This window comes from Diceros bicornis, chromosome 26 (assembly GCF_020826845.1).
Source record: "Diceros bicornis minor isolate mBicDic1 chromosome 26, mDicBic1.mat.cur, whole genome shotgun sequence".
Lineage (NCBI taxonomy): Eukaryota > Metazoa > Chordata > Mammalia > Perissodactyla > Rhinocerotidae > Diceros > Diceros bicornis.
In genome coordinates this window covers 40,438,784-40,576,240 of record NC_080765.1, presented here as the reverse complement: position 1 = coordinate 40,576,240, position 137,457 = coordinate 40,438,784, and the positions used below count along the sequence as shown (strand labels likewise).

Here is a 137,457-nt window from a genome sequence, read left to right as displayed (position 1 = left end):
CAAGTTCTCCTTTCCTCCCCTCTCCCCGAGGCAGCAATGGGGCTGGGGGTGGGGGGCGCCTGCAGTAACCCACAGCCCCACACCTCCCGCCCCCAGCTCACCACAGGACGGTGGCTGCCAGAGCGGGAAATTCAGCCCAGAGAGGGTAGGGACGTGCCAATATGACCCAGCAGGGCCCCGCCCAGGGCTCCCGGCTCCTGCTAAGGGATCTCTCTGGGAAAACCCAGCCCCTCCCCAGGCAGGAACGGGCGGCTTCTCCAGCTGCCCCCTCCCCGGCCACTCAGCAACCCAGCCCCCTCCCCCACCCTTGCACAATAATTATGGTTACAAGTCATTCCCCCGGATTCCTTCTTCCTGTCTCATCGCCTCCCTGCCTAGCTGGGCCCTGCTGGGAAGAGAGGATGAGCAGGGAGGGGGAAAAAAGTCCCATTTCCTTTCTCCCTTAAGCACACCCAGCTGCAGAGTCTTTCTTATTGCCAGAGAGGAAAGCATAGCTCAGAGAGGGTGAGTGAGGTGCCCAGGGTCACACAGCAGGAGAGGACCAGGGGGGCCTCCCGGGACCCTCAGCTGCCAAAACTCCGGGTTCATTCCATTCCTGGGATGGCCCGCCCCCTGCCCTGACTTTTGTGACTCTGCTGATTTGATTTATGACCATCACGGTTGTTATTATTACTAATTCCCAACTCATTGCAAACTTTCTATGTGCCAGATACAGAGCTAAGGGCTCTGCACGGATTTCCTTCCTTCGTCATTCATGTGACAACCTTTATTGAGCATCTGCTACGTCCCAGGCGTCGGGCTAGGTCCCAGGGCGAAGGCTGTGAACGAAATCGACGAGGTCCCTGCCCTCACGCTGCTGATGTTTTAGAGCAACAGACAATGACGAAGTAAGTTAGTACATGAACCGGTTAATTCAGACAGAGGGAACTGTTGTCAAAATTGAACCAGGTGGGACGGTAGAGGGTGGCTGGCTCCTCTGGCCCGGGATCCACAGCAGCGCTGCATGAGGAGTGGCACGTGAGCTGAGTGTGTGACGAAAATGAGCCATGGGACATCTCAGAAAAGTGCATTCAGGGTGGCAGGAAATGCAAAGACCCGGGGGCAGGATGGAAGGAAGAGAAAGGAGGCACGTGTGAAGGATCAGCCAGCAAGGCATTGAATTTTCCTAACACCCTTGGCAGGAAGGATGATTATTATTAGAGCCATTTTGCAGAGGAGGGAACTGAGGCTCAGAGAGGTGAAGACACCTGCCCGGGGTCACACAGCTGTGAGTGATGGAGCCCACACTTTGACACTTCTTCCTCCTCTGTGCCAGGCCTTATTTTGGGGATGCAAAGGTTAAAAACAAGCAAAACAGTCTCCAGGAGCCCTGAGCCTCGCAGAGAACTGATCCCCACAGAAGAGGCCCAGGAGGAGCCCGGCCAGGCCTCCCGGCTCCCCCGGGGCCCTGTGTCTGGCTGCTGAGGGACGGGGTCTAACCTGGCTCTGCCGCAGCCTCGCTGTGTGGCCTTGCTCTCATGCCTCCTCGCTCCTCGCAGCCTGGCCTGAGGGAGACAGGGTGGGACGGGGGTCCTCAGCCCCAGGGCAGCCTGGGAGCCCCAGGCCGGCCCTAAAGGGAGGGTGGCAGGGGCGGCCCTGCCCAGGATGGGGACCACTCTGTCCAGCAGAGCCCGGAGGGAGGAAGCGAGGCTGACTCTCGCGGCCTGGTGCTGCCCCCTGGTGGCGAGGGCCGGGATGCTTGGCGCCTGAGCCCAGCGCCCCTCAGCTCCCTCCTTCATTCTCCCTCCAGCGCCCTGTTTGGACGTGGCAGCCGGGGTCCGGACCCTGGGTTAGGGGGACCGTCATCCTCAAAATTCCCCAAGAAGGAGGCAGTCCCCAGCCCCATCCCAAGATGTGTAACCTCAAGACTATACAGAGACCCTGGGGTGTGACATCCAGGGCATTTTAAGCCAAATGGGGTGGGCTGCAAAGAGCGGAGCAGGCAGCTCATTCATTCATTCCCTCATTCACTCGTTCATTCATTCACACATTCAACCTATAGTCATTGAGCATCTCCTCCATGCCAGGCGCTGGGGGGGCAGCAGGAAACAAAGCAGGCATGAAGTCTCAGACACCAATATATACAGGGGTGTGGACGTGCTCCAAAGGAGACAGGAGTGCAGAGGACAGAGTGAGAAGAGGGGAGGGTGACACGTCACCACGCCGGGACAAAAGAGACTGGGCACCGGGGCAGGAACACCAACCCGGCGGTTTGCAGACTGTCGGGTGTGGACGGCCTGGGTACTGGTAGGAGCTGGAGAGAGGGGGTCAGAGGCTCAGCAGGAGAGACGCAGAGCTGGAGGAAGGCCCGGACCACAGAGGAGCATTTCTGTTTTCCGTGAAGACGAGGCCTTTCTGGGGTTAGGAAACAACCTCAAGATGCTTTTTTCCCACCAGCCGAAAAACGGTCGGCACGATGCACAGCTCTCCTGAGTCCAGTGTAAGTGGCAGCTGCTCTGCCGTGGACACCTGCCTGCGCGCCCGGATCCCCTCCTTTTGCAGGCGGCACCTCCCCTGCTGCCACGCCTCACAGCCCGGCCCGTGTTAGAACTTCAACTACACAGAATCATACGATGTGTACTCTTCTACGTCAGGTTTCTTTGGTTCAAAATCATTTTCTGAGACGTGTTCATCTTGCTGAGTACATCAATAGTGCCTTCGTCGTATTGCTGAGCAGGATTCCTCGTATAATATACACAATTTGTTTATCCACTCACCTGTTAACAGATATTTGGGTTGTTTCTAAATTTGGCTATTATGGATAAAGCTACTAAGAATTTTCTCGTGCAGGTCTATTTTGGACATATATTTTTATTTCTCCTGGGCAAAACCCTGGGGGTAGAACTGCTGGTCACAGGTGGGTGTATGTTTGTCTTTATAAGAAACCGTGTTTTCCAAAGTGAGGCACCATTTTACACTCACACCAGCAGTGAATGAAGCTTCTAGTTGTTCCACATGCTCATCAACACTTGGGATTGTCTGCTTTTTAAAATTTGTCCAGTGGCACCTATGGCTCTTAATTTACATTTCCTAGATGGCTGGTGATGGTGAGCATCTTTTCTTTCTCCCTTTTTTTTTTTTTTTTTTGTGAGGCAGATCAGCCCTGAGCTAACTAACATCCACGCCAATCCTCCTCTTTTTGCTGAGGAAGACTGGCCCTGGGCTAACATCCGTGCCCATCTTCCTCTACTTTATATGGGACGCCACCACAGCATGGCCTGACAAGTGGTGCATCGGTGCGTGCCCGGGATCCGAACCCGGGCCGCCAGCAGTGGAGCTCGTGCACTTACCCACTACACCACGGGGCCGGCCCCTGTGAGCATCTTTTCCTGTGTATATTGACCATTCTTCTATTTTCTCTTGTCAAGTGTCTGTTCTGGTCTTTTGCCCACTTTTAATACTGCATTTTTAAAATTATTATAATTAAGTTGAAGGAGTTCTTTTATATTCTGGATACCTGTCCTTTATCACAAATATGTACTGCAAATATTTTCTCCCAGCCTGTGGCCAGGCCTTTTTCTTGTATCTCCCGTGTCTTTTGAAGAGCAGGTGTTCTCAGCTTTGATGAAGCCGTTTTTCAAGTCTTTCTTTTATGGCTTATGCTTTGTGTCCTGTGTAAGAAATCTTGATATACGATCATATCTGTTTGTTTTCGGTTGCTTTCCGTTTTTCGGTGTCGCTTTTTTCTTTTTTATGTACTTCCTTTTGAATTAGTAAAAAGAATTATATGGTTCCAAAGTCAAACCGATAAAGCAAGGTATATCTGGAGAGGGCCCGCTTCTGTCCCTGTCTCGTTAACATCAACCACTTCAGTTTTTTATTAATCCCTCCTTTCTTTCTCCTTGGAAATTATATATCTCCCTCCCCATTTCGTTACCCAAAAAATAATGCACTATATATATCTCTATCTTCTTGTTTTTTTAAACAATATATCCTGGAGAGAATACCCCATAGTAGTATATGGAGATTTTCCTCTTTTCTCTTTTCTCTCTCTCTTTTCTTTTCCTTCCTTCCCCTCACCCCCTTTATTTTTGGTAGCTGCAGAGTGGCTATATGGATGGACATTTGGGTTATTTCTAGCCTTTTCTGCTGCATTGAATAGCCTTGTGCCTACGTCATTGGATATTTTTGCTGGTCTATCTTTGGGGTGGATTTCTAGAAATATTATCGCTGGGTCAAAGGGTCCCACATCTGTAACTCGGCTAGATATCACCAAATCCCCCCTCAGGGTAGGCGCACGGGAAGGCCCATCTCCCCTAGACTCGCCATAGCTCTTGGTTGCTGCCAGTCTGGTAGACGGGCCGGGCTGTCTTGGACGTGCCCCAGGATTTTGCAGCACCATGAGAAACCATGTGGTTCACTGGTCACGCACACAGAAGTCCCTTTGCGCCTTTGGTCCACAAATTCTGGCTGTGCCCTTCCTGGCTGTGCCCCCAGGTGTAGCACAGAGGCAGCCTGGGCACGTGCGTCTATGCATACATGCACGTGTGCATGCGTGCGCCTGTGCACATATAGACACGTGTACGTATACACGTATGTACACGTGCATACCTGTGTACACACACCCACCTACATTTCTAGGGAGGAGGACGTGGGCGTCCTCACAGCTAGATCTTTGCACACATCAGGATAAACTCCTCAAAGCAGACTCACTAGCTCTAACCAGACTCATACTTTCAAGGCTCAGATGATTCCCCCGCCCTGCCCTCCGAAGCCCGGCGCCGGTCCCCCCCCCCCCCAACGGTGCGGGGCAGCGGATAAGTAGAGAAGGGGCGTCCTCAAGGGGTCCCTAAGCTGGGCGTGTGGGAGGCCCCGTCCCCCTCCTGCAGAGAATCGGGACAAAGCCCACCCCCTTGGCCGCTGTGAGGACGCACATCACAATGGCCATTCCATCTGAGCTGGGCCCAGCAGGAGGCGCGGGGGAGGCCTGCGCTGCTGTCAGAATGGGCCCGCCCCCCAACCCGAGACAAGCGCTTGGCTGCTCGGAGCTTGGAACCCGAGGCCGCCCGGATACCGTTGCCGGAACAAAGGACCTCCAGTGTACCAAGATGGAACCGTCTGCAGGGTGAGGGTCCCCCATTCAGGTGACAAGATGACTGTGCGGCCCTCGGGAAGGAGGCGAGGAGCCGATGGGTTGCCTTGCTGAACTGGGGCTCGTGCCAGTCCCCAGCCCCCTCCCCAAGTCCCGCTGTCCCCACCAACCCGGGGACCATGTGGCCCAGTGGGGACGAAATGGGGCCTCCCACATCCTGTGCCCTCTCTTAAAGTGTCCCAAGGAAGTCACAGGACAAGACTAATGACTCCTCCGTGTCAGGTATGGCCTGCCTCCCTCTCCCCCAGAGACAACCCAGGCTGTTGGAGGTGGGTGGGGTGGGTGGGGCTCCTGGCCGTGCTCGTGTGATCGTGGGCAAGCTGCCGAATCTCTTGGGATCTGTTTTCTCGTCTGGAAAATGGTTGAGAGGATGAAAAGAGATGACTGTGTAGGGCCGGGCAGTCGCTGACTCAGCGTGAGAGCAGAATGACGCTCCACCTGGCAGCCCGGGGCCAGGTACTTAATTTCTGACCTTCGGTTTCTTCACCTGTAAAATGGGTCCAAAAACCAGCCCCGGGCAGGGCTGCTGGGGGCGCTGGATGGACAGGAAACCTCTTCCTGTCCCACGAGGTTTCCTGTCCCACGGAGTCTAGACAGTGTGGTGAGAAGTGGGGAGCGGCTCCCTGCTCTCTGCTGGCCCCAACTCTGGGAGAAGGCCCTGGGTGGGGTGACCCCAGGTGCCTCCCTCAAGCCTCAAGCTGGCTTTCCCAGGAGGAGCAGGTCCCCATGCACATCACTCATGTGGTTCCCAATAGAAACACAGGGGATCCCCATCCGTCACTCACCCCGTCATTGACATTATGGGGTTCCCGTGCGCTCCTCGCCCAGACCACACTCTGGGTGTCCAGGATCTCAGAATTCCTTGTCCAAAGAGCCTTACGCCTGCTTCCAGGGCTTCCGCGGACTATTCTCGAGGCCCAGGGGCTGACTCCTTGAGGCGGGGGACAGAGCTGGGTGTCCACACACTGTGGGAGGCCCCTCGCGGGTTATGAGGGAGCCAGGTTGGGAAGAAGGGAGGCAGGCCTGGGGTCCGAATGCCCGCCCCTTTTGGAGCCTCCTGACCAGAGGCAGGGGCGTAACATGCAGCAACACGTGCTCTGGAGGCAGGCGTGCTCAAGTTCCATCCTTGACTCTGATACTCACGTGCTGGGTGACCTTGAGCAAGTCACTTAACCTCTCTGAGCCCAGGCTCCACTTCTGCACGACTGGAATAACGCCACACAGCTGCCTCTTTGGTGCCTTGGCAAGAGCACAGGGAGGTCTGTAAAGGGTTGAGCACAGAGCTTGGCATGCAATGAATGCTGGATACTAAAAAAAGGAGATGAGGGGGCCCTGTGCTACTTCTGCCTCTGCAACTTTCCAGCACTGCCTCCAGGAAGATCTTACATCCTAGGACACGAGGGCACAACTGCAGTCAGAAACGCCTGGGCTCAAACCTCAGCTCCTCCATCTACTAGCTATACAACCACCGGCAGATTGACTCACGGCTCTGGGCCTCGGCTTTTTCTCCTGTAAAATGGGTTCCTCCTTCTGGCTAGCCTCGCTCTCAGCTCAGTGCTGAAAACTCACGGAAGCCTTCAGATCTGAGGGTGTCTTCCTTCTTCTCTCCCAAAGAGCCTCCACTGCCTCCTCCTTATCCACCTTCTCCTCATCCTCGGCCCTGTCATCAGCCTCCAGGAACTCAGGCTCCTCCCCCAGCGTACGTCAGAGGCCCCCATGTGGTGCACACAGGTCAGTACTCCTGCCTGCCCCCTCTCCCAGCTTCTGTGTGTCACACTCAGGACTGCTCCGGCCACTCGCCAAGACTGCCCACCCAGCACCTTCTCCGGGAAGCCCTCCTCCCCTGACCGCCACAGCTGGCCGGTGGGCACATTGCCCACGGCCATGAGCACTTGTCTCCATGTGAGATCGTTGGTGGAGGGGGCTGGACACAGTAGGTGCCCAGGGAATGTTGATGGAGTGAAATCCTGTCCCCTACTGGGCAAATGCTCCACCGCCCCCCCCCTACAGAGGACAGGAATGCAGACCTGGCCCCTGGGGTGGGGGCCTGGGCTTTGGGATTTTTTTTTTTTTTGGTGAGGGAGGTCAGCCCTGAGCCAACATCCGAGCTAATCCTCCTCTTTTTGCTGAGGAAGACAGGCTCTGAGCTAACATCTATTGCTAATCCTCCTCCTCTTTTTCTTCCCCAAAGCCCCAGTAGATAGTTGTATGTCATAGTTGCACATTCTTCTAATTGCTGTATGTGGGACTCAGGCCTCAGCATGGCCGGAGAAGCGGTGCGTCGGTGCGCGCCCGGGATCCGAACCCGGGCCGCCAGTAGCAGAGTGCGCCACTTAACCGCTAAGCCACGGGGCCAGCCCTGGGCTTTGGGATTTTTAAACAAACTTGCCAAGGAATTCAGGAACACTCTAAAGGGTCAGAGCTGCTGGGTTGGGCTCTAAATTCCCAGGGGGCAGAATGAAAATGACAACCTCCCTGTTGGAAAGGTGGTCCAGAGCCTGTGGGTCACCCACTACCAGCCACACCAGTTCCCTGCCAAACTGGAGGAGTCCACACCCCTACACAGCTCTGGCTCCCCAAATCTCAGTACCCCTCACCCTGGACCCCAGAGGAAGCCAAAGTCTGCAGTGGCCATAAGCCTTTCCCCATTGCCCCGACAGCCCTCCAGACCAGCTCCTGAGCCTTTGGCCCAGGACACCAAAGCTCGACGGAATGGTGTTTTCTTAACAAGTTCAGCCGCCACGAAAGCCCTCCCTTTTCTGCACATCCAAGGTTATAGAAACGGCTGCAGCGTTTCAATTAGCTAAAGACACATTTTTGGGCCCCACTGTACAAATGCAAGAGGAAGAGACAAGGGCCGGCCCCGTGGCTCAGTGGTTAAGTGCGTGTGCTCCACTACTGGAGGCCTGGGTTCGGATCCCAGGCGCGCACCGACGCACCGCTTCTCCGGCCATGCTGAGGCCGCGTCCCACGTACAGCAACTAGAAGGGTGTGCAACTACAACGTACAACTATCTACTGGGGCTCTGGGGGGGAAAAAGGAGGAGGATTGGCAATAGATGTTAGCTCAGAGCCGGTCTTCCTCAGCAAAAAGAGGAGGATTAGCACGGATGTTAGCTCAGGGCTGATCTTCCTCACAAAAAAGAAAAAAAAAAAGAGGAAGAGACAAGAAGAATGCCAACAGGAAGGTTTTGGGGTTTTTTTTAGTTGCTGTTTTTTTTTTTTTTCCCCATGCAACTGCTTTACCAAAGGTGTCAGAGCTTTTTAAGTGCTGGGATTAGAAACTGACTCTGGCTGACTTGAACAAACCCAAAAGGGACTGTATGGGTAGGAACTCACTGAGCTGAAGGGACCCAGTTTAAACGCAGAGAGCTCCCAGATTCCCTGGGCACCTTGGCCAGAGGAGGCAGAGCGTCTTGACTGAGGGGGCGCTGAGCCCTGAAGGCTGGTGGGGGGAAATGGGACTGCACGGGAAACTGGGGCCCATCTGGACAGCCTGGGGTGCCCAGGGGAGAAGGAGAACCTGAAAGAGGGTCCAGGCCAGGGGTGGGCACTGGGGAGGGGAGGAGGGGGGCGGGGCTGACCTGCCCCTCCCCTGCCCCCAGCACTGTTCACCAGCCTGCCCGAGATGGGGTCTGCCATGCCCATCCGGTCCACGTGTCCCTACTGCGGGAACTACATCGTCACGACGACCACCCCGGTCGCGGGGATCCTCACCTGGCTGCTGTGCACCGGCCTCTTCCTGTGCGGGTGAGCGGCGCGCCCGCGGCCTCCGCGGGGCCCGAGCATGCGCGGGGAGGCGCCTGCTGGTTTGGGGGAGCTGGCGGGCGCGGAGGGGCGGGGTTTCTAGCACACCCGGGGGGCGGGCAGCGCAGGACCGAGGACAGAGGGGCCCCGGCCTGGCTCCGCCCCCAGCTAGTCTGGCACAACCTGGGCGAGAACCTCAGGCTGGCCCGGCGGGGTCGCCGCCCCACGACCCCTGGACCCCCAACAACAGCCCTCCCCGCGTCCCGGGCCCCCGCCCACGGCCCGCTGCTCCCGAGGCTGCAGGTGTATCCTGGGCTGCTGCTTGATCCCCTTCTGCGTGGACCGCCTGATGGACGTGAAGCACACGTGCCCCGTGTGCCAGCGCGAGCTCTTCCGCTACCAGCGCCTATGAACCCCTGCGAAATAAATGTCGACTAAGAGACCTTCTCCTGCCCGCGTCTGTCCTGCTGGGGTGCCCCCGGCGCCGGGAGTGGTGAAGGCACTGAGGGGGTGCCCCCCACCCTTCCCTCTGCCCTCCTGTCACAATGCAGGTCAGGGTGGCGCTTAGACGGGCCCTGGCACACAGTGGGTGCGCAGTCAGCACCGGGTGAACGAGTGCTGGCAGGCGTGGGCGCCCTCCCTTCTCGGGCTCCCTCCTCTTCTGACCCCTTAGAAACCACAATCCACTGATCAGCTCCCATCTTTCCCAGCCCCTTCCTTCCCATCAGCTCAAGCTTCTGCGTCTTGATGAAACCGGCTCCTGCAACTCCAGTGGGGGCAACCCTGTGCTTCTGGCGTTATCCGTACCTCTCCTGCCACTCGGTCCTCCAACACATCCAGGTTCACACCTGGCCCCCGGCCTGCCTGGTTGACCAATGGCCTCCAGTTGCTACATCCAATATCCACCTGCCTGGATTCTCTGCAGCCCCTGCCCCTCACTCTGTGGTCTTCCCTGCACTGCCCCGTTACCCTGTGCACCCTCTCTGCACGCCCTCAGACTGATGCCCCCAGGGTCCCGTCTTGGGCCTCTTCTCACATGACTCCTGAGGCTTCTGTCCTCACCTCCAGCATCCCACAGCCCTCCCTTGGATGCCCCCGGGGCCCCGCAAACCCCACAGGTCTCCAACTGATCCCTCGTCTCACCTCCTCACGTGACCTCATTGGCTGGGGATGGCATGGCCCCTCCCCACACCTTCTCTTATTCCAGAGCCCTCCAGTCCTGCAGCACGACCTCAATCCTGGCCCATTTGCCCCGTGACGATTTCTTCCTCTCATTATCCCACGTGGTCTTCCTTGAAGACCTTCCTTGAAGAAAGCCGCCACCCCCGAGGGGTCTCCCTGCTCTGGGTCTTGCCTGCTTCTTCCCGTCTTCACCAGCAGCCAGTGGCTGGCACAGAAAGGCTCAATTAACACGGGCAAGAATTAGTAACTTCGGGTCTGATGAGGCCAGACACCTGCCTAGAACTCGCCACCCTCAGGACTGAGTCCAGACTTTTAACCTGGGGTCATTTGAGGCCGTCTGTGAGCTGGCTGCACCCAGCCGGGCAAGAGCTGCCCATCACTCATGCGTCCAGACTTCCTCTTGCCTCTTCTGGAATGCCCTCCAGCCCCTCCTCTCTTCGCTTACTCCTTCCAGGCCCAGCCGGCACAGTGTCACCACTCATTCTCAGGTCTCTGTCACTCTCCTCAGGCCTTGGTGCCCCTAGGGCCTGGCGGGGACGGGTGGGTTTATGGGAGCTGGGAATCCTCCCAAATCTCTGTCCTTGCCCCCCAGCAAGAGGTTGTTTTTTTTTTTTTTTGCTGAGGAAGACTGGCCCTGGGCTAACATCCATGCCCATCTTCCTCCACTTTATGTGGGACGCCGCCACAGCATGGCCTGACAAGCGGTGCGTCGGTGCGCGCCTGGGATCTGAACCCGGGCCGCCAGCAGCAGAGGGCACGCACTTAACCGCTACGCCATGGGGCCGTCCCCCGCCCCCCGCCCTCCCAGAAGAGGTTTAATCCTTATGACTCCTTCACGCTGCAGCACAGCGGCTTTCCTGGACTGCAGAGGCTGCTGGGCAAGGAACCTGGCAAATGCTAGGGAGGTTAAAAGGCCCCGAGCTGATCATGAACGAGGTCTCTTCTGGTTAAGCGGGGTCTGCCTGGGGACGAGAGCAGGAGGAGGGATGGGCCAGAGGGAAACCCAGGGGCACAACTAAGGGATTTTTTATTTTGCAAAATATGAAAAATATTATTCACCCATCTTTTCAATTAGATTTCCTAGAGGAGGGAAAAGGGAAGTGAGAGGGGAATTAGGGGGCAGAGGAGAAAGCATAACAGGAAGACACGTGAAGTACATTTTACTCACTATAACATGGCCGGCGGTTCTGTAATGCTCACCAGCACCCCGGGGGGGCAGAGTTCCCCCATCCTACAGATGCGGAAGCTGAGGCCGGAGCGATGGCTTGTGCAGGGAAGGGGTGTGTGCGTGTGCGTGTGCGTGTGCGTGTGTGTGTCAGGTGAGAGCCACTCTGCCTGTAGCCTGCTGTGACAGCGCTGGCAGGTCCTCATGTCACGCCAGCCAGGAGGAGGGACGAGCTCAGAGGTCTCCAGACCTGAATGTCAGCCCCTCGAAGGTGCCCCAGCAGCTGCCCCTCTGCCATCTCCCCCCGGAGATGCCCTGGAGAGTCGGGGGGGCACCAACTTCCGAGTCAGCATTAGCTGCAGGACTGGGAGCCTCAATTTCCACATCCAAACGGGACCCATCTTAACAAGATTTTTAGGATTAGAAGGTGAGGCATCTGACACAAACGAGGCACCAGCACCTGGGAACCAATCTTAATAAATCAGGATGGGGGCGCGGGCCAAGCGAACCCAGGGAGAGAGAAAGACCCCAGGTCAACACGTGGCCACCCATCTGGGATCGTGTCTGAAGGAGAGACTGTGCGAGGGTCAATCACTGAATGGGAGAGTGAGTCACCAGGACCAGGGCGGGCCACCAGCCCCCACTATCCAGAGGAGGAGGTCCCAGCCTGGGACATGGCCGATCTCTGGTGTGGAGGAGGTCACAGCTCTGCAGAGGCACCCAGGCCGGGCGGTGACAGTCAGGGGCATGGCCCCTGGTCGGCCTTTGGCCGGAGCCGGACACAACTGCAGAGGTCAGGCCCGTGTTCTGACTCCACGCTCGCCAAGCAACTTCCTGGTTTTGACTCAGGTTCCCAGATAGGTGCACAGACACGGGCCTTGGGGCCCGTGACAGCGACTTCCTGAGGCAAATGCTGAGTGGGTGGCAGCCGAGAGGGCTCTGGGTGGTGGTCCAGGTCCTTCACCGGCTTGGCTCGGCCACCGCCACACCTTCAACGAGGTCCCGCCCAGCTCCAACCAGCACCCTTCGGTGAGCCCACGGGTCCACCCCCAGGCCTTTCCGACTTAGACCGCCCAGCGTGAAGAAAGAAAAAGCCATTTGCCAGCTTTTAAAAACCAGGAGATTTATTCACATGGAAAATCCAGACTTTTTGGCTTCTTTTAAAAAAACTCTGAAGGCCCAGCTGAACAAGATGGATGTTCAGCAACCATCGGGCTGAACAATGGCTGTCCCCTTGGCCGAGCCCCACCAGTCCCATTGTCCCCATCATCGCCATCATCCCAGGGCCTCCTCACTCACTGCCCTGGACAACTGGTACTTAAGCCACTGTTCCTATTTCTTAGTCTTAATGTCCGAGGCCTCGTCCCAGGGCAACCTTGGTTTCTGTCCCAAGACCTGGCTGTAGAACCAGGCTGGGGTTCGTGGGGGACGCGGCCTCCTTCTCCGGCACACCTTTCCCTAAGGGTCGACCTGGCTTTTGGTCCTCCATGCTCACGGTCTGTCTCTGCACCCGCTTCTGGTTCCTGCCAGGAGTGTGGTCTGGTGGTGTGACCAGGAGGGCCCAGGGCTCAGAGAGAGACGGAGTCCTGTCCTTGGCTCCTGCAGCATCCCCATCCCCAGTGGGGACAGTCCCCTCCTTCCACCCAGGGAGGCCGGCTGGGGGCGCCTGGGAAGCGAGGCGGCAGTGAGTCTGGTCTCAAGGCCAGCTCTGCACTTAGCCAACCCCAGAGCCCGGCCAGATGCTCAACCTCCCCGTCCGTGTCCGGGTCACTCTGGGCGGCCCAGGGGCCTCACTGGGAACCGCAGCGCGGCGTGCTCAGGGGGACGGGTGTTACGAGGACTGCTGACAGTTTTCTCAGCTACTCTCTCCCTGCAGAGAGCCAGAGCCGAGACAGAACACGCCCCATCCCTGATCAGGGGGGCATCCTGGAGGGTGTGGCGCGGCCCCTGGCAGGGCACTAACAGCACAGTGAGCCTCTGTCACAAGGGACACCTCACACCTGTCTCCAGCCTGGAGCTCTCGTGGAGGCCGGGGGGCGGGCGGGCTGCCTCAGGTAGCTCTGGGCAGGGGTATGCCCCGTGGCCCTCACCTCGAGCCTGCCTGCGCCGTGTAACAGAGGCCAGAGGGGCATAAAGGCCTGGTAGGGTGGGGGGCACGGGGGGCCATGGTCATGCAGACTGTTGCACGCCCCCACCACACCGCCCGAGAGGGCGTGGAATGAGCCATCACGAGCAGCAGCCGCAGACGCCGCCGACCCTGAACGCTTCCCTGCGGTAGGCCTGCCCCACCGCAACCCCAGCTTCGCAGAAACGAGTCAGGAGGGGCTGACGGTACCGACTCTTCACTGGTGGGGCGGGGGTGGGCGAGCATCGCTCTCGCTACAGGAGTGGGCTTCAGAGGGGGTAGGGCTCCACGAGTTGTCCTCTCCCAACATTTCATTATAAAAAACTTCAACAGTCATCAAATTCAAAAAGCTCTCACTCTGAACGCCCGAGTGCCCACCCCCAGATCCATCCACTGACAGCTCAGCCTCTGACGATCGGGGCCCCTCCTCTGGAACCTGCAGGCCCAATCTGGCTCAGACGCTCCCAGAGGCCCCGGTGGCCGGCTTCCTCACTGGAAGCTGCAAGCAGGCAGGACAAGTCAGCACAAGGCAGGCTGCGGCTCAGCTCACAGCACCGAGGCGGGGAGCGCCTGCAGCCAGCGGCTCCTGCGCCGGGCGGTGCAGACAGAACAGCGCCACAGCAAGGGTTCCATCGGACAGCGCTGGCTGAGAGCGAAATGGCAAGACTGGCAGGAAATGCTGCAGTTACCCACAATAAAGACGGGGCCGTGCGGTTCTAACTCGGTGACATTTGAAATGTCTTCAGTGAGGGGCCAGGCCTGGCTCCGGAGCCACAGATGTGCCTCCGTTCTCCCCAGTGGGCGCACCTGCTATTAGATTGCTCCAGCAAAGCCTGAGTCACCTGAAAGGCTGCTTTCCCCTCGAATTCAGGGGCCAGTGAACCTTGACAACTTCTGCCTGTTCTTACAAACGACGGGTTCCTGGAACCCGGCCTCCCCCGCCCACTGGATGTGGCTGCCTCCCCACCCCGGCAGCAGTGCTGAGCAGTCACCACGGAGACCACCAGGGGGCTGGTGGAGCCAAAACCTTGAATCGCGTGCTCTTCAACCGCAGAGGCAGTTTCAAACTAAAGATTTCAGTCAACCACTCAGAGACCTCAACCCCAGACTCCAACCAAAGCACGAACACGGCCTCAGGACAGGAAGGAGAGGAGGTGTGGGTGAGCGAAGCCCCGGGGGGGCCTTGCTGAGGGAGAGATGGCCCTGGAAGCAGCCGGTTTCGCCAGGCACAGAACTCTGGCCCAGGGTCACCCTGAGGGGCCGCGTCCCAGAGCGCCTCTGCAGGCGGATGCGACACCCTCGAGCTGCGTTGTCGGCCAAGGCCACACCTCCCAGTGGGGCATGCAGAGACTCTTGAACGTAATTATGTATTTCCTAACAGAGTAATACCAGCCACCACCACTGGAGACACGTGCCTCCTTGCTGGATGGTGGCGGTGATCCCCACGACAGTTGACTTGAAGGTCTTCGAGAAAGCCCAGCAATTCCTTTCAAAGGCAGTCCCCAAGCTGAACGAGCAGGGGACATCGGGAAGGTGCTTAATGCTACAGGGATGACAGCCTGCACGTAGCCTGTTGTCAAAGATGGAAATGCCGCCCTCCGCCCCATGCTCTCAAGTTTATAAGGCCATGTCTTCCAGCACACCGCTTCTGTGTACAAGCCACAGGGACGTGCCATGGCGACCACGAGCCCCTTGTTACTGTGACACCATGGTTTCCAGGGGCCCACGGTGCTAGGGACTCAATAGGCACACGGACACATCTTAGATGGGAGGATGGAACATCCCCAGGGGTCTGGAAGAAGCCTTTGAAAGGCAGTCATTTTCTCCCTTTAAAGTTCCATCCGCCCCCCAAGTCAGTTTCATGATCTGACTCGCAATACGGTAACCGGGAGTGAACGGAGAAGTAAACGCAGCACACGCCATCCACACTGTAAAAAGTTCTTTGTAAAAAGTCATTTAATGAGAGAAAATACCAAATTCCAGTTACCTAAGACTATAACCAACCCTTAGCCAAAAGCTAAAACTAAAAACCCCAACACTTCAATGTTCATTGAAAGACAAACCCGTGGTGAATGATTCTCGCTGGCCTGCCCGTAACTACTTTCTGCAGGAGGAAGGGTCGGGGAGTCTGTGGGTGGAGGGGGGGCTATCTACACACCGTCAGGAGGCAGACCTCGGGGCGCGAAGGCACACACTGCAGTGGAGACCTGGAAATGCAGTCACTCGGAGGTACAGACCTGCCCAGGGACCAGGAACAGTACACTGGGCGTGGGTTCGAGGCCATGAGGTGAACCACAGAGGGTCACGTCCACTGAGGGGGCCTCCCCTGGACTGTGCCTTCCACATTTTTAATATTTCCAGTCATCTTACTTGTATAGGGTTCCCTTTTGGAAGACCTTGTCTTTCTTAAACCTGACTAGTAAGAGGCAAAAACAAAACCCCCCCAAATCCAGGATTGTATCTCAGCAGTACTGAAATAGGGAAAAATCTCAGTAGAACTCTTGTTATGAAGGAAAGGGCTCCCCAAGCCTATGTGCAGGGAGAGCGGAAATCTTCCGCAACTTCCACGTCACTCACTGAATTATGATTTTATAGAAAATTTTATTCAACATACAACATTTTCCAGCAAAAAGGCAATATACAGGAAGAGTTGGTGTACACTGCTGCTACAGAAACAAAAAAATACGGGAAAAGGGTGAAAAATAAGTGTGATTTTGCTGATTCTATTTTACTGCACTCAGAACTAGACACGCGGCTGGCATTAGCTCCAGAATGAAAGGTCGGGCGGAAGTAAAACCACACACAATGAGTATCCACATCAGTGAGAGTCACCTGCAGACCCGCCCAACCAAGTCGCCTCCTCCCGGGGTAAATTGTACATGTCCATTCATTAAATATACAATTTCATTTCTTTTTTTTTCTTTTTTATTTTAACTTTTTTACAAAGTCAACAGCTTACTAACCACTAGTGAGCATGCCCTCTTTGCTAAAAGGCTCTCCCTTTTTTTTGTTCCGTCTGTTCCATCTTGAGGAAATTCTATTTATAATTTTTTCACCTGCTCGTGTGAACTGTTGAGATCATTAAGTTTGCTGAGAGGCAGCACAGTACACCTTAATTGTATTTAACAGTGTTTTCAATTGAATAAAAAGACCCCAGAACGTCTGTCAGGACTGTATTCAGTGCGTCCGCTTTGCACAGGGGCTGCAGAGCAGCAGTGGCTGACGGGAGCAGACGAGTTATGAAAAGACCCAGGCAGCAGAGGGGAGGAGGACCGAGGAAGGGGGACGTACACGCAGTGGAGGACAGAGCTATTTATTAGGCTGTGAGTTTCTCTGTTTCGCCTTTACAGATGCACAAAAGGTCATGGGAAGTGTAACTAGACGAAAGACGTCGGACGAGCCTACACATAAGACTCACGGCTGCAGGGCTGGTGGCCGGGACCCCAGCGAGGCAGCCGGGCAGCTTATGCCAACGGGGAACAGACTAGAGCCCTTCTGCAGTGCCACGCGTCCCTAACCTCTTCTCCCGGGATGCAGACAGTCGCCTTGCATTGTGGTTACCATAAAATAACTCTCATTGGCATCCAAGCTTTATAAAAACACCTTCATTTTGCTCAAAAAGGGCAGTCAATAGATACAGAGAAGCCAAACTGAACCCTCAACAAAATAAAATTAAGATCAGCAGCAAATCCTCTTGCTGAAGACTCCGGATACGGATCGAGTGCACTTGTACCAAAGTTCTCGGCGGTTAAAAAGGGGCACACACCCACGCAGGGCCCTCGCCTTGCACACACCGGGTCAGGAAGTCAGTTATGGATTTTAATGGCCTTTTCCAGGTAAGTGTAGCGACTCCTCTTTGGGGCTTTGTTGAAGTGGTCGAGCCCGAGCCAGGGCCGAGGGTGAGACATGTTACCTGGAAGGAGAGAGAAGCAGTAAGACCACAGAGCTGCCCTAGTGCCCTGGGGCCGGGGGTGGCCAACGCGGATGCTCAAAACCGAGGTGCGGATTCACGGTGAAGCCAGGACGTCTGAGCGGCACGCTCACGCAGAGCTGAGGGCACTCACCCCTCACTTAGCACCTCATCGGCTCCGCCAGAGAGCCTGCACGTTACCCAGCGCCACCAACATCCTGACCCTGAATCTGAGCTTTTCAGTCACCGTTTAATGCACGCCAAGTGCCTTCATCCTTAAAAGAATTCACAGGCTACAGGCTGCTGCTGCCCCCGTCTGATAGATAACGAAAGCAAGCCCGGTCGCCCGGCTGTGGAAATAGAGGAGCTGGCACTCGAACCCAGGCCATCGGGCTCCGGCCACTTACCACTCGCTGCTCAGCCTAACTCATGCTCAAGGAAGCCGAGGGAGGGCTCTTACCAGGCTGAGGCTCAAAATCTTTCAAGTTTACTTCATACTCATCTTCATTTATGTACTGGTGTCGGCCCATCATCACAATGGCAAATTTAAACTAAAAGACAAAAATTAAAACTCCTCCATTAATTCTGGATGTAAGCAAAACTCAGAACAATGGCAACAAACGTTGAGGCCGTGTTACTAGTCAGATTTGAGCACGCTGCCCCTTCAGTCACTCCCGGTGTCCAGGAAGCCCATACCTTTTCAAACTCCTTTTCTTGGATGTCGAGCAGACTCTGAATCCGCTTCATTACTTCTCTGAAATGCTCGCCCTACGAATAGTAAAGAACACGTGTGCTCACTCATCTGTGCCACACTGTGGCAGCCCCCTGTGGCCCACGTGGATGCCACCAAAGCCCATTATCAGCCCGCCAAGGCAGAAAACCAAATTTAGCCACGCTAATCCAAAACTATATGAGACTTCATGTTCTGACACGAGATCCTCAACCTACCACCAGAACCCTCACCTGGTGTATCCTCAGCAAAAATGGAATTCCAAATGTTCCAAACACCTCTTTGTGGAAATGGGCCACTGTGATCAGCATCTCGTTTTCCTTATCTATGTCTACCTGGTCCAGAGGTATTTCCTGAGTACACATTTTAAACAGAGTTACATAACGCAGTTAATGCAGACAAAACACCACGTCTCAATTCTGACTTGCTACTCCACCAAGGAAGCTAGCTCATATATTTGCCAAAATGCCATGTTCAGGTCCTGTTAGAATGATAAGAGTTCAGAGCCAGAAGATATCTACGTGTTTAACACTCTGGTTTTTCAGAGATCAAATGATGGATTATTCCAGTAACTATGGAAATTTCAGCAACTCGAAAGTCAAGAGGGACCCACAGTTTCTGACTAGATTTGTTTGCTGGCCTATATTCAACACTAACTTCTAAGGACAAATTCTGTGTAATTCTACTTCTATGAGCTATCTAGAGCAGTCAAACTCAGAGAAAGTAGAATGGTGTTTGCCAGGGGCTGGCAGATGAGGAATGTTCAACAGGTATGGAGTTTCGGTCGGGGAAGATGAAAAGGCTGTGGCGATGGATGGTGGTGATGGTTGCTTATCAGTGTCATGTACTTAATGCCACTGAACTGTGCACTCAAAAATGGTGAAAATGGTAAATTTTATATTATGTATATTTTATCACAATAAAACATTTACTATTTTTCAAAATCTGGAATAATAAAATTAACCTCAAGGATCACTTCAACTACTGGTACATAAAAACAAAACTAAAGCCACTTCCGAGAGTCGCCACGGTATTTAAACAAGGCGCGGATGGGCTGCCCCACCCACGAGGGCTCACGCCCTCTCCTGGTGCCAACAGAGGACAGTTACCTCTATTCGAAACGTTCGACTCGTTGCGGGAGATAAACATTCTAACAGCTCATCTTCTTGGTGCACACCAATAATTTTGTAGCTTACAATTTCTAGCAGCCTGTACAAAACAAGGGAGGGGGTGAATGATATAAATTCATGAGAAAAAAATGATTGACAAATAGTTTTCTAGAAAGAAAGTCTTTATTATAAAATTCTTCCTAGGCAGGACTTGGGATGTTTTTCTCACTGACTCCTTAGAGAACAGATAAAGGTCTCGTTCTTTTATTAATCATACAAATAAAACATTCTGGGAACCAAACACCCCAAGGCCGCCTCATCCTGCAGGCCGACCGTGCGGCAACGGGACACGAGAGCCCGACCCAGAAATACAAGCTCATCAGCACACCTGAGGCTTCTGTCCACACCTCAGTGCTGGCCACACTGGGCAGAAGTGGCCCCATTTCTCAAATAGGACTAGCTTTTTTCCAGTTTCGGTTATCAATCTGTTTCAGTCCCATTCTTCCTCTGCTTGGCTTAAATCACGCCTTTTTACTGCAAGTAATTAATATCAGGAGAGGAGGAGGAAAAATGGCTCCACTGTGAAATATTTATAAACCGCTGCAAAGGGCAGGCTGAAAGCCTGGCAACGACGCACGCGGTTCCGGCTGGTCCAGTTCCTGTGGACGCAGCTGCACACGCGGAGCAGTGCCGGCCCTCCTTCCAGCCGGCGGCTTCCAGCAATACTTGCCTAAGTTTCCCTGACGCCTTCTCGCAGAGCTCTACGGCCTTTTTACATTCTTCTAGCAGGTCCCGGACACACCCGTGCTTGTCTGGATATAGTGTTATTTCCTAAGACAGGACAAGAAGAAACAAATGCTTTAAAGAAAACATAAAGGGTCTGCTGTAACGAACCAATTTTGCTTGAGGAGAGAAAACCCCTGCAATCAACGTTCTCAGTGGTCTCCAGCTAGCCCACCACTTGCCCCTTTCCCTTCCTTCCCTGACCGCTCCTGACGTATGAATTCACTCTGTCTGCCCACCCTGGGACCCACCTGGCACAGGGAGAGTGTAAGAAATGCCACTTTGCAAAAGGCAAAAACCTTGCCATTTACAGGACAGGTTCTCCAGAAATAAGCCCCTGAATGGTTATCCATGGCCCTCCCCAATTCTCATCACAGGGAGACAGAAGGCTGACCTAGACCATGACCAGAGGCGGACTGTGTTTCAGCCTGACCAATTTGACCCAGGGGAGAATGTTCATGACACGTGGCGCAAATTCCCCCTCAAAACTGGCAGAGCTAGAAAGGTCCAAACAGGTATAGACTTTCTAGAAGAACCACCCAGAAGTGTAGCTGGACACGTCTTCTGTGTGGAGCAAGCACGAGACGTTGGAGCAGCCTAGGGTAGTAACTTTAGAACTGAGTGCCCAGTGGAGCCCGAGTCCGCTCTGCTCACAGGCCGCTGCCCTCACTGAGGCCCGGACAAGGCAGGAGGGTCTGAAAAACACACTGTCCGGGCCAAGGAGCAATGCAGCACCTTGAAGATCTGCCGACCACTAAGGAAAGAGCTCCTGGGGGGCTCAGGCAGCCTGACGTGCTCGTCAGCCCCCAGCCTCAGAGGTGGCGGCAGGAGGGGAGACAGAGCCCAGCACAGCCACCCTGCCCTTGTTCTCAAACTCGGGGGCCAGGGGGCCACTAACACGTTGTCACTTATTAGGCTTTCTTTGGCTGTTGTAGTTTTCAAGGTCTAGGGAAGGAGAAATAATAAACGAGCTCCAATAAAAATAAAAATCCGTACCATGAAAAAACACTTACCTCTTCCCTAAATTGGCTGTTTAACCATATACACTTAAAACTCCGCCTGTTTTCAAAGTCTGTGATTTTCATCTTAAGCTATTAAGAAAAGAGAGATTTGTTTTAGATGTGCTTCCTCAAACCCCACGCCTTCTCTTTATTCCCCAGGTTACATGAATTTGGACTCATACCTGCTGATAGTAAAGTTTCTTAGGTTGTCTAGGCTTGAAGAACTGTAGAAGATCTCTTAAAGTACCTTCATAATTATGTCTAAGAGGATTACCTGGGCCATCCCTATAACTACACAAGAAAACAGCATATAAATAAATGACTTGTTTATTGGCCTAAAACAAATACCCACGAGTGAGCATCAAAGCAAACCTCTGGCCTGACACCTAGACTTGTGATGTGGACCTGGCACAGGATTTCTCTCTAATGCTCCTGGTCCCCGAGTCCTAAGTCCCTCTGGCTGTCACACCTGAACGCTCGCTGCAGTGGTGACACAGCACACACAACCCTGGCTGAGACGGACCCAGCTGGACACATGGGAGACATACTGATGATGTAACTACAGTAAGTCTGGCTTAGATGAGGCTGTCAATTATTTTGACATCTTGGAGTAGTGTGGTCAAGATGTGAGTGGTGACAAGTCTATATCTGAAACTAAGCAAGAAATGGCATGTCAGGTGAAGTGGCTGGCTATTATTAAAATTAGTTCCAAGATGTTTGGATGAACTATGGAGAGCATGCAGTAGGCCAGAGACCGAGTGCCCGTGAGCAAGGCTTACCCTTGAGACTTGAAAAACTGGAGCAACATGGGGTCAGTGTTGAGCCTCTGTGCAACGGTCTTTGCAACCTGGAAGGGAGCAGACCAGGAGTCAGAGGGAAGGGTCACACGTTGGGGAATGAACTGCAATTTGCCGATTAACTTGACCATTAATTATTTGCTTAAGTTCTTAAAGAGATGTGATGTGAACAGCTTGAATTTAAATGCCCTAGAAATTTACCAACAGGAATGATCTATATTCCTTGGTAGATCACCACGGAAGTAGCATATCTGATGATGGTAACATTTAAAGCTTTTTCACTTTTAATGGTGAGATTTATTCTAGACAACTGAATCTACATTTATTCTAGAATTATTCTCTGACAACTGTTTTTTAATGGCTCACACTTTGCATGTTATAATTGAAGCAAAGGAGCTGTCACAACTACTTTCTCTGAAACCAAATTGTGCCAGGGGTAGAGAGGACTTCAAGGGACAAGAGGGCACGCAGACATGGTAGTGATGGGGGTTGCTGAGGAAAGAATGGGTTCTGACCCCATGGCCATGAGTACCAGCCCCCTCCAAACTCCTCCTCCTGAACCAAACACACCAGACAGCCTCCTGAGCATTTTTTTTTTTTTTTGTGAGATCAGCCCTGAGCTAACATCTGCCAATCCTCCTTTTTTTGCTGAGGAAGACTGGCCCGTGCCCATCTCCCTCCACTTTATATGGGACGCTGCCACAGCACGGCTTGACAAGCGGTGCATTGGTGCGCGCCTGGGATCCGAACCTGCAAGGCCCGGGCCGCCGCAGCGGAGTGCGTGCACTTAACCACTTGCGCCACCGGGCCAGCCCCCCTGAGCAAGCATTTTTAACAAGAACTTGGTCCTTCTGGTGTGGAATCTGAAGGGAAAAGAGCCTTTAACAAATACCTGAAAATAATTCATTCTATTCGATAATGTGACCACGAATCCAGGGTCGTTCGGGATGGTTTTATCACAGAAAGTGACGTCCACACGGTGGTAGAGGTCCCTGAAGTACTCTTTTGCGGTGGGCAGTTCAGTGTTATCATTTTCAGGGTCATCCCTGGGGGAAAAGAACAGTTTGCAGCCTGAATCAGAGTTCACACCAGGGCTCGCCAGCAGACGACAGCATTCTCTTGCAGGCAGCAGGGGCCCCGACAGGTGCAGGTGGGACGGCAGGCACAGTGCAAGCAGCCCGGAGCCCGCCCCAGCCACCACGCACGCCAGAGGACAAGCCAGGGCAACCCCGTACGGCAGGCGCGCTCTGAGCCTGCACAGCGCCGACTGCTTCCCATTCTTGATCTCAACACAAAGATAGAACGGCGCCCTCTCCCCTGCCGCACACACGAGCAAGGACTGAGGACGAAGCATGGCCCACGCAGCTGGCTCTCGGCAGCCTCTTCTCTGCCAGGAGTCGGCAGACTATCACCATCACGCGAAGGCAGCAGGACTGAGTAGTCGCTAAGTCTAAATTGTCTACTGCCTGGCTCTGCTCTTGGCAGTGCCCTGTGCAGCCGTCCAATAACCCGTGCTCGGGACTGCCTTGGCCAGACGGCTGCAAGCAGCCGAGAGCAGCGTCAGGCTGCCTTCAGACACGATGTGTCTGAGACCACAGACCTGCTGGTTTCACATGCAGACAGATTTCACTGAAATACTTAAGTAGGTGCTCTTCTAAGAAATTGTATGTTTTAAGGGAAGGAAAAACCATTTTGGTATTCCATAAAGACTTTTGCCACCCTGCTCACTGCAGACATATCTAGGAAATAAAGAGCATTAAGTGACACTGGCCCCAATTCTAAAACCCAGGGGCAGCCAACTTCTAGCAGCGTCCTGGGACACTGTAGCCTCAGCGGGACTCAGGGTTGAGACATGATTGTTTCCTGGTTCTAGGACTTAGGAAAAAAGCTTCTCATATTAGTACAAAGTTGTAAAACCCTTCAAAAAGTACGTACTTCTGAAACACTATAATGTCACCATCCATTAGTTCATCGAGGGCTTTATCAAGAGACACGTCGTAGTCCTGAATTCTCTCTGTTAAATTCGGTTTAACTTCCTAGAGTAAAAGACATGAAATGTTACAATGCAGCATTTGCCCGGTGTTTAATATGGCCATAACTGTACGTATCTTCTCTACACCCCATTCCATCACCCCATTCTATCAGCCCTATATTTTTAGTAAGTTAAAATGCTAATGGGAAATATTAATACCCATAAAGATGTAATAATCACTGATCCTAAATTGGTAAAAATCACAAACCTACAATTATGGTCCTTAAGATCACCTGAGGCCCCCACTTAGATGTAGACAAACAATAACAAATTCAGGGCCAGCAAAACAACAAAAACCCCTCTGCAAACCACCAACAATACACATATTATGGAAAAATAAACCATCCGAACCTCATAGAGGATAAGGCTAGTATCTTGGCTAAATCCTGCTCTGTCACACATAACTGGGAGCAAGTCACCTGGGTGAAAGAAAAGAGTCCAATGCTGTAATCACGGAGACTTGAGCAAAACAGACTGAGAAGGCGAGAGTGGTGAGGACTTACGTATTTTACAGGATATGGGCGTATAGATATGCCCACAGTAATTCAAGCTCCGTGTTTTGGGATCATACATCTTCAAAAATAACATCACATCATCTACAAGGTTAATAAACAGGTTTTGTTAGGATCTTAACACTCACTACAATGTTAAAAGACATATTAATAGTAAGCTTGATGAATAACTGAAATGACAGCTTCCAGCACCTAGAAGTTACTAGGTCAGATGAGCTCTATTCAAGAGGCTGATGCTACGACTGCAGCCTCGTTCCAAACGTCACACCATGGGAAACACTGCATCTGAGGCAGTAGACAGGATAAGCGCAGTGAATTTGGGAATCCTAGGACTAACTAGCTAGCTGAGTGTTGCCATGGGAATACACGTTCGTGCCTGTCTCTGCCACAGAGATCACCGCTTGTAGCAATAAAAAGCTCTCCTTTTATAGCAGGCGCCAGCACACTCCGACCCACCTGTTTTGTAAACGAGTAGTGCTAGACTCCAGCCACCTGTCACTATATTCTCTGTGGCCACTTTTGTGCTGCAATAGTGGGCAGAGGCCGTGTGTCCCACAAAGCATGAAAGATGTACTATCTGGCCCTTGACAGAAAAGGTTTACAATGCCTTCTCTATGTGCTGTCAAACACACAGAAGAGGAGTGTGACCAGCAAAGAAGAGGGGCCGAGATTAAGGATGGAACACGAGGACTCAGCACAGCTGCCACCTTCCCCCACTCCCAGGACACAACCAGTCAGTCCTCCCTCCTCAGATTCATCAAGGAGCCCTGATCACGGTGCAGGGTTAACGAGCACCCGTGGAATTAACAAGATTTCTCTGCAAGGAAAGAACGTTTAACCCTGTGTGTTCAGGACGATGGTCCAGGAACCCAGCCCCACTGCTCTGAAGGTGGCTGCACGTGCGGTGGGCACTTACGATCTTTATCAAACTTGGGTAATGTGGCTCCGCTAGCGGCCAGCTCCGGGTCGACTGTTTCCAGGAATATCGTCCAGGGGTTTTCATTATCGCTGAGTTCAATCATCTAGTTCCAAAGAGATGCTGATTTTAGAGGATTTTAACAGCTGAGAGTGGACAACTACATTCGAGTACTGACGAAAATGTTCACTTGTATGTATGGACCAGCCGGGGTGAGCTGCGCCCACAGCAGAACACGGGGACAGCTCGGCCCACTTACTGTCTTGCTGCCGTCTGCCTCGTTGTCTAACATGGCTGGTCGTTTGGTTCCATTGCTCCTGGCCTGCATGGGCCATAATCGAATTTGATCTTGTGGAAATCCCTGGGGGGGGAGGATTACAGTTAAATTAATTAAAACAAAATCAGCTCTTGATCTCAATATTGTAATTCTGTATCAATGTAATGATTCTAGGATTATAAGAAAAGAATCATAATTACAACTCCCCGCTGATTCGGACAACAGTGACCTGCCTTCAGGATCATTAGCATTCCAGGGCCAAGCGCCCAGTTTACCAAAAAAAAAAAAGGCAGTGTGGGGGGAGATATCCGTGCAAAGGAGAAGATTCATGTTCACACTCAACTTCCTTCGCTGTAGATTCTATTGAAAGATGAGGTCAAAGGGCAGAAACAGGGATAATGAAGGCAATGAGCTCGGGTCACTCACCCCACTTGTTAGGTGGTGTGTGGACACAGCGCCTACCCCAAAAGGTTAGAAAGAAGGAAGGTGGGTCTTGGAAGTCAAAATGAACCATCAGCAGAACGGGTGGCACTCACCATGGTCTGAGAGAGGTTCTGGACAAATTCAGCCAGTGAGGAGTTTTTCAATACTTTGAACACAGTGTATTTCACTTTTTCTTCATCGTACATATCATTTCCCTGGTGGCCACAGAACTGGTCCTCTGCAACTATCTGAAAACACGCACGAAAACAGAGAACTGAGTTTACAACCGACGTACAAAATGAAACGCTTGTCAAGGCTGAGTTCCAACAGGAAAATGCTAGAACAACCAGTCTTTTGCTTCAGTGGACCTTCTCCAGGAGACCCAAGGAGAGAAGGACCACAAGGACCAGGAGCTACATCAGGGTTTGGAAGAGACAAATCTTCATATCCATGTGGCCACTCAACTCAGCCAGAAGCATTAGCTGGAAATCCACGTGTGTGGTGATCTCCCAGGATTATAAAGCCAGGATGTACTGTGTTCCTTTTTTCCCCAGGCAGTGAACGTGTTAAAAATGAATGCCTCTTTGTTTCCTAACGTGGCAGCTGAATCCTGAACCAACACCATCTGGAAATTCACCTCCCTGCGGGAGCTCTCCTTCCTGCTCTGCGTCTCTGCCACGCCTTTCCAGGGCCACCTCCCCGTACCCCCTCAAGGTTCTGCTCCTCCTCCCAGCTGGAGCTCTCCTTTCTGATGCATCCTTCCACTGAGGCCTTGGCTCCCCTGATCCCTCTCACTTTATTTTTGCTGAGGAAGATTGGCCCTGAGCTAACATCTGTGCCCATCTTCCTCTATTTTGTATGTGGGACGCTGCCACAGCAAGGCTTGATGAGTGGTGCGTAGGTCTGTGCCCGGGATCTGAACGTGTAAACCCTAGGCCGCCAAAGTGGAGCGCGTGGACTTAACCACTACGCCACCCAGCCAGCGCCCCTCTCACTTTTTATAAAAACTCCAACATATCGTTGCTCTGTGTGATGCCTGAGTACCTCTCACACCACGTCCTCACTTCTCCACCAATATTCAGTATATTTCAAACCGTCAGGGGGCTGGCCTGAGCAGTCACTCAGTTAAAAATGCTCAAGGAGGGGCCAGCCCTGTGGCCTAGCGGTTAAGTGCGCGTGCTCCGCTACTGGCGGCCCGGGTTCGGATCCCGGGCGCGCACCGACGCACCGCTTCTCCGGCCATGCTGAGGCCGCGTCCCACGTACAGCAACTAGAAGGGTGTGCAGCTATGACATACAACTATCTACTGGGGCTTTGGGGAGAAAAAGAAGGAGGATTGGCAATAGATGTTAGCTCAGAGCCGGTCTTCCTCAGCAAAAAGAGGAGGATTAGCATGGATGTTAGCTCAGGGCTGATCTTCCTCACAAAAAAAAAAATAAATAAAAAAGTTGTTTAAAAAAAAAAAAAATGCTCAAGGAGGGGCCGGCCTGGTGGCACAGCAGTTAAGTGTGCGCGCTCCGCTGTGGTGGCCCGGGGTTCGCCGGTTCGGATCCCAGGCATGCACTGACGCACTGCTTGTCAAGCCATGCTGGGGCGGCGTCCCATATAGAGTGGAGGAAGATGGGCATGGATGTTAGCCCAGGGCCAGTCTTCCTCGGCAAAAAAAACAGGACGATTGGCGACAGATGTTAGCTCAGGGCCGATCTCCTCACACACAAAAATGCTCAAGGAGCCACCAGAGCAGCTCAGGGCACGACCCCCGACCTGTCGACAATCACTCTGGAAGGAGCCCGACTTCCTCCAAGCCCTCAGAGCGGCTCTCCCTCAGCAGGGGTCCCCACCCGTGGACCGGAGTGTCACGGCAGCCCCCAGGCTGACCTGGACTTGCATGTAGAGATGGGCTTCCTGACGCTCCTTCCGCTTCTGAGCCTCGATCCTCTTCTCTTCCTGTAATCGTTCCACCAACTGCTGAGGAATATCATGGTCGGTGACAGCTTGTAAAACCTCACCTGCAGGACAAATGCACCTTCGTTCACCTCTGTGCAGGTCTGCCTTACCCGCCTTAGGAGGTCCCGATTCTACGTCATCATTAATGAGGGAATTTATTAAAGGGAAATTATTTGGTACCGAGAGTCTAGAACAAACCCACGAGCCCACTCCAGCCAGCTCCTCAATGTTGTGAATAAGGCAGCAGCAGCGGAGAACGCGTGTGGACAGGCGACATGGCTTAGGTCCACCGTAACGTGGCCTAAACTACCCCGGCAGTTGAAGATTCAGGGAACAACTGTCAGGCTCCCCACAGTGGAGTGCATGCGAGCACCCTACTCACTCAGCCGCGACTCCCTGATGTACACCAGCATGTAGGCATTGGTGCAGTGCCGCACAGACAGGTCGTCGTCATGCCCCCCGTAGTTGTGCTCGATGGCTTCCTCCTTCGTACACCTCGACACCACATCGTCGTCAAATTTACACCACTGGAAAGGGCCAGCGAGACGTCAGAGGCAGAGAAGGCGCCTGGGCAAGCACACGAACTACAAGGCGGCGTTTGTCTAACACACACAATCTGACGCTGTGCCCGACGGGCTCACCGCCTACACAGGCCAGCACTGCTTCCCCCTTCCTCACCCAAGACTCAGGGGGAACTGCTGACATTCACCCACTGCCCACTTTTGTAACCTACTCAAACAGCCCATTTTCAACTTACGTTCAATCTACCAACACTACAACTCTTTAGAGAACTGAGAAAGCCACAGAGAGCGCACTGAGCTCGGGCAGTAGAAGTGAAAGGTGATGGTGGGGTCATAAAACTAAACAGGACATCTCACCTGGTCTCATGACACACTAGCACAGCAAGCACGGGCCTGACCGAAATAAAGACAGCCAGCTGGCACGTAACAGTTGTCTTCCAATCTCTCCGTCGTGGACTGAGTCATTTTAAACGGTACTCAGTCCATGGGTGAAGGTGCACACAGGTCTGATGCGGGGGGTCTCTCCAGCAAATGCCCTTAGCACGAGCTGGGTGAGCTCAGCCTTCGCTCTGTTCCTCCCTGGCCCTGGGCTCCTGGATGCAGACCCTGAGGCCCGCATCTGCTCCCCCGCCCCCAGTGAAGACTACGTGATGAGACCCACGTGAACCAGGAAGAGATGGCACATTACATAGCACAATGGGACACGCAGAATAACGTGCAACCCATGCCGCTGCCCCTGCCCAGGCCGAGGGTCACCGTTCCGTTGTTACTCATAAGTGGAAAATAAAGTGCTTCAAATTAAAGATAAAGTCCAACATTACTACTAATGAAGAGACGCATACACAAAGCACGATCACTCATTTACTATTCACCTTTAAAGGATCAGTGACTTAATCTGTGTCAGAAACCTATAGATACATCAGAGGCGAGGAAGGAATCCCTTGCTCTTTGGCCGTCAGGCGGGAACAGGAAAAGCTGGAGCCTCACGGCAGTGTGCATTCCCCACGCGGCATCACAGCCACGAGCCCTGCCCAGCACTTACTTTGCCGTCTCCTTTGGGGTTTAGATAGACCACGTAATGTCCACCATGGTTATCTCCACTGTGAACCAGGACTGCATGAAGAATGTAATTTGCAGGGTCCTTAGGATCTGTTTTTTGCAAAAATTCATCGAGTGGTAACTGTTCGGGGAACTCAAACCTATTAAAAAACATTTTTAAAGAAATCCAGATTTCATTTACACGTAAAATATTTCACCTTTAGGCTTTACTTATCGCTAGACCCTCTAACCTACTGGCTCCTCTGTATCCAGAAAGCAAGCGATGAACCCGACTTGGGAGGCCCCGTGAACGACTTCTGAGGCAGCTCCCCCTCATTAGAACAAATTGGTTATTCTTACGTCGATACAAAACGTGAAGCTCGATATGAGGAAAATGCCTATACATCATTGAGATACCTAACAGATTTTCAATTTAAATTCAAAGATAATACAGCACAGTCAGTCTTGTGGTAAACATACACTGACTGTCCTAGGGTGTAGCAAGTTCCCAGTGTATTAATGAATGATCCTGATGGTCCAGGACTCAGACCACTAAGGATATCCTGCAGGTTTGAGAAATGTGGAAAAATCAGATTTGGAGAGGGAAGAAACGTAAAAAAGAATCCCCACCCTGTGATCTCTAAAGACACGCTGAACTCAACTTGTTTTTACATTACTGGCTCCATAAACTTTTGATGACACGGTCAAAATCTATCATCAGGAGCCCCTGAGGCAGGAAGGGGGCGGGAGGTGAGGACGGAGGGGCAGGGCCTAAAGGGGCAGCCGCCCGCACAGCACCAGACACCCTGCCCTCGGGAATTTCGGCTCAGCGTTGCCAAATGTTCTGAATTCCTAAAAGATGCCAGAAATCTGGACTTTTATGGGAAATCTCATGATTTTTTAAATGTTGGCAACTAATTCCAATAAAAACAAACAAAACTAAGGTGAAGACCCAACAAAACACACCTGCAGGCTGGACTTGGTCTGCAGGCCACCCACCGGAGGCCTGGTGGACGGCCTCTTCTCTGGTCCACAGTAAAGAACGCACGAGCAAAGGCCCTGCCACTGGCAGCTCATCTGACTGGGTCACATTTTCCCTCGAGTCTGAAGGGTAACTGACCAACCTCTACTCCAAAGTTGGTACTCACACTACTCAGGACAAAAACTCTGTATTCTAAAAGTCAACACCAACTGGGAGATTACAGAATATTGGAGAATCCTATTTAAAAGCAAACACTGTCGTCAAATTCCACTTCGAGGGGCATGCAGGAAGCAGCCTCTCCTCATGGACTTTGACCTGGCCCAGCATGGAGGGGCCAGGGCTCCGAGAAGAGGACACAGAAGAGCAGCCTCTAAATCTCCTCAGAGCAACTGTCCCTTTAGAATGACAGTTCCTGGACACCTAGGTACACGGGAAACCTAAATAAACCAGAGATGAGACCAAAACATGACAAGTAAACAAAGCACTGAGATGAGCCCTAAATCAGGTGACAACATCTTCCTGTCAAGCCCCGCTCCAGGTTACCTGTCGTTGATCTTGATGTTTTGGTCTGTCTGAGGGTCATACATAAATCTCATCAGCTGTAGATGTAACACTGGTGGCAATGTTAGGAATTTCACTCCTTTCTCTGCTTCCTGAACATGGAAAAAGAAACACACATGTAGTTCACCTCTGCCTGTTTCCTGAAGCAGTGAAGCAACAGCGTCTCAGGAGACTGGAACACGCAGGCCTCTGGTGGGGAGAGGCAGGGGCCTAGCTTCCCTCCAGGACGCCTTTCAAGTGTTCTGTGAGATCCATGTCCGGCTTGCTATTAAAATAACGCTGCCATAGCCTGTGTGTGCGATTCCCTCTCAGTGTGGATTATACTCTATCTTGAGGCCTGGCAACTGAGGAACGGTTAAATAAACTAAGTCTTAGTCACTTGCTGCCATATTATATGGTCACTACACACTACGAAAAATATGGAGAAACCCAGAAAAATCATTAAATGGAAAAGCAGAAGCCTCTGATTATAATTATGCCAGATGAGGTGTCCTTACAGGAGGCCTGACCTGAACAAGCACGGACGAACAGTCACGGGTGGGGAGGACCGCCAGTGACCGGCTGCCTTTCCCTCGACTTCCGTGATGCTTACGTAGGGAGACACGTTATGGAGCACACACTCAGGGCTTACTGTTCGATCCCACTTCTAGACACGTTCTGTTTCATTATCAGCAAGGCCCTCTGACCACCAACACAGCCGCTGCTCAGCCACTGCCTACATCGGGCTACAGGACAGCCCCGGCTCCTCAACACGGCCTTCCCGGGGGACCCGAGACTCAACAGCTCACCTCTCACCCTCCTCCGCTCCACCTCAGCCAACTCTGCTTTCCTCACTAAAATCAGCCTTTGTCAAACTCAAACTCAGCATATGCAAACTCCCAGGCCTCAGGGTCCCTCCCCAGGCTGTACGTCCAGTTCAGACCGTCCTTCTGGGCTGTAGCCCTTATTTCCAACACTTGCTAGAGAAGTCCACCTGGAGGAACTGGTGGCTGTGACAAGGCACACCTATCTGGCCGTGTTCTCTGACGTACACTAGCGTATTTAAGAGGACAGGGTTATCTCTGGAAAGAGAAAGAAAAACCCAAGAAACTATTGCCACACAAAGAAATAGCATGGTTTTAATACAACTTGAAAGAATAATAAAAGAATTCTGTTTCTCCATGGCTGTCATTGAGACTGGGAGTCTAAAATACGTATTGGAGAAATGCAGTGCCCCTGGTTTCTCTCATGTATACATGTTACTAAACTTGGTATTATTTTCTCCTGCTAAAAAATAAATAAATAAAATAAAAATAAAATAAAATACGTATTGTTCACCCAGACTCTAAAACATCGGGCAATTCCTGCGAGCTGACTCAAGTGTTTCCTAAGCACATCCAGCTGCATGTTTGCAAAGTGACTTTCTGATCCACAACCCGGCACCGAGTGGCCTGACCAAGCAGGAGAATAGCAGATGTGTGGCCCACTGCAAAACAGGTACACTGGCACCATGCATTATAAATTAGCAGGCTTGGTAAAAACAGGACAGTCTGAAAAACTATAAATTAGTTAAGTCAATGAGTCAAGGTTATGCGGCTGCAACAGAGACCCTGGATGGCTGGATCCATGAGGATGCTGCAGATCCACCGACCAGCCTGCCAACAGCCTGGAACTAGCCACCGTCCACATCCCTCTACTGACCATGGACTGGTCGCTTGTTCACGAGGCTTGCTGCTCTGCCAGAAGCCCAGAGTCCCCGTGGGGCCACGTGGGAAAGAAACAGGGACAACCAAGTATTCGTGGAGCAAGTAACAGACAACGTACTCTTCATTCTAGAAGTCGTGATCCTCAGAAAACTGTAACTCCATCACACAAAAAAAGCAAAACACCACTAGCCAAAACAGAGTCCAAGTGACTGAGTCCAGTGATGCCCAGGAGAAACGGAGGAAAACCCCTGCACTGAACCAGTATGGGCAGGAACGGAATAATAGATGAAATAGAGAAAACATCTTCATACACCGGGACAGAGGTGCAAACACGCTGCATGTGAATTTCCTGCTGGCACGTTCCCACCCGTTCCTGTCCAACTCCACCAGCACACACTCAGAGCTCTCTAAATCCTAGCACCATATGCAAAGGCACAAGTGAATTTTTAGTTCACAATTAAGCAAAAAATTTGAAAATAAAGTGAAAGGCCAAAACAGGACATGAGTACACAGTTTCCACGTTACCTGCAAGCCGTGCTCCCCAGCGTCGTACTTATTGTCACCATCGAGTTGTTCTACTGCCACGTAATCCACAAATGATTCAAATACTTCAAGAGAGAAAGAGAACAGAGTCAGCCAAAGTTATCAGGAAAGCTTCGATGACAATACAGCCAAGCCAGTACGTTGGGGAACGCCAGGGAAGAGGCTGTGAGTAAGGGCAGCCACGAGCAGGAGGGCTCAGCCTCCATGGGAGACAAGATAAATGTGCCATGACCACCTGCCCCACCCGCAAAAGGCGAAAACTCCAACGACACTGATATGGTTTCTTAAAGGTGTTACAAACGATAACACAGAGACAATGTTTTAATAACAAAATCAAGTTACTGTAAAGCACAAATTTTGACCAAAATAGTCATTAAAAAGCTACAATTATTAAGATAATGTAGAAAGCTAGCAGGACTGTGGGGGCCGAGGGGGGGAATAAGGAGAGGTTGGTCAAAGGGCACAAGCTTTCAGCTATAAGATGAATAAGGACTGAAGATCTAATGTCAAACACAGTGACTACAGTTAACAACACCGTATCGTACAATTAAAATGTGCTAAAAGAGTAGAACGTAAATGTTCTCAGCCCCCAAAAAAGAAATACATGAGGTGATGGACGTGTTCATTAACTAGATGGGACAATCCTTTCACAAGTATATGTATATCAAATAATCACGATGTACACTTTAAATATCTTACAATTTTGTCTATTCAACTACAATAAAGCTGAAAATAAGAAAGAATGGAGCATCTATCCAAGATAACCAGCGGACCAGAAGAGAGAGTCTAGAACAGATCTACACAAATACGAATGGCTGACGGTGGACAAAGGCACAGAGCAATGAGGAACATGTGGGGTCCCCTGATGTCCACAAAGGGGTGAGTGGAGATCAATGCTGACACCCTACCATACGCAAAAATGCTATTCCAGGGGGATTGCAAATACAAAAAAGATAAAACAATAACAGGTAAGAGAATATCTTATGACTTCAGGGCTGGTGTTCTTAGGACACAAAAAGCAAAGACTGATACACTGGGTTTCACTAAACCTATTAAGTTCTGGTAAACCAATGGAAACATTAACAGAGCGAAAAGGGGAGCCCCGCACCGGGGGAAGATCTCAGAATCCAACCCAGAAGTGGTGTGCAGACACACAGAACGACTCCTGCTCCGGTCGTAAAGGGACAACAGGGACCGGGCTTCCTCTCCTGCAGGGAACTAGCAGAACAGTGGATCTGTGGAAAACCACCACTTCCACACACTGGACGACAGGCAGTGCAGGACAGCGACCCCTGAGAGAGCCCTTCAGCTGTCCCGGTCACTGTGTCCAGTCTCCAGGCTGCAATGCACGGCAGGGAACCCTGAACAGGGCCCAGAGTCTCTCTGAGGCACCGAGGAGACAACAGTGAGAATCTGAGGGTCCACAGCAGCTGCAATCCGTGGGACAGAGAGCCCAGGAGGGGCGAGCGGCCCAAGAGGAGAGCTCAGCAGTTTGCAGAGGGTTCTCTTGGAGCCGTCAGTGAGTGCTGGTCAGCGAGCAGAGAGGAAATTATCTGGGGCCGGGGAAGAGCCACTGAAAGGACCGGTGAATGGGCCTCAGAGCTCACAGCGGCCTGGGAACAGTCTGTATGCCCTCCAGCCACGGTGGAAAAGCCTCAGAACATATGGACTTCAGGCTGAAAACTCAGCAAGGTGCTGCCTCAGATCTGGGGACAAACGAGCCCTCAACTAAACGCTGCTGCACTCACACCCAACGAAGCCTGCAAACAAGCTTCCCAAGAGCCAGCTGTCTCCAAGGAGCTGCACTGGGCCCCGGAAAACGGGGAAGGACATCCAACACCCAACACGAGACAGACCACAATGGCCGTCAGCCAGCAAGAGCACCAGACCAGGAGGAGGACAGAGGCCAGTCAACAGAAACAGACCCAGAAACCAAACAACACAATCAGGAAACGGACATTAAGTTACTATATTTCATGTATTTAATAAGATATCCAAACTGCCAATAAGCATACTGGAAAGGGCGACCACCTCACTCATCTTCAGGGAAATACAAATTAAAACCGAGGTAGCACCACAGTCCCACCAAAATGTTCCCAGTCTGACTGACAGTTCCGGTGTGGATGTGGACAATGCAAACTCTCACACACTGCTGCTGGGGGTGAAATCGATAAACCGATTTGGGAGACTTGCTAGCTTTACCTATTAAGCTGAATATTAAGCATACCCTATCAGCCAGCAATTCCATTTGCCTAAGTGCAAAATACAGGTGCACCAGAGACAGGCACAAAAATGGCCTTATGCCTGATAGCCTCACAGTGCAAACAAAAATATCTATGAAGAGAAAAATAGTTTCAAAAAATTTTGATATATTCAAAAAGTGGAAAACTATACAGCAATGAAAATGATCACACTACTGCTTACTCACAACATGGATGAACCACACAGATATAATGTTGAGCAAACGAAATGAGAAACAGACACTACATCCCACATGATTCCATTTACATCAATATTTAAACCATGCAAAAAGTAATAACTAGCGTAGGATGTTAGATGCCCAAATATTGGTTTCCTCTGAGGAGGGGGAGGTAGCGACCAGGAAGGACCAACAGTGGTGCTAGCAAATGTTCTGTTTCTTGACCGGGGGTGGGGGTGAGGGGATGGTCACGAGCCTGTGTTCCCTCCGGGAGCTGTACACTCACGATTTGGGCAATTTTCTCTATCTATGCTACATTTCAATGAAAATCACTTGTGTAAATGAAGCATTAAACAAAACAGAAATGATCAAGAGGTCGTGCCATTATGGACACAGAACTTACTATTCTTCTTTCCTTTTATACTTAGCTGGATATCATAATAATCTTCTCTCCTATCAGATCGGTAGTCTACTTCTTTACACTGGATATAGGACTACAAGTTAAGAAAAATAAGATGGCTTCAGTATCAATTGTCAAAATATTCACATTTTAAATCTTCTAAAGTCATTCTTTTAAACTGGAATCACATACCACCATTTTGCCTCTGAATAATTTAGGTATGGTGCCTTCTACACACGTGCCTTTCATCTTATTTTCCACATTATCAAGCAACTGGAAAAGAAAATTTTAGCTTTAAGAAAATGTTATGCTTAATTAATATACAGTAATTTGAAACTTGACTAGGAAATTTCAATGGTCAAAGAAAATCTACACTATAAATATTATGACCTTTGGCATGCAATTTATCAAAAACATATAAAATCTTCCTTGGTTGGATATTTACAAAAATATCTACATGCAACAGTTGAGATTAACCCTTTACACAGCCTTTGGAATGAATTAGTAATCTGTAGTGCCTTTAGAAGCATTTTTTATATTCGTTTTACCTCCGTGGAAAAGCATGTAAATTGAGCACTAAACTTAACTCGTATTGGTCCACACCAAGAGATTAATGAGGTTGAGCCTGTCAACAGGATTGACTGGTTTGTCCATGGATATTTAATGAACTGGATTCAATCCAGCTAGTGCTGCAAAAAAGAAAACACACCTTGCCCAGCCAATCACCTTGAATAGCCATTTCATGTTGTGTGTGTGTGTGTGTGCATGTGTGTGTGTCTTTCTTTCATCACAACTGGAAGAATGGGAATTGGTTAGTGACTAAAGATGGTTCTGGGGAGAATCACCCACACAGAGGGCGGCCTCAGTGAGAACTTCTGTGTGAAGGAGGGGTCTGGACGCTACAGAGGAACAACACAAGTCACTGCTCTAAAGTGAGGGAGGATAAGCAGGACAGCTACGTAAGCCAACCCGTTGTTTCTCTGATTGATAACTCAGGTAGACAGACCAACGTAACACATTAAAAGTATACTACCTACTACTACTGAAATTTAATTCCCCTCATACTTCACTTTCAAATAATCATTCTTTTTTTCATTCTTTCTAGCTTGTAAACGTGACAAATGCTGCCTTTTCTCTCTAGCCTCGCTCTGGTCCTGAACAAAGAGGGGCACATCTGAGTGATACTGACATGAAGGCGGTTTGAGGTTTCACTTGGTAACAGCTCCTGATGGTGCTTCAGAAGATTAAATGTAAGGAGTACACAATTACAGCTTAAAACTTACCACTCGACACAGCTCTTGAACATCATGTTGCATGAAGCTATCTAAAGTTTCCCACCTTAGAAAGATAAAATGAAACATTTATATTTAAAACTTCCAAATTTCAAATAAGAGTAAATTAACAAGCAAAGTAGATTAAAAAATCTAAACTGTATCATCAGCCATTACTCTTAAATTCATTTTTTGAGGAAACTATTTTTGGAGGTTATAATTCAAAGATAAATTGAAGTTTATCAGGACACCAAAATGTTCATAAGTTTTTTATCTTGTTCTGACAATCTTACTGCAAGGGAAGGTCGTGTTTGCAAGCAAATGTACATACATTTGAAAACTATACACGTCCTTTTCTTGAAAAGTAAAACTTTCAGTGAATTATTCCTCAAGCAAAATTCTAAAACAAAACCTCTATTTCCAAAGAGGTGAAACAACACAATGATAAAAACACTGACATAATTAAACGCTCGCACGCTATGCTCTCAATTCTTCCCCTCTCCCTTCATGCATCCTGAAAGAACGCAGCCAAACGGGCAGGGCAGCTCTCGCATACATACCCAAAGGACTTCGTCAGCTTTTTGGTTCCTACGGGCTTATCACTGTGCTGTAGTTCGTAGAACACTCTTTGTAATGCTAAAGGAACGCTTTTAGATGAGTCGTCGCCCTCTGTCGGCATCATGTACACAGCCTAAAAGAAGTGAATCAGAAATAAAAATGGAACTTTATGTGAAAGTATCATTTTTAATATCACAATGGCTTAGACAGCTGCTAGGGCTTTTAACTATCCCCCAAAGAGGTCAGATAGTTTAAAAAAAAAAAATCATCAAAGTCTTTACAGACAATCTAGAAAACACAAGTAAAAAGAATAACAAAAATTATCTATAGCTCACCATCCAAACAGAACCACTTATTTTGTACTTAGAGCAACATTTTTTAACTTAGCATTACTTGTGAACAATAGATTTGATGAAACTTAAATGTTACTGAATTATCCACACTCAGCTATTCCCATGGTATACTATCACAGTAATTGGTGCTGTCCAGAAATAGCTCAAATATAACATGAAAGGCCAGCAGACCAGCCAGTGATCCCCCACGACCAGGAGCACGTGTTGTCTGTACCACTTAATACTGTGCATATGACATGCCCAAAGTACAAACGCCTATCCTACATTAGATTCAAGGGACGTCTACTCTTTTTATTAATACTTATAAAAATAAGTTTTATCTACAATCAGTGAAAATCGGACTTCGAAGCCAGTGGTTTTTCAACAAATCAATTTTGATATAAATCTTCTCAAATGCTGCTGCTAATGGCTTTCATATTTAAAAAAAAAATCTCATTTCTAGCACAATTAAAGTTAGTCTATTAGCTGTAGTAAACTTTTGGTCACCCAAGTTAGCGTGTCTGAACACTGAGGAATAGACATGTCTAAGCATAAAATTGGGGTCCCTCTCAGGGGACAGCACTGTGGTACGAGGAGACACCGCCAAGCTTGGTGAGAGGATTTGCTCGCCCCTAATACTTGAGAGAAAAGGGGAGGTGGAAGGTTGAGGGAGAGAAATACCATCCATTTACCTTTCGCAGTTGATTTGTGAAAAATAAAGTCTGCAGCAGGCTGTTCATGTAACAAGTCGCTCCCTGATTCTTTAAACCGACATAGCCCGTGTGCTTCTTTGAATCCCACCTACAAGATCAGTGTGAGGTTGAGGGAAAACTGCACCGACACCTCCTTGCTTCTGCAATGTGTGTGGAGGATTCGACCAGATGTCAGCGTGGTGGCCAACATTTCACTGCTACGCACCGTCTCCTCTTTGCCACCACCCTGACACAGGACGAAGTCCAAGTGCCCCTCCAAGTCAATGCCTCATCACCAGGCCCAGGGCACTAGGGACAACAGAGCCACGAGTTCTCATCGCACACTCCCTTCCATGGTCACTGATTCTGTTCCCCCAAGTGCGTGGAGCAGTGCAAATGCAACCCCAGCATTCGAGAAGCAGTGTAAGCACTGTCTGCTGGCAGCAGCACTGCCATCGTTTACCAAGATCAGCAGTCACAGACACTAATTATATATTTGTATCAAATGACCCCCAATGTAGTTCTATTACATGCATATTAAGTCACGTGCGTAGTCAGCAAGACATAGAAACAGCTGAAACTCCTCTTTTCTGTAGAATCACATACAAAGGAAAAGACAGGCATGTACACTGGCAAATTTTAGTTCAGACTTCTAAACTCCTAGACATTCTTCCTCCTTAGTCTGCTATTCTGGTGGTTGGGTAGGAGCAAGGTGGTCTTCCCAGAGTTAACAGTCCCCTCTGCCCTCCTTCCCTCCCCCCAGTACTAATAGGAAGCTAAAGAGAATGCCACTTGAAAGCAGAACCACCCACCCACTCCACCCCCACCTCCCTCTGTACATAATACAAAGACATGAACAAACACGCTCTCCATCAGGCGTGACCAACTCTAGAGGGGACATTTACTGTGGGGTCAGGGTCAGCAGTGCCCTGTGATTCCAGGGGTTAGTCCACGGCCTTGCAAACACGCTCAGGTGTACCAAATGGCCCTGGTTAAAATGCACGTGTGGGCAAATCATCTTAAAATTGGCAAGAAAACACAAGAATCCTGAATTACAGATGGTTATTTTACAATCAAAGATTTAGGTGATAATGGTTGAGTAGATTTTGACAAGTGAGAGCAAACCAAGAAATCTGTTTTGATTGGTAAAGCTGAAAAATTTGGTCTACTTTTTTAAGCCAAAAGACGTATCATAAGCATAAGGGAAAAGTTTTTAAAACGAGAAAAAAAAAAAAAAACAATTAAAAAACCTTGTTTTTGCCCCATACTCCTGATACCTGAATACAACTTAAGTGTATGTTTTGAAAAGGCTACTTAATAAAAGCCTGATTCCTCCTGTACCAACCCAATTAATATAAAAACTAATAAATCTTATTTGCTTTTTAAAAAATTCCCAGCACCCCCCAACGCCCCGGCCACGTTAGTCAGGACCTGGACCAAGTGACAGCTCCTTCTTGGCTGCCCTCCTGTTCTTGGCCCCATTCCGTCTAGCTCACCTATGCACTCTCGCCAAAGGACAGGGCCTTGTGGAATGCAGAAAATAACGTGAGCAACAGACTGGTGCCTGCCACTCAACCTCCTCTCCGCCAGCGTTGTGTGGTTTCACGCTTGGGCCTTAAAAACTTCACTGGTCTTCTACAACCTGATCCCAACATGCCCTCAGCCTTTAGTCCCCTCTTCACGCTGTCCCGACACGCTGCCCTGATGCACTGCCCTGCTGGTGTCTTTCATGTTGTTCTTGCTACCCCCAAATTCTGTTGTCATCTCTCCTTATCAACAAATGACCCAATGCCATACATTTTTTAAGGCCCAAAACTTCCTCTTACACCAGACTCCCCTGGACTGAGCGACAGAAGCATCTCCTTGCAGGTCCTCCTCCAAGTTCTGTCCTGCCTCACTTCCCACTTCAACCGGCCAGTGGTGCTCAACTCCGCCCCTGCTTACCCATCATCACACACTGAGGACACTCAGATTTTCACATCCCTGCCCTCTACAAAATAAAAACAGAGCAGCTCCTGCTGTCATCATTTACGTACTGGTCTTAACTCCTCTACCCAACCAGTCTGTACGTTCTTTGAGGACAGAAACCCATGGCTGTCTCGTTGACCATAATTACATGCCCAGTGCACAGCAGTGTCTGACACACAGGAACCGCTCAATAAATCTGCTCAATAAAGGAATGAATGTGAAGCTAGCACACACATCTGTGTATTCTGTACATGTGTGCCAAGGGGCACGCAGGGGGAGGGCGCTCCTCTGTTGAATATATGCATCTCTGTTAATATGCTAATGCTTCTCTCACCACAGCACAAAAGACGTTTCTTAATAGCACCCAATTAAAGGAAAACTTACGCAACTCCATGGGGAGCATCGGCCTGTACAAAGACTTCAAAAGTAACTTTGTCATCATCTATAAATCCTTTCTCAGGATCAGTCACTTCCTATAAAAAATGAGAATATCCAACTTGTGTGAGAACATCCAAATGCTCATATCATTCCACAGAGGCAGCTACCGTGTACTGCATAGATTAAAATACTACTTTTTCAAACACCCAAATGGTGCTTCTAGGTCTGCAGCGTTTTGATTTGTTCTAAACTGTTCTCTGAACAAAAACAGAAAAGCCTGGCTCCTCGAGGCGGCAGCCAGAAGCACTGGGGGCTCAGTGCCACAGCATGGACGGGAGGAATCGGCACCTGCTCCAAGAAGCCAGGCTCGGGGAGGTTCGGGGACGCTCTACTGGTTTCCACCTCTGTAAAAAGCAGCCAAAATGAACAGACTTGAGAAATTTTTTTTTTTTTATAAAGATACAAATATTTATATTTATTTATTTATTTTTGCTAGGAGATCAGCCCTGAGCTAACATCTGCCAATCCTCCTCTTTTTTTGCTGAGGAAGACTGGCCCTGGGCTAACATCCGTGCCCATCTTCCTCTACTTTATACGGGATGCCACCACAGCATGGCCTGACAAGCGTTGCGTCGGTGTGCGCCCAGGATCCGAACTGGCGAACCCCGGGCGGCCACAGCGGAGCATGCGCACTTAACCGCTTGCGCCAGCGGGCCGGCCCCCGGACTTGAGAATTAATGAAGTTAGGGCAAATCACCCCACACTATGCCTGACTCAGGAAAGAGCCCCAATCGGTATTTCTTTTAAAGGAAACCTGGCCTATCAGGAAAGCTTCTGACTACCTCACAATGTCTGACAAAAAGCTGAGACTTGAGTCCTGTTGGCTGCTAAAAACCTCAGCTGGGAAACTGGAGAAAACACATGTTCACAGATACCTGTCCAACTCATGGAGCAAACATTTGGACTCTAAAACGAACACAAGGACTTGAAGAAACACAGAATAAGCGGAACAAGGAATAATGCTCAGATTATTCAGTCTAAATACACTGTTACTTACACTCCAGGCCATAAAATTGGAAAATCCCCAATCGTTTTCTTTATGGAAGAACAAATGACTAATACGACGACTGAAGGACTTCTCGTCATCTCTGTAATTTATGATCTTCAGCACTGCCTGTGCATGGCAAGACCACGACCTGTTTAAAGAAAATAATCTACGCCTTAGTTGAGAAATTTAACTGATGTTTATACATTTTTTAAAACACACAAAAAAATTCCCATATTTCTGTTCTTTTTTCTCTTCTATTGTATTTGGAGGGATCGGGGTGGGGAGACACGTTCACCTCTAAGGGAGAAAGAAGCGTGCCCCTGAAGCAGTCTGTGGTGCAGTGACCTAATGCATGGTTTTATTCATTTTTTAATTTCTGAGAAGTTTTAAGCCAAGTTTTTTTATTGGTATCTATAAAATACAAGTTTCCGAACTTTAAATACTGGTCCTAGATTTTGTAAGAGACTATAGCTTTTTGGTTCTAGTATCTATTACGGATATGATTTGAAAAGAACAGAAAAAGAAGAAAATGATGATAATGCTATCTTTCAGATGAACAGACTTCAAGCTCTAGGTTCTCCTGATAAAGGTGTCACTCTGAGTGTCCTTCCTGCCCCTGAAACTCGCGGGTCCTGTGGCTCTGGTCCTCCGAGAACACCTCTCACACAGCCCGTGGGCAGGGCTGTGCGGGGGCTCCCGAAGAACCCTGAGCCTGGGCACAAATCACAACCACGAGAGAAATGATTGCAGGTGCAGTCAAGTTTGGGGCAGACCACAGAAGGGCCTCACAATCAATGCTTAAAATGTTTAAAAGCCAAAAAGACACACCACTTGAAAAGTTCACTAAAGGTTTACAATCACGGTTGAGCTTTATAAAGGACTGCTAGAGCTGAACTCTGACCTGGCTGCAGACTCACTACCACAAGCGGAGAGCAGTGTGTTCATGGCAGCACTTCTGCCTGCTCAGATGCTTACGCGGGACGTGGACAGCTCACTGTTCTTCCAAACTACCATTCAGGTACAACTGTCTGTTAGACTAAAATCTAACCCACATAGCAGATCAGGTCATAACGAGAACACAGGAAACACAGGAAGAAGAAACTTAACCTATATACAGGCTCTGGCCGCACCATAAAATTGGCTGGGCACTTCTTAAACGTTCAAGTAAAAAGAAAAATGAAATGAACTGTGTTCCTTGGAGCTTTGACAGCATAGCTAGAGCCAGCGCTTTTGGGGAACAATCTTCATTGAGGGCCCCAACCTGGGGGTGGCGGGGAGACTGGAAGGATGGGGTCCGAGGAAGCAGCCTTCTCTGACTCCTCAACGTGGAATGAGAAAGACAGGGTGACAGTGATCCGGATCCCCTCAAACACTGTCTTCTAACAACGGGCTTCTGAGGAATGCTGGGCAGTGACAGTTTTTAGGGGAAGAGTCAAACTTTTGACATTGAATCAATAGATAGAAAATGTGAAGCCCTAATCTTTGGTTTCATCTGAACAGAGCAACCACCAAGACTCTTCTCAATTTTAAGACATTTTATAATGTACCTTTTTTCAGAAATTACATGAATAAAATTTTTTTTTTCCAAAATAAGCCAGAGAGGCCCATCTTGTAAAACCCTGAAAGAATGTTTTAATTTGAACTTTCTGAGTAACCCACAGGAATTGATTAACACACCATGAGGAGGATGTCGGGCCTGAGGAATTTCCTTAACCAGAATTTCCCCCTCAGGCAGTTACTGGTAGAGTTAAGAATTAAGCCTGGTAATCCAGGAGTCAGCTGGTCCAGATGGGCTGATTCCATGTTCCATGGGCTGGTAGATTCTAACACGTGAACTTCAGTGTTTTATTTGCAAGAAAAATATACACCATTTCTAGTTTGGACATAATACCTACCAGTCGAGTTTTAAATAGGGAAATGTATTTAATTTAAAATCAAAGGGCTATGTAGAGGCAGCAAGGAAATTCAAAAAGAGGCCGATCAAATTTGGCTTCCAATAATGTATTATAACTATTTGTGGATTTGTAATTGCATCATTTAAACCGTCTTACGTGGAATCAGATTCAGCATTGCACTGGAGAAAGAATCCTACGCTTTTTTGGTGTGGTCTGTCTGGATAAAAGCGTGGCATCACCATAATCTTCCATGGCAGATTTCGCACAAAACACGGAGGGCTAAGGACCGACTCACTCAGTCTGCTGAAGCGCTCGACAGTGAACTGAAAGGTTGCCTCGGAGCGCCAACTCGTGTCTGCAAGAAAACGCTTTGTCAGTCACAGAGCCCGGGCACTGGGAAACAACACTGAAAGCACCAAAAAACTTAGCATAAACTACTCTACACAACTGCAATCTGACTGCTAAAACTTAAGTCGTTGGAAAAATGAGAGCGTCATTTCCAATTTATTAATAACCTAAAACAGCAAGATGACATACAGCTTCTGTGTAAACGAAATAGAAAACTCAGAGTGCTAACAACACACACTGCCTTCCCTCCTAGGTTCAAAGCTCGGTGTCATAAGATGTCCACGCTGCTCTATCATTAATTCCCAAGTAATCCTTAGTGAGTGGAGAGACTTTGGAGAGAAGCAATGAAACGGCTCATGTACCATCTGTCCAAGCACAGGACTCGTGGAGGAAAGGAAAAAGGCTTGGACTTGGGCGAGCCTGGAGAAGAGAGATGAAGGGGCGCTGAATATGTAGGCACATACGGCCTTCGGAGGGAGTGGGAAACAGCCATTCCTGCAGAAGCGCAGCACTGTTTAGAGACAAGATTCCTAAGAAGTTAGCCTAAAAATAAATGTTAACTTCATTAGTTCACAACTTTTGTGAAATACCAGCCTAGACTCCCCAAGGAGAATAATCAAAAAAAGAAATTGGTATTCTTTTCAACATGAATAGTATAAATTGTTAAATTTACTCAACAAGACTGAAGGCCAATTTAATGAATTAAGGTTTCCTCCAATAAAAAGCAAAGTCTTGATACAGTGCCTCTTAGCAGACTTGCAACTAAAAGCCAAAATTCAGAATGCTACCTTTCACTGATGGTGACCGTGTACAAGTGACACAGCCTGCCGACAGTTTGGACAAGCCCAGCAGTGCCCACAGCACGAGGAGGAGCAGCCCCCACGGCCACCTCGCCCATCTGTCACTGGCCGGCACCTTATAACACATCCTAGAACCGCTGCAGCAAGGCCACATTGCTATACAAGTTTCTTAACGCTCGCTCTCGCTTTCTGCACCTATCTCGCTGCAGACTGACAACCGGTCATAGACCGGCAGGGGGCCGAGGGCCACACTTTGAGGAACCACAACTGGTCTCTAGAATCGAAGATGCCTGGCAGGTTTTTTCTGGTTTAGAGTCAGGCACTATTTTGAGGCCCAGGCTCCTGAAGCACAAAGTGAGACTCACAGGCTTGGGGGAAGAAGAGCATGTTAAGAACACACTCCCTTGTTTCATCCTTCAGTCTCCAGACTTCACTAACACAAGCAAGCACTCAGGACGCAGACTTCTCAGTGCACAGACTGCTTACGTTTGCGACTAATTCAATTTGTTCTTTAGAAAACATGTCCATCAGTCCTCACGAGAGGGTAGTCTTCTTCACCAAAGGAAAAAACCAAAAGTATAAATGACAGTTAGCGTTTTACCTTCTTTTCAACACTCTTCATCCCCCACTTTTTCACTACACATAACCCGTCTCCGCAGTTGACAGAGAGGGCCTCCGGGAGGAAGCACAGCTGGACAGGGTGAGTCACGTCTGAGGGGGCATCACGTATTCAAGCCTCTTCAGGTGGCAGGTATTGCCCTAATCCCTTTGAGGGACAGAAGTCCACCAAAAAGGCAAGAAACCTGTTCAAGAGAATGACGTCTAGAATGGCTCAGGAGAAAAGCGGGCCACTTTTTCACAGCCGGACAAATCACATTTGAGCAGCACGTAAATCCTGTGAGGCGGGCAAGGGCAGAGGTTCACTCTCACTTCACGGATGAGGAAACCAAGGCTCGCGCGGTTACGTGGCTTATCTCATCCAGAGTGTTTCACAAAGTGACCACGGGGGGTTTCAACACCCAAGATTTTGTGGACACTAAGCACAGCGACTCCGCCTTTGGTTTGTAAGACGCCGTTCTCAAGCTGAACTTAGGGCCACACCACCGCAGACCCCAACAAAGCTGGCCTGCGTTACAGTGACCAGGAGAACAACGAAAGGAAGTCACCGCTGGACACTCACTCCTGGGGCCTCAAGAGTTCAGAGTTGCAAGAGCCCATCTTTCTTCTAATGCATCTATTTTGTTTTCAGATACAATTCAGCTCTTTGTAGCATTAGACTTTTATATAGACAAACATTGATATAATTATTATAAATGTTCTTTTGTTCTTCCACCGCACACTTTAGTCAAATTTCTGAATTAATCTTTAAAAATAAGGTAGGCCCCAACATTGAACTCAGCGTGGCACTGAGTCCACGAGATGGCAAGCCCTTCAGTGACCCTCGCCTGGCACTACCCTGCTCTCAGGGCTCAGGTCACACTCGAATTATAAACCAGATGGGAGATTCTGCCCCACATTTAAGGCATATTCTTAGAACAGACTTATCTTCAGAAATATGCTAATAAGGAAGCTTAACACGAGATTTCATGTGAATAAAAATGTCACCCGATGGCTCTAAGCTCTTCATACTAAGCGAATAACTGAACAATTATATTAAATACCAAAAGATCAAGACAGAATGTCTACAAAAAAGAGCAGCAGACTTGAAACCCGTCTTTGGCAGACTGGGCTGCCCTGATTATCCTCCTGTGAGGAATTACATGAGACTTATAAACATCTCTGCCCAAGAAAATGGGTGAAAGGTACTCAGGATTCTATGTACTATTTTTGCAACTTTCTGTGTGTCTATAATTACTTCAAAAGTAAAAAAAAAAATTTTTAAGGTGGTACACTTGGGATTATGAAGGATACCCCATATCCTGCAGAATCGGTAATTCATCCGAATAGAGACTAACCTGCCTGGACGGCACAGAGCATTGATTTCATCACTTCCTGCATCCTCCCATCGTGAATGACAGGATGAGGAGCCTGTGCTGACCGCGGTCCTCACACAGCCTCATTCAAAAAACTAGATAACCCACTACCTTCAAATCCGGCCCCCGGAGGGTGGTGTCAGCTCTCACATAGTCCAAAGCTACCACCGTGCCCATTCCTACACCAATCTTATCTTCTCAGGGAAAGGCCAACGGACCAAGCCTGGGGTTCAGTTGCACGAAAAAGTACAGAAGATATAACACTTTAGGTTTTTCAATCAGAAAGGTTAGCCAGAAGTTTTCCCAAATGGCCCCCTGGCAGTAATTTTATCAAACCCCAATTATTCACTCTAATACAAGTCTTTGCAATTCCTAGCTAATCCCGAGAATTATGTTTGTTTCATGGGTACCAAAAGTCTAGATCTAGATCCATCCAGATCTGCAGAGGCTGCATTTGCTCTAAAACTTCTCCTGGTCATCTAAGGAAATACTGAGTAAGAAACTAAAATCAAAGCAGAGTAAGTAGATACAACTAGAAAATGATTCTGATACTTGCCCATAATTCTAAGTTAACAGGATTTTTAAATGCTCTCCGCCTCAACTAAACATTCTTCCAGTCTGTGCTGTCAGCTCTTTATAACTTTTGTATGAGAAACTTCCCTTACTAAGAAGGCCTCTCTGAACTGCTGATGCATCGATAATTCTCATCCAGTGTTTCCCAGACTGTGTGCCCGACTTGAATGTGCTAAAAGGGGACAGCAGACAGGAGCTCTGAAGGCCAGTCTTGGGGAATCATTAAAGGCTCTGGGAGCAAGGTGTCAGGACGCTGCCGCCTCGGAGGCGCACTGCAGTTCAGAAGCTCAGTTAGGGCTCCTCAAACTCCCTCGATTTCTCAACACTTTTCACAACACACTTATATCCTGCAGGAGTGTTCCAACATACACATCACAGCTGGGAGGACGCGGCCCAAAACACGCGGCCCAAAACTAAGGCTTCTACCCTAGAACCAGAACCATCTCCCTCCCGCCCCCTTCGCCATCAAATCGACGTGATCTTTTCACTCTGTTACCCCCGAGCCTTTCGAAAAGCACCGAAATTCCAAACCAGGAAGAAAGTCTACTGAAGCCCATCTACTTTCTCCTATAATACACTTTTCCTGTTCGGCAATTCACAACAGGAGCATTTCCACTTTTAGGTTCTATGGTTTAGCACCATTCTTTACTACCAATAATTTAGTAAAATCTGTCTCAAGAGGAAAGGGATCATATGTACATTATGATCTCATGACAGTGGTGCTCAGATGAGGCTCTCGGGCCCCCAGGAGACATCTGGCAGTGTCTAGAGACATTTTGGTTGTCACGACTAGGGGTCATAAGGGCAGGATGACACTGGCATTACAGAATGCACAGGACAGCCCCCTACAACAAAGAAGGATCCACCCAAAAAAGGCAACAGTGCTGAGGCTGACAAACCCTGCCCGTTATCTACATTTGTGCCTCCTCCCAAGCCCTCCCCGATGAAAACACGTGCGGAAATATTAGACTGGGAGTGCTCTCATTAATGGGCTGGGCCAGTTACTGCTCCACACGTTCCAGAATTGATGGCTAACGCACACCTGGCGTGTCAGACCTGGCCATGCCTTCCCAACTGTGTTCTCGGAACTACTTTTGGCATCTCCGATGTCTGCAGTGAAACCGAGAGCCCAGCGACCACAGGGACCACACCCACACCGCTGCCCTCGTCTACAGTGGAAAGCGCACTCCATGGGAACAAAGCAGCGGGGTTTAGACCACGCCTCTTTACCTTCCTCAGATATTGCCTCAGCCAGCTGCCAGGGGTAAACCGCACTGTGAGAGAACTCTCAACTACGGCTGCAGTTTCTCATGGAGGCTGAACTTTTGGCAGGAGGTCTGAACAGGAGTCCTTCTGGTGGTGCAGCCCGTGACTGACGGTTTCTTTCAACTGCCCCGTTACACCCCTGGGAAGGACACAACCCTCATGAGGATTGATGGACATGCTTTTCACAGAACACGGTTTCATATTACACTGCTAGATTCCAGGGGCTGCCTAAAGTGATTACTGGCTGCTACCGTCTCACGATTTTGACCTTGCAAATAAATGTACAGGTCACACAGACTAACAAAATTATAAAGAAGAAATAGCCTCGAAGGGAGTGATTTCCTAGGCACAAAATGTCCATGCATGTACATATGCATACACTTTCTGCATAGAAGATACAGACCAAAAGTTAGCGTGGGAGAAGGAAGCCCAAAGCTCGATTCTGATTTCACAACTAACAGGAGCAGGGAGGGATTATCAACTACAGACAACTGATACACACACTACAATAAGAATGCAATGGAAAGCCAAGTTCCAATGTCTAGAAGTATCCTGCTGCAAACAAAAAGAAAAGGAGAGTAAAATATACCTGCTGTTCTCAATACCAGCCGTGGCTGGAAAATGCAGGCCCGAGCAAATACCCATCTATTACAACTTCTGATTTTAAGCCTTCTTGCCTAGGTTGGGGAGAATCAACTTACCTTGAAATTTGTAAGCAATCTTGAAATTCAAAACCAAAACAGGTTCCTAAATTTTCCTCAGATACAGCCTCCTGAAAACTAGCTACTCTTAAGCAACTCAGAAGTACTCAAGGAAGAAATACACATTGCATGTGTCTGTGCTGCTGACTGTTTTCCGCCAACGCAACGAAGCAAAACACACACACTTACCGTCCTCCATGTCTTCCTCGGTGGTGTTGTGTCCATCACTCATGGCCACATTCCCATTGATGACAGGGTTCTGAGTAATTCTGGGTGGGTCATCTGTATCTCCAGCTTTAAAGAAAACAAAGAAATTCCATGGTTTTTACCTTCATGGCTTGGATTAAATAAACAAAAACACAGCTGTACTTTTGATGATTTTCAGTCACTAGTAAGTTCCAACTGTGCCAAAATAAACACATTCTAACCCAAAAGGTGTTTACTAAATAGGAGCTTTTGTTCACTTTCAAAATGCTAAATGGGATACGAAGACACACCATGCAACACAATAATCTGCTCCATTTGCAATATTTATTTTGAAATAGGTTTCCTACTCACTAAAACTCAATCCTAGAGAAAACATTGTCGAGGGTTTACTAAATATATACAAAACAGTGTACATCAGAACTTTCTACCATGGATATACGTCAGTGCCTTAAAATATCAAATTGTCATTCCCAAAGCATTGCTGGTCAATTACTGTACAATTAAAGTATAAACCCATGCAAAACCAGGACTGGAGTTTTGGGGGTGCAGAGAATGAGGAAAGGGGGTCCTTGGGAGGATTGGCATGTATAAAGAACCTGGAAAGAGTTGATAAACTAATAAAACGTTTTTTTCATTCTAAATGTTTGCTGAAATCTGGCTTAAAAAACATTTGCATATAATCAGAAACATGGATTCAAAACTTTCAAGCATGACTGGCAAATACAAGGTGTAAACTCCAACTGTCACATTCTCATCACTATTTTCATTCACTAATTTCAAAACAATCGTTTTACACTGACATACGTCCATAATTTAAAAGGAAAAAAACTATGGCAAGACTTAGGATTTATAAATAGCCTTTACTGGCCCAAAGGGCCACACCTCATATTTATATCCTCTCCTTCCACATGTCAGGACAGTGCGGTGCGTTTAATGCTGGCCCCATGTGTTGCCTGTCCAGTCAGCTTTCCCTGGTGCATCAGACACTCCGACAGAAATTAAGAGTCTTGGTTACAAACAGGAGACGTGGTTTTTGAAATCCACTCCATAGCTGTGCCCTTGGCCGCCAGTAGTTCCCAGCCTCTCCACCATTCAGGCCAGCAATCAGTCTGATTCAGCACCACGGAGAGCACCCCTCCTCTGCCCACTCTAGACACTCTCCAAAACCCCAACTATCAGGTTACAGCTCTCAGATAATTTCTGAATATAAACCGCACTTTTTTCCATCTTAATCAGCTCAAAACACACCTTATAAATCCTTGGAAGCCAAGAAACAAGTATGACCACCTGAATTTAGATAGACCCCTTCCAATCTTAATATTCTTAAGTTGTTTTACTAAATATCAATATATACAATTAACAATTGTGTTAAAAGTTATTTTTAAAAACAAACATATATACATTTTTTAACTGGTCCTTCTACCACCGCGCCCTCAGAGAAAAACTGGAGGGGAGTAGAGAAAGGAGAAATCCCCTTTGCTGATGCTTAACTAGCTCAAACTCTAAAACATATGCACCTAAAAAGCAAAATGAAAGGGCCTGGCCCAGTGGTGCAAGCAGTTAAGTGCGTGCGCTCCACTGCGGTAGCCCGGGGTTCGCCGGTTCGGATCCCGGGCGCGCACCACGCACTGCTTGGCAAGCCATGCTGTGGCGGCGTCCCATATAAAGTGGAGGAAGATGGGCATGGATGTTAGCCCAGGGCCAGTCTTCCTCAGCAAAAAAAAAAAAAAAAAAAAAAAAAAGAGGAGGACTGGCAGATGTTAGCACAGGGCTGATCTCCTCACAAAAAATAAAATAAAAAAATAAAAAGCAAAATGAAAAATCAGGTACTTTGACTGAAATGTCTTTCATCCACAATTACCCTCCTAAATTAACTACATCAAACCATCATAAAAATATTTTATGAGGAAAAAATCCTATGAAGGCCTATGAAATAAATGGCACATTCCATCAATGAAATATTATGCAGCAATTTTTTTTGCAAAGGTTCTCAATGTACCTATATGGAAAATTCTCAAAGTTATATTAAGTTAAAAAAATTAAGATACCAAGCAATAAATACCATCTCATGCAACCTCTATTACAAAAGACATAGAGTATGTTGGAATAAAGATACATAAATTCTTATTTCCCTTTACATGAATAAGCCAACACTGGCAGGCTACATAAACTATTAAGAGAGTCTACAGAAGCGGCAGTAGGGTGATTCTTTGCTGTATACGTGCACACACTCACATCACATGAATGCTCTATAAATCTTACAGTAATCTCCTTGATGTATGCCTGATACATTTAATTTAGCTCCTCGGTTCAAATCTATACTACAATTGCTTTAAAATATGGTTTATAGTGCACAAATGCAAAAATGACAAATAGATAATTCTCTGTACACAAAACAAAGCATTGCTCCTAAAACTAGGATGATATATAAATGTAAGCAGTCTGAACTGCGGCAAGTCATAGAATTCTACAATTGACCCTCGATTCTGAAGATTCTGAGATCAAAGTGAATTCAGATTATGGCTGAAAGGGCTTGTTTTGGTGACTTGAGATGGGAGTACTTTTTCACGAGAAGTTACGGTAATAATAAAAATCAAGATTGATTCAAGAGATCTATGGCTCACCATCCACAACACCGTACTGTGTGGGGTGGGAAAATGAATAAACTGGAGCACAGTTTTTCAGCAGTAGGATTAACTGCAGTGTGGTGACTGAAGAAAGCCTAATATTTCATAAAATGAAGGATTCCGTTCTAGTGTTGAGACAGAAGGTTTTCTGCAGTTGGCCCCTAAAAGGCAAGGCAGGTCAAGTTCTACAGTTGAACCGGCTCTCCTGAGCAATACCCCCTCTTTTACACGCCGAGGTGCACATGCCTGCTGTGCTGGCCAATTCGCTCTTCTCCACCCTTCATGAGCATGGAGATGGTGGTCAAGACCAGCGCCCGTGAGACGCAACAAGTCCCTGGTCGCTTCACCATGTCCGTGAGGAACCTGGCCAGTGACAGTCCATGAAGCTGCCAACCGACCGCCACGGGACCTCTGTCCAAAAAGCTGGCAACTCAAGCCCAGCTCCTAAGGGACTGAACATCCAGTTTAAAAATCTCCTCATAAGTGAGTTAGTTCAACACGAGGATTAAAAATTTAATTAAGACACGGTAAGTCTCTGGACCAGAATTAAATGATGAAAGCCCCTGATATCCACAAGTGTGTAGTAGGCTTCCAGAAATATCCTAAATGATAGGACTACCTTCTTTATCGTCAGAGGAAGTGCAAGATTGGCATGTATACATATTTATCGCTATATATAAAGTCATCCCACTCCTGAATTTTATGTCTTGCCTACTTGGAATTTTCCCAGATGTGTTAACTCTCATTTGGCCAAATATGACCTACAATACTAACTTTTTGACACAACCATCTCAAATAATAAGATTGGGGATACGTTTGGTTAACACCAATGACAAGATGGAATGCCTCAAATAAAAAGACAAAAAGTCCCTGATATGCCAAATGTTTGTAGGGGGAAAAAAACAATTATCATTCCAAAATAGACACATGACACCCAGAAACACAACAGAAGATCGTTTCCATTACTCGTGACTGGTAAGCATTTTGACAATGAACCTTGTGATAAGTATCACAGGCATAATTTTAATATATATAAAAAGGCACAAAATACCTTCTTTTAAAGAGTGACTTTAGAAACACACAAAAAGTTCCGTTGACTAGTTACAAAACCTATATTTCCTCCTCTGTCGTTGAGGATGCCCACGCTTATACTCAGCTTTTCTCCCCACTGACTTCCATGTGTGATGTCATAACACAGAACTACTCACCCCATGAACACTTGCCAGTTGCTATGGAAATGACGTAGCCCTAATTAACACCTGCATCTCACTCCTAGATGAGGTAATAGACGAAGAACAGAATTCCAATTTGTTGGCTTTAGCCTTGTCTGTCACTTCGCAAAGATTTCTCAAACCTCTCCCGAAAGGGCCAGGGTGGGGGGACCAAACACCACAGTGAAACCTCAGGGCCTTTCACCCAAGAGTCCGTGGACTGCTCACCAGTGGTGCCCGGCCCACAAAGATCCAGTCACACCTCAGACTCACTCTCCATTCAGCCCCCAGATTCCTCCTCCAGTTTTCCAAGCAGTGATATGACCCAGTGAGCAGAGCCAGGGCTCGGTTAAAAGGGCAGCAGGCACGAGTGCCACACAGAGCACACGGGCCAAGGGTTAGTCCTTGGATTGGTCAGGCAGAGCCTGAACAGCACCTCGTGATCCCAACTCGACCAGTTCACCCTGAATTCCAAGTCAAAAGCCCCCAGGCTTCTGCTTGGTCCTCCTCCTCTCCTCTCCTCTCCTGGCACTGAACCCATTTTAAAGAATATTACATAAAACAGAGGTTATCAACGCAAATTAAAACACTGGTATCTTTCTGCGTATTCATTTCTTAACTGGCAATCCCAAGTATACTTCAGAAGGACAGTTCAGAAATGTCGGTACTGGTCCTGGAAATCCACCAGCAGCTTAAGGACCCCAATCTGAACTCCAGAGTCACCTTCTGGTCCCAGCCTGCGGTTGCCTGCCATGTCTGCATGGCTCTGTGGCAGAATGTACTGGGGCTGGCGGAGGGGTTCTCCCGCCCACATCGGAGTGACCGCATAGAATCTCCAGGAGCTCTACCTCAGCATTCTTTTCTTTAAAAGTTCCCCACAAAATTAGGACCAGAAACATTCAAATGACCTCATCAATTTAGATGATCACCTTCAAAAGGCAAAGTGGTCCAGAAACAGAAAGAGGACGTTAATAGGCAAAAAAAAGAAAAAAAAGGAAGTATGGAGTGTGGTCACTAGCTCCTTAGTTGTTGCTGCAAGTGGCTAACAACGGGGGAAACCAGGCAAGGGGCACATGGGGACACATGGCACGAACTGCCACTTTCCTGCACATCTAAAATTAACCCAAAATTCAAAGTTTATTCTAAAAAAGACAACACAGAAAACCCTCAAGCCTAAGAAGCAAGGAATATAACTGATGTGAAACTTACATGTGAACATTTTCAGCATGAAACATCCATAGAAGCAAATCTGAAATTCTCACGTCATTAAAGGTAGAAAGACACGGCAGCTTGAGAGCCCAGACGTGAGAAGCCTCCCACGCAGACCCGGGGCACATGCACAGAGCAGAGCCCCTCGGGAGGGCGGGGGGAGGGTTGTGTCTATGCTGGGGCAGGAGCAGCAGAGGAAACATTGTGAGCGTGAGGAGGACCTACAGTTGGCTTCAGGATCTCGTGAACCTGGAACTCCGTTGACCGGCCCTGTTACAGGCACACACCCCCCACACACCCTCAGGCGATGGTCACAGCCCCGGGGGAAGGCAGAGTGTAAGGCTGCACCCGGGGGATGAGGTCCCGTCAGCAACCCAGGGTCACAGCTGGACGGTGCGGGGCACTGCCACACAAGGACCCAGGGCTGTCAGGCTGCGGAGCAGCTGCTCTCTCTACTCTCTCTCCTTTTCCTCCGAAACACAGGATCTGCCCATCCGGCCCTTTCCTCAAGGAGGAGTGCTCACTCCTGAGATAAAGGACAAGTTACATTGAGCTCCCCCAAGAATCCAGAGGCTCTAGTCGGGAAGCAATTAAGAAAGAAAAAAGTCCTGAGAAAAGAGGCACAATGCGGTGAGAGGGCTGAAGTTCTCTAACTATAAATATTCCTTTTAAATGCCTACCCTGCACATATCTGTACCCATGCACAATTTCTACTAAATCACCCCAATTTCATTAAACTCATTTTGTGATAATTGTAGACTGACAATTATTATAGAAATAACAGAGATCCATGTCCCTTACCCAACTGCCCCAACAGCACCGTCTTGCAAACTTCTAGTACAAGACCACAACCAGGGCTCTGACGCTGCTGCCACACACTAATCCTGGTCCTAATGACTCTCACGGGCTTGATGCCATGTGCAGGTTTGCCTCCACCAGAGTCAAGATACTGAGCACTTCGACCCAAGGTTCTCACCCTGCCCTTTTAAGGCCACACCCACCTCCTCCCCTGTGTGCAGCCCCTCCCATAACCCCCCGGCCACAACTCATCTTCTCCATACTTCCGCATTCCAGGAATGTTACGTAAATGGACATACAGGAGGTAACCTTCTGAGCGCCCTCTGACACGCAGCATGATTCTCCTGAGACTCAGTTAACAACTGGTTTCTTTATGTTGCTGGGGAGGTTTCATGGCAAGGACATCCTATATCTGACCACTCACCTGCTGACATCTGGGCTGTTTCCAGTCTTGCGATACAATGAATAAAGCTGCTATAAACATTTTTGTACAGGTCTTGGCTTCATATTTACTTTTATGTTTGGATGTTAAAGAATGAAATGCTCACAGTAACAACATGAGGGGTGCAGAAATGAATAGGGGAAATGATGACCTCCCGTCTGAGCCTATCGTGAAGGAAGCCACCGACGGACGTGTTGCCTTCCAGGCTTTCTCAGTGCTCGTGTATATGTACACACAGGCACAATGTGCACCCACTCTTTCTCATGGACAAGAAATGGCACACTATTCACCTTACGTGGCATACACATACACATGCACAAATTTGTACGTGGATTTAATTCTGAATAGCACCTTAACATTATGTCATGATTTATTCAACCATTCCCCTACAGATGGCTGTTTCCAGCTTTTTTGTTGTTTTTTGCCACCTGAATGATGCTACAGCAAATAACTCTGTGCTATGATTTTTATCCTGCTGCATATTTTATAACCAGGTCATTTTTCTTAAAAATCTGGCCCCCCCTAAGTACTTAGCTGTTCTCTTCCCAATGGCAATTATCAACAATGCATCCAAGAACCAGACACCACCAATGGCTCTGAACAGCTAGATCACACGACCCACCTCCTGCACAAAATTCACACACTGCTCAGAAGAACTCTTCCAGCTCTTATGCAGAGCTCTGTTACTTTTATTTGGAAGAATTCAAATACAACTGATTTCCTGATGTTGTGGTCCACAACAAATCCTCAGTGTATGGAACCTAGCTCCACGCTCACCGAGAGGAGCAAAGACCACCGATAACCCCACAGTAAGAGACAGAAGATATACTCAGCACGACTGAGAAGTCGAGCACAACAATAGGGGCTGGTTATAAAGGGAGGGGTCCAGAAGCCAGGGCTGTGGTGACCTCTGGGACCAAGGGACCCGGGGCAAAGGCGGGAGGGTGGGGTGGGGAACACTGCAGGCATCCACAGAATCAGGGACCCACAGGCGGTGAGCTGTCACACTCCCTAAGAAAGCAGAATCTCCTGAGCGCTGGGAATCGACTTCTGGACACTCCTAGAAAACATACGATTCTGCGGGAAAACTCCAGTCCCCTTTAGGGGATTCTTACAAGGCAAAGCAGGGCCTCAGATGGGACCGCGGAACATATCTAGTCCTTGGACAGAACCTGGAGGTAATAACCAAGGGGTGAAGTTCTCAAAAGGATACAGTATGGTGAGGGATCGCAGGTCTGAATTACCTCTGCTCTCACCCAGGTCTAACAATTGGTCTCTTCTCCCTTCCAGGACTCAGTGGCTCCCAAAGCCGACCACCCCTTACAGCCACTGGGTGGAAAGAAGTAGGTCTGACCAGGCAACACAGCCCGTTTGCCAACTAGCTCACGTTCCCATCACAAAGACCACATCTCCCGCAGCCATGAGGAAACACCCCAACGCCTTCCAGTCCCTGCTCCCTGTGCCTGACAAGGAAAGTGAAACCTCTCAGAAGCAGTCAAACCCTGAATGTGGTCCTAAGGGGAAAACTTCAACCGTGCTTCAAAAAGACCGTTTCTAATCCATTGTCATCACACTACCAACGATTTCAGACACCCCCCCCCCCCGAAAAGGAGGGCATGTCCTATTTGCCTGCAATTACGGTAACAACTCTATTAACAAAGAAGACATTCTAATTACCTCTTTCCTAACACATGTCTTTCCCAGGCAGGAATAACTTGGGAGGTTAAGGCAGGCATTTCTGGTCATCGCTAGGCAGAGCCCACTGGAGCCCACAGCCTCTTACTTCTCTCAGAAGTTAGTCAACCTACTTATCAAGTGTGGTATGTGCCAAGGGCTGGGCTGGGCCCTGAGGTTCAGGAGGGAAGAGGCAGATAAGCTCCCCGGTCTCCTGGCGCTTACTTGCTTGTGGGAGGAGACAAGAGAGGATAATTTCAGTGGAGGGGACATCAGTACAGTGACAGAGCCACAGGGTGTGGACACGCACCATTAGCCATGAAGGAAGAGGCGACATCTGGGTCGAGCCCACAGAATGAAAACCAGCCGGGCAGAGATCCTGGAGAAGCACATTCTAGAGAGTGAACAGGAACAAGGGCAGTGGGCAAGTGAGAAGGTGGCAGGGCCTCGAGGGCCATGAAAAGGACTCTGAATTTCATTCCCCAATGTTCCTGCTGAGCACGTGCCCCACCGAATGAAGAGGAAGCCATCCAAGGCCTTGACAGCACTGCGATGCTGAAAGCACAGTGCTCTGGTCGGTCAGAGCGGAGATGGCCCAGTGTCTGGACCTTGGCTGCCACCCCCACAGCCCCATCTGGTCAAGCCTGTCCTAATCCTCACAGGCAGGAGGGCGTCTGCAGAAGCTCCTTTGCTGTTCTGCCAGGACGAGGGTGAGGCGTGGTTTGGTTGTATCTTGCTCCTCAGGGCTAGCCTGCCAAGGACAGCAGTGCAGCCTCCAGGAACTGGAATTCCTTTGTTCTTATCAACAATGAAACCTTGGCTTAATCAACAGCACAACTCTCAGGTGTTCTGGTTTTATTACTTTTATGATTTTTACAAGATTTGGCCACATGCACTCCCTCCGAGGCTGCCTGGGAGCCCACTTCCAGGCGGCAGTCCTGTCCTACTGAACCAGGACTTCTCTGGTCCTCTGCCTTCAGTGGTCCCCGCAGGGCCTGAGGTCAGAGCCCACCAGCTCCTAAGTAGTGGAGCCTGAAGGTTCAAGGTAGACCCACTGTAGTGAAAGCTGACCGCTAGCTCTACAGTCTGAAATAATCCTGATTTACATTAGTTATAGGAAAATAAAGCCCCCAAGAGGGCCACATATAAATGGGTGTTCCTTAAATAAAACCGTTTGGGGCTTTCAGTTTGGCTCAATTATGTAAAAATCATCTGTTCCCTAGAGAACCATCCTAACTGCCAGTCCTGTCTGTCCCAGTGGCCCTGACTGATGACCAGTGTCAACGCTCGCTGGGCACGGAGAGTAGCGTCCGCTCCTGCACAACTGAAGAGCTTGTAATTATGTCTGTATCACTTTCTTACAGTCTTACTCCACAGAGAAAGAGAAACAGCATTATCTGCTATGCTGCGTAGCACAGTCCATTCGAGGGAAAGAAAAGAAAAGAAGTCTCAGTGTGCCCAGCAGAGATGGAGCTTCATGGAAGCCACAGGACGAGGGCAGAAAGTATTGCAACACACATAATAGCCAAAGTGTTAACATCCAGAATACACAGAGTTCCTAAAAATCAAGAAGAAAACAACCCAACTACAAAGGAGAAATCCATAAGAAATACAAACGACTAACAAATATGCTTAACTCCCTCAATTAACATGATACTATTTTTCATCTATCAGATTAACAGTGAAAAATATGCCCAGTGATACTGAGGGTCTCACAAAATGGGTGGTGTCAGATGGCTGGCTGGAGCATAAATTTCCCGAGTCAACTGATTGTCCCCAAAGGCAGTATTAAAACCAAAAAGTCGGGGGCCAGCCTGGTGGCAAAGCGGTTAAACACACATTCCGCTTTGGCGGCCCAGGGTTCATAGGTTCAGATCCTGGGTGCGCACTGACGCACCACTTGTCAAGCCATGCTGTGGTGGTGTCTCATATAAAAAATAGAGGAAGATGGGCACGGATGTTAGCCCAGGGCCAATCTTCCTCAGCAAAAAGAGGAATATTGGCAACAGATGTTAGCTCACGGCTAATCTTCCTCACAAAACAAAACAAAAAAACAACAAAAAAACACAAAACAAAAAAGTCAAATACCCTTCCCCTCAAAATGCCATTTCTAGGAATCCATTCCAAAGAAAACTAGCATACATGCCCAAAGACATACACAAGCATATTTCTTACATTGAAGCACCATTTTTTTACCAAGAAAAGTTAACAAGAAAAATGCCCATAAACACTAAGGGCCATTTATTCCATTTATATGAAGCGTCCAGGACAGGCAAATCTATAGACACAGAAAAGTGGCAGATCAGTGGTTGCCTAGGACTGGGTGGAGACTGGAGGGGTGATGGCTTAGGAGCACAGGAGTTTCTTTTTGGCAAGATAAGAATCTTCCAAAATTGACTGTGGTGATGGCTGCACAACTTTGTGAGTATACTAAAAGCCACTGAGTTGTACAGTTTTTTGTGTGTGTGTGTGAAGAAGATCAGCTCTGTGCTAACCTCTGCCAATCCTCCCCTTTTTGCTGAGGAAGACTGGCCCTGGGCTAACATCTGTGCCCAACTTCCTCCACTTTATATGGGACGCCGCCACAGCATGGCTTGTCCAGCAGTGCGTTGGTGCGCGCCCAGGATCCGAACTGCTCACTTCACGCCCAGGATCCGAACTGCTCACTTAACCACTTGCGCCACCGGGCCGGTACTGAGTTGTACACTTTGAGTGATTTGCAAGGTATGTGAATTATATCTCAATAAAGCTGTATTTAAAAGGGGAGGGGGACAAAAATTTAATAGAAACAGGGCCCATTTCACATAGGAACAAATAATTCCACAAATCACAACTGTTGCTGAAGGCTCTGCAAAGTAAATGATGTGCATACTCAACAACTGAGTCATGTATAAATATTCCATTTTCTGCACTATTTGTTTAAAAATATTAAACATTTTGGTGTTTTAAAAATTTCTTTATCCATAAAATCTACTTATAAGTTCACTCTACATTCACGTAAGCTTTAAAGAAAGTAAAGCCATAATAAGGGGGAACGTCCACCAATGGAGGAATTGCTGAGTAAATGACCAGGTTGCCCTTACAGAACGAAGGAAGCTGCCGTATGGACCTGGGACAATATCCACAATATATTAAGTACACAGTGTTTACTTCTGAGGAATGGAGTCCTTCTTTCTTGCCTTCTTGCTTCCACGTTGTTTGAATGTTTCCACGAATACGTATTACCTTTATGACAAAAGTAAACACACACACACACAAAGCAAAGGAAATCACAGTACAAAAAGACACAAGGGAAATACTGCCTAAGGCCTGACACCACCTGAGCAGCCCTTAGCACTAGAACCAGAGAAGGGGAAGGAGGGTGCCCCAGCTGCCTGTACGGAGTCAAGAGGGGTGGGCACCCCGCAACAGCCCCAGAACAAAAGGATCACCTAAACTGTCTGTGGCCTGGAAGGTCTGTTTACACCTTGGCAAACGGCAGCATCCTCTCTTAAATGCCTGGATCTTCCTTAAGAACTATTTAAAAAGCAGTTTGGGGGCTGGGCATGGGGTCAGAGGTACAGGAGAGATTTTAAACTCTTGACTGTGCTAATTAAAACTTTTAAAAACTAATCAAACACAACCAATTTCAAATGGGTTCCTTTATTTGAATAAACCACAAACGAATAACCTAGGACAGAAGACGAAGTTGTTTCTGGTTTTTTCCACATGGTGCAGACAGACCAGCACTCAGATTTTACCCTCCCTTTGAGGGGACCCACTCAGGCTATCAAGGAACATCCACATTCAAGACCTTCTGAAAAACTAGTGGTCAAAGAAATTGTTTAAAAGTTCCTGGGAGGAAGACGAGTTTCCCAAGGAGTAGGCAAAGGAAATCGGGTTTTATTTTAAAAGAAAAAAAGGTGGGGGGGGGCGGGGAGGAGACAGTTCAGTTTGCAAATCAGTGGAGACCTTGAACATCTGCTGTGCACTAGCCACGTCCCCCGGAAAAACTGGACATTCAAGAGGTCAAGTCATTGGAACAGGAGACATACCATGTTCATGGACTGCAAGACTCAGCATAGTAAAGCTGTCAGTTTTCCCAAATTAATCTATATGTCTGAACACGGTTCCAATCAAAATCCCAGCTGGATGTTTTTATACCTATAGATAAGCTGATTCTAAAGTTTATATGGAAAGGTAAAGGAAACAGAGTAAGTAAAACAATTTTGAGAAGAACAGAGTTTGAGGGATTACATATCTGACTTTAAGACGCACTATAAAGCTTCAGTAATCAAGACAATGCTGTATTAGCAAAGGGACAGACGTATATTGATGGAATAGGAGAGTCCAGAAACAGACCCACATCAGCATTACTATTTGATCTGACAAAGGTATAAGCAATTCAATGGAAAAAGGATAGTCCTAAAGACACAACTGGACGTCCAGGTCAAAAAAAAGAACCCCACCTCACATCTTATACAAAACTTAATTCAAAATGGGTCAGAGATGTAAGTACAAATTTTAAAACTATAAGAGTTTTAGAAGAAAACACGTGGGGCAAGGCAAAGAATTCTTGGACATAACACCAAAAGCAATACCCATAAAAAATTTTTTTTTGATAAACCGGACTTCGTTAGAAATAACAAATCTTGCTCCAGGAAGACAAAAGAGAATAACCAGACAAGCTACAAACAGACTGGGAGAAAATATTTGCAAATCACCTGACAAAGGGCTTACTTCCCAAACATAAAGAGCTCTCAAAACTTGATAGTTAACAGAAACAACACAATACTTGAACAGATACTTCAAAGAGGATATAGGGATGGCAAATAAACACATGAAAAGATGTTTGACCATCAGCTATTAGATATATGCAAATTAAAGCCACAATAAGATACCACTCTCCACCTATCAGGATGACTAAAATTAAAAACACTGACACTATCAAGTGCTGACAAAGTGGTCCAACACTCACACATTGATGGTGCCAATGCGAGATGGCACAGGCACCTGGAAAACAGCTGAGTGGTTTCTTATCAAGTTAAGCATACCTTACCACATGACCCAATAATTCTACATCTTACTCTGGGGAAATGGAAACTGATGTTCACACAAAAACCTGTACACGAATATTTACAGTGGCTTTATACATAACTGTCGAAAACTGGAGACAACCCGGATGTTCTTCAGTGGCAGAACGGATAAATAAATGGTGCTATGTCCATACAATGGCATACAGTCACCTCTCGGTACCCGCAGAGGATTGGTTCCAGGACCCCACCGCGGATACCAAAATCCGCATGAATGCTCAAGTACCTTAGCGGGCCCTCCCTAAGATCTAACCGGCGGTTGGTGAACCCTCGGCTACAGAGGGCCGACTGTACTGCTCAGCAACAAACAGGAAGGAACTACTGATACCCCCAACTTCGATGAACCTCAAAGGCATGACTCTGAATGAAGGAAGCCAGTCTAAAAAGATTACATGCTGTGTGATTCCATTTACATGACACCTGCAAAAATGACAAAACTGTAAGGGACAGAGAGTGAATCAGGTGGTTGCCAGGGGTTGTGACCGTTAGGAGGAAGATGTCATTACACAAGGACAGCGTGAGGGAGCTTTTCGGGGTGAGGGAACAGTTCTGTATCCTGACTGTGGTAGTGGTCACACAAATCTATACATGTGTTAAAACTCACAGAACCATAAGCCTCCCAAAGTCAATTTTACCATAAGTAATATAAACAACAAAAGGAAAAAACCATCTGCAGGCCAGGCAGGAGGAGAAATGATTTACTGACTTTCAACAAACACTCCCTTGGTAAATGGTTTCAGACCTTTTAGCTACTTGGGAAAACAGAACTGAAATATTATAAAAGATGTAGGGTCTGAATCTTTTTGCCCCAAGACCTTCAGGTAGTCTCATACCAAGGAGTACACAAATGTTCGCATCAAAACTCGTTTTATTTTGTGGGGAGAGAGAGTGGCAAATGTTAAAGAGACAGAAAAATGGGAGGTCACGATAGAACTGAAAGAAAAGACCTGCTAAAACACTGGGTTAGTAACACACACATGCTCTGCTCCAATAAATGCAAGGACATAAACGAGGTGTGCTGTTTTATAAGTAACGTTTAAACTCAGACCGATGGCCAGAGTTCCAACTGTTCCACATAAGCTCCTGGAAAATGGAGGAAACAGGGCAAAAGATACCAACAGAATAAATATTAGTAAGTGAAATGTTTGCTGGGCATTTTGAAAGATTAGAAAGCAAAATAATCAAAATCGCCAATTACTTCTGGTTTAATTGCTCTCTCCTTGAATTTTCATGAAATATCTGTTTTCCTCTTCACAGGACCATCTTATAGACAATGTGAAGAGGAAAACAAAACAAAACAAACCACGGGACAGCTCCAGTGTCCACTTTCCACTCCACAGCACTTCTCCACTGCTGGGGACCAACTAGCGCTGCCGGTTCCCCAACCCCACTGCACTGGCTGATGCAAAGTGGCCACGCCACTGCTGTGGGTGACGAGGCTGTCGCTAACTACCATCTGACCATCTTCACCCCCTCTCCCAAGAAAGCATTAAGGCTCTTAGAGACAGAACAAAAGTCACCGCTGTCTTGGTCCCAATGAGCTTTCTGGAGTTCTAACTACAACCCTGTGCCCAGTTAGGTAACAGCACAAGGCTGCTACACACATGAATGTGAGGTTTTAGGCACTTACACTCGATTTATTTATTTATTTATTTATTTTGTGAGGAAGATCAGCCCTGTGCTAACATCTGCCAATCCTCCTCTTTTTTTCTGAGGAAGACTGGCCCTGGGCTAACATGCGTGCCCATCTTCCTCCACTCTATATGGGACACCACCACAGCATGGCCTGACAAGCGGTGCGGCGGTGTGTGCCTGGGATCCGAACCTGGGAACCCCGGGCCACTGCAGCAGAGGGGGCGCACTTAACTGCTGTGCCACCGGGCCAGCCCCTACACTCGATTTTTTAAACATAACTGTATAATGAAATATGTCAACAGTTAGAAGATCTGAATAACTCAGTGAATCAATATTTTCCAAATGACCAATGAACGGTACTAGAAGAGATCCATTCAAAGTACAAGACAGACCAATGAATTGTAATGTAATAGAGCATGAAAAGTTAATTCATAGGGTTTCAAACTGCACGTTGCCATTAACCTTAAGAAGCTACCAAATTCTGGTGTAGTATCAAAGAACTGCCACAATCACCTGCAAAGACTTTTCTAAGTATACACCTCTGTAAGGCTGGGTTTTCTTTTTTTTTTTTTTTTGTGAGGAAGATCAGCCCTGAGCTAACATCTGTGCCCATCTTCCTCTACTTTGTATATGGGACGCCGCCATAGCACGGCTTGATGAGTGGTGTGTAGGTCCACAGCCAGGATCCAAACCTGAGAACTTTGGGCTGCTGATGCAGAGCATGAAAACATAACCATTACGCCATGGGGCCGGCCCTAGGCTGGGTTTTCTTTATATTTCCACTAAAATTACATTGCAATTGACAGCAGAAGCAGATATGAGAATCCAGTTGTCTTCCATTAAGGCAAACAATAAGAAATCTGCAGAAATATAAAAACAATGCCATTCCTCATTAAATTTTTTTGTTTTGGAAAAAACTGTTTTCTATAAAAAGTATGTTATTTCTGTTACCATGTACTGGTTTTCTATTTTTAAATGAATAATTAAAATTTGTCTTAGTTTTAACTTTTAATGTGGCAAATAATGATAGATATAACCCATCTCCCAAAAGCTCTTTGGGGTTCTCATAGATTTTAAACCTATAACAGAATCCTGACAAGAACAAGCCTGATACTCCAAAGACCAGAATGATGGTGGATTTGGTGTGCTGTCTTAGCTAAGTGGGAATGACATGCCGTCCCTGCAGACTTCCCTCTTAGGAACACTCAGCCAGCAATTTGGAGGGCTGGGATAAAGGAGCCCCACATTGCTTTATGCCTGGGGGGTTTCTCTGCCTTCTGAGCCCAATGGACACCTGGAAGTGGTGAGAGGCCTGTCTGGAAGTGGTTCCAGCTCAGCCTTATCCCACTTCCCACTCACCTTCCCTGGCAGCCTGCATGCTGACGGACTTCAGCTCCAGCACCAGACTCAGAATCAAGTGACGGTAAGCAGCTCCCGCAGCTGCGCACGGTCAAAATCCAACGAATCCCTGTATATGTGTTTCTCGCTACTGCTGCTGTTTGAACCCTGACTGACACTGCCAACCCCACCCCACGACGCCCAGTTAATTCAATTCAGTAGTGAAGCACATTCATAAGCACAAGAGCATTCCAAGTCCCTTTAAAAAATACTGAACAAAACCTATTACAGATGACAGAATCATGAGGACCTGCACATCTTTCTGATCCAATAAAAATGATGGTAAGGTCCCATACGAAGGAACACTATTTTGCAATAAAAAGGAATGAAGCACTGATACCCGCTATAACATGGATAAACCTGGAGGACAGCATGCCAAGTTAAAAAAGCCAGGTGTAAAAGGCCACAGATTGTATGATTCCATTTATATAAAATGTCCAGAACAGGCAAATCTGAAGACAGAGTAGACTGGTGGTTGCCTAGGGCTGGGGGGAGATAGAGAGTACCCTAATGAATACGGGATTTCTTTTTAGGGTAATGAAAATGTCCAATTTTGATTGTGTTGATGGTTTACACAACTGTGAATATACTAAAACCCAGTGAATTGTACACTTTCAATGGGTGAATTGTGATGTATGTGAATTATATCTCAATATAAATTGGTATTGTAAAAATCATGGTGATTGCTAACACGTTAAATCAAAAAGACTTAGAGAAGGGCAGATGCAAATCTAACCCTTTATAATTGTTACCAAAGCAGGCAAAACTAAGGTTAATTGGTATTTAACATTGCAGCATGTTCTAGTCTGAATGAAACTAAAATATAAAAATGCAGTGCACTTGATTATTTGGTACTATGTGGGGAGAAACTACTGTTAAAGGTGCAGAAAGTGACTTGGGCTCGCCCTGCTCTTCCAACCTTTAAGTCCACTGGGGGGAAAAGCAAAGCAACACAACACACAGTGTTAACGGCAACACAATGGACGTGCCCAGGAAACACAAAGATGGTTCTCTATCTTCATCTACCCAGAAGCCTTGCCTCTGGTACTCCCACCTTGAACTCCTCCAAACTCAAATCCTGACAGTCCCTTACAGCCCTCTGCAAGTCCCACCCCAAGCCTTCCTGCTTCCCCACAGCCCTGCGTAATCTCGCTCTCCTCAACTTCCCCAGCCCTCTCTTCACCTCTGGTGGCAGTCATCACTTTCCAACCTGCATTAATTCTGCGTTCACATGACCTATCTACATCCTGCTGACTTTCCTTAAGCGAAGACATCGTATCATTTCTTCATCTTTTTAACTCCCCCACTCCACCCCCTCAGTTGCCTGCAGCAGTGACTGCAAGATTATCAGCAAGTATGCACTACACTGAGCAGGTATGGACAATCTTCTCCCTAGGTTATTACGGAAGAAAATGCTTGGTTTTCTATTACTCTAAACAATCCTGTTCAAGGCAGAGGCCGACAGAAAGGCAAAGCTAACCCAGGTCACAGGCTGGGTCGGGAGCAGCCATGGCCAGCACCACTTTCTGTGACGATGAAGATGTTCTGTAGCTTCGCCATCCAATACAGAAGCCACGAGCCACATGTGGCTACTGAGTCCCCGGAACACGGCTAGCGAGATCGAGGAACTGAGTAATTAATTTACATCTCATCAGCCACGAGTGGCTAGCAGCTACAATACTGGACAGTGTGGGTCTAGAGATCACTTCATCCCTCGGAGCCCCGGTCTCTCCACCTGTAGAGTAGGGGGCATAACAGACACTTTCTGCTCTAAAACCAAATTACATGACCAAGTGCCCTCTGATATCAACTCACCCAAAATGAAAACAGTATTTTAAGAAAAATAAAAGGCCTTAAAAAAATTATAGGACTTAGCTACACCAAAATAGAAAGTAGATTTTAAATAACAGCCTCTGATTTCCAAGGAAATACTGGCCATAACAGAAAACATTTAGATTTCTAGACTAATTCTTCCTCTCCCCATGTTCCCCCCCAAGGTAATTAATAACCAACTTTAGAATAATCCCCAAGATTTTAAACAGCTCAGAGGGACCACGCTTTTAACACCACAATTCCCACAAACTGAGAGTGCTGAGGGAGACTACACCCAACCAAAACCACCACCAGGCCCCCCGTCGCTAACTCGCACTGCTGTGTCCAAGATGCAGAAGCTGTGTGACTGGTGCCATGCATCTTGAAGCTGAGCTACTCATCTCAAGGATCATCTGCAGTCCCCCCACAATGGGTCACCTCACTTATTTGCATCTTCTCCAGACACCCCCAAATCCAACTCGCTTGCAGGTCTCAATTCTGCCAGCCCACTGCTCAACGCATTAGCAGTTATCTGTGCACAGCTGTGTGTTATCATTCGTTCTGTGGACACCTTCAGTCCTGAACAAGTTCCTTGAGGCCAAAACTTACGTCTCCCATCTTCACATTTTTACCTGCCGAAACTGAAGAACAACTGATGACCAATAAATACCCTAAATCTATCTGTACAATGACTGAAATCACCCCTCTGATGCGAGGTCCAAAAAGGTATGCCTTCAGAGGAAATCAAAGAATCAATGCACACGAGCTGAGTCTCGAGTTGCGCTGTGTGAGCAGAGAGGACATTCAGAAAAACAACTAAGGCCCGGTCCCATGGCTTAGCGGTTAAGTGCGCGCTCCACTACTGGCAGCCCGGGTTCGGATCCCGGGCGCGCACTGACGCACCGCTTCTCCGGCCATGCTGAGGCCACGTCCCACATACGGCAACTAAAAGGATGTGCAGCTATGACATACAACTATCTACTGGGGCTTTGGCGGGCAGGGGGGGAAAACCCTTAAAAAAAAAAGAAAAACAACTAAGACCAAAAAGCCACACTCACTTAAGCTTTCTTCAATCAGTGACTTAACAGGCAAAGACGGATGTCAAACCAAATAAGGACTTCTGTATTTACAACTGTTTGCTATAGTTGTCACAGGTTTTGACTGCTACAATCACTTTACAAACTAACTATACTTCCCAAAGTTGCCTATGAAAATATAGATTGTATTTTAAAATATACTGTCAGGGAAGAGACCCAAAAGGAAAATATTTAAAATATGCCACAAAAACAATACCCCATAGCTAGCTGGAAGCTAACAAAGCAAGGAGACTGGCCTCTTAAGTCACCTCGTGTCTTTCAATCCCTGCCCAGGGAAGGGATCCCAGGGCTAGGTACCTCTGACCCAGTTTTCCGCCCACCTTGTGAAAGCTGCTGACTTCAGAAAGAAATCAGGTGATTCAGATGACAAGGAGGACACAAACACAGCTGGTCAGGGCTTCAAAACAGAACATGGCCCGGGAAGCAGCGGGGGCCGCCACGTCCAGGCCATCTGTGTGGGCCTGGAGGAGCCCCGGTCCGCTCCTCGGTAAGACAGTGTCGTGGGGCCGGGATGAGCGGGGGCCTGCGCGGACGAGGTCTGTAGTTTGGTTGAAGGGGCCTTAAGAGCTAACCCTGCAGGTTGCAGAACGGGGCACTCTGAAATGCAGTATGCTGGTACCTGAGCCCCAGCTGACAAGGCTTGAGCCTTCTCACATTTAAATCTCTCCCTATAGCCAGAGCCCCAAATGGTGTGCTTTAGAGATGATTCATTTCAGCTCAGAATCTTATTATAGTATGTTACTGAATGCCTGATTCAGTGACTTGGATTCTTGAAGGAGGGGGGCATCTACTTTTAAAAATACATACTAGTTGGCTTCTCATGCCACCATATTCCACTAGCTGAACAGTCCAGGTGGCCCCTGCTGACTCTGGCAGTGAGCTACACTCTATATTCAAAGCATGTGGTGAACCACACAAAAACGTTCTGACTTGGAAGCCCCACTGCAGCTCACACTTTGGGGTGGTGAGGTAAGAAACGTGGGAGAAGGCAGCAGGGGAGTTTAAACGAAAAGGCAGTAACCACTACTTTTATGACCAATGGTGCCTACTGGCCACAATGAATCGCTACTAGCTGTTAAGCCTGACTGCCTGGTTCAATGCCATCTCTGACCCGGCGTCAGTTACTTCACTGCTCAGAGCCTGGCTTCCCTCTGCTCTAACATGGGTGATGACACGTCTACTTCAGCGCTGCAGTAGGAGCGCATGAGTTAATACGGGCACAGCCTCACATCACAGGGCCTGGCCACAGTGAGGAGTCCTCAGTGAGGCCCAGGGGCCACAGTCATCAAGCTCTTCACAGCTCTCCAGGGTTCAAGGCCAGCTACACTTCCTGGGCACCCGCGTGCGGCTTCTTACCCACCTCCTTGGATCCTGTATTAGTTTCTGATTGCTGCTGAACAAATTACCATAAACTTAGTGGTTTAAACAACACACACTTATTCTTTTACAGATTTGGAGGTTAGAAGTCTGAAAATGGGGCTCACTGGGCTAAAACTGAGGTGTCAGAAGGCTTGTGTCCCTTTTGGAGGCTCGAGGGGAGAATGTTTTCCTGCCTTGTCCAGCTTCTAGAGGCTGCCCACACGCCTTGGCTCCCCTTCCACCCTCAGAGCCAGCCACGGTCTTCTCACACCACGGCACTCGGACACTCCTCCATCCTTTCAGGTTGTAAAGACCCTGGTGATTACACTGGGCCCGCCTGCATAATCTCCCCATCCAGGGATCCTTAACTTATTCCCACCAGTGAAGTCCCCTGGTCACATCACGTCACACAGTCACAGGCTCCGAGGATTAGGACACAGACGTCTTTAGGGACCATTATTCTGCCTGGATCCTAAACCCCTCGTCACAGAAGACTTGCAGATCCCGATCCCATCGTGCCATTCCACACCTCCTGCCTCTCACCACTCCAGCCCCATCCTCTTTTCAAACTCAGCTGTGTCACCTCCTCTGTGAAGCCCCAGCTGACCCACCCCTTCCCCATCGCAGGCCAGTCCTGCCTTTCCTTGGTGGCACAGCCACGTCCTCCTCACCATCCCATCAGGGTCCGTCACTGGGGCCCTCCCCTGCACATGCTTGCCAGGCGCCTTCACCCCGAGGCTGTCAAGTCCAGCGGGGTGGCCAGCACTGTCCCTGCCACAGTCAGGAGGGGCTGCATAAACGTCTGTCTGTCACCAGAAGCCCTGCACTGCACCAGGCTCTGCGAGCGTCACGGCAAGGACAGCTCTGCTGCTGCTGGGGTGCAACAGAGTCCGGAGCCGGCCACGGCTCCTGGCCCACGCAGAAGTCAAGACAGGACAGCAAAAGAGTGGGGCTGAAAACAGACACCTGCGCAGAATCTGCCAACAGCTGCCCCTGCGGACTTATGTGCAATGAAGAGCAAGGGTAGAGGGCCGCCCAGTGGCCTAGCAGTTAAGTTTGCGCACTCAGCTGCAGCAGCCGGGGGTTTGCAGGTTCAGATCCCAGGCATGGACCTACACACCGCTCATCGAGCCATGCTGTGGTGGTGTCCCATATACAAAATAGAGGAAGATGGGCACAGGTGTTAGCTCAGGGCCAATCTTCCTCAAGCAAAAAAAAAACAACAAGCATAGAAACTTTCCAGCAATCTAAGCAGGGGCTGGTGTGGGTGCTGGCAAATTGGTACGGTGCGTCACACGTCACAGAGGACCACGTCACAGCTTCTGAGATTTTAGTGTTAGCTTGTTAACTGCAACCCCAAAGTAGATATCACCCAGAATCCGTTTCCTTCAATGAAAGATAGTTTAGCTGTAAGTTTATAGGATATAGTTGAAGCTGTCTATAGATAAATTCTGGAAAATCGCTTCAAAAATTTCCATTCTCATTGGGACACCTCTGGGGCACTGGATTCTCGTAAGTACTGGTAACACAGGAACCACTGGGCTAAACACCATCCTCTCTGAGTAGCAGGAATGCCACCCATCCAAGCAGGATGCAAGACTGTTCCTTTAAACACTGTAAGCGTGCACATAGACTTTTCATATGGGAATTGCTGTTTCACTCAAGATTTTGTTCAGTTACCATGTGGACTGATCCCGTGGTGTAATAGTGTTTCTTTATGTTCATGGCCTATACACACACTTGAATGAACGTGTACAATTTCTGCCATTCTTTTCTTTCTTCCTCTGTATGTTCATCCTAAGTATAACTGTTGAGATGTAACTTTACATTTGTTGAATTTAATGATAAACTTGCGCTTTATTTTGTATGTCTACTTTATTTCACTTCTTAAATAATTTGTTTGCACTGTATTTCTACAAAATACAATTGAGAAACTGTCAATGATGGACTAGAAATAAAAAAAAAAAAAACCCCTGGTTCTTCACCACAAATAACTGGAGAAGCCCTGCTCTATAGGATTTGCCCAAGAATTATTTATCCACAAGTTTCTAATGCTTCTATTCATTTTAATTTTGCTCTTCCAGGACACACTGTATCTTTCCAACATTCAATCTGACACTGATGCTACCAGAAACATCTTCTAGCCAAGGATCCAACTAGATTGCTCAGGCCAGCGCCAGCCACTAATCCTTCCTGTGCTGATGGACGTGTCCTGCACTGGACAATGGTGGTCACCAGCAGGTGTGGCTACTGAACACCTGAAATGTGACTAGTCGGCTGAGGAATGGGATTTTTAATTTTACAGTTGAAATCGCCAGACGTGGCTGGTGGCTACCGTGTTGAACACACAGAGTTAGACCCTCAGTCTTCTTACCCCGCACGTCATGTCCCCCGGCCCCCAGAGGAAAACGAGTGGCTTTCTGGAAATAAGATGGGTCTAAGTCGGAAAACAAGCTGTCTATTCCCATCAGTACCCATAGATGACGTGAGTGCTTCAGAGAAACGGAGGCTCCTTCCAGCGAGGGCAGGGAGGACACCACGCCAGCCAGGAGCAGCAGCCCCTGGGCCACCACTGCCCCACAGACTTGAGGCAGGGACAGCCCCCAGACTGGGGCGCACAAAGAGGCCGCAGCCACCCTCACTGCACCAGCCCCTTCTGAGGGCATTCTGCAGGGCAGAGCAGGCATCCCAGCCCCTGTCTGTTCACCCTCTTAGTCCTGACAAGCTGAAGACAAAAGAGAAAAGGCAGAGAATATGGGGGGAGAATTCTTCTAAGTGTCTATGATGGCTACAAAACAAGAATGTGAGGGAATGTTTTTAACCACACATAGTTTACTTGACTGAATTAACTGCTCCTCCAAAATGATGTACACTGTCAACTGGAAGCAGTAAGCACTTCAGAAACTACCCACCCCACCCTTATTTCAAGAGGAGCTGGACTGTGTGACCCTGTAAACACGTTAAAGTGTTACATGTGCTTGTTTTAAAACACCACTTGCACAGGGTCAATTAAGAGCCTTGAAATATAACTTATTCCCCAAAGTCACATTGATGAAATGTACTTGCAACTCAAGGTGAAGGCTGTCAGCCTTTCTGTAAGGGGCCTAGAGTGGCAGGGTTTGCTCAGCCTACACGGTGGAGCAACACCACGTGGTGTTCCTTGGAGAGGCCCCCTCAGCTCTTTCTGCAAGTACCACAGCTGGGGTGGTGGGGACAGCCAAGTGAAGCCAGACTACCCCCAGACACCTGTGGCTACAGCCCAGGGTGTGACCCCACTCTGCAACACAGGTCACCCTGACAAACTCACACAAGCGCTTTCCACACCAGAGGCCAGTTTAACCAGGCATTGCAAGAGCTAGACCTTCCCTGGTCGATATTCTGGGGCTGGTACCTAACACAGGACACTGCCCTCCCAGGATAAGGATGTCAGAAAAACCAATTCAGTCACTGGCATGGGATCAAAACGGAGGGAGTGGCTGGGTTTTGAATCTTCTATGCCAGGCGGGAACGTCACATAGAACTGTTGTGGTCAGACACAGGAACCTCCTTCTCCATAAGGGAGGAGACGTTCAGTGACCCAAAACGAAGGAAGGACCACCACCCTGAGACTCAGACACAACACTCACAGCTCAGCCGTTTAGTGTGATAAAGCTCCTGTCAATTGGGCTCCTTAAAGGACACCTGGGCACCTCTGTGAATGTTAACAGCTGTGACCTCACAACAGTGGTCCCCACACCTCAAGGGGTGACCTGAGAACTGAACTGGCTACAGCGCAGCAGACGCACAGCCCAGGGAGGGCTCGGCCTGCACCAGGCTACAAGCCATCCAATCACTGCAACCCTATGTGGTCTTCCACTCCCAGCTCCTGTCAACCCAACAACGTGGACAACGGCACGACTTCTCAGTGCACCTTCCCAGAGGCCCCTCTTCCCTCTCCACGCTGCAGTTCTCGCTAGTCTCACACTCAGCAGTGTCGTCATTAAGTTCCAGAAGCATCTGGCTCTTGCCCAGGTCGGTGTATTTCCCTACATAAGAACCTTTCTAATTACCTCCACTCCCAACTTCCAAGTTTAAATCACCAACCCTCAGAAGTAGGCCTGCACCTCTTCAAGAGGATTTCAACACGTCTGACTTCTCATTAGCCAAGGCATGTGTTAACTTACCAGAAAAATGGCATAACTGACTTTCTTGCCTACGCATGACACTTAAAATCCTGCTTCCTCCAACTTTCATAAGTCCAAATTAGTTCAGAACAAGAAGTTTATGAAGCAGGTGACATTTAACATTTAACTCTGTCACAGTACACGTCAAGAAATACCTTGTTACAACTCTTGGTCTCCAGAGTAAAACTTCCTTGCCTGGGAAGGCAAGCAGAAGCACCCAGGTACACACTGCTCATCCAGAAACAATAACAAAAACATTTTAAATACTCACAAGAAACCTGCAGTAATTTATGAAGGCCCATCAAAGCCGTTGTCTGGAACACAAGCTTTTCCTTCCAAGAGGATCAAGAATGCCATTTCAAGCAACTTACGTTAAAAGCAATAAAACTGAATTAGCAGCTATCAAAGCAATACAGGTTTATGGCTTCGGCACTCTCTTTCACACGCCAGCTTGCCAGCCAGCCATCTCCTGCACTACTGTTTAGCCTTAGAATTGCTGTTTCCTGAACGAGTATCTCCCACAAGTACACGGAACAAAAAAGGAACCTAAGATGGTCATCTCCAGCACAAATGATCCAGCAGTGAGGAAGACGGGTACACAAGTGGCGGCGCCACAGGTAGCACACGGGACAAAAGGTTTACTCGGCTCTTATGCAAGGCAAGTGGCTGCGGCCACGCAAAAAGGTTAGGGAAAAGGTGGCATCTGAAGGGGCTCCGAACCACTTTCCTGGGTTACCTGTCCTGCCTGCATTCCAGAAGCCGTCGCCATCTATGCAAGTGTGGGCCCAAAGCCACAGTGGGACCCCATGCTGCAGAGCATGTGTGTGCTGGGAGCCTGAAGCACAAAGGAGGCTGAGGCCATCCCGAGGACCTAGACTGGGCTGTAGACTTCCCCCATGGAGGGAAGGCAGCACACCTGAGTCCTCTTCTGCAGGGCGGGGACACGACAAAGCCGTCCTGTGGGCAGTCTGTTTTCGTAGCTGTGTAGGGTTCAGGAAGGATGGACGCGAGACCTGTAGGAAGGCTATTGCACAGTCCCAGCATGAGGCAACAGGGGCCTCCTTTAGGGTGGCGGCTGGAAAACCAAAAGGGCTTGGTAACAGGATGTGGGGATCAGAGCGAAGAATTCAAGGCCAACTCCCAAAGTCTGGAAGCTCGGTGACCTGGCTGCACTGCTACAACCTGGTTAACCCCATCAAGTGCATCACTAGATGCTCCAACTCCACTGCAAGAACTAGAACACTCTCACCAGAGAAGGCTATCGAGCTGACCCAACTTCAGTACCAGTGTCACAACGCACCAAATCCACTCATCTCCCCTATCACCCATTAAATTTTTCTTAAAATATTATACCACTAACCTAAATACTATTTATTTAGGCACATCAAGCCTAGGATTTCATAAATAATGTTGCTTAGATTGAGGCTGGTTATGTTTTCTTCCCGTCACATTAGGATATAGTTACCACAGGACATTTTTGCATAGTGCTGAAAATCAACTCGCTCCACCTGTGGTGTTGGCCATGCGTTATTCCTAAGTCTACCCCTTCCTCAGGTGCAAAGGTGCGACCACCACAGCAACACCACTGACTGAACATCTCCCATGCTCCCAACTCTGGGCCTGGCAGTTCATGTACGCCTCGTGCCTTCACCCTCATAACCCGGCTCGTGACCCACCTCCTTTTGTAGGATGCAGAAACCGAGGCACCAAGAGCTTAAGCAATGTGCATGAGGTCACACAACAATTAAATGGCAAAGTCCACATTCAAACTTAGGCCTGGCCCTACGCCCGTCCTCTCTGCCACCGCACTGGCCCACCATAAGTTTTAACTCCTCTCTCTCCCTTTCCACAAAACTGATTCCAAAAAAATAAAATCAAGGAGGAAAGGATACACTTTCTTCCCATATTTGCTGTTATCAATCTTTTATTTGTTTACAGATAATCAGAATCAGAACCAGGAGGGCTGATGCCTGTGGGGAGTAACTTCCAATCCTCCCAAACCTGACAGGCTCAGATGTTTCCAAGTTGGGCCTAATTTCTTCTATATTTCTTCTGGGTTCTCCGAGTTGATGTTCACTTTGCAGCTTCACAAAGAGTTCTTTTACCAACCAAAGCTAATGTGAGAGGAAAATCAATATTCTCTATTATTTTTGTCTTGTTACAGTGCTGCTATTTGAAAAGGAAACTTACATTTTAGACACAATAAAATGTTCAAGTTTGGTTTACCTGGTGCATGTGTGCAAGAGAACCCACTTCCCACTCCCAAACCTGCTTTAGCCGAAAAGTAACCTGAAATTCCAGCCACCCACACAAGTTTGGAAGAAAAAGAAATCCACTGCTGCTGCCCCCCAAACCAAAAAACACACAAGTCAGTGACCAATTCCTTTCGGAAACTGCAGCTGACTCACTGATCTGCTCTCAGCCTGGTGTCCTGACAGAGTGGTCTGAGCGTTGTACAAAGTCAGACAAAACTGTCTGTCCCATGAGCTCCAGAGATTACACTCTGAAACAGAGACTACTCACACGGGCAGAAGAACCACACCAGGGAACAAACATCAGGGTATTTACGTTTGTGCTGGCCAGGCAGTGCAGCAGAAGCGAGGCCTTGGGAAAACTTCCTGTTGATTCCACAGGGCATTAACACAGACCAGATTATCACCTCTCCAATACTCAGAGGGCAGAGGCCTGTGCAAGTCACCCCTTCAGCCCCTCGGCCTGTACTGCCTCTGAGTTAGACAGTGAACAAATAAACCGCCAAGCAAATTCATTCCTGGCCAGACCTAATAATGCCACCACCTCCACAGTTCTATTTGCCTCCCAACTTGAAATGTGCTGCTTCAGGCCTTACAGGAAACATGTGGTCCCAATCCCAATGAACTGCCAAGATGCCCCCATCTTTTCCCTCTCTGCCCTTGGTCCTTCACAACTTTCCTAATGCTCAGAAGAGGCCTTTTTAAAAATAACTAATCCTGAGCATTACCATTCTCCAGCAGATACGCAAGGACAGTGCAGAGTTCAGTCAAAAACAAATGCAACCCCAATAAAGTGGAGCAGGAGGAGGGAAACAAACATTGACCTATTGATAGGAAAACACAACCAACCAAACCAGTCTCCCAGGCTCCTTCGAAACCACCCTTCCCAGGAGGGGCAGGCAGGATGCTCCTCATTGACAAAGCCTTCCCTTCCTCAAGCTGATCAGAACTCGGACAGTTTCCAGCTGCTCATTCTATTGGAATCAAGGCAAAGACACTAAACAGGTGCATGTCACTATCATAGCCTGGCATATGAAGCCAACCAGAATTGATATTCAGTAATCCCACCCTTCTGACTTTTTAATAGGAAGCATTCTTTCACTTCTCCTAAACTACAATGTATACAAACCTAGCACCACATCTTAGGAGTATAAAGGCTAAGAACGGCTAAGACAGATTGCCTAAGACATAGGCAGTTTTTTAAACCACACACCTGTGGGTGCTCCACAGCCATAAGCCTTACAAAGGTACCTTCTGGATAATGAATCTGGGACAGAGTCCCACTCAAAAGAAACAAGTTTCTTAAGTTTAAGGAATCAGCATTAAGAACTGCAACCTTTGCCATCCAATTTGAGATTCTAGCAAATTTGCAGATTAATGATTTTAGGAGTGACCTTTCCGATGCAAACTTTGATATGAAAATAAAACTCCATGAGAAAAGAAAGTTGGCTTGAAAGCATGCTCTGACTTCTGAAAATTCTTCCACGGCTCTTCAACATTCTAGTCTTATAGAAAAGTCTTTGGAACTTGTGGACATGAGTATTTCCCCAACGACACAGTTCTGCACCAGAAATACGCTCTTCAGTGATATCGGTGTTTATTAATTCTCACTAGTGTTCAAAAACACTTGGAAAGTGGTAAGACAGTGTATGTGGAAAATCTATATGCTAGCTCTATTTGAATTTTTATCTTGACTGGGTGATATTCGAAAAAAACTGAAAAGCAACCCTTTTTGTTATGCGGCATACATAAAATTCTCTCAGCGATGTATTCCTTCAGCTAGCTGGTTTAATCACACAAGCCAAGCGCTCTGCGAAGTTATTGCCTTGCAGGGGCTGAGCGAAACAGCCAGCCAGGTCCATGGCTGGACTTGGCTCTCCTGTCCCCCATTACTGCTACCCTAAGTACCACTGGGCTGGTTCTGCAGGCATCTCTGCTACTTGGTCTTTTGCAATTCGGCAAGCCATTTTTTCAGGGAACGTCCAATTGTTAGCAGTAAGTTATTCACAGGGGAATACCGGTCACGGTAAGCATTCCCACCAAGTGTGCAGTGCCCCACATGTGTAGCCACCCCCCAGGGCAAATGCGGCTTTACCTGCGCTTCCTTAGCGCCTCCATTCATTTTATGCAACCCAAGAGCTCTTGCTAAAGGCAAAACAAGAACAAAACACTCAATGCCCCGTTCATTCAGGTGTCCCCTTTTGACTCCTGCCAGTCTGAGCCCTCAATCTAGGTAAGGAAACTGTCTTTTAAGACTACTTCGACTTTGCCCTTCAGGCCGTTGAGAAGTAAAAGATGCCTTCCAACGACCAACTCTGCTTGAGCTAGCTAAGTCCAAGACCCTCTCTCTTCCCTGCCTCTACGTCAAGTCTTGATAACCAGGACTTTATTCAGTGCCTTGCAAAACTGCTGCCACCTGGGCAGAGAACAAAGTTACCTCTGGCGTCAGGGTTGATTCGGATGTAGGCAGCCACGTGCGGCGGGGCTCTCAGGTAGTTTCAAACACACACCTGGCTGCATGCTGACTGCACCGCACACAGTCAGGTACCCCACTCCCCGAAACACAGGTAACTTAGAGACGAAGGGCGCCTGGCTCAAAACTCTGGGCCGGTGCAAAGGCTGAGAACACCTGCGTTCCTTGCAGGTATTGCAAAACGAAGGCCGGCGCCAGAAGCGCTGCCATGAAGTGCTCTGGGGGGACGCTCCGGGGGAGCGCACGGGAGCAGGTGCGCGCGAGCCCCGAGGCCAACCGGGCCTCGCAGTCCCGAGCTTACCGGCCAGGCGCGGGCCGGTCGGGGCAGGCCCCGGAGACGCCCGGGAAGGGGCCGGTCCCCGGAGCCTGGATCCCCACCCAGGCGGCGGGGCGGCCGCCGGCCGCGAGCAACGTCCCCGCGCGGCCCGGCGCCCCCGTTTACAGCTGCGGGCGCTCGGTGCCGGGAGGCCGGGGGGCCCGGGAGCAGACAACGAGCCGGCCGGGAGCCCGGCATGACGGTGCAGCCTCGCCGGGCGGCCCGGCCGAGGCCCGGCGGCCGCCCGGGGCCTGCTTAAAGATGGCGAGCCCCGCGCGCGGCTGCCGCGGCGCCCCGGCCACAATGGAGGCGCGCCGGCCCCGCCGCGCCGCGCCGGCCGCGGGCCTCACCTTCCATCTCCATGTCCTCGGGCTCGCTCAGCTGCTGCTCGCCCGCTTTCTGCTGCTGCTGCTGCTGCTGGTGGTTCATGTCGGCCGCGGCCTGGGCCTCGCCTGCGGCCGGGGGCCGGGGCTGCGGGCCCGGCGGGCGGGCGGCGAGCCGGGGCGGCGGCGGCGGCGGCGGCGGCGGGGCGGCCTCCTCCTCCCGCGCGTCGTCGGCGGCGGCGGCCCCGGGGCGGCCCGCGGCGGGCGGCGGCGGCGGCGGCGGCGGCGGCAGGGAGACGCGCACGTACTTGCTCGCGATTCGCCCAATCTCGGCGCCGAGGCGGGCGGGCGGCCGGCGGGCCGGGCCGGGCGGCCTCCTCGCTCGCCGCGGCCGCCGCCGCCGCAGCCGCCGCCGCCGCGGGGCCCGCCTCCCGCCGCCGGGGCCGGGGCCGGGGCCGCGGGGCCGCGGGCCGGCCGGGGGCGGAGGGCGGCCGGGCGGGGGCCGCGGAGTCAGCCCCGCCTCGGGCCGGGCGCGGCGGCGCGCGGGAGGCCTGGCGGGGCGCGGCGGGCCTGCGGGGCCGGGGGCCGGCGGGCGCGGCGGCGGCGCGGGCGGGCGACGGGCCGGCCGCGCTCGGGGCGCTGCGGCCTCCGCCTCCTCGGCGTCGTCGTCGGGGCTCGGGCAGCGGACGCGGCGGCCGGCGGCTCGGCTCGGCTCGCTCTCAAAATGGCGGCGGCGTGAAATGTCACATCCGCATGGGGGGCCGGGAGCGAGCTAGCGAGCGAGCGGGCGAGGAGAGCGGGCGGGCGGGCGCCGGGCGGAGGGCGGAGCGGGAGCGGAGGGCGGAGCCGGGAGGCGGAGCGGGGAGCGGCCCGCCCGCCGCCGCCGCGCCCCCCGCGCGCCCCGGCCCTGCCCGGCCGCGGCGCCTGCCCCCGGCCCGAGGGGCTGAGAGCCCCGCAGTCTGCCCCAGCCCGGCGACTGCGTCGCCAGAAGGACCCAGTGGCGGCCGGGGGTGGGGGCCGAAAACCTGCCCCCGCCCGTGACCCGGCGAGTCGCTGATACTGCCCGCAGACGCTTAGGAGAGGGCCCGGAACAGAGCAGGAGCTGTTTTTATTATTATTGACCCCCCTTAACCGATCTGTGATTCATTCACCCCATACCCAACGTGGGAGAACTTATTTTCTCACCGTAGCCCAACCCAGAAAAGTTTAGTCCCTCAAAACCAACCCAAATAGCTTTTCCTTTGGCGTTAATTTACTCCCTTTCAGCCCAGTCTGGCTAAGATTATTCACCCAGGGCCCCTCTCATTCCTGGAAGGATTCGGCGAAGATATGTCCCGTTCTGTCTCCTCCCATCCTTGAGAGACTGGTGATTAGGGTCGCAACTCTTCTATGGTAACCAAGGCAGCGTGGGTGAATAAGGACTGAGAAAAAGGATATACATTTCTGCGCATCTGTACGTCTAACTGACCGTCTCAAGGGAGAATATAAATTTGCCCTAAAATGGCCAGGAGACTATGATTCTTGTCTCACTTTTCATCTCATCTCCTTACTCTGCCTTTGTCTCCAGTTTATTTAGTGTCCATTTCCCCACGCACAAAAGAATGTTTTGTTCACTGTGGTATCCCAAATGCCTGAGACACCGCAAGTACTCAATAAATATTTGTTGAATGAATGTACGATTCAAATGCGACTGGGTTCCCCAAGCATTGCGTACACTTCAAGGTTTCCCTCCCGTGAATTTCCTTCTAGACCAAAGAAGTGAGCAAGCAAGAGGGATGGAATCACGTCAGCAGGAATCAATCCCAGCCCCTGGGTCACCCCAGATTCTGAAGAGGTGTTGTCATTCACACAAATTCTCACAAATGCTAATCAACAGTTCTCAGATGCAAAGGAACCTCTCCAGCTCGCAGAGTCTTGGGGGAGGGCAGAAAGACCTTCTGGCAGAGGAAGGGGTGGGACGGAGTGATATGCGTGCCTATCAAGTTGCACATGGGCCAACCTTATCTTCATGGCTGGGTTCAAAACCAACCAGGGAACTATCAGAAGTAAAAACAATACGTGCATGATGGATAAATTAAATGTGGTATACCCATCCAATGAAATACTATTTGACAATAAAAAAGGAGACATTGGTACATGCTACCTGAGCCTTGAAAACATTATGCTGAGTGAAACAAGCCAGACACATAGTGTATGGTTCCAATTACATGAAATGTCCAGAGCAGGCGAATCAATCTATAGAAACAGAAAGTGGATTAGAGACTGAGTGAGTCAAGGTTTGGCGAGTGACTGCTACTAGGTACAGGATTTCTTTTGGGGATGATGAAAATATCCTAAAATTTGCTTCTGGTTATAGTTGCACGACTCTGTGCATATACTAAAAACTATTGAATTGTACTCTTTAAATGGGTGAATTGTATGGTACATGAATCATATCTCAATAAAACTAATTTTTTTAAAAGAGCATCTTGCAAAGGACACGTGAGGAATGAGGAAGACCACAGTGGACAGTGTTCATAGTCTAGGCAAGAGATGGCGATGGATGGGACCAGGGTGGTGGTGGAGATGGAGGGGAGAGGACAGGTTTAGGTGTGAGGTATGTGGGCAGGTGGAATTGGCTGGACTTGCTGATAGAGACTGGAGTCCGGTGGGAGGGAAAGAGAAGAATCGAGCATCGCTCAGATTCTTGGCTTGAGCAACTGGGTGGATGACGGTGCCAATTGCTAACCTGGGGAAGAAGTCTGGGAGAGACACAGGTTTGGAAGGAAAATTAAGAGTAAGGTTCTTTGGCTTTGTTTTCTGTTGTCCTTATTTGTTCATTTGCTTGCGGTTGTTTTTTTTTTTGGCCGTATTATGTTTGAGATGCCTGTTATCCATCCATATGGATGGGGCAGGGAGTTAGGTCAACAGGAGTCTGGGCTGAAGGTAGAGGTGTGTGGAGGTGGTCTGGGAGCCTGGAGGCCACCTAGGGAGATGGTGACAGAGCAGATATAGGCCATATTCAGAGACTGATAAAAGGAGGGACCAGCAAAGTAGACTGTCTCAAGTAGGCCCATCCACCTAGTCACTCCATCCCAGTACCTGGTTTACTTTCTCATACTCTTAACCAGTATTTGCAATGACCGCAATTATTTGTTTGCATAGCATAAGGGAGATTGTCCATTAGTGAGATGGAGGGGGGCCATGTGGAAGGACCTGAGAGTGGCCTCTGTAGGCTGAGGGAGAGGACCCAGCCACCAGCCTGAAAACAGGGACCTTGGAACTGAATTCTGCCAACAGCGTGAATGAGGTGGTCCTCCACAGCCGTCAGAGGAGATCCCCACCCTTGGCTTTGGCCTTGTGAAACCCTAAGAAGAGAACCCACTGGAGCTGGCCTGGACTTCCGATCTACAGAACTGTGAGATCATACATGGGTGTCATTTTACACTTCTAAGTTTGTGGTAGCTTATTGTGCAGCAATAAAGAAATGAATACACATAAATAATCTGTCTCCCCTCCTAGAAGCATCTTGAGGGGAGACACTGTCTTTTTCATAGCTCTATCCTTGGTGCCTAGCACCGTGCCTGGTACACAGTAGATGTTCAATAAAGATTGAATGAACGATTTCATTTCAGCTAATGTGTACTAACTGCTTGCTAGGAGCCCGGGGCTGCCTGGGATACAAAGAAGGAAAAGGTAGTACTTCCTTTTTTTCTTTGTTGGTTTAGGTTTCACAAGGTTGGCACTGCCAAGCTCATTGTCCTGCCATTACGATATCTTAACCTCATTTGATATTTTATTTTATTGAGGTAACATTGGTTCATAATATTATATAAATTTCAGGTGCACATCATTATATTTCAGTTTCTGTGTAGACTACATCATGTTCACCACCCCAAAGACTAATTACCATCGGTCACCGAACACATGTGCCCTGTCACCCCTTTCGCCCTCCCTGCTCCCCCCGGCCCCTCTGGTAACCACCAATCTAATCTCTGTCTCTATGTGTTTGTTTGTTGTTGTTTTTATCTTCCACTTATGAGTGAAATCATACGGTATTTGACTTTCTCCCTCTGACTGATTTCAGGCACAATACCCGCAAGGTCCGTCCATGTTGTTGCAAATCTGACAAAGAAAAAGTACAAATTCTTTGCTCTTTCCCGCCTTGCCCCTATCTTTCATGGAGGAGTGGATGGTCGGTGGAGAGTTCATTTCGAGGCCACCACAGCCACTAGAAAAGCAGTAGCAGTGACCTTTGAGGCGTACCAAGAAGGCCCAGGCTCGATTATTCCAGAGGGCTCTGCTAGCCTGTTCTCATCTTCCCCTGGTGGAATTATGTCTGCATTAGCTGTAAAGCCCATTTGCACGCAGAAGTGTGTGTGGAAGGACTCCGCAGAAGAGGCGAATCAGCTGAGTAATGCCAGCTTCCTAGAGGTTTAATGCCAAGACACAAAGGACCTGGAGGCTCCAAGGGGCGACAGGACTCAGGGCGCCATTTCTCATCATTGCCATGTTTTTAGAATTTCATAATGCCTATCCTGGTTCAGAAACTGGGGACCTAAGGAAAAGCCGGAGAACCGGGGAGACAGGAACCGCTGGAGAGCCTGACTTGTCATTAGGCAGAGCCGGTCAAGGGTAAGGGAGGGGCCACCCTATCATTACTCTGAGCAAAACATATTTTGCTGCTCCCGGGGCTCGTGCCATGACTTGGCATAAATAGCCGGTTGGTTTTTCTTCTTGAGAAACAAAATATTTATCTACCTGGAAGCTATATTGGTCAGGGTCAAAATAATTTAGCAGAAGTGTCAGAGAAGAAATGGGAATAACAGAAGCTTTTTTTTCCAGTATAATTAAATTATAATCCATACCTGGGAAGATGACCTAACCCCCACCCCACCCCCCCAACCACAAGTTTAGTGAGGATGATTTGGGCTTAGAAATGAGGCATTTAGCCAAAGCCGTGCAGCTGGATGTGGTTTGGGAGGGTAAGAGGCTTCAGGATTCAGAACCGATGATCTAGGTTCCATTGGGGGTTCTGTAAACTCAACCTTGGGAAGTTGACTTAACCTCTTTGATTAAGGTTCTTATCAGGGAAATGAGGACGACGGTTTCTACCCAAAGGAGCTGTTGTGGAAACCAAGTGAAAAGATAAAACTTTTCTCGAATGCTTCACAATCCAGAGGCTGTGAGATGGTCATTGGAAGAACAAGGGGGAATGAGACCCCAGCCCCCAGTTCCTGGCCCACCATCCTTTCCCTCCAAACGGGTCATAGGTTGAGTACCTACTATGTGCCAAGGACTGGGCTGCCTGAGTTTAAGTAAATGGCAAAAATGACCACAGGGTGACTAACTAAAAGTCATGTGACCAGCATTCTTCTGGGCTGTGAGATGGCAAAATGCTAATGCTGTTATTGCAACAAGCTCTTTGCTGGAACGACTGCTCATGGGTAGCCAGGTGTGCATGGAGATGTTGGGGTCCCGTTTATTTCTTCAAAAAAAAAACCGCTCACAAAAGATGCTTTGGTAGTGTGACCGGTCAACTAGAAGTTTAAAAACAAAGTTGCAGTAATAAGAGGCAGTGAGAACACGGGCAGCCAAAGGAGATTTCTTTTCCATCTGTTTTTTTTCCTTCATTTTTTAAGGAAAATTAGTCAAAGTATTACCATGTCTCTTGGCCAGACTCTCTCAAAAGGGTAAGAACATGGAACAATGGGATATTTTCAATTATGCGATTTTGAAGAAAACAATTTAAGCGCTCAGTTAAATAGCGCTTACTGTAAGCCAGGGACTTCTTAAAGCACTTCATAGGCATTAACTCATTCGAGTCTCACAACAACCTATGAGGCAGGTACGATTATCCCCATTTGACGGATGAGGTCACTGAGGCACAGTCTACAGGTTAAGGAACTGGCTCAAGGTCACACAGGCAGTAAAAGAGAAGAAGCCCCAATTTGAACGCAGCCAATCTGGCTCCATATACCACAATAGAAAAATATGAATAAGAGACTCATTTTCTACCCCAAATGTGAAATGCCCCTCCCCCACTAAAAGCATGAATCAGGAATCCTATCATTTCACAACTGTGTTTACACTATTTTCTCATCCACATTGGTTGGAAAACAGATACAGGCCATCTCTGAGCAGCACTGCTCCTGAATCATGCAAAATCTTCTCCAGGAACCGTCCTTTGCTTAAAAGGCAACCACTCTGTATTTTCATTTGGCCAAGATTAGCCTAGAAGTTTATCACATTAAGTACATTCTTGGCAGAATTTTCTCAGCACAAATTGTAAACCAGATAATAAGTAACTACTCACAGAGCAGGGAATACGCTTTACGTGGTATCTTGCTTAATCCTCACCACCAGGTAAGAGCAATAATAATTGCTAGTGTTTAGCGAGTGCTTCCCCATGCCTAGGCAATGTTCCAAGGGCTTTAAGTTAACTCATTCATTTAATCCTCTCAACCACCCTGTGCAATAAAACTGTCATACACCCCTCTTCATAGGTAAGGAAACCAAGGGACAGAGAAGGGAGATGCTCAGGGTCTCAAAGGTAATAAATAGCAAGGGAAAGGTTTCTTAATATAAGTTAAACACAGAATAATTAGCACAAGAGTGACCCAGCTATTCCACTCCCGGGTATATACCAACAGAATCGAAAAGGGGCCTCCAACAAAAACCTGTACCTGAATGTTCATAGCAGCACTATTCACAATCACCAAAAGCTGGAAACAACCCAAATGTCCATGGACAGATGAATGGATTAAAAAATGTGGTACATATCCATACAGCAGAATATTATTCAGCCATTAAAAAGAATGAAGTACTGAAATATGCAACAACATGGATGAACCTTGAAAACATTCTGGTAAATGAAAGAAGCCAGACACAAAAGGCCACATGTTGTATGATTCCATTTACATGAAATATCCCGAGTGGACAGATCCATACAGGCAGAAAATAGATTCGTAGTTGCCAGTGGCTAGGGGGAGGGGAGAATGGGGAGTGACTGCTAAAAGGTACCGGATTTTAGGGAAGGAGGGAAAATATTCAAAATTGACTGTGGTGATGGTTGCACAACTCTCTGAATACACTACAAACCACTGGATTAATTATATACTTGAAACAGGTGCATTGTGTAGTATGTGAATTATATCTTGATAAAGCTGTTATTTAAACAAACAAACAAAAATTTCAACTCTGGCAGCCTGAACGTCACTCCACAGGAGCTGTTAACAGTCACACCAGGTTGCCTTCACCCAGGCAGGCCTGTCAGTATTTCAAAACCCACAGCCAAGGAATTCCTAAATTAATGCTCTGCCACTGAATTAATACAAAATAGCCATTGTTTTGCCTGGACCACTCTGTGCCAGCCACTTCTCTTACATTAACTCCACTTTTCACACCAGCCGGGCAGGTTGGGTTCTAGGCTCCCATATTTTCTGGGAGGGTTGTGTTCTTGAAGACCTGGCAACATTTAAAGCGAATCATTCAAGACTAACCTTGACAACGAAGGGTGGGTATTTCTGTTTACCAGCTCAGTGGGGTTACCGTAGTGATGAGAATATAGACACAGGATACTTCGGGCCTCTTGGACCTACCTGCCTTGAGGTTACTGGATCTTTAAATTAACGTGGGGTGTAAGGAATTTGCATTATCTCACTTTAAGACAAAAAGTGAGACTTTCCCCTTTATTTATTGCATTGATTCAAATTTACACTGAAAATAACAACCCTATATGGTTATCTTTCTTTTATGGAGAAGTTGGCAACTTGTCCAAAGTCACAGAGCAAATAAGAGATGGAACCAGGATGCTAAGTAAGTCTAACTCCAAGTTGGGGCTCACGTGTCCCGACCTCCTAGGGCTCCATATAGTATTCCTTTTTTGGGGGGGGGGAGTGAGGAAGATTTGCCCTGAACTAACATCTGTGCCAATCTTCCTCCATTTTGTATATGGAACACCGCCACAGCATGGCTTGATGAGCGGTGTATAGGTCTGTGCCTGGGATCTGAACACGAGAACAGTGGGCCACCGAAGTGGAGCACGTGAAATTAACCACTACGCCACTGGGCCGGCCCCCCATAGTATCCCTTTTTAAAAGTATTTGGTCTATGAACACGCACACACACACACAAAGTATTTGGTCTAAGGTGGAATCATTAAAACCTTAGATTCATTAAAAACCTCGAGTTTAGGAACTTTTAAGTTTCTAAAACCTCTAACAGTTTGGATTTGAATAGAAGCTTTTGGCTTCCATCGAATCGTTGGCTCTCATTTGTTTTCATTTTGAGCATCTGTGCATAATGGATAGCAGGCCCTCACCTCTCTGAACCTGCTTCTGCATGTACGGAAAGTGGAAAATCGTGCCTCCTTGTCCACCTCACCAAGATATGGTCAAGTTCAAATGGGATAAAGCAGGGGTGGCAAACTGCAGCCCATGGGCCACATGTGTCTGGCTTACTTCCTATTGTGGTATAGCCCAGGAACTAAGAATGGTTTTTACTTCTTTTTTCAACGGTTGAAAAAAAAATCGAAGAGGAATATTTCATGACACCTGAAAATTATGTAAATTTTACATTTCCGTGTCCATTAATAAGTTTTTATTGGAATATGGCCACACCCATTCATTTACTTATTGTCTGTGGCTGATACAGTGACAAAGTGGAGTAGTTGCGACAGACTGTATGGCCGGAAAAGTCCAAACTGTTTACTATCTGGGCCTTTATAGAAAAAGCCTGCTGGCCTCCGGAATAAAGGATGCTCTTGGTAAAATACCATCTGCCACATACATTTCAGCGATTATTTATTCTCCTTATTAACAATGTTCCTAATATAGACAAACTTTTTTTAACTTCCTATATTTTTGAACTAAGGTTTATTTGTGAGCATGCATTTTCTTCTATAAGATATTTTTCAAGATGTTAACCCAACAAATGACAAATAGGGAAAAAATACTCATGGATAGACAAAGGACAGAGATCCTTGATGTGGAAAGAATACTTTTAGATAAAGACAAACTAAGCTTATAATCATTAATTTGGTCATAAAACCAAATAACAAATATTGAGCAAACAACGCTCAACCTAGTTAGTGACAAAGAAACCCAAATTAAATATAAGACACTTTTTCACCCAGCAGATTGGCCATGGTTGAAAATTTAAAAGATAAGGGGCTGGCCCGGTGGCGTAGTGGTTGAGTTCATGTGCTCTGCTTCTGCAGCCCGGGGTTCGCTAGTTTGGATCATGGGCGCAGACATACACACCACTCATTGGGCCATGCTGAGGCGGAGCCCACATGGAGCTACTGGAAGGATGTACAGCTATGACATACAACAGTCTCCTGGGGCTTTGGGGAGAAAAAAGGAAAAAGTAAAGGAGGAAGATTGGCAACAAATGTTAGCTCAGGGCCAATCTTCCTCAAAAAAAAAAAGAAAAGAAAAAAAATTTTAAAGATGAATACCCAGTGATGGAGAAGATGCAGGGAAACGGACATACATTGCATATGGGATGTTTCCCTAAATGATAATTTAAAGTGTTTTACCTTTTTAAATTTAAAATGTCTTTAAATTTAAAACACATATAGGTTTGGAACAAAAAGACAAAATATTTTCCGTTATTTATTCAACAAATATTTCATGAGCGTCAGAGTGCCAGGCCATGGGGAAGAATTGACATTTGATATAATTGTGGTGGGAAGCCATTGAAGGGTTTTAAGTAGCGAATGGCATGATCAGATTTACACTTTTAAAAATATCTCTTTCGCTGCTGGGTGGAGATTGGGCCCTGGGGCAGGGAGACCAGTTAACAGGCTTTGGCAATTGTGAACAAGAGAGAGACTTGTATTTATGTTAAGTGAAAGAAGCCAGTTACAAAGGACCACATATTGTAGGCTCCCATTTATACGAAATATCCAGAATAGGCAAATCCATAGACAGAAGGTAGATTAGTGGTTGCCAGGGGCTGGGGGTGGGGAACGGGAAGTGACTGCTAATGAGCACAGGTTTCTTTTGGGGGCAATGAAAATATTCTGAGATTAGAATTGTGGCAATGGTTGCACAACTTTGTAAATATACTAAAATCCACCAAATTGTGCGCCTTAAAAGGGTGAATATTGGGTATGTGAGTTATATCTCAATTGAAAATAGATATAAAAATAAAAAGGAAACTGGTGATATTAATTTTGATAATATACTTCATTTAGCCCAATTATATTGAAAAATTATCACTTTGATAGGTAACTGACAAGTTATTGAGACATTTTACATTATTTTTTTTTACTAAGTCTTCTAAATCTGATATATATTTCACACAGCTTATCTCATTTAGATGCTAAAATTGCATTGGAAATACTTGATCTGCATTTAGATTTCATAACATTTACCCTTAAAAAAATAGAGTCAAAATGTTATCAGGAGCTGTTTAAACGGTATTTTAAAGTATTTTTCAAATTTCCTTTGAAGATAATATATTAATTAAAAAAAAAAAGTAGAACCACATACCCAGGTTGTTCCAAACACACTTAAAAGTTTTCCAGTAACAGAATCAAGCATCAGTTTTTAAACTTAAATTAATTAAAATTAAATTCAATTAGAAGTTCAGCTCCTCAGTGGCACTTGTCATATTTCAAAGGCTCAATTGCCACGTGGGGCTGGTGGCTCCCGTACTGAAAAGCCCAGATATAGAACATTCCCATCATTGCAGAATGTTCACTTGGCAATGCTGTCTTAGAGGGCATGGTGAGGATTAACTGAATCGATGGACTTCAGTGCTTAGTACCATGCCGGTCCAGTTCTCACTATAGTACTCAATTCCATGTGGTTCCTTCATCGCTGCATCCTCCAGGTAGCCCAATCTTCCTGGCCAGGCAAGTCCCAAGCCTGTCCATCATGCCTGTCCCTCTCTCTTCCCACCTGTACCTCTATTCTGCCTCCTAATAACTCCTAAATGAGTCCCTCGCCTCTGTCCATCTCTGCTTGCCCAAGTTCAGGCCACCATTCTTTCTCACCCTCCTGTGCTTTGGCTCTTTCCCCCTCCACCCGCCATGGACCAAGTGCAATATCCTAGGGGCATTCCCAGACCTATCTAGGCGTTCTCCACCTCTAAGCCATTCCTCCACACAGCAGCCAGAGTCATCCTTTCAAAATGCAATTTGATGGAGTAACTCAGTAACTCCCTCTCTTAAAAACCTCCTAGATCTGGCCTTGCTTGATCTGGCCTCTCCCTGCCTGCCTTTCTGCCCCACCTTGAATCTGGAAGTGCCTCCAGCCTCAGAGCCTTTCCCGAGATGCCCCATCCTCTTCCCTCCAACCACCTTGGCCTCGGTGACCCCAGTCACTTTCTCAGGGTCACCGTCACTGGACTTTATCCCCCCGCTTCATAGCAGCTGGTGCAGTTGGTAGCCACCTGCGTGTGACTTTTGATTAACAGCGTTGATGAGTTTACATAAGTTAATAAGTGTTTATTGCCTTCCTCCTACTAGATGGGAGTTTCTTGAATGAAAAGGGGGCCGTATCTGCCTCGTTTATCCCCTGTCCCCATGGCTAGGCACACATAGGTGCTCAAAAAATATACGTGAGTTGAAATTTTTTTAGTGTAGATTTCATTAAAAAAACAAGTGTCTCTTTCTTTGGCATGTAGCCTCCACGAGATCGGAACTCCCCTTCTCTCCTTCAAGGTAGAATCCATAGGAAAGACTCAAATAGCGCCTGACGGAGCAAACAGATTCATTTGTAGGTTTCTGGGAGCCAGAATGTCTGAGGCAGCTGTGAGGAGTAACCTGAGCTTGGTAGCTGCCCCATCACAATGAGGAAAGCCCACACCCTCCTCCAGCGCTCCCACTCCACCCCCACGCACGGCACACAGCCCTCTCCCCGTCTGTGGGATTCCGAAGGATGAATTCTGTGAGTAGGCAAAGCAAGGAAGGGCGTCCCCTGCGCCGGGAACCGGCAAGAAAATGTGCAGGAGGAAGAAGATGGTGTTCAAACGTCCACCAGAATGTCAGTTACAGAGGCGTGAGAATAAGGGCCCGGGAGCTTCAGATGAAATCGTGGAGGGCGAGCACCTTGCAAGTTTACGCAGCTAGAACAGATGTTCAGGATTTTAATGTTAACTTAATACGATTTCAGCTCCGGACTGGTGTGACACCCAGATTAAAAAAAAAAACTTTTTTTTTGGAGGATGAAATGACATTTCTAAATACAATAGTCAGTTGGCAGTACTCAATCAGGTGGTCTCTTTTAAGGTGATCTGTTTCTACCTTGAAAGAGAACTGGATTAAAAAACATTACAAAGGTGATTTAAGGGATTTTCAAGGGTAATGGCGACCACACCGGCATTTGTATCATCTTGGGGTCTGGGTTCTGTGTAGGAGCCCTTTAGCCATTATTCTGGTCAGACCTGATAACAACTCACCCTTCTCTGCTCTCCACTCTGCCTCGCCTCTGTCCCCACATCCATCCGTCCACCAGTTACTCAAAGACCCAACTCCATTTGGTCAATCCAATCAATTTCCAAAGGACCAACGCCAAAGGCAAGAGAATGAAACAGTTTCAACTGCAAAAGAAGAGGCCAAACACTTATTTGCAAATCACTAAAACCCTCCAGAGAAGAAACAAACCACCTATCGAAGGCAGTGCAAGATTTCCGTACGGCAGCCAAGGACAAAATCTACTCTAGTCCTTGAAATCAACAGCTTTCTTATGAACCAGCGACGGAGTCGGCAAATATGATTCTAAAAAGCATACCTTGTGTTTTGCGGCTGTCCCTCCAGAAGAAGCTAGCCAGTAAACACCTGGATTGGAGGCTGGTGCTCGGGACGCCAGGGGGAAGCTCCATCAGGATTTTGGAGAGAGGCCGCCCTCTGCGCCTGTGGCTAGGCTTCAATGGAGGCACAGACATCTGTTTTTGAGGTGGCCTTGGCTGCTTGGTGAATCGCATGAAATCAAGTTCTCTGGGGCCTCACAGAGCATCCTGCGCCTGGCAGAGAAGGTTGAGAGACATGGTGCTCGCCTTCTGAACCCTCGCCTTTTATAGGCCCCCTCCCACCCACCCCATCCCTGGGCAGGTCCAAAGGCAGGGTCTGGATCTTTGTTTCATTTGCATAACTTAAATGTTTACTTAAGGGGCGGTTCCAAATTAAAAGAATGGGCTACTCTAAAGTAATTTTGAACCTTCTACCTTCTTTTGAAGTACAGCGCAAAAACCCCTTATATTAGGACTTTCACTCCAAATATTCACTATGACACTTCAACTAAATAGAGATGATAGATAGATAGATAGATAGATAGATAGATGATAGATAGATAGATAGAATAAATTTACCAATGATCCAGATAAGTGTCTGCCATTTAAACATTGTATGTTTCATCTTACCCATTCTTTCCTTGAAGACTTAGCCCTTAACCCGTCCCGGTGTTGGCTTCTGCCAGGTACCTTGGCGGCTACCAAATCAGGCCCACTTTATTTTATTTTATTTATTTACTTATTTTTTTTGTGAGGAAGATCAGCCTTGAGCTAACATCCAGGCCAATCCTCCTCTTTTTTGCTGAGGAAGGTTGGCCCTGGGCTAACATCCGTGCCCACCTTCCTCCACTTTATATGGGACTCCGCCACAGCATGACCTGACAAGCGGTGCATCGGTGCGCGCCCAGGATCCGAACCCGGGCCGCTGGCAGTTGAGCGTGTGCACTTAACCACTACACCACGGGGCTGGCCCCAGGCCCACTTTAGATAATAGCCTTATAATGCTTAACATTATTTCATTGTTTAATTACATTATGGTACAGGCTCTTTGCATGGTTAAAGGAAACATAATTTCACATAACATAATCACATGCCATACTATACAATATTGATGCGTACTTCACATTGCCCCCACTAATGAGTTCATTAATGGGAAATAATCAGGTAATTTTTAAATGCTTTATATTTTGCAGAAAGCCTTAGTAGTAGTTATATGGTTGTTTAGGAATGTTTTAATAATATGTTGTGGGAACATATTATGAGCTGGGAACACATTATTCTTTTTTTAAATAATGGGACATACTAATAACCGAAAAAAAACCTAGAAACAACCCAAGTGGCCGTCAGCAGGAGAATGGCTAAATTATTTTTAGGATAATTGTATAATGCAATACAGTACTCTACAGCAATAAAAAAGAACAAATTATTGAGACATGACTCTCACAAACGTGTATCATTCTATTTATATGAAATACAAGAAGAGGCAAAACTAATGGATGGTGCTAGAACTTGGCTGGCATCATGGTTACCATTGGATGGGAAGTGGGTGCTGCCTGGGAAGGAGCTTGAGGGAACCTCTGGGGTGCTGGATGTGTTCTATTAGTTGGTGTCAGTATGCACGGAGGTTGTGTGTAATACATACAAAGTCATCAAGCAGTGCACTTACGATTAGCGAACTGTTCTGTGTGTAAGTTGATTCTGGTTCACAGTAGTTGTGTTCTATGAAGTCGCCACAAACACTGAATTAGCGGTCGCTGAGCCATTGCTCCTGGGGAAGATATAGGGCTAGGTTCCTGCCAGCCTCTGGTGACATTTTCATCAACCAATCCATACATAACCTTGTTTAATGTGTGTCTCTGTTTAAAGACACCTTATTTCATATATATTGTTGAGTCATGAACGTTGAACTCACGGCCAGGAGCACTACAACTCACACCTGCACGGAGCTCATCTAGCACACGTATTTTCTCTGGAAGGCACATTACAGCCTTCTTGTGCTTAGGAACATTGGACAGCGCTTCAGCATTCTGCTTGGGGGCCATTTTAAACAGCAAAATCAACAAAAAGCACAAAAATGCAAAAAATGAGTCACTAAAAGGACACTCGTTCAGGTTATGGGAGGTGAAACACAAGTAGAGCGTTGGCCGCCTTACTCGACTTCAGCTGGGAACATACCTGTCGGGTGACTCATCTTTTGCTCCGGGAATGACCTTGGTAGCACCGTGGTAGCACCGAGAGTGTTGATTTGGGGGTGACAAATTTTAGTGAGTAAGTGAATTCACAAATACAGAATCCACGAATAATGAGGATAAACTACTTTATAACTCAATGCAAAAGTTTTAAGAAAATAGAGTGTAGCTCTCACCATCAGAAAATTTGCTATCCAGTACATTTTCTGAAACAGCCTTGATTAGCAGCACTGTTTTTTTTTTTTTTTTGTGAGGAAGATCAGCCCTGAGCTAACATCCATGCCAATCCTCCTCTTTTTGCGAGGAAGACCGGCTCTGAGCTAACATCTATTTCCAATCCTCCTCCTTTTTTTTCCCCCTCCAAAGCCCCAGTAGATAGTTGTATGTCATAGTTGCACATCCTTCTAGTTGCTGTATGTGAGACGCGGCCTCAGCATGGCCGGAGAAGCAGTGCGTCAGTGCGCACCCGGGATCCGAACCCGGGCCGCCAATAGCGGAGAGCGCGCATTTAACCAAGCCACGGGGCCGGCCGGGCAGCACTGTTCTTAAATCTCTCTGTTTCTCATTTTCTCCCTCTGCTGAGTGTATAATGTGTCTCCATTCACACACAAACATTTATTGAGTACCTACTGTATGCCAAGACACTGCCCTGTGAAATCAATGACAGAATTCTCAGAAATTAAAAACAGGCTCTTGAGATAACTTCCCTACAAATTATAGCAGAGTTTTTCTTATACAGAAAGAATATGGACACATGGTGAAAAATTAGAATTCTAGTGATATAGAAAGGCATAGAAAGAAAAGCAAAAGCTTCCCCCACAATTCCAAGGTTGCATATGTGGCTTGACAGTGGGACTCTCTAATATGCCTCAGTTTCTTCATACGCTCATGCACTGCATAACGACGTTTGGGTCAACGATGGACCGTGCAGATGACGGTGGTCTCATAAGATTAGTACCATGAAGTCTAGGTATGTAGTAGGCTGTACCATCTAGGTTCATGGAAGCACACTCTGTGATGTTCGCACAACTACAAAATCGCCTAACGACGGATTTCTCAGAACATGTCCCCATCGTTCAGCGACACAAGACTGTATATAAAATAGGGACTAATCATAGTATTTAACTCAAAGACTTAATCTGCACCTGCCTGTACAAGGGAAGTCTGTCTTCCTTCCCTCAACAAGCTGTTATTGAGCACCTATCATAGGCCAGGTGCTGTTGCAGACACTGGGGCTATAGTGGAGACCAAAAAAGACACATACAGGGCTGGCCCCGTGGCTTAGCGGTTAAGTGCGTGCGCTCCGCTGCTGGAGGCCTGGGTTCGGATCCCGGGCGTGCACCGACACACCGCTTCTCCGGCCATGCTGAGGCCACGTCCCACATACAGCAACTAGAAGGATGTGCAGCTATGACAAACAACTATCTACTGGGGCTTTGGGGGAAAAAATAAATAAATAAAATTAAAAAAAAAAAAAAGACACATACACACACAAGTCCCTGCCCTCACGAAGCTTACATTTAGTGGGGAGGCAACAAAACAAAGCAAGTCAGTTATTAAGTCCATTAGAAGGCAACGGGGAGGGGCTGTCCCAGTGGCGTAGTAGTTAAGTTCATGCACTCCGCTTTGGTGGCCCGGGATTCGCAGGTTCAGATCCCGGACGCAGACCTACACACCGCTCATCAAGCATGCTGTGGAGGTGTCTCACATACAAAATAGAGGAAGATTGGTACAGATGTTAGCTCAGCAACAATATTCCTCAGCAAAAAAAAAGGTAACAGGGAGTTTGGGTTGGTGGGCATAAAGCATTGGAGGGAGTGGCAGCTTTAACCAGACCAGGTAGGAAACGCTTTCTTGGGAGGTGACCTCTGCACAAACGGAGTTAGCCAAGAGGCTATGGGGAGAAGAATAGCACGTGCAAAGGCCCTGAGGCAGGACTTGAAAGGTTTATTGGAGAAAAGGTGCAAGGAGGCATGAGTGGAGAAAGCAAGGGGGAGGACAGCAGATGAGAGCCAAGAGGTAGGAGTGGGGGTGAGCTACAGGATGCTGACTATTATTCTGAGTGACATGGGGTATCAACAAAGAATTTTTGACACAGAAGTGATATTATCTGACCCCCGTCACACGATATTAACAATTTCTGGTATGTCCTTTCAGAAAGTTTGCATAGAAGGTCTCTGTGCTGGTTAATGCTCTGATGTTGTCATCTGTAAATTCTTTTTTTTGTGTGTGAGGAAGATCAGCCCTGAGCTAACATCTGCCAATCCTCCTCCTCTTTTTTTTTTTGCTGAGGAAGACTGGCCCTGGGCTAACATCCGTGCCCATCTTCCACTTTATATGGGACGCTGCCACAGCATGGCTTGACAAGCGGTGTGTCGGTGCGCGCCCGGGATCCAAACCGGCGAACCCTGGGCCGCCGCAGCAGAGTGCGAGCACTTAACTGCTTGCTCCACCAGACCGGCCCCTCATCTGGAAATTCTTAATAATTTTTGAACAAGAGGCCCCACATTTTCATTTGTACTGGGCCTTGCAAATTACATAGCTAGTCCTGCCTTCGTGTTCTTAAAACTCACATACACACAAATGTATATCATCTCATCCTACACTCACGATGCTTTACTTTGTAGGTTTTGGTTTTTTAAATATATCTTGGATATCTTTCCATTTCAGAACATATACATCTACATATCAATGGCCATCTAGGCCATTTCCAGTTCCTTAGTTATCAGAGTTGATGACATATTAATTTCTGGTTATGCTTTGGTTGGTGGGAATGTCTTTGCTTGCAGTATATAAATAATACATAAATGCAGCCTGCCTCTCACGGGCCAGCTTGCCAAGCCTTGGGTCCCCTGCATCCTCCTCTGGGGAAGGGGTGCCTCTTTGCAATTCTTGCACCTGGACGGATGCCGTTAGGTCACTGGCACAAAGACCCCCTGTGCACCAGTTGCGGTGTGATCATGGGTTCCTCCCGGTCTTGGGCCTCCTCAGGCCCTTTTTTCACACCTCCCACTTGCCCTCCAGCTACTTCTTCTCACTTGAGTCCCACTGGACTTTCTGAGGGTCCCTGAATGTGACCTGCTTGCTCTCCTGCCTCCTGCATGTGATGCTGGCTCGGTCTGACTGCCCTCCGTCCCTTCTTTTCTCCCAGATTTATGGGGCAACTCTGACCCATCCTTCAGATCTGGGCAGAGACATCTCAGAACCCCTAGGCTGGGTGGACGGCCCTCCTCTGGGCTTCTAAGACCCCTCTACTCACCCCTACCATAGCACCTGCCACCCTGACTGTCATTGTCTGTGACAGGCCTGCTCCCCCCTGGCCCGAGGGCCCCACGGGGGCCAGGACAGTGCCCTGATTGTGTTTATAGCCGGTTCCTGGCACAATGCCTGATACAAAATGTGGCCTCAGCAAATGCTGAAGATCATCATTATTTATTCACGCATTCATATATTCACACATTCATTTATTCACGAATTCATGTATTCATTCTACAAGCATTTACTGAGCACCTGTTATATGCAAGACACTGCAATAAGTACAAAGAATACAGAGATGGAAAGTTCTCAGTTCCTGCCCTTGCTTAGCTTCCAGTCTAATTTTATACACGTAGGTGTCACCCAGTGACTATTGTCAATGGTTCTGCTAATAGAGAGGGACAGGTGGTGAGCAGAGAGACCATTTGTCATGATGACACCATCTTAGTTCAAACTACCAATCTGATACCATTTTTTAAAAAAGTCTCTCCTGACCAAATTACATATTCTACACGAAACTAAAAATGCTTGAAAACATTAAACAGCAAATTTACAGGCTGATCAACTCTTTCTCACAACTCCAGTAATCTTAGTTTTAGGACTAGATAACACAACAAAGAAGGCTTTTGCAAACTTGGATCCTTTCTCTCAAGGCTTCCTGAGGCTATTCTTTTAAAAGAGAGAGACTCTGCCTCATGGGAAAAGACTCCCATGGGGTTGCCCAGGGTCTTTCCAGAAGGATGTGAGTGAGGGTAGATTTCTAGTTTCTAAATGTACAGACGGCTTCTGAGAGTGAGTGTGTGGTTAAGGGTGTGGCCTCTACAGGCCGGCAGCTTTGGTTGAGCCCCAATTCCACCACCATCTGGCTGTGAGGTCTTGAGGCAAGATACAAGATACAAGCCACCCTCTGTATCATTTAAAAAAAACAACGCTTCTAAAACAGTATTGGCAGTTCCTTTTTTTTTTTTTTATAATTTTCATTTATTTATTTTTTCCCCCAAAGCCCCAGTAGATAGTTGTATGTCATAGTGCACATCCTTCTAGTTGCTGTTTGTGGGACGCGGCCTCAGCATGGCCGGAGAAGCAGTACATCGGTGTGAGCCTGGGATCCGAACCCGGGCCGCCAGCAGCGGAACGCGTGCACTTAACCACTAAGCCACAGGGCCCGCCCATTGGCAGTTTCTTAACAAGTGTAAATTTACCATGCAACTGGCTATTCCACTCCTGGGTATCCACCTCAAAGAAATGAAAACATACAGCCGTACAGACTTGCTCAGGGACAGTGATAGCAGCCTTGTTCACCACAGCCAAAACTGGAAGCAATTGAATCCATCCAGCTGGTGATAAAGGGGTAAATAAAACATGGTCTGTCCATACAACGGAATATTATTCAGCCATAAAAAGGAACAAAGTACCAATACATGGTACAACATGGCTGAGCCTTGAAAACATTACGCTTAGTGAGAGAAACCAATGTAAAAGGCCACGTATTGTAGGATTCCATTTATATGAAACGTCCAGAATAAGCAAATGCATAGAGACAAAAAGTGGATTAGTGGCTGCCCGGGGCCGGTGGAGTGAACAGGATTAACTGTAAATGGACCCAAGGGATCATTGTGAGTGATGGAAAGGTTCTAAAATTAGATTAGAGTGAAGGTTGCTCAACTCGGTAAACTCACTAAAAATCATTGAATTGTACACTATGAGGGGGTTAATTTTATGATACATAGAGTATACTGCAATAAAGTGAAAAAATAAAACTCTTCTAATATTGCCGTGTAAAATCTGCTGCAGATAGAACCATTTGTTAAACATGCAGCTGCTCGAGTAATCGCTTACAAAAGAACTTGCTGGCCTGACGAACTGCTGCTCCCTACAAAACCCCTCAGCCCAGCTCCCCAGGCCCTGGCAGTTCCTCTGCTGGCAGTCACACACCTACACCTTTGTTCCCGCACTTCCCACGGTCACATGAGGTGAAATCCTGGTCATGTTTCGGGGTCTTGCTCAAACTTCAAGCCTTCCCCAGTGACCTTCCTCACTGCCTACACCCTGCCCCCACCCCCAACCCCCAATGAATTGATTATTCCCACCTCTCACTTTGTTCCAACTCCAAGATAAGAAAGTTCTAGAGATCTCCTGGAGGGCACAGGGCCTGTAGTTAACAAAACAGCTGTTGTGCACTTAAAAACTCATTAAGAGAGTAGATCTGAGGTTAAGTGTGCTTGCCCCCCCCCAAAAAAAACAAGAGGGGCCAGCCCCGTGGCGTAGCGGTTAAGTGTGTGCGCGCTCCGCTGCTGGCGGCCCGGGGTTCGGATCCCGGGCACGCACCGATGCACCGCTTGTCAGGCCATGCTGTGGCGGCGTCCCACATAAAGTAGAGGAAGATGGGCATGGATGTTAGCACAGGGCCAATCTTCCTCAGCAAAAAAGAGGAGGATTGGCATGGATGTTAGTTCAGGGCTGATCTTCCTCACAAAAAAAAAAAAAACAAGAAAAAGCAAGGAGACACAAGATATCTTTGGGGAGGGCCGGCCCTGTGGCATAGTGGTTAAGTTCGGCGTACTCTGTTTCAGTGACCCAGGTTCACTGGTTCGGATCCTGGGCACGGACCTACACCACTCATCAGCCATGCTGTGGCGGTGACCCACATACAAAACAGAGGAAGACTGGCATGGAGGTTAGCTCAGGGCTAATCTTCCTCAAGCAAAAAAGTGGAAGATTGGCAATAGATGTTAGCTCAGGGCAACTCTTCCTCACTAAAAAAAGAACCAAAGAAATCCTTGGGGAATGATGGATACGTTTACTACCTTGATTGTGGCGATGGTATCATGGACCAATGCATGTGTCCAACCTCACTAGAAAGTATACCTTAAATATGTGTAATTTTTGTATATTAAGTAGATTTCAATGAAGCTGAAACAAAAGCAATTGATAAAAAAATAAAGAAATAGGGGTCGGCCCCGTGGCTTAGTGGTTGACTGCATGTGCTCCGATACGGGTGGCCTGGGTTCGGATCCCGGACGTGTACCGACGCACCACTTCTCCGGCCATGCTGAGGCCGCATCCCACATGCAGCAACTAGAAGGATGTGCAGCTATGACATACAACTATCTACTGGAGCTTTGGGGGGAGAAAAAAAAGGAGGAAGATTGGCAATAGATGTTAGCTCAGAGCCGGTCTTCCTCAGCAAAAAGAGGAGGATTAGCACGGATGTTAGCTCAGGGCTGATCTTCCTGAAAAAAAAAAATAAATAAAAAAAATAAATAAAATCGAACTGCGCTTTGCACATTACATTAAAGGGAATTTTTAAAAATATCTGTCAAACCCACTATTGTGAGCTTCATGTCACTTTTAGTTATCCAAGGCTCTATAAAAGCGCATGACATCTTAGTAGGGCTCAGACGGTGTGGGCACAGGAAGGAAGGAAGGAAGGAGGCACGGAGGGAGGAAGAGAAGAAACACAATGTGGATATAATTAAGAAGTGAAAGGAAAGACCAAAGTAGTTTCACTCATTCGCCAATCTCCACAAATTTTACTGAGCCCCACTATGTGCCTGGCATGGTGCTGGGCCCTGGGACCGAGGGTGTGACCCCAAGAAGTCTAGTGACCATTTCCCTAAATAGCAGAGTTCCGGGAAGTGATCCCATTTTAAAGGGCTAATCAAAGTCAATTGAACTCATTTCTTTCTAAATCCAATTATTTTCGGCTGTGTGCACGATGCCACCAGCAGGGGATGATTCATCTAGAAGCCTTCCTTCGGCTTCGAGTTCTTGTGGAGCAGACAGACGAGAAATGAACACATCTCTAACTGATGGGACGGAAGGCAAGGCAGGCTGAGGGTAAGGGGGTGGGAAGGGGCCTGTGGGAGATGGAGGTCCAGGAGCGCCATCTAAGGAGGCCCCGCCGAAAGTGAGCCTCAGACCACCCTGGGTTTGCTGACCACCAACCCTGCTCCTTGTCAGGGGGCGGCCCTCTGGGCCTCGCTGTTTGGAGTCTGAAAAATGGAGATGCTGATGCTGGGGTTCCGTCCATGGGACAAAGCAATGCGCAGACAACCCGAGCGCTGGCTGTCACTGTCATGAGTACGCCGGCCGGGCAGGGAGCCCCGTGTTTCTAGGACGCTGTCTTCAGATTCTGACCTCGACTGAGGAGTAAGGTCAACTCACCTGTGTACAGAATGTCCAAAATAATAATAATTACAACAATCTGTTCAGATATTCAGCTAACGTCCATCTCCCCCACTTGACTGTCAGCTCCACAGAGCAGGAAGAGCTCCCTCTGCTTCCTTGGTTTCCCCAGGGCCTGCCACATAATTGGGGCTCAAAAACAATTTGGAGAATGAACAAATGAATGAATGAATGAATGAATCTAAAGGCAAGACGGGAGGAAACGCCTGTGCGGTGGGTTTTTACCTTAGAAGCGAATTGGCATTGGCTCCTTCCCTCCAGGTCAGGACCAGGCAGCCTGGGGGGGGGGGGCGGGGGAGGAGACGGAGGCGGGGGACGGGGGACACGTGTGTTTGCTCCACCTTTCTCCATCTCCATACCCCAGCATACAGCAGGGGCTCAATAAATGGACGCTGAATGAATGCGTGGACGTCCTGCCTGGTCCTTGGAGGGCCGGAGTCCCATCCCACTTTGCTTCTAAGGTCAAAGCGCACTCGCATGCCCGCACGCATGCTAATCGTCACGACCATTATTATTTTGGGCGTTAGGTACAGAGGAGAGTCGGCGTTACTCCTCGGTTCGTGGCACAACAGGGGAATCTATGCAAAGCCTCCCTCCTGTTCTCGTTTCCTCCTCCCCTCCCCCCCCCGCCCCCCCCACTTCTTTGTGGAAGAGGCGGCTCCCGGCCGCCCCGCGCGCGGAGAGGTGCTCGCACACCCAGCTTGACCTCGGCCCATCTCTCCTCAGGAAGGAACCGTGTCCCCCTCTCCCGGGCCAAGATGATCTTTCGGAGCCTTTCCAGGGCCGCTCCCGACCACGCCTGCAAGAGTCGGCTTCTCTGCAGCCCCGCGCCCCCGCGCCCCCAACCTGCTCCTGCGGTAGGTGCCGCCCCGGCCTCCCGCGGCCCCTCTCGCGCCCTTCCCGTCTGGAGGCGGCACTGGGACTCCGTTCAACAGTTGAGGCTCTGTTCACTGAGCGCCCACCAGAGGCCAGGCCCTGTTTTGGGTGCTGGGGGCACCGTGGAGAGAAAAGTCTTTGGTCTTGAGGAGCTTCTATTTTAGTAGGCGGGAGAGACAAGCGGAGAAGTGAAATACACAGGGTCACAGGGGGCTTCTGCAGAGGAGTAATGTAGGAGGAAGGCAGGCTGGGGGAGGGCAGAGGTAGAGGGCTGCAGGTCGGGGAGGTTGTGAAGGTTCCTGGGGGTGGTGCATTAGATTGTGTCATTCCTTGGTTTCGAACTCTCAAGAGCCCCTGTTACTCTTAGGACAAAGCCAAAGCTTCCCAGGGGGCAGCCTGCCTCGCCAGGCCCCTGTGGTCCACCTTGGCTTCTTCCATCTCCCCCATCCTCTCCTCGCCAGCCACATGGGCCACAGGGCCTTTGCATGAGTGGCTGCTTCCTCTGCCCAGAATGTTCTTCTTCTTCTTCTTCTTCTTCTTTTTTTTTTTGCTGAGGAAGAGTGGCCCTGAGCTAACACCTGTGCCAATCTTCCTCCATTCTGTATGTGGGATGCTGCCACAGGATGGCTTCACGAGTAGTGTGTAGGTCCACTCCCAGGATCCAAACCCATGAATCCTGAGCTGCCAAAGCAGAGCATGCAAACTGAACGACTACGCCACCAGGCCGGCCCCTAGAATGTTCTTCTCTTCCCATCTCCCCTCAGGGACTCCTCCTCATCTCTCAGTTCCTGACTCTGTCACTTCCTCCGGGATGCCATCCCCGAACTCCCCTGACTAGTTCAACCCCGTTATTACCCCTCTCCAGGGTCCTTCCTTCTCTGAACTTGTCCTGTTGTAAATGCACGTTCATCTGGGTGAGTGTTTAATGACCGCCTCCCTTGCCGTCCGCTGGATTCCCAGCGTCTGGTACAGGGCCTGGCACGTAGTAGGGGTACAACTCATGTTTGTGGAATGAAAGAACAAAAGGACGTGGACGAGGGGGCAGAAATGGCACAGCCCAGCGGGTCTGTGTGCTCACGACTGTGTCAGGCACATGAGGATGAAACCCAGGCTGAGCCACTCCCAGCTCTGTGACCCCGGGCGAGCACATGGCCTCTCTGAGCCTCAGTTTCTCTAATTTGTAATATAGGAGGGATCACAAAAGCTCCTACCCTATTGGGTTGTGCGTGTGTGTGGTCAAATATACGTAACATAAAATTGACCATTTTAACTATTTTCAAGTGCACAGTTCACAATTCAGTGGCACTAACAATGTTAGTGTAACACTAACAATGCTGTGCAACCATCACCACTATCCAATAGTTCCAGAACCTACTGGGTTTTTTTTTTTTTTAATTTTTTTTAAAAATAATTTTATTTATTTATTTTTCCCCCCAAAGCCCCAGTAGATAGTTGTATGTCATAGCTCCACATCCTTCTAGCTGCCGTATGTGGGACGCAGCCTCAGCGTGACCAGAGAAGCAGTGCGTCGGTGCGCACCCGGGATCCAAACCCGGGCCGCCAGCGGCGGAGCGCGCGCACTTAACCACTAAGCCACGGGGCCGGCCCCCTACTGGGTTTTTATAAGGATTATATCGTGCGCCTAGAGCTTTCAGCACAGGCTCAGGGGTTGGAGAAGCACTTGGAGATACATTTTTAATTAATAGTAGTATCGACAATGGTACCAAGAAACACTTAGGTCGCACTTGCTGTATCACAGGCAGCGCATGCCCTGGGCCCCTGATAAATATTGACTCATTCAGTCCTCATCCCGTCCCACTGAGGTGTAGGCTCTATGATCCCCATTTTACAGATAAGGAAACTGAGGCAACAGAGCGGTTCAGTAACTTGCCTAACGTCACACAGCAGAGCCAGGGATGGAATCTGGCTCCAGAATCTACACTGTTGACGTCTGTGCAGTGCCAAGCTCCGGGGAAGCCAGAGTAGTGGGTGTTTTCCCAGAAGAGGGGCAGGGCAAGGAATTCAAGTTTCCCAAGGAAAACCTGGGGCAGGGTTTCTGCTCACTCCAGGAGCCACCTGTAGGTGACACAAGCCTGCTGCTCCTTCTGCCCGCCTTCTCTTTGATCCCTGGCCTCTTCTACCATAGCTGTCACTTTGTTAGGCTGGCAACAGGTCACAGAGCCTCTGGGTCGCCTTTTCCCTGGGGGCCTGGGGACTGGCTGTGACTTTGATGGGCTGAGCTGCCCGAGGAGAAACCACGAAGCACCCACTTACTCCTGAGGTGGGCAGGCCGGGAGCTGATTCAGACCCAGCGCGCAACTTCCTCTCAACACCTCTGCCGTCAGAGGGACGCCAGGCAGCTGCGTCCCGAGAAGGGAAAAAGAGCCAGCATGCCTGGTGCCCCCGGCCTGCCTTCTGCCGAGATGCTCATGACATCCGAAACAATGGTAATTTCTTCTCCTGCTGCGATTCTCTACAAAGAGAGCAGTTTTCAAATTTAATAAGCACAAGGCTCCCCAGGCAGTTTTTATAAATGCAGATTCCTAGCTCACACCTTCAGTCAGGCTGGGCTGGGGCCTGGGTACCTGCAGTTTCCACCAGCCCCCTCTCAGCCACACACACACGCGCGCACACACACACACACACACACACACACACAATGACTCTGATAGAGGTGGCTTTTGGGCCACCTAGGGAAATCGTGGGAATACAATATGGTATTTTTATCTTAAATAGCTCAACTAGGTGTGACTTTTTCTCTCTCTTTATTCATGCTTGTACCAGCTGATAGGATTGCCTGGGTCTGGAAAATGTATGAGCTCTTAATTTCCTACCACTCCTATTGGGATACTAGGAAAGCAAGGGCAAACATTTATTTAGGACCTACTAGGCAAATTTGCATGATATTTGCATTTTTCCCTCACAACACTCCCAGGAGACAGCACTATAATTATCATCTCTATTTTTCAGAGAAGGAAACAAAATAACCCATCCAAAGTGACCCCGCTAGTAAGAGGCAGAGCTGGGATTTGAACTCAAGGCCATCTGAGTGTTTAACCACCACACCATGCTGCCTTCACACACCAGACATCCTGGACAGGTGGCAGGTTCGGTACGCACCACAAACAGGATGTGCGGGCACCCCCTGGGGGAGACATTTCCCAGGGGACAGAGTTGGCGATGAGACCACATTTGTCTTTTCCTCCAGTGGCGACAGAGACCTCTATCAGACGTCCCTTCAATTCCAAGGATGCTGTTGACAGTAGTGAGGGGAACTGGTTGGGAATTTGATGCATGGGGCAGGGGTGGGCAGGACCACAGTCTGGATCCAAAAAGTACCAGGTTTGTTTTCAGCATGGTGCCCCCCAGCAGCGGGTAGATTTTATTGCTAAAAATGTTCAGATGTACGGATCCAGTTGGCCTGAGTGAAAAGATGATGTGGGCAGCAGGATGGCGACCTGGTGCCCCTCTCTCCTCTGCAGAGGTCAGAGACGTTTCAGAGATCAGACTTATTTTTGTCTCTTCCAGTTTGTGACGGCCACCTGCACTCTGTGTGGCAGGGCGGCTCATGGCAGTCAGCAGAGCCTGGTCTCTCTCTGAAACTGACAGAAATGAGATCTGATGTGTGGCTGCCGTGGTTCGTGACTTCCTCAGAGGGGTGCTGTGGGGGGCTCACCTCATGAGCCCTCAAAGGTGTCCATATCCTAATCCCCAGAATCTGTGAATGTGTTACCTTACACGGCAAGGTGGCATTGAGGTTGCTAAACAGCTGACTTTAAAATTGGGATTAGTGTCCTGGAATGATCCAGGTGAGACCAATGCAATCACCGTTCTTCAGAGAAGGAAGAGGGAGGCAGAAGAGGGAACCAGGGATATAACAGGGTGAGAAATACTTGATTGGCCGTGGCTGGCTTTGAAGATGGAAAGGGGCCATGAGCCAAGGAATGTGGGCAGCCTCTTAGAGAAGCTGGAAAAGGCAAGAAAACATTCTCCTCTAGAGCATGCAGAAAGGCACACAGCCCTGCTGACAACTTCATTTGAGCTCAGTGAGACCCACGTCAGACTTCTGACCCCCAGAGCTATAAGAGAATACATGTGTGTTGTGGAAGCCACTAAGCTCTTGGTCATTTGTTATAGCAGCCATAGGAAGCTAACAGTGCTGCAGAGCGTTGGTGCTGGGCATGATGGCTCATGCAGGTAAGCACCTTCTGAAGGTGACTGCTCTAATTGTATCAGTCAGGATGAGTTGGGTTCCGCTGCAGTAACAAATGACCCCCGGTGCCCAGGGACTCCAGTGGCCTAAAACGACAGAGATTTACTTCTTGCCCGTGCTGCACGTCCATTGCCAGGTGGTGAAGGCTCTGCTCCTAATGGTGACTCCGGGACGCAGGCTAACATGGCCGGATGCAGTGCCAGGGGAAAGGGAGCTGCTAAAAGTTGTACACGGTCAGTTCCACTCCGGACTCACTGGCCAGACTAATCGCAGAGCCCCACACATCCGCTAGGGGGCAGGCAGTCAGGAAGGGGAACCAGGAATACTTGGAGAACATCACTAACGACCATCACGCTGCCCTCCTCACTCTTAGTGTAGAGTCTTGGCAGCCATGTCTGTTCAGAACGCGCCCCCCGCACCCCCGCACCACTTATTGGACTAGGGTTGTACGTCTGGCTCATTTTTGGCAAAGGGGAATCTTCTGCCTGGGAATTTGGAATTGGGACTGAATAAGAATGTGGACTCTGCAGCCAGGCTGCCTGAATCCGAGTCCCAGCTCCACTTCCAACACCTGGGTGATCCTGAGCAAGTGACTTCACCTCCCTGGGCCTCAGTTTTCACATCTGTGAAATGGAGACAATGACAATAGTACCTCCCTTGTAGGGTTGTTGTAAGGAATCAGTGAGTTTACACGTTAAGCGCTTTGAACAGTGCCTGGCACGTGGTAAGTGGTCAGTATAGGTGGTTGTTGTTGCTGTTGTAATTGAGGGTTCTTTAGTTATAAGCAACATGCAACTTTACTCACCTTAAGCAAAAAATAGGCATTTGTTGGAAGGAGAGAAGATAGATCTGAGAATCAAGGAAAAGCTGAACAACCCAGACCTCAGCAAGGAACGAGAGCAGCCTTGGGATCCCGGAGGCAGGATCCTACAGTCTCTCCAGGCACCGCTGCTGGGCCGGTAGGCTCAAGATTCAGATCCTGAGACAGGTCTAGCTCCAGCATGACCTTACCCTTTGATACCTCGATCGACAGCCCCAGCCAAGCTGCAAGTCGCTGGGAAAGAGCAGTTCCTTGAAGGGAAATCGGGGGCTGTGGTTGGAGGATGTGTCCAGATAACAGTTCACTCTGGGCGCCACTAACCCATCCGACAGCTTTGTTGAATTAGAGGAAGACCTTCCTCATGGATGTGACCCTGAGCTGGGCGCATGGCTTGATGAGCACAGGAGGAACTGGGGTTCACCCTCCAGGTGCCTCCTTGCTCAGGGCCCTTGTACAGTGTGCAACGTGTTTAACCGTCCATGACCACCCTATATCCTCTACCAGGCCACACAGACAGAGATTGAGAGAAAGACACCGTGTGGCTGGGACTGAGCTCTGGAGCTGCCACAGTCCTTGGAGTGGTTCAGGATCAGAGGAAGTCAGGCTAGAGACAGAAAGGAGAAGGAATCCACCTGAAGAGAAAAACAGAGCCAAGTGGCTCTTGAAATGCAAATCCGGTCTGCGTTTCTGACCGCTTTCCATTTCTGAACCCTCCTGAGGCCTTGAGGTTCTGTGAGATGCTCTGTATCCTTATAGCAAGCCCTCCCTTTTGCTTAAGCTCGCCGCATTCCTGCCCCAGCAGGCTCCTAACGACTCCTAACAACGGAGGAAACATTTGGTTACAGCTATCATTCTCCTCGGTTGAGTGGGAGATGCTTTTGCCAAACACCCTGGGGAGATGAGATTTGGATTATATGCAGTTTACAAAGGGGAGTGGTGGTGCCAGTGTCCCCGGAGCAAGTGATGAAAAATGACGCTGGATTCTCTGCGGTTGATGGATGAGAAAATACCCACCTCCACCCCCCTGAACGGTAGCTATTCTAGGAAAGCAGCTCTGGCAGCAAAGAGAGAAGCTTCCATAAGGAGAAACCTCTGTGGGGATATTAAAAGAAATCCCTTTGATGAGCCCTAAAAGAGTCCTGGGAGACAGGCTGACTCCAGGCCTTTCCGGTTTTTCTGGGTCACAAGGCCTGGGATGATGAGTCCAGATCCAGTGTCACGGTAAATGTGGGGCTTTCTCCCTCTCCCGTAAAACGCAAGGCATGTGAGGATACGATTATTTTATATCAGGTCCGTGACTTTATAATACTGATTGATCTACTGTGCAAATCCAGGGTAAATGTGTAAATCGAAATGTCCCCTCTCTGGGTCACAGTATCCTCAGTGATAACCTGACAGGGATGGAGTAAGTGGGTGCGCTCCCTGGGTGAACACACTGTGTAGTTAACCACTGTATTTTTGCACCTCCCCTTCTCCAAGTTTCTTTGGGAGAACTTCCTGTGGTCCCAGGCTGTCCTCTCTTTCTTCTCTCCATGTGGCTCAGGCTGGCCAGAGTAGCCCACCCCCCTGGCCACGGATTGGCTCATGAGATAGGCATATGACCCATGCTGGGCCAATCAGAGTCTTCTCTAGGATCGATAGGCAGATATTGGAAGGCAAAAGCTCTCATTCTAATGCGGCTGCTCAACTAGGCATCTGACGCCGCCAGAGGTCATTGTTTCTGCCCCACAGAGAGACTATCCATGCAAATAGAGCCAGGCAGCAACTTGCAGAGCAGAGGACGAGAGAGAGAAACAGGAAAGAGAGAGACAGCTCTTACTCACCCCTGAAGTTCCCAGTGACTTCTACCCATCAATTACCTCTGGCTGAGATCTTCGGGTTTGGGTTTGCATTCAAAGGAGAAAGTCACATTTTATGGAGCCTCTAGTTTCTGTGATTTTGGAGAGCTCTTCTTAAGAAAAAAAAATTAATTGTGATTATAAAATCAGTAGGAAACAAACAGCTGACCAGATTTGCCCCAAGAGTGATAGTTTGCTGACCCCTGACCTAATGCATCATTGTGACTTATAAACACAACATCTAAAGCAGAAAAATTACCACGGCCCCTGCAAGGGCTTAGGAAGGGATAAATAAGGGCCCCCAATTCCAGCTTCAAGACCCTCACATTAAGGCACCTCTGTTTGTACCCACTTCGGATCAGTCATCTCATTTGTTTGCATCTATTACTTTTTTTCTGGATATTATATCAGAGTAACCTCAAACACTACCGCATGAGTGTATTAGTCTGCAGGGCACCCGAAAGCTGGCAAATGGTTAAGAATATTGATACTCTTTCTCTTTTAACTGTATCCAAAAAAAAAAAAAAAATCCATCCAGCTAGTACTCTCTGTTCTCTCCTTTGGAAACCAATTTAGCAGTTTTGTGCACTCAATACAGCTCCCACTAACAACACAGATAAGCTTAATAATAGGTGTGAGGCCCTGTGCTAAGTGCTTTAAAGACATTTTCTTATTTCATCGTCTTGATAACCTTGGGAGGCAGTGTGGGGGCACTGTAGATCTCTCCTCCACATTCAGTCTGGATTTTCTTGAAATGCAGAAATGCATGTAGCCCACGCGACTCAGGGCAGGCCAACCCCCGCCCCAGCCCCAGTGTGGGCTCTGATTGGTCTAAACTTGATAATCCCACTTCCCTGCCTGTGATTGGGTCAGGAGTCTAGGCCTAAGCCACTCAGCTTCAAGCTTCTCAAGTGAGTGGGTTCTCAGTCCGCCTGTGGGTATGAGATTTAAATTGGACCAATTACACTGAAAGGAAGGAATTGTATTCCATGATCGGAGAGGATTCCCTATTGCTCATTGGATAGGAACAACAAGGCATGTGACCTCAATTACCTCGAGAAGCCAGAAGCCCTCTAACAACCACAAAAGAAACTCAACCTTAGTTTGAAAGTGAATCCTGGATAGAGAGATGGGAACTTTCTGGGGCCTTGATAGCCAGATTCAGCTCTGGAGTAGCCATTCCTGAAGGCCACCCTACCTCTGGGCTGTTTGCTATGTTAGATGATACATTTTTTTATGTTTGATACAAATTTCTTTTCCTTACAGCCAAAAACGTCTGGCTGATGCATGTAGATGTTTACTTTCATTTTACCTGTGAGAAAACTGAACTCAAGGATGTTATGTAATGTAAATGAGTCACTCAGCTAGTAAGTGGCAGATCTGGGTCTGCCTGACTTCCATGCTAACGCTTTTAATCACATCTGTACGAGGATCAGCTTGAGGATCAGCTTGATCGTCATGTCCCACAGCCCCCTTTCTGCAATGCAACTAATAACAAGAACAATAATGGTAACTAATACTTGTTGAATGTTTACTGTATGTCAGGTGCTGTGCTAAGTAGTTCACCTGCATTCATTCTTTTAAATAGTTACTGTTATCTCCATTTAACACATGGGGAAACTGAGGCACATGTTTAAGCAACTTGTCCAAGGTCACACAGCTAATGAGGTTCTAACAGGAAATACTCTTACTCACTGTGCTAAACAGAGAAATGCACTTTAGTACCGACTTCAGTAGGCTGAGCCCAGAAACTTGTTGCCACAGACCCCATCACACTCTATCATCTTACACTCAGGCTGCTTCATTTATTTGCAAAACCAGCCTCGCTCCTATAGGCGTTAGAGTTTCCAAACCTTGGGGCATAGCAGGGAGGCAAAAAATAGTGGCCATTATTTTTCTGTGTCCATTTATTTTCTGGTTTATTTTTCTGGGTGGCTGTTTTTCCAGTCTGCTTTTGTATCTGCACCGCCACCCACTTCCTTATGTTATGACTTTAAATGAATTATATTCTTGGAGCATTAACCTCCCTTCTTCCCTCTCCTGTCTGAAGCTCAGTAAACCCAGCTGGCAATAGGCTCATCTCCTACTCGTTTCTTCTTGCACATCATTAACTTGGGAGCTGAAGACAATTCCAGGTCTATAGCCAACATCTAAAGGATGCTCACCACAGGCCCAGCACTGTTCTAAGTGCTCAACATACACTCCTTGCAACAACCTCTGAGCTAAGTACTATCATTATTATTATTATTATTTTTTGCTGAGGAAGATTAGCCCTGGGCTAACATCTGTGCCCATCTTCCTCTACTTTATATGTGGGATGCCATCGCAGCATGGCTTGATAAGCGGTGCGTAGGTCCACGCCCGGGATGTGAACCTGTGAACCAATTTAACCACTATGCCACCAGGCCAGCCTGCTAAGTTCTATTATTATCATCCACCCTTCAAAAGAAACTGAGGCACAGAGAGATTAAGTAATTTGCCAAAGGTCACAGAGCAGTACAAAACAGAGTGAAGATTTGAACCTAGAAAGTCTGACTCATAACACATTATGGTGGACCATGGCATTACACTTACTAGGGGAAGAAAGGAAACTTTATGATATTCAGAGAGCTTTCAAAATATTAGTTAGAGCATGCTGGTCTCCTGCTGGGTGGATCCTGTGTTTGCTGAAGATTGTATCAAGCGAGGACTTATGGTACTCAGACCCGACCCTGACCCTTTGCACTCAGCCTGACCTCCTCAGCTTAAAATGCTCTCTGCAGCCTTCCTCTTTGGCTCTGTCATCTCTAAAGGTGTGCTAACACGGAAGCCACCAGCCACATGTGGCTACTGAGGACTTGAAATGGGGCTAGTCTGAATTGAGATGTGCCGTGAGCATCAAATGCACACCAGATTTTGAAGACTTAGCATGAAAAAAAAAGGAAAATATCTCATCAATAATTTTTGTATTGATTACAAGTTGGAATGATATTTTGCACATATTGGGTTAAACAAAATATATTGCTAAATTATTTTCCCCTCTTTCTTCTTACTTTGTAAATGCGGCTACTAGAAATTACATGTATGACTTGCATTATATTTCTATTGGATGGTGCTGTTCTGATGCCCCCTCTTCTAGGAAGCCTTCCTGGACTACCCCACCTAGAGTAAGCCTTCTCCCCTTAGATGGATTCCAGTCACAGGTATTTATTTCTCTGTCATCTAAAAGGCTGAAAGTGGGCAGTGTGGGGCTGGGATGGGGCTTCACGGTGTCTGGAACCCAGGCTGCTTCTATCTTGTTACTGTGCCGGGCATGGCCTTCGTCCCTAGGTCACCTCGTGGTTAAGATGGGTGCTCCAGCACTCTTTCCAGCCAGAGAAGGAAGGACCCACCCCCCTTTCAGGAACTTCCTGTAAGGTGCACACAACAATTCAGCTTCCATCCCATTGGCCAGGACTCGGTCACATGGCCACACCTGCTGCAAGGGAGCCTGGGAAATGCTGCACGGCCATGTGCCCAGCTACAAATTGGGGGAATCTATGACTTTAAAAGGAAGAAGAGATATGGGGGGACAACCAGTCATCTCTGTTCCATCTCCAATAAGCAGCCTCCTCTTTATTTCCTAGCACCCGTCACAGTCTATTATTTCAGTTGCTTATCTGTTTCCTTTGGAACATGCTCCCTTCTTTGAACATAAGTTCTGAGAGAGCAGAGACTTGACAGTCTTTGCAATTCTGCATCCCTAGCCCCGATGCATGACCCAGCACAAAGTAGGCATGTAGTAAATGTTTGTTGAATAGATCAATGTTTGTTAGAACCACATCATTTTCAGCTGAGCCATCATGCAAGTAATAAGTGGGGTTTATAGAATTTTGCCCACCACAAAGTCAGGGTATTCCAAGAGAGAGTTTTCCAGATGATCACTGGGCGGGGGGCGGGGGTGGGGTGGGCAGGTGGGCTGGCAGTGCCTTTAACTTCCCTTTAATACTGAACCAGAGTGTGCCCGACATGAGCCGTTTCCAGACAGAAGGAATCCTACCTCTGTGCGGCTAGGGCTCTTCAACAATCTTAGACACCTCTTGGAATGTTCTGGAATTATTATGACAACTCACGGAGACTCCAAGCACTGCTACCAAATTCATTTCCCTAAATGCCACTTAGCTCCTTGCCCCAAACCTCCCAGCGTTGTCAACAGTATGATGGAATCCAAATTCCTATGACTGTCCCTGGGGACTTTTTCTCTTTTCTGATTAGCATCACTTCTCTTAGCCCATAGAGGACACAGCAGGGGTGTCCCAGAGACCTGGAAGCAAATCCTGCCTCCCCCTCTTACCAGCTATGTGATCTGGGGCAAATGACTTAACTGCTCTGGCTTCCAGGTTCTCACCTGCAGAATGGGGATAATATGCCCACCTCGTAGGGATGTTGGGAGGATAAGACGAGACAAGTGTTTTTAGCACAAAGCAAGATGTGAACGTGCACCCTTCAGCACTCACCACTGTTGGTCCATATTATTGTTTTGGCTGTGTTTACCCTTCCATCTGACAGGGCTGGTCTGATGACCACGTCCTAAGGAGGAGTGGTCATCCTTGTCAATAATAGCAACAAAGATGAGGACCACATAACAACTCACATTTATTCTGTGCCAGGCACTGTCTGGGCCACATTATGACTTTCATGGGCCCTTCCTCCATAAAAAAACATTACATTTTATGTGTGTATCGGTACAAAGACAATTCAATTTTTTCTTCTGAGGTTAAAATAAAATATTTACACGGGCCCCTAAAAGTATCGGGGCACTTAGGCCCTTTGCCTGTTGTCCTTAATGGCGGACTTAGCCCTGGACAGTGTCCTAAACACAGTCTCGTTTAACTGTCACAACAGCACCACAGAGCAGGGACAGGATGGAGCACCTTTTATAGCTAGGATTTGTTCCTAAAGACTTGGCATAATTTTACATTTATATAATTCACCACCAGGCCTGACCCAAATTGGCAAATGTTTGTATTTCTCAAAGACATGCATGTAGCAGGAGCCATCAAATCATATTCAATATCCTAAGCCTCACATTCCTAGTAATTTTGGAAATTTTATGATTCCTGATGCATTTAAAATTTGGGGGGAAGGGGTTCCAAATTATTTCAAGTTGGGTGCACCAAGCAAGCTTCATTAATATTTTGTCTATCATGCTATTTCAAAGTCACAAAAATCAAACAGTACAGCCATGTGTCACTTAACAATGGAAACACATCCTGGGAAATGTGTCATTAGGTGATTTCATCATTGTGTGAACATCATAGAGTGTACTCACAAACCTAGATGGTACAGCCTGCTACATACCTAGGCTCTATGGTACTAATCTTATGAGGCCACTGTTGTATATGCAGTCCATCATTGACCGAAACGTTGTTATGCGGTGCACGACTGTACTATATTGTTACACCCATTTTAGAGTCAGGACTACAGAAGCTACCCAGGACTGTTCGATTGCAGAGCTCAAGATCTCAGCCACGTCATGTCGCCACTGTTCTCTGAGTCTTTGCTCACACCTTTCTCCCTACCCCGGTGAGCTATCTCCAGTTCTCCCCACTCCTTCCTTGAGGCCCAGCTTGAACGCCCCCTCCTCCATGCTGCCTTTCCTAACCCCGCCTGCCCACAGAGGGCCCCCTTTCTCTGCTCTCCTCCTGTCCCAGGACTGGTTACTCGTGATTCACATCACCCACCTGGAGCTGTTAGCACCTCCATGCTCCCCGCAACCCTCCCCACCAGCACCACCTTCCTTCTTCTTTCTCTGGTTTGGTCTCCCTCCTCCCTCTCACTCCCAATTTGCATTAAAACATATAACAGCAGCTAACATTTTTTGAGGGCTTTGCATGCATAAACAACACCTCAAGGAAATGGGGACTATTATTATCCCCATTTTGCAGAAGAAGGAACTGTGACACCAAGAGGTTAAGTGACTTGTCCCTGATCACACAGGTAGTAAGTGGCAGAGCTGGGATTAACCACATTGCATCCAGCTCCAGAGCCTGCTCTCTTAACCACTGGGCCTTACTACCTAACTGCCTTTAAAATTGCAAAGGGGATACATGATTGATTTAAGAAAACCTCAACCATTATAGGAGTGTTTAAATTAGAAGTGAAAAACAATCCCTCTCCTATGCCACTTCATGTGTGTGTGTACACACACACACACACACACACACATACACACACACATATGCAGGATGTATAAGTCTGGGTCCAACCAGGAGAGGGAAAGCATATGGCAATTAGAATAGGGAGAGTTTAGTACAAAGAATTATTAACTATCATAGGGGATTGGAGTAAGGAGGGGTTGGCCCCTAGGGATGAGATAGAACACCCAGGGCTGAGCCCCTCTGACCCCAGGGCTGAGATCCAGACCTTGTTGGTGAGGCGGTAGACCCTTCTGGAAATCTGCTTTCTGGAACTTGCTGGAAATCCTCTCCCTAGGGTGCTGGGGATGGCTGCTCACAGGGAGGTGTCTCTCTGGAGGCTCCCCACTACAAAACCATCCAAGGGGAGTGTCAGGGGGAAGGTGTGGCCACTGGGTGCCGCTGGTCTGCACGGCAGGGGCCTAGTACTGGAGAAACGGCCTGCACCAGAGGAGCTGGACTCGGGGAAAGCCACGTGAGCTCAGGAGGCACCGAGAAACTGGGGGCAGTGCAGGAGCTGGAGATGATTCTGCTGCACAACTGCACAGGGAGGGGTGCTGAGGGGAGCTGCTGGCATGGAGCCATGCAGGCGCCGGGCACCGGGGAGGCCACAAGTGCTGCAGGCGCTAGAGGCCCCTTACTACAAGACCCCCCGAGGAGGGTGCTGGGCAAAGCTGCTGGCTAGCCGCCGGACACTGGAGGAACCGGCCCCTGGAGAAATGTTCAGGCACTCTCCAAGAGCCTGCCAAGGGCGCACACCGACCCAGGAAGTAAAACCCTTTCCTCCTGAAATGTCTCCCCAGCGCCCTCTACTGACAAAGCTTCAGAGCCAGCTGCACAGGAAAAACATTTAAAGGGCCCAGATCCATTTTCACAGAGCAGGTAAAGACGGTGAGTGTTGACAACTGGCACACACTGTAATGATTAGGATGCCTCTGGTTGCAAGTGACAGATATCCAATTCAGACTTGCTTTTTAAAAAAGCTGTGTGTGTGTGTGTATAGGGGTGGGGGTGTATGTAGTCTCAAAGTGTCACGCCACAGCTTACTTATTAATTACAAGTGATAGAAGGTGCCTTTACAATGGATAAATCTGGAAGATGCCACCTATAAATAATATAATATAAATAAATGACCAAATTTAACATCTCCAATAAGAAAAACCAATATCAAGTGCCTTCTGTTGGTGAGGAACGGAGAGGGACACAGCATCACATCATAGGAAGTATTCTCACCAAAAATACTAAACCAGAATCTAATCAGGAGGAAGCAACTTTACAAATCCAGATTGAGATGTTCTGCAAAATAACTGTCTGGACAGAAGCATCCATGTCATGAAAGGCAAAAAAAGTTGCAGAAAGTTCTCGGTTAAAGGATACTGAAGAAAGCCAACAGCTGAGGGCAGTGCATGATCCTGAGCTGGAGCCAAGAAGGACATTATTGGGACAACTGGGGCCAATTGCACATGGACTATGTGTCAGAAAATAGGTGCTAACGTGAAATCTCTTAACTATGATGATTGAAGTGCAGTCATATAGGATAATGTCCTCGGTCTTAAGAGATAAATACTGAAGTATTTAGGGGTGAAGTGTTTGATAAGAGTAAGTAACTCTCAGATGATATGATTCAGGAATACACACTCATAGATAATAGACAGATAGAGGATAGATAGTGATAGGTAGAGAACTAAAGAAAATTTAGTAAAAATGATTTTTTAAAAATAGGAGCAAAATAATTGCATAGACAACTGAAAAGGAAAACACCAGCTTCAGGCATGGTTGGATCCAGTTGCTCAAATAATGTCTCAGGAATCTGTCTCTCTCCCTCTCTCATCTCTGCTTTCCTCCAGTTGGTTTTCCAAGCTCATATCCTACCAGCTTAGCAATGCCAGCAGATAGACAGTGTTTCTTTCCCACTAGCTCTAGAAGAAGTTCCAGGGTGGATGCTCATTGGACACACGTGGGTCACATGTTCACCCCTGAACCAGTTATGAGCAGAAGGATGGGATTCTCTGATTGGTTAAGCTGGGTCATGTGCCCACCCCAGGAATCTAGGAATGGGATCAGCCCCACATAAACCACAGGAGCTAAGAATGAGGGAATAGTCATTCCCCAAAGGAAATTTGGGCGGGTGTTACCAGAAGAAAGCACAATCTGTGCTGGGCAGGTAAAAATGACATGTTTGCTACACATATTTTTTAACCGCCTATACTTTAGACCCTTTTTTGAAACTAGCGTTTTTCATTCATCAAAATATCGTGGATAATTATATCTCAATAAAACAAAGAAATTATCATGGACAAAACCAAAATCCTGGACAGCAGAGACACCTGGGACATGACCTCATCCAGGTCATCATCCGGGTCAACATCACCAAGGTCACATCAACAGCGAGAAGTCACGCTGGTAACATACATCCTCGATCTGACGTGATGAGAAGGGCACTTCATCTGCGTGGTCTTCCTCCCCAAACCCACACCCCAGGCTCATCACGAGAGAAGCATCAGACAAATCCCAATGGAAGGACATTCTAGAAATACCTGTCCTGTACTCCTCAGAACTGCCATCAAAAACCAGGCAAGTCTGAGAAAGGGTCACAGCCAAGAGGAGCCGAAGGAGACGTGACGAATAGATGTAAAGCGGTATTCCGGATGGGACTCTGGAACAGAATGAAGACACTAGGTAAAAACTGAGAAAACTGAATCTAGTATGGATTTTAGTTAATAAGAATGTTTCAATATTGGTTCCTGAATTCTAACAAATGTAGCGCACAAATGCAAGATAATGACAGAAGAAACTGAGTGCAGGTGTACGCAATTGTTCTGCATATCTAAATAAATTTTATTAAAAAAATACCTTAGGGACATCTTGTGCCACGTCAGTTTTTGAAATGACTGCATGGTGTTCCCAGTATGGCTGTTCCACCGTTTTGCTGTTCTCAATATTTGCCAGTGTCTTTGTAGGCAGATGTATGTCTAGAGAGGTAGCTTCGGTAGCTTGTTAGAAACGTCTGACAACGTGCCTCCCCTCCATCAGGTCCCGAGCCCGCTGGGCTGCCCGTTGGCGGGGAGGCAGCAACTAGCAGTGGGCGAGCCCAGGACCAGAAGGCAGGATGCTGACGTTCCCAGCCTCACCACTAGTTCGAAGCCGTTTCTCTCCAGCCCTGTTTCCGCCCCTGTAAAACCAGGCCATTGGCCTTGGTGACCTTGGTCCAGGTCAAATGAAATCCAGTGTCTGTATCTAGACCCTGGAGGACATGACCTTGGGGCATGGTAGGCCCAAGAAGGAATAATCAAAGAAGGGACTTGGTTCAGAGAGGTGAATGACATTTCCAGCGTCCCGGCTGGCAGTGTCAGGCAGGGCTGGGACTTGAATTCAGGTTTCCCTGAGTCCCAGGCTGGTCCCAGGGAAGCCTGAGCACTCAGGATGCACCTAGCTCTTGCTCTGTGCCTTGGGAGGAGTCTGTCCTTGGTGTGGTTTGGGTTTGCGGTCTGGTCCACCTGTTGAATTCTTTTCCACATATCAGAGGCCTGACATAGACACAATATGAAGGAAGAAAAGGAGCTGCCATCTGAGGGCCTATTCTGTGCCCCTTTCCTTCCACTCACTAATTGACTCCTACTTGTCCATTTCTCAGCTCAGATGCCACCTCCTCCAGGAAGCCTTCCCTGACCACCAAAAACGGAACATCCCTGTGTACTCCCACAGCCTCTTATCACAGCACTCACCATGGTGTCACGACTGCTGTTTAACATTCTGTCTTCCCCTGTGAATTCAGGAACGAGGTCTCTCTTGTTCAATGTCACATCCCCTGTGTCTATCCCATTGTTAGGCCAGAGCAGTGGTCCACTAAATATTTGTTGGAGAAATGGCTGAATTTAAGGGTCAATTGTTCATGAAAATGCAGCCTGATTGCTTCCTGGTTGAGTTCTATGCCTCGCCTTCTTCATAGCTTCCTTGTAAAACACGCAATCACAAACTGCGTGTTTTAAAGCAATAGAAATTTATACTCTTACAGTTCTGGGGGCCAGAAATCTGAGATCCAGCAGAGCTGTGTGCTCTAGGGGAGAGTCTGTTCCCTGCCCTTCCAGCATCTGGTGACTTGTGGCTGCATCACTGTGATCTCTGCCTCTGCCTCTGTCTTCACATGGCCTGTGCCTCTTCCTGTGTGTCTCTCTACATCTCCTATAAGGACACTTGTCATTGGATTTAGGGCCCACTGGGATAATCCATGATGATCTCCTCTCAAGATCTTTAACTTAATGACATCTGCCAAGACCGTATTTCAAAATAAAGCCACATTCACAGATTCTGGACATTAGGATGTGAACATAGCTGTTGGGAGGCCACCATTCAACTCACTACACCACTCTATTGTAATTGTTGCTCTTCTCTTGTCTCCCCAGCAGACTGTTGTGTCATTTAGGAATATATTTGGCTGCAAGTTATAGAAAACCCCCCCAGCACGGCTCAAATCATAAGAATGTTTATTTTATTTATTTATTTTTTGTGAGGAAGATCAGCCCTGAGCCAACATCCATGCTAATCCTCCTCTTTTTGCTGAGGAAGACCGGCTCTGAGCTAACATCTATTGCCAATCCTCCTCCTTTTTTTCCCCCAAAGCCCCAGTAGATAGTTGTATGTCATAGTTGCACATCCCTCTAGTTGCTATATGTGGGACGCGGCCTCAGCATGGTTGGAGAGGCAGTGCGTCGGTGCACGCCAGGGATCCGAACCCGGGCTGCCAGTAGCAGAGCGCGCGCACTTAACCACTAAGCCACGGGGCCGGCCCTAACAATTTCATTTTTTTTTTTTTTGTGAGGAAGATCAGCCCTGAGCTAACATGTGCCAATCCTCCTCTTTTTTTGCTGAGGAAGACTGGCCCTGGGCTAACATCTGTGCCCATCTTCCTCCACTTTATATGGGACACCGCCACAGCGTGGCTTGCCAAGCGGTGTGTTGGTGCACGCCCGGGATCCGAACTGGCAAACCCTGGGCCACCACAGCAGAGCACACGCACTTAACCGCTTGCGCCACCAGGCCGGCCCCTATAAGAATGTTTATTGTTACTTAACAGGAAGTGCAGAGGGAGGCCATCCAGGGTTGGTTTGGCAGCTCAATGATGTCATCAAAGACCCAGGCTCTTGCTATCCTTCTTCTCCACCATCCTCAGTATTGTGGCTTTTCAAACTCAAGCTCATCCCTTCATGGTCATAAGATGGCTGCCACAGCTCCAACCATCAAAATCTTACACAACACCATCCAGAGCAGAAAGGGTAAGAAGGCAGCAAATAGAGCCACTTCCACCTCATGCTTGTCTTTATATCAGGATGAGAAAGCTTTCCTAGAATCCCCCCGACCCAGTGAACTTCCCATTATGGTTCATTGGCCAGAGCTGGTTCTCATCCCCACCCCACTCCCAAGTCAATTCCTGTTAAAGGGGAACAAAATTGCCATGACTGGCTTAGACCAGTGGTTCTCGATCCTAACTGTCCGATAGAATCACCTGGGTAGCTTTTAAGAAATACTGACGTCCCAGGTCACCACCAGATCAATTAAATTACAAGCTCTGGGAGTGGGGCCCAGAGTTTTGTCATTTTTTAAAAGATAGTTTCCCCAAATGATTCTAATATACAGCCAGGGTTAAGAGCCATTGACTTAAACCAGGGCTCAGCAAATTTTTCTACAAATGGCCAGATAGCAAGTATTTTGGGCTTTGTGGGCCACAGTCTTTCCTGCAACTACTCAACATTGCCACTGCAGTGCAAAAGCAGCCACAGACAATACGCAAATGAATGGGCGTGGCCGTGTTCCAATAAAACTTTATTTACAAAGACAGGTGGCAGGCTGGGTTTGGCCTGTGGGCCACAGTTTTCAGACCATAGCTCAAAGCAATCATGACTCATGCCTGGAGTTGGGCCCATTTCAGTCTGCACAAAATTGGGATTCTAGGAGGAGGAAGAAAGGGAAATGGTTTCTGGGGGAGCCACAGTCAAGAACTTCTAGAAGGCGGGGATGGTGTTTTGCACATCTGGTTTTGGCCAGTCTCTAGCAAGGGGCTTGCAGCTCAGGCAAGGTTTGTTGAACGAAAAAAACCAAATGGAGTGTTTTTGTAAGGGCTTGAGGAACATTTTTCCTGACATATGATTCGTGATAAATCTAATCTCTAAAAATGTTTTGGGAAGAAAGGTAGTAGAATCAATAAAGTGTCTTTCTTCCTACCTGTGGTAGGCGGAATAATGTCCCCCAAAGTGGTCCATGTCCTAATGCCTGGAACCTGGGAAGACGTTACGTTACACAGCAAGGGGGAGTTGGGGGCAGATGGAATTAGGGTCGCTAATCAGGTGGGGAGATTATGCTGGATTATCCAGGTCGATCCAATGTACTCACAGGGGTCCTTATAAGAGGAGGCAGGAGAATCACAGAAGAAAACCGATGTGATGACGGAAGCAGAGGCTGGAGTAATGTGCTTTGAAGCTGTGGGAGGAGCCACAAACCAAGGAATGTCTAGAAGCTGGAAAAGGCAAGAAAAAGGATCCTCTTCCAGAGCCACCGGAAAGGAATGCAGCCTCGGCGCAGCCTGGGTCTAGCCCAGTGAGGACTATTTGGATTTCTGACCTCCAAGACTGTAAGATAACAAATGTGTGTTGTTTTCTGCCATTCAGTTTGTTACGGCAGCAATGGGACACTAATACGCCATCTCTGGTGTCTAGTCCCTAACAGTGCTCCCCCGTGAGCTGCATTTCTGGTATTCACTCTCTGGGGTAGTTCGCTCCCACACGGAGTCGGTGCTGCCTGGGACTTACCAATGGACGATGACAGATGAGATGCTGTGTCAGCTCCACACCCAAGCATCGGGAGGACTGGGCAGCTCCCCTTTTGGGAGTCCCAAGATGCGGTAAATAAAGCCCGGCAGTGCTGCTGGAGGGGGCCACATGGAGAAGAGAGACCCTGAGGCAGTGTAGCGTGGAGAGGGGCCCAGTCTTCCCAACATCCCAGTTTAGCTTCCAGACGGCCCCAGCCCGTCAAAGTGCAACAGCATGAGAGACCCCATGCAAGATCAGCTGCGGACTAGCCCAGCGAGGAAGAGCCCAGTGAGCTCAGTCCACCCACAGAACCAGAGGGATAATAACATGGCTGCTTCAAGCCACAGTCTAATTGTAGCTACCGTGAGTTGGGTCCCTACTGTGGTGGGTGCTAGGAACCATTATCTCATATCCCTGTCCTGAATATCACCTCCACTTTCAAGACGAAGAAACTGAGGCCCTGAGAGGGAAGGTAACTAGAGCTGCTGTTGGATGGCGGAGCTGGGTTTGAACCCAAGTCTGTCCAACTCCAGAGCCCCAGGCCCTTTGCACTTCCCAGCACCACCTGTCTTGAAGGCTCATTAGATTATACTCAGAGGCCTAGGTTGGTCCCAGTCACAGTTTTGGCCGCCATGTTGGTTTAAGGAAACTCATAGCGACGCTCCTACCCTTTTCCTCCTCCTGCTCTCAAGTCCCAGCAGAGAAGCAGGATTACTTACAGTAAATGAAAACCAAGACTTGTACAGGAAGCGCAGCCTGATCCGTTACAGGGTTATTCTAGCCTGTAATGTACCTGTGCGCCCTGGACACAGCCTGACTGTCTGGAGAGGGCCTGAGAGGGTTTCAAGCTGCCCTGTGGCTGCTCCGTGGGGTCAAGGCTCAGGAATACAGAACTGAGGAGTAAAGACCCCAGAGGGTGTTCCTCTGGGCCGCCTGGAACCGCCACCCCAGGCCGTCTTCAGCGTGGCCGGATCGGACGCCAACAGATGCTCTGAGCCGGAGTGTTTACCTGCGGTCCTGGGGCTTTGGAGAGCCTGCTGTTCCTTCTTCAGGAGGGCCGGGAGAGCCTTCCAGTGCTGAATCACCAGCCTCAGCCCCGACCCCAGCGGCCTGGGCTGCGCAGGGTTCAGCAGCTGCTCGGGGTCCTTGCACCCTCTAGCGGCCACGGGGAGAAAAGAGCCACGTAGCATCTCTGCAGATTTGGAAGCTGGGTCCCGCTGGCACTGAAGAGCCAGGCTCTCCCGCCTTTGCACTACCAGGTAGAGAGAAGAGACAGCAAAGAAGAAGGGGCGGTCCCAGCCAGACATCTCTTTCCTAAAGAACAGTGGCACTGAATAAATGCGGGTGTCCACGGTCTTATCAAATAGATGTGCCAGTCACGTTAGCTGCGACAGGAATCTTGTTTTCTCATTGTTGTTTTTTTTTGGACTCTATATTTTTTAGAGCAGTTTTAGATTCACAGCAAAATTCAAGAGAAGGTACAGAGAATTCCCATATACCCCCTGCCCCCATATGTGCACAGTCTCCCCGTTATCAACACCCCACCAGAGTGGTGCATTTGTTACAATCGAAGAACCTACATTGACACGTCATTATCACCCAGAGTCCATAGTTTACAGTAGGGTTCATCTTGGTGTTGTACATTCTATGGGTTTGGACAAATATATAATGACATGTATCCATCATTATGGTATCACACAGAGTATTTTCCCTGCCCTAAAAATCCTCTATTTATCCCTCCTCCCCTCCGACCCCTGCCAACCACTCATCCTTTTACTGTCTCCATAGTTGTGCCTTTTCCAGAATTTCCTACAGTTGGAATCATACAGTCTGTAGCCTTTTCAGACTGGCTTTTTTCACTTACTAATATGCATTTAAGTTTCCTCCATGTCTTTTCACGGCTTGATAGCTCATTTCTTTTTAGTGCTGAATAATATTCCATTGTCCGGATGAACCACAGTTTATTTATCCATTCACCTACTGGAGGACATTTGGGTTGCTTCCAAGTTTTGGCAGTTATGAATAAAGCTGCTATAAACATCTGTGTGCAGGTTTTTGTGCAGACATAAATTTTCGACTCATTTGGGTAAATACCAAGGAGTGAGATTGCTGAATGGTATAGCGAGAGTATGTTTGGTTTTGTAAGAAACCACCAAACTGTCTTCCAAAGGGGCTGTTCCGTTTTGCATTCCCATCAGCAGTGTGTGAGAGTTCCTGTTGCTCCGCATCCTCACCAGCATTTGGTGTTGTCAGTGTTCCGGATTTTGGCCGTTCTAACAGATGTGTAGTGGTATGTCACTGTTTTTTTTCTCATTGTTTTTCACTATATAATTGAAGATAGATTATCATGAGTTAAAAAAAAACCCTTAGTTGACTGTTAGGAAAACTTTCTCTAGATACATCTGACATCACTTTCCCTTTTTTTGGTGGGGGGAGGTTGGTGAGGAAGATTGGCCCTGAGCCAACATCTATTGCCAATCCTCCTCCTTTTGCTGAGGAAGATTGGCTCTGAGCTAACATCTGTGCCCATCCTCCTCCACCTTGCATGTGGGACATTGCTGTAGCATGGCCCCATGAGCCGTGCACTGGTCTGCACCTGGGACTTGAACCTGCGAACCCCGGGCTGCCAAAGCGGAGCGTGTGAACCCAACCACTACCCCACTGGGCCGACTTTCCCTTTTAAAAGAGGTTCCCCATCACCCAAAGCACTTCTTAATCTGGAGCCCATGGACCACGTGAGTGTGCACATATGGGCTTCAGAGAGAGAATCTTCAGAAAGCATATGTTAAATTGTTTGAGTACGTGCATTTGGGGAGGAAGAGGGTGGACAACTTTCATCAGCTGCCAGAAGGGGGTCTCTGACTCCAAACCCCCCAAAAGCTTACAAATCACTGAAAGTCCTTGTTTCTTAGCATGGCCACTGCCACCTTCATGATCTAGCCCATTCCTACCTCTGGTCACCTTCCAAAAATACAAATAAAAACACAAACAAACAAACAGAAAGTTACCCTCCTTTGTTACCTGCTGGATTAGTGGGGACAGGCCAACTGCTGTGAATCAGCCCCCCATCTGAGGGGCTTACCGCAGTAGAACTTTATTTCGGCTCGTTGTCCAGGCGGGTGCTCCTGGTTAGTGGGCAGCTTCCGCACCATCAGTCAGGGACACAGGCTCCATCCATCCTGCAGCTGTGGCCCCCTCGGTGTCTTCTCCCTTTGGTTGGCGAACAGGAAAAGAGCAAAGAGGATCAAACATTGGAGGTTTTCCTGGGCCAGGCTTGCAAATGGTGCCCAAGGCTTTCCTTCACATTCCAGCGGCCTGAACCCAGTCACGTGGCCTGAACACGGGCCTGTAAGGGAAGCTGGGAATGCGGTCCAGCCCCACAGGAAGATGCGAGAGCAGTCAACCAATCTCTGCACACCTGCTGACTCCTACTCCTTTGTCCGGCTCAGGTGTCCTCTCCTCAGGGCAGCCTTCTCCGACCCCCACTACACCTCCACCTGCCTTTGCCCCTGATTCGCTTAGATTAATGCTCCTCAAACTTTAATGTGCATTCAAATCACCATGGGCCTTTGTTAAAATGCAGAGTCTGACTCAGCAGGTTTGGAGTGGGGCCCGGGATTCTGCATTTCTGACAAGCTCCCAGGGGATGCTGATGCTGCGGGTCCGTGGACCACACTTGGAGTAGCTGCCTCTCATCTCACCTCCACGGCGCCCTGTGCTGCCCTCCATCACATTGCCGTGTTGTGGAGCTGGCTCATTTCTGGGGCTGTCTCCCTGGCTCCATGAGACCGTTGGACCCCTCCAGTGCCAAGCACGATGCCCGGCCCAGAGCAGGAGCCCAGGGAATGGCGTTGAGCGAATGAGGGGATGAATCTCTCTTCCTTTGTAATTGAGGTTCCCCCTCCCAGACCCCCAGCTGAGCCACACTGGGTTGGGGGACAACCTGAAATTGCCAAACTGGTCAGCAGCAGAGCAAGCCTCTTGAGGAGGCATGCTCATCAGAGGGACTAGGCAAAGCCCCTCCTCTGGGGATCCACGGTGGGCTTTGCAGCCCCTCCTCCTGCCCCAGGACTCCCCGTGTCTTGGAGCATCCTCTGGCCTCGAAACGCTGTATTTTTAATTTCTGTTGTTAGACCAGTGACTCCGAGCCCTAAAGGGGTACCCCTCCTCTTGCCAATTAGAGTACCTGTGCTCAGGAGAAAGCCTCTTAGCCTCACGCTGTCTTAGGTCCCGTTCCCCAGAAGCAGACCCTGTGCAAAGATTCATGGATAAGTAGTTTATTCAAGGAGGGCTCCCAGCAGAGACTGGTAAGGGTGTCCCGCAGGTAGTGCTTGCCTTCGGCATGTGATTCTGGCCTCTGATTCCCTGGGTTCAAATCCCAACTCCACTTGCTGTGTGGCCTTGGGCAACTTCAACCTCTCCAAGCCTCAATCCTGTGAGGAGTAAATGAGGTGGTGTGCGCCAAGGACTTAGCTCCTGGGGAGGGATAATGGAGATGAGCTGCAATACGTGTGGCAGGGGACGCTGCTTCGGTTGAGAGTAGGAAGAGAATGGGCTTGGAAATCAGATGGATCTATTGTCAGCTGTGTGGCCTTGGACAGCCCCTTCACTTTTCTGAGCCTCAGTTTCTTTATCTGTAAAGTGGACCTGGGGTAAGAGTTAATTGAGATAATGTATATAAGGCAATGAGAACAGTGCTTGGTGTGCATTCAAAAGGTGGTAGTTGCTTTGATAAAGCTCTTTTTGGAGGATAATTGACATCTCATAAATGACACATATTTTAAGTGTACATTTTGATGAGTTTGACACACACATACACCTGTAACTCCATCACCACGATCAAGAGCGTGAACATCCCCAACGCCCCAAACGTTTCCTTGTGTCCTTTGTGACACTCCCTCCCTCTCTTCCCTTCTTCCCTCCCCCATCTCCAGGCAACCACTGATCTGCTTTCTGTCACTATAGATTAGTTAGCATTTTCTAGAGTTTTCTATAAGAGGAATCATACAGTATGTACTCTATTTTTTGGAAGTCTGGCTTCTTGCACTCAGCATAACGACTCTGAGATTCATCACTGTAGTTGCGTTTCTCAATACACTCATACACCTCATAACGACATTTACATCAATGATGGACCACATATATGACGGTGGTCCCATAAGATTAGTACCCTGTAGCCTAGGTGTGTAGTAGGCTGTACCGTGTAGGTTTGTGTAAGTCACTCTATGATGTTCGCACAACAGTGAAATCACCTAACGTTTCTCAGGACGTATCCCCGTCGTTAAGTGATACACAACTGTGGTTCATTCCTTTTTATGGCTGAGTAGTATACCTCTGTATGGATGGGCCACAATTTATTTATCCATTCTCCTGAGGATGAACATTTGGGTTGTTTCTAGTTTGGGGTTATTAAAAGATCATTTTTGTTTATTGTGGTAAAAAACACATAACATTAAATTTACCATCTTAATCATTTTTAAGTGTACACTTCAGTGGTATTAAGTATATTCACATTGTTGGGCAACAGATCTTCAGAACTTTTTCACCTCCCAACACTGAGACTCTATACCCACTAAACACTAATTTCCCCTTCTCCCCTTTCTTTAGCCCTTGGCAACCACCTTTCTACTTTCTGTTTCTATGATTTTGACTACTTTAGATACTTCATATGAGTGGAATCATGCAGTATTTGTCCTTTTGTGACTGGCTTATTTAGCTTAGCATAATGTCCTCAAGTATGTGACAAGATTTCCTTCTTTTTAAAGGTTGCATAATATTCCATTGTACGAATTTACCACATTTTCTTTATCCATTCATCTGCCAATGAACATTTGTGCTGCTTCCATCTCTTCGCTACTGTGAATCAAGCTGCGATGAACATGAGTGTGCAAATATCTCTTCGAGATCCTGCTCTGAGTTCTTTTGAGTATGTACCCCGAAGTCGGGTTGCTGGATGTTATGGTAGTTCTATTTTTTTGTGTATGAGGAAGATTAGCCCTGTGCTAACATCTGCTAATCCTCCTCTTTTTGCTGAGGAAGACTGGCCCTGAGCTAACATCCGTGCCCATCTTCCTGCACAGCGTGGCTTGACAAGCGGTGCATTGGTGTGTGCTCGGGATCCGAACCTGTGAACCCCGGGCCGCCGCATCGGAGCGCGCGCACTTAACTGCTGCGCCACCAGGCCGGCCCTGGTAGTTCTATTTTTAATTTTTTATTTTCCATAGTGGCTGCACCATTTTACATTCCCTCCAACAGCACACAAGAGTTCCAACTTCTCTGCATCCTAGCCAACACTTGTTATTTTCTGTTCTTTTGATAGTGGCCATCCTGAGGGTGTGACAAGATCATTTTATAATTTCAAAAAAATTGTATATATTCTTTGATTGAAACAGTGTAGAATGTGTCATAATTTTTTTGAAGAACAATTGACATAATAAATGGCAAATATAGTTTAAATATACATTTTGATTTTGAGTTTTGACATATATATATACCCATAGAACCATCACCACAATCAAGATGTGAACATCTCCATCACCCTCAAACGTTTTCTCACGTCCCTTTGTCATCCCTCCCCCACTTTTCCTCTCCCCTCACTTCCTGTCTCCAAGCAGCCACTGACACCTAGGTCCAGTAAGGAAGAAAGTAAAACACACCTAAATTCGTTGCTACTGGTGGCTGCAGGTTTATACCACCACACGCCCTTCCAGGGGCCGCTGGGGTGTGGGGACCATTTCTAACCCAATGACACTCCTGACCGCCTGTGTCCATAAGTTGAGAGCATTGTTCTTTATTTGTTTATTTTTTCCCCCAAAGCCCCAGTAGATAGTCGTATGTCATAGCTGCACATCCTTCTAGTTGCTGTATGTGGGACGCGGCCTCAGCATGGCCGGAGAAGCAGTGCGTCGGTGCGCCCCCGGGATCCAAACCGGGGCCGCCAGCAGCGGAGCGCGCACACTTAACCGCTAAGCCACGGGGCCGGCCCGGGAGCATTGTTCTTTCCGTAGCTTTTCCAGGCCCCCATAAACACTAGATTGTAACACATGAAATTACCAATATTCAGCTATTTTTGACCCACAAGTCAATTTCACATGATTCAGCTGAAAACCTAGCAATTCACATATTTACTTATTCACTTCCCCAAAAAGATCCACAGAGATTCCTTCCTGAAATATTATGATCCAGAGCAAGCACAAAGGTAAAAATAAAGAAAAAAGAGTCACCTCTAACCACTTAAAAGGAAGACAGGACGATTGCACCAGGAGCCCGGGACTAGACGGTCACTGCGCTTAAGTTTAGTTGTTTCCAGGAATCCAGGGGGAAAGGGAAAGACAGAGAGTGCAGGCTTTTGCTGTCAGATAAAGGAGCTGAGTACAGAAGGGAGCCCGACGTTGTCCTCAGCCCAAATCTAGGAAAAAAATAGGCAAGCTAGAATCCAAGTCTGGGCGAGTCGTCATCTCCTAAACTTCAGCTCCAAGAAAATCGTGTTTTTCTTGAAGCTGGAGGAGTTAACAGCGGCTTTCAGTTCCAGCGGAGGCACCACCACAGCAAAAGGCAATTGTTAGATCAAAGGGACAATTTAATGCATCTTTAAAAGCCACTGATTTGATGCAGAGGTGACAGTCAAATACTGCTCCCATGACTGGTTTGCTTGACCTTAAAAAAATCTTGTCATTTTTCTGCTAAGCTATAAATTTTCAAATAAACGTCTCTTTTATTCTCACAGCATTAAAATATGAACAAACAAACAAAGACCCAGAAAGTTTCAGGGACTGATAAGGGGTGATTTCACGCCGCTCTCGCCAAATCAGCTAAGGCATGGCAGTGGGAATCTGGTCCTCAGAGGAATCTGGATTCAGGATCCATAGGCTTCCTTTCCCCGCTGCTCCAGCCCATAATTATCTCACAGCTAAAGGTCTCTGCCTTTAGGCCAGTGGCTCTCAAATAGGGGTGGCGGGAAGGAGGGGTGATTCTCACACACATCATTTTGGCAATGTTTAGATACATTTTGGGTTGTCACAACTGGGGTGTAGGTGTGTGCTACTGGCATTGAGGGAGCAGAGGGGAAGAGGGAGAAGGAGAAGGAGGAGGAGGGTAGTTAGAAAAGAGAAGAGACACAAAATGAAACAAGAGAAGAGAGAAGAGACTGCAGAGAAAAGGCACCAAGACTTACATAGGTGCTGGATCCAGCCAGACCTGAAATCTCCCCTTGGATTTTCCATTATGTGACTCAATTGCTTTCCTTTTTATCTTAAGCCCATTTCGGATTGGTCTCACTCACTTGTAGCCAAAAGACTCCTAGCTAACAGCAAAGTGAGTGACTGCCGACTGTTGTGCTCTCTAACGTTGAATACCAAGTTTCCTGCCGTCGGTTGCCATTATCTCTGATGACTCTCAAAGCCGGGGTAACACTCTGCTCCACACAATTTTCCTGTGTCTATGGTGTGATATAGGAATGAGGAAAGAGGGAAGGGGTCCAGGGGTAGGTGAGAAGGGGCGTCAGGCGCGGCAGGCACCAGCTCCTGAGGAAGCAGGCTGCATCCTGTTAAACCTTCAATTGGAGGTCGGAGGCCCATACTGCCCGAGACTGGGACATCCTTCCCTGGATGTTGAAGGGAAAGGGTCGCTCCAGAAGGGGAGAGCCCCTGAATGCGGGCTTCACGCACACGCACACGGCGGCCGGAGAGCTGGTCCCGTGGCTCTGCCCCCTCTCCTCCTCGCCTCTCCCCTCCACGGGGCGGGCCGGGGGCGATCGGGCGGAGGAGCTGAGCCGGGGGTGCTCCATGTGCGCTGCGCCAGCCGCCCCCCGGGGGCGCGTGGGAGGGGGCTGGACCACTTTGGGAGTGAGGATTCCCAGCTGGCTCCGGGGAGAAGGCGGCCCCCGCAGCTGCCCGCCTGCCCGCCCAGCCAAGCCGGTCTCCTGTTTCTCACCTGGTGGGAGTCGCAGTGAAAAAAAACAGAGCGGGGAGGACAGGCTCGGCTCCTTTTCTTGCATATGGGCTGCACAGACGTGGGAATCCATCACCCGGGTCTCCTTCTGCTGAGGAACGAGCCCGAGCTGTTCTGCTTCGGCTTCTGCGTTAAGCAGGTACGAGGAAATCGCACCCATCTGGACAGTAGGAACAGGCAATTTTGGGTCACCAGAACGTGCTTTGGGACACAGGAGGGTCATCCCACCCGGTTGTTCTCAATCCCACTGCACGTTGGAATTACCTGGGAGCTTAAAAAAATGCTGATGCCTGGGCTCCATGCTGGGGGTCTGGGGGTGGATTTAATACAGAGAAGAAAACAAGAACAGACAAAAATCGTCCTGAGCGGATGGAAACGTTAAACCTGTGAGCATCTTGTAAATCTGGGTTTCAGTCCTGACTTCACCTGGGGTTCACAGAGTCCACACTGTGACCCTGGGCTAGTCTCAACCTCCCTGATCTTTATTACCTGTAACCCAGGGAGGGTGGGGCCTCCGTATCATCTCCAGAGACCCCTCCTCTTGATTCTCCAGCCACACGGGCCTCCGTGTCCCCAGAGGCTGGCATCTCCCAGGTCTCCATGCTTCCACCCAGGCTGCCCCTCTGACTGGCTCATTCCTAATCAGTCTTTACCACCCAGCTCAAGTATCATTTGCTCTGAAAGTGCACTGGCACAGGCAGTTCCCTCTGCCTGGGACCTTCTTCCTCTTGCTGGTGGCAGAGACCACTAACTGTCCCCTGGTACCCATTCTCCTCTTCTTCCTTTAGTGCTAGATCTGTGTGTGTTAATTGAGCACACAGCCACTCAAAAGAAGACTATATTTCTCACTTGATTCAATTCTGGCTAACGGAATGTGAGCCATGTGATGTGGCCAACTTCTAGGTCATAGGCTTAAAGGAAAGAAGAATGCACTCCCTTTTTCCTTCCTGCTGGCTAGCACGTTAGTGTGATGGTAGGTGTTTAAGCAGCCATTTTGGACTATGAGGTGACAATCTGGATCCCCGACACGGAGGAGCTGCCCTATCAGCCCTGGACTGAGATGACTTAAATAAGGGAAAATAAACGTCTATCTTGTTTTATCCCATTAGTTTGACCTTTGTTACAGCATCCAAACCAGTATCCTAACTAACACACCATTCATTCCCTGGCTAATACCCACTTACTCTTCAAGTGTCAATACAAATATCACTTCCTCAAAAAAATCTTCTCTAACATCACCCTATCCAGTATAGATTCCCCTTTATACCCACACCTTCATACAGTGTGCTAAGTATTTTATGTACAATATATCTTTGAATTTTCTCAGTAATCTTAGGAAGTGGATCCTCATTAATCCTATTTTACAGATGAGGAAATGGAGCCACAGAGAGATGGGCTCCTAGGCTAGTCTGATTCCAAGGCCCATTACTACAATATATAGGCCGCAAATGCCAGTGTGCAAAAAAATCACTTTCTTAGTTTTCTAGAATTCAGATTCATCCAAACCCCAGTCCTTCCCAGGATTCCCACCCATCTCTCTGCATGGTTGTGCTGTGGTCCTGGAGTCTTGCACTGTGCCAACATGTCCCTCTGTCATTGATCCACACAGGTTGCCATGGAGACACCCGCCATCTTGGTTTACGTGACCTCTAAGGTTCTAGAATTCTCTGCTGCTCTACACTCTGCTCTGTTTAATCTTAGCTTTGCCGTTTGCAAGTCACTTCACCTCTCTGAGCCTTCGCTTCCTCATCTGTGAAATGGGGATGGAAGATTCTGGGCTCCCTTTTGCTGGGATGCAGCGCCGGGCTGATCCCTCTCCAGCACCTCGCATCCCGCTCTCGGTAACTCTGCCGGAGGTGGAGCCCTCCTGGATTCCAAGACCCACAGACTCTGCTCCTCGCACTTGTCTTTCTCCTGTCCTCAGCCAAAGGCGGTCCTTCTCTGCTCTGTGGATCGAAGCACCACCCTTCTTTTAGCTTCTTCCTCAGGCAGTCTGACTTTACCAGTAAGTCCATTTTATTTTTTTAGGCAAGACATTTATATACTTAACTGATATAAAAAAGGATATAGTGCAAAGTCTCCCTCCTCCGCCTGTCTCTCTCCCCAGTTCCTCACCCCAGGTCCCAACATTGCTGCCGACTCCTTTTGTCCATCCGGGGGTGATCTATGCATGTCCTAGCAGCTAGCTCTGGATATCCTCTCCCTTCCCATATACACACCGCTTTTTAAATTTTCTTAAGGAAAATTCCAAACACACGCCACAAGTAGAGAGAACAGTATAATGACCCACCCTGTGCCCATCACCAACTTCAATCACTGTCAACTCATGGCCCGTCTTGTGTCATCTCTACTCCCTCCCCACTTCCTGCTCCCACTAGATTAGCTGGAAGCAAATCACAGACACTTTATTATTTCATTCATAAGTATTTCAGTATGGGCCTCGAAAATATAAGGACTCTTTTTAAAGGTCACAGTCACAATATCATCATCACATGTAATAATTTTAACCGTAATTCCTCAATACAATAAAACGTCCAATCAGTATTCAAATTTCTGAGGTTGATTTACTGTTTGTTTGGATCAAGATACAAATAAGGTCCATGTGCTAGAGGCTGGCCCGGTGGTACAGCGGTTAAGTTCATGCGCTCTGCTTCGGCGGCCCGGGGTTCACAGGTTCGGATCATGGGCACAGACCGATGCACCGTTTGTCAAGCCATGCTGTGGCAGGCATCCCACATATAAAATAGAGGAAGATGGGCATGGATGTTAGCCCACGGCCAATCTGCTTCAGCAAGAAGAGGAGGATTGGCAACAGATGTTAGCTCAGGGCTAATCTTCCTCACCAAAAAAAAAAAAAAAAAGTCCATACATTATAATTGGTTGATGTGGCTGAATCCCTTTTAATATTGGTCCCCTCCCTCTCTCTCTTTTTTCCTTGTAAGATTTTGCTGATTGCATCCCCGGTTATATCACTTCATATGTTCCTCTGTTCCCTGTACTTCTGTTAAGTTGGTGCTTAATACGGAATCTGTATGACAAGGCTCCTAGTATGTAATCCGTGCTAGGCTCTCTCACCATCTATAGATCTAATGGCTTGATCAGAATCAGATTCCATTTTCTGGCAAGACGACTTCATCAGGGTGGTGTGTGTGTTTCTCTTGGGAGGCACACAATCTCAGGTTGTCTTTTTGTCACGTTGGATGCCGTTAATGCTCATTGCCTCCATCCATTAGTTCATTAAAAGTTGCAAAATGGTGATGTTCTGCTTCGATCTCTTCCTTCTTCCTGTATTAGATAGAATTTTCCCTAACTAACACTTTGGTTATCTTGAGGTGCCACTCAGAGAAGAAAGGCAGAACAAATGCTTGTTTCTTTCCCCTTATTTACTAGTTTTCAAAATAATGAGTTGGTTCATTAGCATCCTCCAAGGTGAGGCTTTTTTTAAGTATAATTATGAGTTTATGGATTTAAATATATTTGCTGTATTTCAACCCATTTCAGTTATCCTTATTGATACTCAAATGACCCCCTCTTTAACCCGTGTGAGACTCTTGAACTTGGCACCTGGGACCATTTGATATGACCCCAGTGGTCTTTGAGAGCTGCCATGCTCACCTCACACATTTCCTGCTCCAGACCCCAAATCAGCCATTTCTCCAAGGAGCCGTCTGGACACCAGAGTTACACAGCTTTCTTTTCTCCCCACACACAAACTTCAGCAAACTAACAAAGCCCTTCTGCATCTTCTTCACGTCACAGTACATCTTGGATATCATTCCATGTACTGTGCTTTCGACTTTGGAAAACAAAAACCCCGAGGATTATTTCTACTTTATCTCTGCTTCATCTCTCCCCTGAGGCAGGGAGCACCAGGCTGACTTCAGCGTGAATTCAGGGAAGAGGAAGTGGAGATACAGGGAGAAAATTCCGAGTGTGTAAAAGTGTGTAGCACATTAACTAGGTGATCAGATGAACGGTTAAGCTCATTCGTCTTATTTGTTCTTTCCTCGTATCTTAAAAAATATATCTTTCAATTCAATAATTCCTAGGAGTAGGAACACAACTACTTCCTATTGGAGAAGGAAAAAGTGCCCGGAGTTAAGTGGTTACATTTTAACGCACATTGTTGAGAAATTCCTTCTCTGGTCTCATATAATTCAGTGCATGCCAAGAATGCTGGCTCGGTTCAGGAATTTGAAGAAAACAACAATTTGTGCGTCTCTTGTTCTTCAGAGCCTCCCAGAGTCCTCTTTTGTTCCCTAACGTCTGAGATCAGAGTGACGATGCAAATAGAAACTGCTGTGCTTTCCGTGCTCCCACCACACCCAGCCCCCTCCCTCCTGTCTTGTCAGCTTCTGACAGGTGTTACTAAGAATCGAAAGTTCAAAAAGGTAAGTTTGTGTAACTAAATGCCAGGGAGCCTTGAGTAATCTTCCTTTGCATAATACAGTACTTAGGGTTACTTTTCAAATGCCAAAAAAGCCTTTTCATCTAACTTTCTTTCCCACTTTTGCTGGAGAAGTGGGAACTGAGAAATATTGCTCTGCTGAAAGAAACACAGTCACTCAAATGCTCAGATGATAAGTGTGTTTGGATTTCAGCCTCAGTGTTGGGAGGCAGTAGGGAGGAGTGGGGACTGTGGTGAACTGGAATCCCAACCTTTCCCTTTCCAAAGGGGCAGCTGCTACTGAATTCCAGCTGCTTGTTGGCAGGCGAAATGTGGGCACAGTGTTGCCAGATCTTAAGAATTTTCAAGAGAAACTGGAAATGTGGAATTTGATGTTAAAATAATTTCTTGAGTTTTACATAGTGACTCGATTTTTTTTCTATTTTTTTATTGATGTTTTAATGGTTTCTAACATTGTGAAATTTTGGGTTGTACATTTTTGTTTGTCCATCACTGTATATATGACTCCCTTCACCCCTTGTGCCCACCCCCCACCCCCACCCCCACTGCCCCTGGTAACCACAGTCCCGTTTTCTCTGTCCATGTGTTGGTTTATATTCCACATATGAGTGAGATCATACAGTGTTTGTCTTTCTCTTTCTGGCTTATTTCACTTAACATAATACCCTCCAGGCCCATCCATGTTGTTGCAAATGGGACGATTTTGTCTTTTTTTATGGCTGAGTAGTATTCCATTGTATATATATATACCACATTTTCTTAATCCAATCGTCAGTCGAGGGACACTTAGGTTGCTTCCACTTCTTGGCTGTAGTGAATAATGCTGCAATGAACATAGGGGTGCATAAGCCTCTTTGGATTGTTGATTTCAGCTTCATTGGATAGATTCCCAGTAGTGGGAAGGCTGGATCATAGGGCATCTCTATTTTTAATTCTTTGAGGAATCTCCATACCATTTTCCATAGAGGCTGCACCAATTTGCATTCCCACCAGCTGTGTATGAGGCTTCCTGTTTCTCCACATCCTCTCCAACGTTTGTTGTTTTTTGTCTTGGTGATTATAGCCATTCTAACGGGTGTGAGGTGGTATCTTAGTGTTGTTTTGATTTGCATTTCCCTGATGATTAGTGATGTTGAGCATCTTTTCATGTGCCTATTGGTCATCTGTATATCTTTCTTGGAGAAGTGTCTCTTCATTTCCTCTGCCCATTTTTTGATCGGGTTGTTTGATTTTTTGT

At 48.1% G+C, this 137,457-nt stretch overlaps 2 protein-coding genes across 4 annotated transcripts; one reads left to right on the top strand and one right to left on the bottom strand.

Annotated features, from left to right (window-relative positions):
- Positions 1–6,460: 6,460 nt before the first annotated feature.
- Positions 6,461–9,315, top strand: LITAFD (LITAF domain containing). The gene is made up of 3 exons (XM_058570087.1): positions 6,461–6,862; positions 8,736–8,880; positions 9,181–9,315. The coding sequence occupies exons 2-3, from the start codon at positions 8,759–8,761 to the stop codon at positions 9,287–9,289; spliced, it is 231 nt and encodes a 76-aa protein (XP_058426070.1). The 5' UTR covers positions 6,461–6,862; positions 8,736–8,758; the 3' UTR covers positions 9,290–9,315.
- A 6,615-nt stretch (positions 9,316–15,930) lies between these two features.
- Positions 15,931–92,717, bottom strand: USP7 (ubiquitin specific peptidase 7). Of its 3 annotated transcripts, XM_058570080.1 has the most exons (31): positions 79,834–79,997; positions 49,928–50,032; positions 44,234–44,432; positions 42,192–42,330; positions 41,141–41,229; positions 38,789–38,897; positions 37,767–37,897; positions 37,219–37,273; positions 36,128–36,208; positions 35,939–36,029; positions 33,099–33,181; positions 30,871–30,980; positions 29,350–29,506; positions 28,169–28,313; positions 27,718–27,848; positions 25,953–26,087; positions 25,399–25,500; positions 25,140–25,245; positions 24,215–24,307; positions 24,063–24,130; positions 23,615–23,715; positions 22,572–22,725; positions 21,662–21,729; positions 21,065–21,173; positions 20,895–20,972; positions 19,829–19,929; positions 19,099–19,198; positions 18,223–18,342; positions 17,956–18,027; positions 17,720–17,810; positions 15,931–17,262 (listed from the first exon to the last, which is right to left on the bottom strand). In XM_058570080.1, exons 1-31 carry the CDS (start codon positions 79,910–79,912, stop codon positions 17,156–17,158), a joined length of 3,309 nt encoding a protein of 1,102 aa, XP_058426063.1. In that variant the 5' UTR covers positions 79,913–79,997; the 3' UTR covers positions 15,931–17,155. The 3 variants fall into 3 exon arrangements, with proteins under 3 accessions (XP_058426063.1, XP_058426061.1, XP_058426062.1); XM_058570079.1 differs by lacking the exons at positions 15,931–17,262; positions 17,720–17,810; positions 17,956–18,027; positions 18,223–18,342; positions 19,099–19,198 and adding an exon at positions 49,002–49,176 and having other exon boundaries at positions 19,333–19,929; positions 79,834–79,999; XM_058570078.1 differs by lacking the exons at positions 15,931–17,262; positions 17,720–17,810; positions 17,956–18,027; ... (1 more) ...; positions 19,099–19,198; positions 79,834–79,997 and adding an exon at positions 92,529–92,717 and having other exon boundaries at positions 19,332–19,929.
- Positions 92,718–137,457: the final 44,740 nt, after the last annotated feature.

Coding starts and splice junctions, on each gene's coding strand:
- USP7 (XM_058570080.1), bottom strand. CDS start 79,912: ATGAACCACCAGCAGCAGCAGCAGCAGCAGAAAGCGGGCGAGCAGCAG. Junction 33,182..35,938: donor TATAAAAGGAAAGAAGAATA/GTAAGTTCTGTG, acceptor TCTCTCTTGAAG/TATTTGAATCATTTGTGGAT. Junction 24,131..24,214: donor GCCCATATCCTGTAAAATAC/GTAAGTCCTCAC, acceptor TCTTTCACCCAG/GTGACTTGCTCCCAGTTATG.
- LITAFD (XM_058570087.1), top strand. CDS start 8,759: ATGGGGTCTGCCATGCCCATCCGGTCCACGTGTCCCTACTGCGGGAAC. Junction 8,881..9,180: donor ACCGGCCTCTTCCTGTGCGG/GTGAGCGGCGCG, acceptor CCGAGGCTGCAG/GTGTATCCTGGGCTGCTGCT.